We start from the raw sequence: 124,879 nt of genomic DNA on the forward strand, positions 1-124,879 counted from the left end.
AGTAACTGAAATATGCAACATTATATAATATATTTAAGTTCATATCTTATGTTTTCTCCTAGCCAAATGTCAGCCTTCTAAAAAACTAAAAATCAACTTGTGCCGTGATAAAAATAAATCCTTGTACGATTCAGCATAGTATATAGTATTAATGAATTCTAAATAGTAAGATCTAAGCCTGTAAGTACTGGAAAAAAGCAGTATAGCATTTTTTATTATATTTCAATTTAAAATAACAGCTGATATAGTCCAAAATAATAATAATGACATCATCGAAAATGTTCTAAATTTAGATGTCGAAGCATGCGCACTGTCTCACACGATCCATCCGCCATTCTCATTCATAGATCTAGACTCTGTTTTTGTAAATGTAATTACTTTTGCTTTAGAATTGTATGTTTATTTTAAGTGTTCTAGTTCAATAGTTTAAAAAATGGGAAAGCCAGTCATTTATTAGTGACACATTTAAAAGAGGTATGTTCATAATAGTCAAATTTTTAAAATCTGTTATTTCACAATATTTTGTAGGTTTCAAACAGATCTCTTATACATTGAGATCCTTAACCCCATTTTTCTTTTTTTGTCTGCTGGAGGTCACCAGAGTTATACATGACACATTTCTCCAAAATGTCAGGTAACTTAAATGCACTGTTGAAAAATGTATACCAATTTGTCACAGTATAATATTAGTAGGTTTGATTGTCAATATCTTAAACACAGAGCCCTCTGACATTGTTTGAAGCCCAAAACATTTTTATTAAATTTGAAAGTGTTTAAATGTTAATATGCTTTCAAAGTATAATTAGGCTAATAATAAAAATGTAGTTTATAGTATAAAATTATCTGCCAGTATCCTGTCATTGAATTATATTATTGATGTGTAAATTAATTGGGTACTTACAATTAGTACATTTCATAAGTCTGTTTATAGCCTACTTTTGCAGTGTTTACTTCTTACTAGAGGGATCTGTATGAAATTTAAGTTTTTTTTACTAATTATTAGTAAAGGATACAATTCTTTATTCCAACTAGGCCTTTAGGAGTTGACAGCATTAAGAAAGTTAGGTATATAAACTAAACTAGGCTAGATCTACAATATTCAAATGTTATAGATTTATAAATTAATGTGAAGGGTGAGGAAACATTTGAAATAAGGAAGTTATTGTGGGTTGATGCTCATGTAGTGTGGTCAGCTTTCAGGTGAGTTGATAGCCTACTCTTTGTTTTGACTAGGCATTTCCATGAGAGGGCAGTGAAACAATTTGGATGGTAAATATCTGTATTATGTAACAATCAATTTTACTTATTGATACTTCAATTGTATTAACAGTAAATATTACGGCTGTAGTAGAGTTAATAAGTGGTTGCCACGTCAATCAAATAATGAAACATAGTTATTGATTATAAATATATTAAAAGCATTCAGTATCAATAAGGTTAACGACCAGAGTATCCAATCAAAACTTAAATGTTTTTAACGGATTTTGATAATCCTCCTGAAAAAATATATATATGGTTTTTTAGGGGGTGAAAATATCAAATAACTGTTTTTTTAAACCTGGATCTTGGCAGTTAAAATTTCCCTATAATGGCAGGCACTATTGTGTTAGTTGTGCACACCCTTATTCAAACCTATGTAGAATGTGTTTTATTGAAGTAAAAGTACACACTATTGTATATTTTTATATTCAGTACGAAATCAAGAACATTTAGTGTATATGTTTTTGGATTAAGTTTAAAAATTGTAATTTAGGTTTTTTAAAATTAGCCTATATAGTTATTTACAATTAATTAATGCCAGCTCTTTTTGTTGTATTAAATAAATAATAATATTGTTCAAAATTAATTAAAACAAAGTAAACTCATTGGCAATGTGGTATTTGAGTAATGGATGCAAATAAAGCGGTGATGAACATGTGTTGTTTGTGTTACAAGTTGTGAAATACGTTTATCCTTCAAAACAGTTAAGAGACAGTGCTCGCCTACGCTGGTCCACCTGCACACTCTCCTTGGCTTGTCCTTTTCTGTAGCGGGTACGGTGGTGGGAAAATAGGGTAATGATTCACAGGGGAGCTAGGTCCTTGGATCTGCGATTATCTGTGGTTGCTGGCCTCTCTGGAGCAAATTCTTCAATCAGTTTTCATATCAAATTCCTATTCAAATTCAATATTTATAATACCCATTTATATCTCGGTAGCATCAAAAATCTGTCTTGAGAAATTATTTCTCTAAAAAAAGGAGTTGCTATGAAAGGGTCAGTAGTCCAGTAGTCTTTTTTTAACCTCTTTTTTAATCTCCCATGAGTAAAACGACAGCCCAAAATGTGTAGATTTCTGCTTCAGAGGCATTGACCCATTTATTGATTTTAGAATGTGTTACGGATCTTACCTGTTGACAGTAATAGTTAGTTTCGTAAACAATGTGTCTCACAAGATGGTTATCAAAGAGGACCTTGAAATAGTCACTTTCAGTGGAATTATTATCAAACTCCAGATTTTCAAAATTTATACTTGATTTTCTGTTGTAAACTACAAATGTTTTATTTGGAAAATTTCTTTCTGCTTTCCGTTCAAATAAATTTTGAGGTCCATACAATAAATTACTTACATGAGGCTCAGTTGGCGTTAACATTTGCAGGAGGATGAAGCTGAAGACGCCTACGCTAGTCTGTAGTTAGAGGAAGAGCAAATATATGAGATAAAACAATGTTAGGCCTAGGAAAAATAGTAGAAGGGGTCACAATGATAAGCTCATTAGGGTTTGAACAAGAAGGGCTAGGTTCTGGTAAGGTTTAATCGGTAGTAGTTGGAATAGAAATTTAGGGCTCAGTTATGGGAGATGTATTTAGAGATGGGCTAGGCCTAACGGGAATGAGTTCTGTGTATTGTATTGTGTTGTGTCTGAGTTCTTGACGCGATAGTCCCATTCGTTATCTATCGAGCTATTTTCATCACTGTCGAAATCACTTTTCTTGTTCATAAATATCTCAGCCAAAAATTCATCTGAAAGTCTTTTGTACACTATTTTACAAACTCAATAACAACACAAACACTTGCACTAACTACAGTCACGCATTTTGCCCAATCAGTAATTACACAAATATCCATGTGTACTCACGGTAAATATCCCAAAACGTTTACAAACATTCAGGTCAACTGGTAACGTAAAAGTGAGGTTACAAAGAAATATCCAGAATTGTACACAAACAGAAATATCATCAGCTGATACTTTGAACTGCTGATTGAATATGGCAGTAAATTGGGTCTAAAAAGAAATAAACAAAATTTCGGCGGTTTATTGTACTGCTGAAGTCATATTACTACTAGACAACATGGTCTGCTTCCAGGGTGCGAAAAAGGCCCTTGAGACTTTAAGATATAGCAATAGGGCCGCTCCATCGAAGAAGAAGAACTGCGATCCAGTGAACGATATAAACTACTAGAGTGTTTCTTATCTATTCCGCTAGATCGCATACGTATTCAGGCGAGAGGTTATTCATCACAAAACATTATTGTGAAAACTGTTTAGTGTCATAGCGCTTCCCTCACAGCTATCGGGATTACTGCGGGTGGCACATAGTGCGCTCCCGAATTCGTTTCAAGATCACTAGTCACATTGGTTTATATATGAAGTTGTTAAAGTTTTATTGTTCTTCATTGTTACTCTAACTAAAGATCCTATGTATGGTGTAAAAACATTGTTTTGCACTTTATCTTGCACTTCTCAGCACCTTCTTCATGGTCATAGGTATCTCGATTTCAATTCATGTGGTAGGTTGTTAAGCATCTTTACTTGTGCGTATAATGGTTTTCTTTCAAACATGGCTGTTCTTTGGACTGGCAGTATACAGTTCGTGCTTAACACATTGTGTGCTGAAACCATACCGATACATTGCGGTACATTGCACCGCACGCAATGTGTTAATTGATGTGTTTATGTATATTACTTTGATTTGAAGGATCTTTAGTCACTCTGAATAGGACAATTTACAGGATTAAGATGGAAGGAATAGTCAGTAGGCCTGATTTTTTTTCATACATCCATGCGGCTGTGTCTAGGCCTAAACCTGCCATGATTCTGTTAGTCTTTTTATGCATTCTAACAACATGACACAGCCTGCCTTCTGAGGAACCACTCTTGGCAGAATCACCAGAGCAAATGTGGCTAACAAAACGTGTGCATGTTGAGTGTCTTTAAATATGTGTTCTTTAGATTTAATTTACAACCATTTCCTTTTAAATTTTTGTTTGAATCTAGAGATTAAACCATGTTTTCTGTTATATGTGGGACAAAAAATCAACCAAACATATTTTATGCTTTATATAACTTGTAACTTACTTATAAAGAACATGTTATCTCAAGATTAGTGGCCAAGAAGATAAAGGATAGGAAGATAAAAAACATTAAAGCATTCCTGGAAACTATTTAAACCACAAAAATATTGTTAAATTATACATTGTTATTCAAAAAGTGTAAAAGACTGTTTAAATAACCCCAAGTTTTCAGAATAATTCCAACTGATTAAATAAAAAATACTATGAAGTTATAATTGATAATTACATAGAATATTATAAAAACAGAAAAATTTATCCTAGTGATATATTTATTGAGTTTAATTTTTGGAGTCTTGTCCCTATTTTCGTGAAATAGTCTTTACATTAAAAAGAAAAATTACAAATCACAGTTTCATTTTTTGAAATATAATTAAATATAGAAGACACCAACTGTATTTTTACAAGAACATGAATTGGTAGCTAAATCAGCAAAAAACTTAAGCGTGCAACGACCAATATTAAAACAAAACTAAAAAGTAAACCAATAGGTAAAAGAGTATGGTGTTTTACTGTTATAAAGGTGTTGATAAACATGAAGTTAAAATCAAAAGTAGGTAAAAAGATGACAGAATGTCAAATACTACAAGTTAGCTAATTGAAGTTATATTGTTGTGTTAAGGTGTTCATTAATAAAAACATATAGTCAATAATAATTTAATTTTTTAACACACAAAATATCCTTTTTATCCTATCCATGTCATGTCAACTACTAGGTTTTAATTCTTGTTTTTAATACAAATTTGTAAAATAGAATGTGAAGCACATTGTCTCTATCAAAACAACTTTACAATACTTCTAGTGTATTTTTAAGAAAAGAGTCAACAGATTTAAGATAAGTCCTAATTTTTTAAAGACAAGAGAATTACTGTAAGTTATAATTTATAGAACATTTTAGTAAAGTTTTAAGTTTAGTTTTTCTAGTATGCAAATTGTAGTAATTCTCTGCAATAACTGTACAGTTATTGATTATATATAATATGCAAGTATTTATATATATGATATATATTATATATGCAAGTGAGAGATCCGGGTTCGACTCCCGGCGGAAGCAAGTACTTTTTGCGATTCAATGTTTATTGAAATTAAATAAGGCTATTGCCATTTATAAAGTTTAACGTAAATAAAAGTCATTTGACAGTTATTTGGTCTTCAGATCATATGTTAGTTTGCTTATTTAAACGCATATGTGACAGATACAGCCCAAATACAAAATAATTGAATCGGAAAAAGTAAGCGCTCTGTGGTGTAATGGTAGCACATTCACCCGGCAAGTGAGAGATCCGGGTTCGACTCCCGGGCGGAGCAAGTACTTTTTGCGATTCAATGTTTATTGAAATTAAATAAGGCTATTGCCATTTATAAAGTTTAACGTAAATAAAAGTCATTTGACAGTTATTTGGTCTTCAGATCATATGTTAGTTTGCTTATTTAAACGCATATGTGACAGATACGGCCAAATACAAAATAATTGAATCGGAAAAAGTAAGCGCTCTGTGGTGTAATGGTAGCACATTCACCCGGCAAGTGAGAGATCCGGGTTCGAATATATATAAACTTCATATAATATTATATAAAATAATATATAAAAATATATATAAACTTCAATTTTTTTTACTGTTGAAACATATTAATGTTAAGGCTCTTATAACATCAAGAGACAATTACAGGTGTTGTAAAGATAAAATACACTAAAAATAATAATTCAACAAATATTGAAAGAAGTTGCATAGTAATCCTCTGTCTGTATCTACTATTAAGTTAAGAATAAAGTTAAATTTAATCTTTACAAGGGTTTGTAATAATCTGAGTTTGAATTTAGGTACTATCTCGAAGGATATTTTAATTAATTAGAAAATTACCCAAATTAGTTCCATCCGCCACACGTTCGAAAAGTGCTGTAGGTAATGTATATTTAAAGCAATAAAAAAGAGTAAACTAAATAAGTTTAGTCTTGGTGAAAAAACTGAAGATTTTAATGCATGGTAATTTTACATCTCCACACATCCTGTGCATCGCAATGGATAATACAATGAGAAAATTCAAGTATGTTACTTATCTGATTACAATCCTCTAATTTATTATACATTTTTAATATGGATATCATGAAGATCTTTAGAAACTGGTTATGACTTTTATTTAAATCTAGTGGTTGTCAATTTCCTGCTTGGTGTGTACATCTTGCATCTGTTTAAGTTGAAGTATTTTAATGCAATTGCGTACATGTTAATTTGTCGAGTCCTATCATTGTTTCTTCAGTGTTTGCCAATCTCACTTACTCCGCACTCTTTCAGTACCTGCAGTCTGGAGACAATGGTATCATTGTCAGTGACTACTGCATTCCATACACTCATTTGTAAACATTTCTGTTTCCATAAAATTAAGTTTTAGCTGTTCGTGTTCACACAACATTATTGAATGATTCATTGGCTTTTACGTTCTGGCATGCTAACACTTGATAACAAGTCTCTATTGGATAAATCTTTGTAGATTGGTTTTATAGCTTCCACGATTGGCTTTGGTGTTGGCTTATGTCTGTACTGGCCTTCAGTTCCATTGTTCTTTGCCTTTTAATATGTACACCATACTAAGTGTATGAAAGGATAGTCAGCAAAGTCACAAATACTTCAAAACACGCCACTGTAAAATATTTAAAATATATTTTTAGTGCTTATACGCACATTCAATATGTGTTAAATTGTTTACAAGAAACTAACCTGTTCAAATAAAACAAATTTTTAATTCATTTTTTTTTTAGTCTCCCCTTAAGACAAGCTCTGATAACTTGTGGTAATAATGCTTGTTTAAAATTGTTGAACAATAAACTAAGCAAAGTAAAATTCAGCCCAGTCTTAAAAATTACAGTTAGGGCCTGTCTGTAAAAGTAAAACATGATATAAAAGTAGCTTGTATTTACAATAACAGCCAGTGATCCCCTTTAATTTGATATGTTATTATTTAAAATGCTGAAATACATTGGCTGACAATCCACAGATATTGTCCAGGCAAGATTTTGAAGATCAAACCTAATTAACGAAGTGGTTAATATAAACTGTTAACACCTTGAACTGTAAGAGAGTATAATTGTAAAAACTTTTTAGGTTAAATTGATGTTGTGACTGTTCTAAAAAAATACAAATAAAGAGATTATTCTGTTTTCTGTCATGTACAGGATGGATATTTGGGAGGTTTATAATATTGTATATTACAGCTATCAATGAATTATTATGGGGACTATACTTAAAAATTGCACAACAGTTTTATATTGGTTTATGTGATTGTTAATCCTCCCAAGTGGCAAGATCGGATGTTACTGACTTGCCATCACTTTACTTGTATATGCAATTTAACATATTAAAACTAAGTAAAAACCTTGAAATATGCATGCCGATATGTTGGGTATCATCTAAACTAAATTATTTATTCTGTGTAAATTTAAAAAAATGCTAAATATAAAAAGTATTGTTCAATGTTTTGTGAGATGCTGCAATCATGGCAGCCATTATGTAACTTGATAGTTGTTGAAACTAGTTTTTTAGAAAGTATTGTTCATAAGCGGGTTTGGTTGGTACTGTTGGAAAGAGTATCTAAAAGCTATCCTAATCTGTCCATTATAAGAATCAAGCATACAAATATTTTATAGATTAATATGTTTTTAAAAAACGAATTTCAGTACTGTAACATTTTCATTTTATAGAAGTCAAATACTGTATTACATACATAAAACAGATGTTTTGATATTTATATAAAATAGTAATAGAAGAACTATAGTTTACGGCAATCTGGATTAGGTTTCAAGAACTATAACCCACTGATTTTTAAAATTCCGATTCTTTCTGACTGCTGTTTATTTTATTCCATTCTACCCCGGCAGTTTAGAGTACGTGCGATTGTTGTTTTGTAATCGTGTTGTTAGTGTTGTGATGATAATATTTAGATTGTGTTGTTTTTATTGTAAAAGGCTTTTAATGAGTTGAGATAAGTGAAATATCTAACAACTATTAGTATAATAATTCAGTTTAATAATTTGTAAAAGTTATGTAATAAGTAAATGAAAAGTTTTAAATGTTAGGACTTTTTTCGTGTCATCAAATTGTGTTTTTATTGATTTAATTTCTTTATTAATTAATTTAAAATTGTTATAGTGCATTCAAAATTTACTCTGTAAACTTTGCTATGTTCTTTTCTTATTTTTCACTTATTTGGTAAAAAATATATTACAATATGTAAATAATTTTTGTTGTCCGTTTGGTACAAAACTTTCAAGAATACAGGGTTCAGGCCACTCTGCCACAATCTCTTGTGGTTTGAACCGTTTTACAAATAGAGATGCAGTAAACTGTAAACACTAATAAATCTGATACAGCGAAATAATTTTTGTTACGTTTAAAATAAAGGTGTGTCAGAAAATGAGGGTCACAAGTTCAAATCTTTAAAATTTAAAATAGCAAGATAGGTCATATGCTACACCATTTTAAAGGTCTTTGAATTCTGAGCAATTTGGTATAAATATTTTGAAAATATCTTAGGTCTTGTCCAAATGGCAGAGTTCTTAGAAATTGTTGAGTTTTTTTTCTGTGGTACTTTTATATTAAAATTTGCGAGTGGCAATTTTTTATGTTTGAAAAAGCACACAAGATAACTTTTGAACAATATGTTGTCTGAATAATTTTGCTAGTTTTTACTTTTGAAAGGTTAATTTTGATTTTGGTACAGGTAAGAGTAAACTTTTGATTATTCATGACAATGAGGTATCTCTGCAACGATTAACCTGAATCTCTAAATTATTAAAAATATGACTTATTATTAAATGGCTTGATGTGATTTGGCTTGACTGGACAATGTGGTTTTTAAACTGTTGCATTATTATGATGATTAGGTTGTTCTCCAAGCCATGTAGACATTATAATTTTGTCCTTTGTTTTAGATGTCATATTGCATTGGCTCCTTGCAATTTCGTAGTTTTCCACAATTACCTGTAGCTAGTTAGTTAATCATGTTATTAATAAATGTTTGTAGTTTTCCTGTAAAATGTAAACATTAAAACTTAATGTTAAATCAGGTTATGTGTTTACGAATGTTAACATAACTCTTTGGAAATATTATTATGTTAACATTGTTCTCTGTTTAATTTTGTTTTTCATCTAAAACTGACACTGTAGATTCTAGCTCTTGATTTTCATGTATACATAAACTATAATGATAGTAGCAAATGTCTTAACTTGTTTATTTAAATTTTTATACTGTATTTCTTGTACATGGCTTGAATACTAATAACTATAATTTAGGGTTAATAGACAAGATACTCTAATCAATTTACTTTATTTCAGATTGCCAGACAGAGAAGAAAAAATGTTATCTCGAAAAAAGTAAATGAAACATCTAAAAAATAATGGGAGCGTTCTTGGACAAGCCGAAAACAGACAAGCACAATGAGCACGGTTGTGGGAATGGGCTACGCTACGGTGGTGTGGCCAGCATGCAAGGGTGGCGGGTGGAGATGGAGGATGCTCACTGCGCTATCACAGGGCTGAGCCAAGACCTACAGGACTGGTCATTCTTCGCCGTGTTCGACGGGCATGCGGGTGCCCGCGTGTCAGCCCATTGCGCGGAGCATCTTCTGGAGTGTATCATGGGGACAGAGGAGTTTCCGCCAGTCGGACGTCATTAAAGGTATCCGCTCGGGGATTTCTGAGCCTGGACGACCGGATGAGGGAGTTGCCGGAGTTGGCGAGTGGAGAGGACAAGTCGGGGTCGACAGCCGTGTGTGCGCTCATCTCGCCACGGCAGGTGTTCGTCGCCAATTGCGGCGACTCGCGAGCAGTGTTATGCCGCAGTGGTCGGCCTGCCTTCAGCACCCGAGATCACAAGCCGATCCTGCCGAGTGAGAAGGAGCGCATACAACGCGCTGGTGGCACAGTAATGATACAGCGGGTGAACGGCTCACTGGCAGTGTCACGGGCACTGGGAGATTATGAGTACAAGAATGTTGAAGGCCGCGGACCCTGCGAGCAGCTAGTTTCACCCGAGCCCGAGGTTTTCGTCAAGGATAGGGATGAAGAAAATGATGAATTCCTTGTCTTGGCTTGCGACGGAGTCTGGGATGTAATGACCAACGAGGATCTTTGCGATTTCGTCCGATCAAGACTCGCAATCACTGATGATCTCGAAGCAATTACAAATCAAGTCATTGATACATGCCTCTTTAAGGTAAGAAATCAGAAACTCTTTATTACAATATCTTTGAGAAATGTATAGTGTCAATTTACAATAATTTCATGTTTGTAATATTTACAATAATAATGTATGCACACGAGTACATATAGTTTATAAAGTTAAAATGCAAGGTTTCTTTTTTTTACATCTTCCCAGTGCAAGTATTCTTCCATTGTGTAGAAGGATCTTGAAGTCAGCCATTCAGTCAGCGATTTCTTTAGTTTCTTCCTGTGAGAATCTTCATTTCTGCCGGTAGTAGGTTAAACAGCTTCTGGCCTGCATATGACGGTTTCTTTTGGTACAGTGTGAGATGGTGTGCCGGTAGATGGTAGTCTGGTGCTGTAGTTGTGGAGTTCGGCTGCTCGAGGTAAGTTTTTTCCCATCAACATGTAATATAACTTCCTGGATATAGAGGGATATCACAGTCATAATTCTAAGGTCTGTTAAAGATCCTTTGCAGGTGTCTCTTGGTCCCAGGCAATTTAGGATCTTCATCGCTTGCAGAATTCTTTGTAGGTTCCCGTGAGATGTTTCCTCCCCAGATAGCTATGCCATATCGTGTGTGTGTGTTTCAAATCAACAAAGTATGTTTATTTTGATTTTTCAGTATTGCTGGTGGCTTTTATTCATAGATGTAAAGGCTTTTTACATGTAATGTATTCATTTAGGAACATACTCTTCTTTCTCTATCATAGTTTATTTTTATTTCACATGTAGAGTCAATGTTGGTGTTATATTTTGAGGATATCGGAGTCTGCAAACCACTCAATTTTAATGAGCAAAACTGGTGCATAAGACCTATTTTACAAATTATAAGGAGAGAATCCTCTAGGTAATTGTCTACAGTGTTTAGAATTATGATGTTGCCTGTTTTGATGGGCTATGAGTTGTCTGCATTCATTAGACAAATCACTATTGTAATCCACACGACAATAGACCGATGATATTTAAGGCGGTGTTGCCATATCGCTGCTGACCGCCAGCTGTTCCACCTATGATTGCTATGGTCACATGTTGACCGCTTCATTTACATGTTGTCTGCAAAACAAAGGGGTGAAATAAAATGTTTGTTTATTTGTTTACGGTAATAGTTGATGATATTTGTTTATTGCAACTTACTTCAACACGGGATAAGTAATTTTCCGTAAATTTTGAATTGGCAGCTGTATTGGTGAGGGAAAAGTAGCGAGGGAATTAAGACTCACCAACCATCATCGGACTATTTTCCTGGGCTGCTGCATTATATTTTACTGTTAATATCACCACCAGACAGGAGTAATCTACAGTGTACTTAATTACTACCTCAAATTATACATGAGCCCATTATGTTTTTTTAAAACAAATTTCCAGGCACCAAATCAAGGAGAAAATTAGTTGTTTTATGTTTAAAAAGAAATGTTATTGTTAAATTTGATATAAAATTATAGCTGAATTAGTTTTACCTCTGTCATTTTATTCTGCCTACTTATAGTATTGGGCTGATCTGTAAATAAAAAGTTATCTTCGCTTGTGTCTCAAAGAACAAATAAAATTATTGATCATCATCAAATAAGCTCTCAATGTTTTAGGTCAGGTATTGTTTGTTCACCGACCACAGTTTGGCTTTGTTTTAGAAGTATATATCTGATATCATTACTCGTCCAATATCTAAAGTGACACTACAGTAAAATGAAATCTCAATAATAATTTCTCAATAGCTCACTCAAGACTAATCTTGTTACATATATTGTGTAATTATATAATAGTTTAAGAGTTAATACATTTAAGGACTGAGGTTCTAATTCCCTCTCTAAAAATTAACTTACTTTACAATTGTTATTGTTAAATAGATTTAATTCATAAAGGGTAGAGAAAATTTAAATAGCTATTGTTAAATGTTCAGAAAAAAACGAATGTGACTTTTAGTGATCTGCATGGTGTACAAACATTGAAATGTTAAAACAAGATGATTAGTCTTGTTGTAAGGAGAACATTTCTGAGTCTTTCAATAGAAAGGTTCTCATCAGTTATATTTTTTATCCTTCTTTTAAACTGAAATTCCATATGCTCTTGAACAGCCAATCTTGGGGGTTCTACTTAGTGTATTGTTTTAAAATAATTTTTAATTAACTTATATCAAATATAAAGTTTATGGCTTTTATTATTTTACAACATATTGGGATTCAAGATGTGCAATTTATTTATGTGAGGTTAGCCTTTGACATGTCACTTAAATGACAAGCTGCTTGAGATAAGTATAACTTCTAAATACAGAGTGACTTTATATAACTGATAAGTTGTCAGTTCAGTCTTATGAATTGTTAAGTCATGTACTATATCTTAACTCATGTACTATTTCAAAATAATTTGGATCTGAATGAAAAATATCAGAAATGTCTGGTGCAGCTGCAATTTAAACAGTAAGTTGGTTTTTATTTTTATTTTTTTTTACTGAGTAAAATCTAAAAAAAAGGACAATGTAGTTTCCTCTATTTCAATTTGAAATTATAAATTAAAATTAGATTAGAAGATGGAATTCCACACCATTTACAAAACAATTTAATCCTAATCCTAATACAGACTACTCGTTTTAATAATAACTAATAAAATAATAACCCTTATACGATGTTAGGGAAGTCTCCGTTTGTTTTCAACACTTCCTTAAAAATGTTATTTCTACAGGCAAGTTTGCACGAGTATGCCCAAGCGTGCTTGTAATGTATACGCGCCCTTACATTTGCTGTTCTTGCTTGTACTTAATACAAATTGTACAAAAATATTAAATATGTTGGGAGAACATGTCGATATTTTCCATGAATGTGTAAGTGAAGACACAAGGTCGAGCAAGATTTACATTGGGTGGTCCCAAGATAGAGCCCTGGAACACCCCTAAGTTAATTGTTTAATATTTCTGAGAAGAAATCCTGTTCTCGAGTCACATTTATGCATCTGTGGGATGAATCTCTAAGCTTCTCAGCTTCCAACGTGTCTGACATCATCCTAAAATATTAATCATCATCCTAATATATTATTTGGATAAAAACTAAAATATTTCTTTCATTACAATTTAATTTATTTTCTGTTTTATTTTTAGAATATAAAATAATGAACAAAATACTCTTATTGTTTAATTAAAACCATGATTTAAATATTTAATTCTTTTATAATAATGTCAATTTAGTATTTTTATATACTAGTACATTTGAGTATAATATGTAATTTAGTTTAGTTGCCTATATGGATCATTCTTTACATACAATAAACTTAAGTATGATAATAGTATATAAATTATTAAGAGATGTAATAATAAAAACTTATATAACAACAAGAAAACAAATAACTAACTCAAGCAGCAAAATATATGTGTGTACATGCATATGCATATGTACCTCATTCCTTTTTTAGTCAGTAATCTACCAATTCATTAAAACAATTTTTTTTTTCTCTACCCCTAGAAAAGTTGTAAGGCTTTTAGGGTCTTTGATGCTTTGAAAATTTTGGAGGAATTAAATTAAAATTTAAACTTGTAAAACATACAGGTCATGAATGTTTCCATGTTGAGCATCTAGTTTTCACTTAATGTCTAAAGAAATAACTGTGGAAAAGGGAAAATGAATTGCATCAATTTCAACGAGGTGCTCTAACAAAAATTTTGGAGCAGTGCCTATTATAGCTTACTGACCTCTTTTCCATTATTGTGAACCTGTTCTAATAACTGTGAATTTTCTGAGCTGTGAGGGGAATTAGATGTATTGACATTCTCCTCATAATTAAGACAATTTTGTGGAGATATTTTGGTTATTCGCTGAAGCGATGACCTTAATGTTACAGGGAAGTAGAGACAAGATGAGTATTGTGCTAATTCCATTATTGTGAATTTGTTCTAATAACTGCAGCTTTTCTGAGCTATGAGTCGAATTAGATGTAATGACATTCTCCTCATAATTAAGACAATTTTGTGGAGATATTTTGGTTATTCGCTGAAGCGATGACCTTAATGTTACAGGGAAGTAGAGACAAGATGAGTATTGTGCTAATTCCATTATTGTGAATTTGTTCTAATAACTGCAGCTTTTCTGAGCTATGAGTCGAATTAGATGTAATGACATTCTCCTCATAATTAAGACAATTTTGTGGAGATATTTTTGGTTATTCGCTGAAGTGATGACCTTAATGTTACAGGGAAGTAGAGACAAGATGAGTATTGTGCTAATTCCATTATTGTGAATTTGTTCTAATAACTGCAGCTTTTCCGACCTGTGAGGCAAATTAGATGTAATGACATTCTCCTCATAATTAAGACAATTTTGTGGAGATATTTTGGTTATTCGCTGAAGTGATGAACTTAATGTTACAGGGAAGTAGAGACAAGATGAGTATTGTGCTAATTCCATTATTGTGAATTTGTTCTAATAACTGCAGCTTTTCTGAGCTATGAGACGAATTAGATGTAATGACATTCTCCTCATAATTAAGACAATTTTGTGGAGATATTTTGGTTATTCCCTGAAGTGATGACCTTAATGTTACAGGGAAGCAGAGGCAAGATGAGTATTGTGCGAATTCCATTATTGTGAATGTGTTCTAATAACTGCAGCTTTTCTGACCTGTGAGACGAATTAGATGTAATGACATTCTCCTCTTCATTAAGACAATTTTGTGTAAATATTTTGTTTGTTCACTATAGTGAACCTTAATTTCGTCAATGTTATAGGGAAGCAGAGACAACATGAGTATTGTGCTAGTCACCTTCCCTGCAGCTCCCTTGCCTTCTGCGGAGGCCATCCAACGCGAGAATGAACTTGAAGCCACAATAGAGAGGAGGATAACTGGTACGTATTTCATTATACTCCAGAGAAAGAACCATTTCAGACTTCAAGTCTAAAATCATTGAGCTCATAGTTTACAGCTCTGATAGTTATTCAAATAAGTATAGTAAAAAAAAACTAAACCTGGTAGTTATCCATTAAAAAACTTAAGACACCGATTCAAAGAAATAAACAGAGCTTTTAAGTAAATCTTTCAAGTAAAAAAAAACCTTTACAAAATGGATAAGTACATTGTAGTGAACATAGTTAATTCTGAAAGAGGCTGTTTAATACTCCTGACTATCAAATAGTATAGTTGCTCTGATTCCTGATGGTATGTTAAATAAAGTCTGCTATTAAAGGGTTTGGTAGTCAACGTATTGTCATCATTCTCTTGTAGTGCATGATGTCAGTTGCTAAGAAAAAGAGAAAGAGAACTCTTTATTCATGAACATTGAGCACAGAATATTTGTCTCATCATAGAATATTAAAAAGTCCAAATTGGTCACATTACAAGAGAAGAAAATTTAAACAAGAGGGCAAAAATTAAAGGTCACAGATGCAACATAATTTCTCTATAGTGTAGATTGACTTGTTCACCAGCCAGTCATGTAGTTGTCTTTCCCACCAAATAGTCAAAACTTTGACTTGATTTCAACACTTGGACTTGTTTGTGTGTAACCCTTATTGTAAGGTGTGCTAGTTAAGATATTAAATATGTTTTGTTAAAGGAATAGCAAGAGTATAAATGCAGAGACATGAATATGCCTTTGACCCTCAAAGTTCTGACTATAATCACTTGTAGTTATACACATTTTTCAGGAAGCAAAAAATGTTAAAGTAAATAATAAGTACATAAAAATTACTAGTTGTAACGTACTATACATATTTTTTTCAGTAAAAGCTACAGAATAAGAAAACAATTATCACACTTACTTACCTTTCATGTTGAAGTTTTAAACTTTTTTTTAGTTTTCTTAGATTTAGCACAGCACTTTACTAAACACACTCAAATGACAATCCAAAAAATTCAAAATAAAGACAAATTTATTACTAATTTGATATATATATATATATATATATATATATAATATATACACAACTTGCACATGTATTTTTAAGAAATAACATAGAAACAAAACATGTGTTGTGTTTACTTGCCGAAAAGCTCTCAAAATCTGGCAAGGTCAAACAATTACTTCCAACAGATAAGTTTCAAGAAAAAAAAAACAATAAAGACGGCATGTGGATAATTTAATAGTGTTTGTTTTTCTAGTTATTAATATTTAAAATACATTGAGAAATATCATGAATTATCGATGTTATATCCTAAACAGCGATCTAACCTCGTGTAAGCGCGATGTTGGCACTATTCAGCGACTTTCTGATATTGAGTAACACAGTGTCAGCACTTTTAGGGTTAAAAATGGAAAGTAAAAAATCCAAACAAAAGAAAACCCTTTCACACAAATATGTTATTGTAAAATTATTGGTTCATTTGAAGCTAGATTTATATTGTTCATCACTTGCTTTTATCCAAAATGAAATTAAGTTAGAGGTTTTAAATTCAGATTTCAGTCTAGAATCACAGTAAAGTTTATTCTTTTTCACAAGGTGTCTTTAAAGGATTGTTTCTGTGTTTGCATCAGTTGTCTTTGTTGCTAAGTTGTCTTTGTGCGTGCAGAACATCATGACCGCAAGTGAACTGATTGATAAGTCATCTCCCTTTTTCTGTCCTTTTTTCTTAACACTGAATCTGGTAAAAAATACGTCACATGTCAGACTCGACGAGCTCCTTAGTCCAAATATAATTAAGCTCTATAACATGTTAAACAGTATTCCCCAAAAAAGATTTTTGTGTGATTATTTAATTTACTTGTGATTTCATTTTCTTCACCCAGAATATGTTTTAAAAAGGCACTCATCCAGTGTCGTACCAGTGGATCACGATCCATTGTTTGGAAACCACTGTTCTAAAATATTTTTAACCTTTTGCGCTTGAAAGGCGAGCAGCACTGGCCACACCAAGATTGCAGACAGCTCGCGTTAGTTTTGCCGTAGTTTATCCTTGCAACTCAGATGGCCAGTACAGATGTCCGCACTACTTTCGTTGACAGCTCAGCGGCCATATTTGTTGTTTGCCTCCCCAGATTGGAATTATTTTTCAATATCCTCTGCGTTATTTGCATATTAATTTAAAATGTTTAAAAAAGAAATAAAAACTAATTTAAAATTTATTTTTAATGAATTTTTCTAATACAAAGGTAAAGATACATTTGGGAAATTTAACTGTTATACGTATATTGTTACAAAGATATGTAAATAAAATATTATAAAGTAGGCATTTACAGTTATGTTATACTCAGACATGAACTATTTTACATTTTTCTCAGTCTTTACATTTTTTTGTACGGAATAAAACATTTAAAAATACACACCTATGTGTAGTCAAGAATAGTTAGCACACGTCTTCTTGTAAACTTTTCTAGGTTTCTATCCCTTCTATCACTTCAGTGTACAGGCCCACTATGTGTCATTCGTCTTATTTGCACAGTCAATGTTTAGAAAACAAATATAGGCTAATTAAAAATTTACTCTACCTACAAATTACTTTAAAAAACAGCTGTTTGATAGGTTTCAGCACTAACCATTCAATAGACAATAGACAATAGACAATTGCTTTATTTTCGTATTCATTAAGAACAGAAATGGCGTCAAATATGATAAGACATATAGTCAATTAATTCTAGATAAAAGTTGCTAACTACATTAACAATTAACATGTTTAACTGACACAGTTTAGGTAGCTATTTCTTTAAAACATGATAAAAGTTTTACCAAAATAACAATTACAAAATACACATATAATTTACATAGTTACATTGGTTATATTCTTGAACTCTTCAACACTATATATTGTATATATTGACCTTCCAACAAGCCACTTAATAAGTCTTTTCTTCAGAACCTGCGGAGTGCTGGTTTTGAAGTTCTTCGGAAGCATATTATAAAGCTTCGCTCCAGCTCCGCTCAAGCTCCAGCTTCGCTCCATTCATTATAAAACAAAGAGAATATTAGAAAATAACAGCTATGTTTAATGGCCAGTGGTGCTGGCCTTACGAGCTATAGATGTATTATATTTTGGCCAGTACAGCTGGACATATGAGCTAATATAATATTCCGGCAAAAATTAGCACACGCTTCCAACAAAATGGCAGCGGCCATATGAGCTCCGAGGACAAATTATAAATACTACCTTCGAGTGTATAGGGTTAGAAAAAGCAGGAAAAATGGCCTCTCTATAGAAGTTATTCCGTTAACAGTATGAGTTAGTAAAAGGGTTTTATTGTTATAACATTTCATAAGAATACTCCCTCATAAATTAGTAACTTACTATGTTGCTAACTAATTTTTCTTTTCAGAAATATTGAACCAAACCCAAGGTGAAAACAACCAGGTCGTGGTATTCTCCCAAGTGTTACATATGCTGTCTGAGGAAGATATCATCGGTTTGCCCCCCGGAGGAGGACTCAGTGCAAAGTGAGTGGTATTAAGTACTATACAGGGTATAATTAAGTCCTGATACGCCTGGATATATTCCAAACGGATTGATATATCGATGTAAAAACTTCATACCTATTAAAATGCTTTTATGAACCTTTTGAAGGATAAAGTATTTCCCCCCATTTTTAAAAGGGCACGGGGGGGTCACTTGAAAATTTCAAATTGCAACCCCCTATCTTGTGACGTACCATTTGAAAGGTAAATTCAAAAGAAACACGATGACATGAAAAAATTATCTCTAGGGCGATCCTAGCAAAAGTTATGGGCAAACAACCCCTTACATGAGAGGTTGTGGTAGAAAGGACTTTATAGTCCTAACTTCGCCTCCAATAAAGACATTTTTCATCTAATTCTTTTTACATCTAAGGGTGTAAATTGTGTCCTGATACGCCTGAATATATTCCAAATAGATTGAAATATTAATGTACAACCTCACCAGACTTATTTAATTAATTTCACCCCCCTTTTCAAAGATTTTACATTAATATCGCAATCCGTTTGGAATATATCCAGGTGTATCAGAACTTAATTTACACCCTGTATAGTGGTGTACAGCTATTAGTATCAATAGAACCATATTTTACTTACAGCTCTTTTTTTGTACAGCTGTTTTCTATGTCCAAGTATCGTTGTGCATCTGTCTATGCGTGGATGTCCACTTCTCGGTTAAACTCATTTTTGTTTATCTCATAATTTGTGTAGTTGCATAAGTATGTCCTGTATAAGAATATACGTCTGCGTATGTTTATATCATGGCTATGGGTGGTTTGATATTTTCAATTAACCAGTCCTAGTGGGCAGATTTGCTTGAATGGTAACAAAATTATTTAGTGTATTATATTCCCAGTGATTTGAATGATTAAAGAGGCAAGAAGCCAGGATAATAGCAGGCTTATCTTTTATCACATCAGGGGGATTTTCTTCTTCTTGTCCATAGAGTATGTTCTTTTTAATGTTTCTATGACGAAGAAGAAGAATATCTTTACAGTCTGGTAAAGGTCTGCTATTCCTATTGTATCTAAATTATTTAGTGGCTATTTAGTTATAGTAATATTTAGTTATTATTATTGGTTATTATTTTACTGGAATTGGTATAGAATTCAGAATTGAGACCAAATTTTGGTATCTGAATCAGAATTTATTTTTTTGCATTGGTCCATTCCTAATAACAATTGTGATAGTTTTTTTTTTTCTAATCAGGCTTATATTCTTATATCTTAGTAATGAATAGCAGGAATTGGAATACAATTTGGAATCTTGACCAAAATGTTTGGTAGTGTAATCAATTTTTTTTGAAATCGGCAAATTACTAAAAAATTATATTTGCTACAAACAAAGGATTTATAGACTATTTTAATTATAATTATTAAGCAAATGTAGATATACTATTGGAGTTGCAGAAGTAGAAATCATGTGCAATTATAGGTACATGGTGTGGGTATTCCCATTATCCACGATACTATCGTAATGCCATGTGGTTTTCTGCTATTTAAACTGCTAATCAAATGTGATTAAGAGGATCGAGTAAAATGTAAAAATAACAAATAACTTGCAACAGTTATAGAACTTAGAGTATCCAAGTCTTTATTAATCATTGATCGTACATAATGACATAGGTTTCGTCCATAAATTATATAAAATATCTTAAAATTATATTAGCCTAATTGAAATCAACAGTGATTCCCTGTCCTGAACATACTTATATATAGACACAGTTCTAAAAGACAGTGGTAACTTTTTTAAAGTGTATACCATGATTTTAGTCTATGCACTGGGGTATAAATTTTGCTATTTCCATTTTATTATGACTTGGGTATATTTCTATGATAACATATTCATTTTAATTGTTTTTTATTTACACAGTGTACTGAAAATATTTTCAGTACAAACACACTGGTGTATCCTGTTGTTTTGTATACAAACAGGTTATTGGCAGAGAACCAATCTACTGCAGTATTAAGCGCTGATCTATAAATTGCCTATAAAGTTGCAATATCAAGATTTTTATTAGTTACAAACAGGTCATTGGCAGAGAACCAATTTACTGCAGTATTAAGCGCTGATCTATAAATTGCCTACAAAGTTGCAATATCAAGATTCTTATTAGTTACAAACAGGTTATTGGCAGAGAACCAATTTACTGCAGTATTAAGCGCTGATCTATAAATTGCCTATAAAGTTGCAATATCAAGATTTTTATTAGTTACAAACAGGTCATTGGCAGAGAACCAATTTACTGCAGTATTAAGCGCTGATTTATAAATTGCCTATAAAGTTGCAATATCAAGATTTTTATTAGTTACAAACAGGTCATTGGCAGAGAACAAATTTACTGCAGTATTAAGTGCTGATCTATAAATTGCCTATAAAGTTGCAATATCAAGATTTTTATTAGTTACAAACAGGTCATTGGCAGAGCACCAATTTACTGCAGTATTAAGCGCTGATTTATAAATTGCCTATAAAGTTGCAATATCAAGATTTTTATTAGTTACAAACAGGTCATTGGCAGAGAACCAATTTACTGCAGTATTAAGTGCTGATCTATAAATTGCCTATAAAGTTGCAATATCAAGATTTTTATTAGTTACAAACAGGTCATTGGCAGAGAACCAATTTACTGCAGTATTAAGCGCTGATTTATAAATTGCCTATAAAGTTGCAATATCAAGATTTTTATTAGTTACAAACAGGTCATTGGCAGAGAACCAATTTACTGCAGTATTAAGCGCTGATTTATAAATTGCCTATAAAGTTGCAATATCAAGATTTTTATTAGTTACAAACAGGTCATTGGCAGAGAACCAATTTACTGCAGTATTAAGTGCTGGTCTATAAATTGCCTACAGAGTTGCAATATCAAGATTCTTAGACATTACAAATATTAATTCTAACTTTTTAAGAAAGAAATGTTACATTATATATCATATAAAATCAACATTATACAATTTTACAACAAAAATCATTTATTCACTTGTGAAATATATTTTGTAATATTAAATCAGAACCCTAAACATACAATTTAATACCGATGTTAATCGGAACAAACTCGATACTCATCTGTGTTGTCTGTTACAGGAGGCATTTTATTGAAGATGTATATAAGAAACTGTGTCCGAACCTGGCAGACAGCGTAAGTGCAAGCTTCGATTTTTGACCGGTGTTTATCTTAGGCTAAGCTAAGCATGTTTATACACCTCCAGATCAGTTTTTTTTTGTTTTTATAAATATTCTTTAATTTTTTCGAATAGAGCTACCTGTGAAATGTACTGTTAGGACCAGATTTAGCTAGGCTAAGTCTACAATCAGAGTACAATGTATCTAAGTCTACTGGACCAACTTTGTGTCAATAAAATTGTTATGTATCTGTACTCAGCATTCTCTTTGACTTCACCATATTGCCTGATTGCGGGGGCTGTTAACTAACCACGTTATATTTTATCAAATCAAGAACTGCATGTGATCGTTGCTTTTCTAACATCAAGGCTTCGACACTATTCTGTTCTTCCATTACGTTTTGAAGGTGAAGCACATTTGAAATCACGCTTTATACAGATTTCACAATTGTTTACTTCCTCGAATAAATTTGAAGTTGTCACTGGTCAAAGTATCCGACAACAGATATTTAACACATTCACTGCTGCCAGAAAATACGTAAAATACAAGCCCATGCTGAAAATATTTTTTTTTTAGGTTTTACTTACCATTATTATGTGGAGACTTCATATGCACCATCAATGATGTGTATATGTCCATATATACATATATACAGCAACAATATAGTAGCGGCACCGGAAGTGCCGGCCGCACTCGGCAGGTCAGATGCCATTGGACACCCGACGGTGTCAGTCGCGTCCGTCACTTTCCACGCACAACACTTTTCACTGTTCAAATTGTTTACAGTATTCATTCATTGGTAACCGTCATACACACAATTATATACAATATTTACAATATTTCCACTTTTCCTGCCCTCATTTTCTTTCCTACTCATGATACTTGTCGAAGCATCTCAGTGCACATAGGCCAGGTTCGCCAGGGCACTGGGCACAAAAGAAAAGGGTCATGGTTCTTTTTCTTTGTCTTTGAGCATTCTCTGCATCGTTTTCTCTTCATCCTTTCTCCTGTGTTGTCAGGTGTGTCCATTTTTGACAATACATGTCTGACAGTTGTTTGTTGTCTAGGCCGGAGTGGAGGTGTGATTGCGTTTGCTGCAGGCAAAAGCATGTTGATGATGGACAATCTAAAGTGGTACAGCGATCTTTTCCTTGGGTTGGTTTGTAAATAAAGTTTGAAGGAGTTCACCAACAACGTCTGAAGGAAATGGACGAAGATCTTTTTGTACCAGCGAATTGATTTGTGTTCGAAGGCATAATAGCTCATAAGCTGATCATTTCGGTCCACACCCTTCATATGGGCGTTGTACTGTATTATGGGCAGAGGCTTTTGGCGAGGTTGGTTATACCTATTCATTGAGATTGCCCAATCATTCTCAAACTCTGTGGATAGGTACAACACCTGACGCTTGTCGCATCGCACCATTTTGCTATCAAAACACCATTGGCGTACCGTTCTGCCTTTTCTCCTCTGGCAAGACGAGCTGTCTTGAGATCTAGCGGAACATGCTTTCGGTCTGAGCGCATTGTGCCGGTGCAGTAGGTTTTCTCACTCAGTAACTCGGTTTGCAAGGGGGTAACTGATATAATAATTATCCATATACAATGAATGGCCCACCCCAAGCATTCCCCTCATCAAATACTTGACTACTTTGCTAGCATGACCCTTTTCCACCAAGTTCACCTCCCTTCCCAGAATACACAGTGAAAACTTACACAAAGTCCATCCGTTCACATAACGAGTAAATCTGATACCATATTTATGGCGCTTTCCTTGAATGTATTGTCGAAAGTGCAGACGTCCTCTCCATAGCACCATTCCTTCATCAATCGACAACTCTCGACTTGGGTAGTAGATGGTTTTCATCTTTTGATTGAAATAGTCAATCAAAAGCCTGACTTTGTAGAGGCGATCATCAGGTACAGTCCTCTTCGTCACTTTCATAAAAAATTTAAACATCTTAGGATCAGGAGAAATCTGTCTCTGCTCATTTGGGATCTCACGAATCCAAAATTTAAAACATAACGATCAGTTTTCCAGTAATCGTTTAGACGATTGATTTTTACAGTTCCCATGTGAAAGATTAGCCCGAAAAATTTTTTCAGTTCAGCCACTGTCAGTTTCCTGCCAATTATTTATTCTTGATTTTATTTTTGAGGTTAGGGAAAATAATATTTCCCAGGCATTTTTGTTAGTGGCAGACACAATTTTTTCCAACAAGGTATCATCAAGTAGTAAAAAAAACCAATCGATAGGATCGTTTGTTCCGGGGGCAGGTACAAGCAATTTGTTTTCTTTTGTGAAGGGAATTCTTCGTATACCCTGCAGTACGAAGTGACCATATTGGGTCAGAAATCACTTGATCAGCTTCCCTGGTCATTCCGTGTCCTCATCCTCGATGTCCACAGGCGCCACCACATTGACAATAGGCGGCGCGTCAAGCTGGGCTTGGTCAATGTCACTCTCCGGGCCGGCAGACGCCACAGAATCGTCAGAACTACTTTCCCACATCACTCTCACTCAAATAGTGTCTTATTTGGCTAGTAACTAGGACCATCCATTGTTCACAACGAAGTTCACAGCCCCTACAACTATAACAATACACCAAACACACAGATTAGCCGATGAACTCAACCCGAACCACGTGGAACAACAAACAAGGGTACTCTACACGCGGCGCGAAATATACCTTCCTCACGCAGAAGCTGAAACAGCACTGACGTTGTGAAATCTAGAAGGTGGCGTGACACCGTCCGGTGCCGAACGCACCCGAGGACACCCGAAGCGCGGGCACCGTGCGGTGCCAGCCGCATTCAATGTGTTAAGTACTATTTTAAATTGGAAAATTTGATGTAAGAAAACTATAATTTAGTGAAAATATATTGCAATTTTAAACCTTTGGAAATTACCAAATCATTTATAACATTAAACTTATTACAGAATTAAATTTTAGTCATCACTAAAAGCTTACTACCAAAAAAGAATACAGTGCCAATTGCAATAAGCATATAATATTTTGTTTTGATTTCTCTACTTAATTTTTTATCTGAAACATGTCATAATAGCAGAGCAATTCAATTTCCATCTTCATTCACACTTTGAATCCTAATGATACGAGTAGATCTTGTTTCCCATCTTATATTGTACGTATTGATAGAGTAGCTCTTCTGCTGCACACTTGAGTAAAAGTAAAAAAAATCACTGTGTTTTTGTAGGTATTTGGAAAACACCCTGAAGTAACATTTTAAAGGTTTCACGTGATTGACTAAAAACTATTCACAACTTTTTTATAAAGTAATAAAACGTTTTTGCACAAATGCGATCATGACAATCATCAATTTTAATAAAGCATGCCCATTAATATAAATCATAATTGTATTTCTTCCTGACAACGAATGCAATTAAAATTCATTCACTCATTCATTCCTTCATTTAATTCTTAACTGGAAAGTCTGATATTATTTTTGTTTTTTAAACATATGGAGGCAGTCTTCATATTTAATATTGGATTATGTTTGTATTCTAGGTCATAAACATAATTTGCTTTAAGCTTTATGAAATTCTAAAATTGTTAAATTAGTTGGAAAATCTTATGTTATTTCATGTTTGATGTGTTTATATAAGTGTTTTATTCAACTTTTTTTTAAATCTATGTACTTTATGTGAGCTTCTTACTGCATAATCACTAATTAATCACTGCTTTTCTAATGCATGTTTATGAATTCTTGTATTTGTTTAGTTATAATTTATGTTGTTTTCAATGTATGTTTATATTTATATGTGGGTTGTTCTCACATAAAAGCGTTATTTTGTTTTATAATTTTTTGTGTATTGTTTATATTTTTATTAAGTCGTTCATCAAACTAATATTTTCAGCTAAGCATATAACTTAAAAAAATAATTTCAGTAGTAATAATAATGTATTCACACATAGAGACACACTATAATACAGCATTGACTAAATCACAATATAGGTTTTACTGTATCGTGCTACTATAATATTTTATCAACATTTTAAAGAATGTTTTTATTATTATTTTCATTGTACTAGTTTATGAGAGTTTCCAAATCGTTCTCAAAAGGAAAGTGAACCCCAGGAGTGTTTATTTTTGGCTGGTTTATATATTTCAGTTGAACATAATGCGGGTACAACATAAAACCAATGTGCCAGTTATATCTGGGCAACCCTAAGAACGTTTTGGTGTGTTACGTCTCTAACCTCAAATTACGAGATATTGGGGTAAAAGGGTGGTTCGATAGGTCTAGTCTTCTGCGGAGGATGACTGTTAGAGTGGGAGAAGCTCCCTTACTGTTAAAAGCTGTTGCTCCCTAAGAGGTTGGGACAGAGCTGGCCTCGCTGTTGTCCAAAATGACATGACTAAAGATAAAGCCCTGAAAGATAACCCTCATATTACCTTAATTACCTTAATTACCTCCACCTTAGTCGATGAACCAGTACAACTGGATAGACAGCGTCAAAGTAAAATGAATTTTAGAATATATTTACAATATTTTACATTTTTACATGGCGCCAGGGCTTATGAATAGTGCATCGAAGAACTCCCCGACTGAATAAAAGGGCCTACACAATAGCCAGCTTTTAAGTTGGGTTTCAAAGTGAGGAGGGTTGAGTTCTTTGAGATTATCTGGAAGGGCATTATACATGCGAAGCGCTAAGCTAGGATAGCAGTTCTTCTTCTTACTAAGCCTACAAAAAGGTACATCCAGATGGTGCTTCTTCCTGGTGTTGTAGGTATGGAGTTCGTTTCTTTCAGCAAAGTCTGAGATGTTAAGTTTTAAATTGGTCAGGCAGGAAAGGATGTACTGACCATAGACTGTGAGAATTTTAAGACTCACAAAGATAGGCCTACAGCTATCCAGAAAACCCTGGAGGCGAGATGACACGAAGAGCTTTCTTTTGGAGGAGAAGAATATCCTTACATCCAGCAGCATGGCCCCATATGTGCAGCCCATAGCTGATATGGCTGTGGAACATGGCGAAGTAAACTGTCAAAAGATACTTATTAGTCAGCATAGGTTTCAGTCTCCGCAGTAGATGCAGGGCTCTAGAGAGTCCTGATGCATACACTATTCGTATGGCTCCTCCATGTAAGCCCTGGGTCAAGAATAAATCCCAGGAGCTTAACTTCGCTCAGGCCAAAATTGTTGTCAGATCTGGAAAGAGTGCACATCATCTCCTGGGTTTTCCCCTCGTTCAGGCACAAGCCATTCGCGGCAAACCATTCCTTTGCGCTGGTAAAATGTTTGTAGAGCAGCAAGCCTGGCGTTTTCTGGTGTATATCGCCACGAGCAAAGATGGAGGTATCATCTGCAAAACAGAAGCATGTCAACCCAGCTGGCTGATGTCATTAATTGTAATTAGAAATAGGACTGGGCCAATGACCGAACCCTGAGGAACACCATATTTCACTGCTTGAGGTTGGGAATGCGCTCCGCCGGTGCACAGGATCTGTTTTCTGTCTGTGAAGTAGGACCTAAAAACCTGTAAAACCATTCCATCAACACCATAGGCTCTCAGTTTATCCAGCAGTTGACTATGCGGAACACAATCAAACGCCTTGCTTAAGTCGGCCAGAACAAGTGCAGTTGAATCACACCAGCCTCGAAGGTCTCTAGGACCTGGCTAAAACCAAACTCAGAACCGCTGTCACAGTAGATCTATTCTTCCTGAATCCATGTTGAGATTCAGAGAAGAGATTTTTCATGTTCAAAGTAGTTTACAATTTGACCTTTGATCACAGACTCATAAACCTTGGCGAAAACTGGTATCACCGATATCGGCCTATAACTCCCCATAGCCTCCGGGTCACCCTTCTTGAAGACCGGTACGGTTCTAGATACTTTAAGTGACTCAGGGAAAGCTCCACAGCTCATACAGGCGTTAAGAACAAAACTCAAAAGGATAGGCTATAGCATCGATGACATGCTTCAACATAACTACATTCATTCCGTAGATGTCCTGGCTCTGAGAGCTCTTAAAGTTTTGTACAATTTGTAATATTTGCTTAGGTGTTACTGGGGACCAGCTCGAGAGATTGGTAGTAGGCCTATTAGACTGTGGTACGGAACCTGTGCACCCAGGCAAAAGCGAATTGGCATTGGTGTTGTTTGGTTGCAGCAGAATTTACGATTTTGTCAACTTCGTTTAAGAGAAACAAATTAAATTCATCCGGACTGGCACTGCATTTGGATTCAGATTTTTTCTTATAAGTACTATTTACTAGATTCCATGCTGCCTTACAAGGATTTTTAGCCGTCTCGATTGCTTGCATATTGGAACGTTTTCTTTGCTGCATCCACACTACTTCTGTATTGTCTTTTGGTTTTCTAAGGTACAAGGAGTAAAGCCTATTTTTCTCAGTGATGTCCTGAGATCTTGACAGATCTTGACAGTCATAAGATCTTGACAGATCTTAATATCTTTCAACCTTACTCGACCTGAAAATCCCATCACTCCAGAATAGTAAGCGCAATGGTTCTTTAGTAACTAACTGCAGTAAGGGATACTTTTCAGCTTCTTGTCTAAATGAACAATAAAACAAGGAGGAAAGGGAAATTAAAAAGATATATAGTATATGTTTTATTCCCAGCAATAATGTTCTGTATTAAATGCTCAATGATTATATCTAATGTCATATTTGTTAGTATATGTTGATACAAAATTATATTCTCTTTCTTCATTTGAAGAAGAGAAGTAAAGTTATGTATGAGCAGACTTTATGCAATCAGTAAAATATGTAAAATGAAACTGACGTGAAAATCTAAAGAAGTTAGTGAATAACCTTGCTCAAATTAACCTACTGCACGTACTACTGTGTCCATGTGGCTACACAAGGCTGTTAATGGTTAATTTCTGTAAATCTCACCCGTAAGAACTGTTTTATCCCCCTTTGAGTTAAAAATAGTATGTTATTGACAAAAATTGTGTTAATAATGATTAACACCTTCACTGCGGCTATATTGAGTGACCTTAGGATAATACCACAGCACGCACACTGTGGTGTCTGCAGCAGTCAACATGTTAATGGTCAGTCAAGAAAACATGTCAGTGAAACTAATACATTTGGGCTCTTAAAACTCAGCTGAAAGAAATATATTCATTTCTTACTTTAAAATTGTTGTACAAACTGTTAAAAGTTGTATATGCAATAGAAATGAAATTTTAAGCTATGATTTTATGTAAGCAATTAATATTTTACAGTACATTTACTAAAATTGTGTCATTTAAAGAAGAAGCACTCCCATTGTACGAGTGGGTAGACATAGGTGTACCTTAACAATGAAGTACATTATAGCAAATATTACCACAAAAAATTATTTCTAGAACTCAGGCATACTTCAGATGATGGCTCCAAGAATTAAATCAGACTGCATTCCAATAAGAAGAAGAGGTATACCCCAGGGATCGTTACTTTCTTTTTCTTTTGTATTCCTAGTAAATTACTTGCCACACTTTCTACAGTCTCTGTCATGTAGTTTTGTAAAGCAGATGTCTCTAAAAAACTAAAGAAAATGATTAGCCTAACAATACAAATAGCATACTATTCATCTAAAAATACTGGAATAGAATAACAAAAATAATGTTCTAAGTAAAAGAGAGCAGATGTTGTGTAGCTTAACACCTTTTTGTAAGCTTTATACTGAGAGGTGTAGATCTTAAGCTCATGATGGAGATTCTCTTGATGGAACCTTTCAGCATTTTTCGTTGAAATCTAACCCTCTTTGGCACCTACAAAAAGCCATAGAAAGTTACTCCTGATTCTAGAAATGAGACAATGTTCCACAATCATCCTTCTTGCTACATTCTTAGTTTGTGGTAGCACATCAAGTGGTTTGGCTCATCAAACTTTAAACAATTAATTGTTCAGTTCGGACTTAGCCTGAATATGTCTGAACCCCAAGGAACTGAAACATCTGGTGTCATCTAATTTGACAGTCGGTACAGACCTTCCAGGAATGTATTACACCTTTAAATTAACCCCTACAATTGGACTTAACTCTTGATCAGTGGTCAAAGGCCTTCCAAACCCTTGCCTTTGCATACCTCCATCTCGTTTCTACAAAAGCCAAGATTTAGAATCTTGCCTTCCACCTCTGAAATAAGACACGGACCTCATCTGATGTTTCAAAGCAGTCTGAAGAGTCATTGCATTTGGGGCGCTCTAGAAAGATCCTGTTTTCCTGAGTTTAGCATATGTCTGATTTCTGTCCTGGACTCATCAGGCTAAATGTCCTTATGGACTGCAACAATGTCTGCAAGATACTTGCCCCCTCTTGGTTTGATGATGACAGCATTACACTGATGCTTTTCCTCTGTCCTTTTTGGTTTTGGACCAATCTTTCCTCTACCACTATTGTGGGATTTTGGATTGACTGTTTTACTCTTCTGCTGAGAAGATGTGTATGCCCCATTTCCACAGTATTTGCCTTTTCTTATTGGGGGTTTTTTTACAGGCTTGCCATCTGTCCTTCTAGTTGTTCTGAATCTGTCCAGGTAACTAGAACAAAGCATCCTCTTAAAATTTTTTCTCTGCTGGAATCTTTGTTTGGTTTTTACTAATTGAGTTCAATATTTGTAGCATTTTCCAGCATTCCTTATAAATACGACTTGATGCAACTTTTTTCTCTTTTCAATTTATATGAGAGATGAGTTAAGAAGAGGAGAATTATCTGTCATCTCCTAGTGATAAGATATCACAAAATCCGGTTATCATAAATGATCAGGTACTTCCTGAATTTTTGCCAGTCCAGTTTTCATCAGCTTCGGAAACAACCCACATGGTTTTTTAAAGAAGAGTTTGCATTATCAATCTACTTTCAGCATGTTCTTAGTTTTTAATTGATGAGGTCCAACATTGGAATCACTTGCTTGGCATACCTTGGGAGATTTTGATGGGTCTCTGGAGGAGCCTGTCTCCCTTGTAGATACTAAAATGGGGCATTGAGGCTCCTTCATCCTGATTATTCAGATACTGAAATTCTGTCTTTTGAGGAGCCAAGCTCCACTATTGCTTGCTTGCTTGCTTGAACATTCTCCTCCAAGGATTGGTTTTGCCTTTTTGTTCTCCACAACTGAGTTATGATGAGTCTCTGACTCAGTCTGCTGTGACTCACTGAGGGAGGATTTTGTTCTCTTCTGCTGATACTAAAACAACTTGTTTCCTGCCCCTCAGAATCCATGGGCAGACCTCAGAAGAGGTGTTGACTCATGGTCATGTATACTTATTTACCTGCTTGGGGTGCAATTCCAGATTTTTTATTGAGACTGCATACTGTTTTATCTTTCACCAAGAAAATATTGTTGGCCCCTGAACTGAGCAAAACTTAAAATAGGTTGTTATCTTCCATCAAATGTCAGTCCTGTCAGTGATGCATAGAATTCCTACATGTTTCGTCACAATAGTATCATCATCAGGAATGTAGATAAATAAAACTAATGATTCAATGGAGGTTATTAGTGTAATTTTTACTATCCCTATCCCTGGTGATAATATTATTATGTTGAAACATATAGAAATTCTCTGCATCACTCGTAAGAGTCTTAACTAGAGACAAGAAAGCAGGTTAGAAAGCCTGCTATAACAAAAAAAAAAAATGGCAGATAAGATTAGGGAAATTAGGGTACTATGTAGTAGCCACCCATCCATTTCCTAAAAAGTAAAGAGGTCTCTGCGGGGATATCCCATTACACAACTTCCCGAAGAAATTAAAGTTTATTATGAGGGTCTATAGGTGTAGATGTAGTTTTAAGGTAGAATGTGCAATAGTCACAATTTATGGTAAACAAATGTGAAAATAATCTAGATGCACCCATCATTACAATGTATTAAAATTGATTGAAAACTATTAAATCCAGTTGATTATATATTTTGATAATAAAACCTCTTGTAAGTGTCTGATTATATTATTATACAAAATTTTGTGAAATATTTAAAATTTGTGAGTAACAATATTTTTTGTTTTTACAAAACCTGATTTCAACCACAACTATCATGAAGGCCTCACCTTTGACTTCTTCTATTGATAACTTTTTTGAGACTCGGTCATCCAGTAGAACGGACACTTTTCAAAGCGGTAGACAATTCAGATAAAAGATGCTACAACCTTGAACTGTTATTAATGTTATCTGCGCAGGGCAGTTGATATTTTTTTGAGAAATGATCAACCTTGTAGTCATTTTAATACATAAACGAATTTCTGTTTTCAAAAGTCTTAAAAAGGATAGTTAATACTCCCTTGCCTTATTTAACTCTTTTATTTTTTACACAACTTTGATTGAACATTTAGATATTTCAACAGTTTGGCAATATTCCCTGAAATTAAAATTAAGAATATAGTCACTTACTTATATCAAATTCGGATTCAATTTTGCATGTTCCTACTTTATTGGACATATTTTTAAAAGTATGAAACAATTTTTATCTATATGTTTAAAAAAAGTACATGCAGCTCACATGTAGTGTAAAATTTACCGCATATTGTGCAGTACTTTTAGTTACATAAAGGTTATTTAAATTGGTATATTCTGAGTGACAGTTATTCAAACAGATCACAAGATATTTTTGAGATTTCCCATTGAAGGGAAATCGTAATAATAAAAAAGGAATCGTGCTTAATTTTTCATTGTGTCCAGAAAGTAGGTGTAATCTCTCACGTGTTACGAGAGTTAATGGAATGTTTTAAACTTAATAAATGTGCGATTATTGAAATAATGTAGTTGAAATTTACATTTTTAGATGATCGTTTTGGTTATTTAGGTTTCTTGTTAAAAAAAATACGAGTTATTACTTAAGTAGTAAACAAAATTATAAAAAGAAAATCGTGTTTTTTTACTTCTATATGGGGTTTCAAAAGTTGTCGTCAAGCCCGTAGGAGCTGCTAGAAGAGCTTAGAGGTGAGATAAGCCAATTATTGCTTGCCTATACCATTAAAGTAACAGTGAGAGTGTCGGAGAGAGGTGTTTGTTGGTGGTGAGATATCTAACATAAAACCCATTGGTGCAACATATGAATGCTTTAACCAAGATTAAATTACCTAGAATTGTAATCTTGAAGATTGAGCTTACTCCGGTTATTCAAGTTGTAAATGTTACATAACGTAAAGTCACATAAAACCAATAATTAGACTTTATTTTTGTCTTCATCAGACACTCCATAAAAGTTTTGTTATTGGTTTTTTTGTGATTTTAAATTAAGTTATATTTACTTACAATTGGATTGATAATATTTAAATATAGTGATTACAATTAGATTATAGTTCTATAAATACAATGAACTAATACCACCAATTTTAAAGTATTATTTGTTGTTGAAATTTTAAAATAATACTACTTGAAATAGTAAAATTCCAGAGTGTAAGGAAATTACCTTTTAAACTATTAATTACAAGGTTTTTCAGTCATTCAAGAAATGATCTGCACTACGACTCAAAATTCGAACAATAATACAAACTGTAAAAACTTGGTGTGAGTGAAAATTTGACAGATAACCTTCTACATTTAAATATAAAGAGTTAAACAATTATATTTACTTAGAATTGGATTGATCATATTTAAATATAGTGATTAAAGTTAGATTATAACTCTGTAAATCCAATTAACTAATACCAACAATTTTAAATTAGTATTTGTTATTGAAACTTTAGGTTTTTCAGTCATTCAAGAAATTATCCGAACTACGATTCAAAACTCGAACAATAATTCAAACTGTAAAAACTTTGACAGATAACCTTCTATATTTAACTGTGAAGGGTTAAGGAAGTTAATTTCTAAAACTCACATAAAAGTACAAATTAAAACTTCAGTCATCAACTATCTTCAATTATTTATATAGTGTAGGTAAAGTGTTTATAGGGGTTAAACAATCTGAGAGTTTTAAAACATATTGTTTAAGTTTTTTGTAGACACATGCATTTAATTCACAGACAATGGTAACGGTCTTCCAGACACAATTTGTGGTAAACGCATGTTGAAAAACTGCCCTCCTGGCTTCCAGGTCAACTCCGGTTGGATTTTGTCTGTCACTGTAGTCTGGTGTTTTATCATCCAATTAATTAGCATGATTTTCAACAAACTCAAATTGAGCTTCACATTGATGCATGGCGACTGAAAGGTGATTCAAAGGCAACAACTCAGACTGGGTTCTTACAGTCTTCTATACATATGGATCTACTTAATTTTATATATCACATTCTTTTATACTGATCCGCAACCTTAAAGATGTCGAGAAAGATAAATTCGTAAAACTAATTATGCGCTGAAATTTTCCCAAAGACCTTGTAATTAGTTGTACCCCAAAATCACATTTTTTATTATCACCAGTCTATCTGTACCTCTTACTAATGTTTAATCTGAAAAAGTGCAATTTTGGTAATTGGTACTAACTCATATAAAATCACTGATCTGTAATACACTGAGTGTAATACATCGGCTAAGTTAGACAGACTTAAGCTTAGTATTTACTTAGTGATTTTTAGTAGTGTATTGTTTGCTTACACACAGATATTATGAAATTCAGTTTGAAATCATATTATTTATGATTATGCTCCTTTAGGTATTGCAGTTGGGACCATGACGTGGCTTTTGAAAAAAACCATATTTTAAACGTTTTGTTTGTGAGCCTAAAATATTGGTCTAGTTCAAAAGGGCAAAATAATAAGTCAACAAACTCGGAAAGTTGTTGTAATTTTCAAAAATTTGTGTTTTGACTTGTATAATAAATTCTAACATTATTTATGAAATAATATTCGTGTATAATATATAGCCACAAATAATAATAACATAAATTTTTTCAAATAATTACCATAGTAGTTAAAACAAAATAATTCCTAAACACAATCAAAACAAAGATGGGTCAGAAATGGCTTTACTTTCAACCGACATGTATTATTTTGTAAACAAAAAAAAACATGATCAAAAATCATCTTAAATATAGCAAAACAAAATATATCAAAGAAATAAGTAACAACTTCTGATACCAGTGGTGTATGAATCGTGATTTTGTGTTTACTTTAGCATTGTGTTGGTTTTAATAAATTTTAGATTACTCACCGTTAAGTAAAAGTGGTTGTAATTTATTAGAGCTAGATTTAGGTCACCCGTCATCAGTCAATTGTTTGTTTGGGCATAAAAATACTTTTCCAAAGGCAAGAGAATTATAATATTTTTAAAACGTTGATGACAAGTACCCCATTGGGTACACACCAGGCTTTCTTAAAGTGCGTCGTTGGAGTACACATTGCTATGCATTTCATTATTGCAGTATTTTTTTTTTACCTGTCTTTGTGGTTTGTAAAATGTTAAATATCCCATTGGACGTGCGATTGCTCAATGTTTTAGGTTTCCTTTGGGGGAACATGGAAAAACATATAGAAATAATTATTTCTAGTGCAAAAATGTGAGAGCCTGTATACTTTTCTCGTTACACTTAGACATTTAACGTTCAAAAATTATTCTGGTTTTTTGCCATTATTATTGAAAATTCTGATGGCATATAAAAAAGTGTGGAAATTAGCTGTCATCGTGAACGTGTTAATTACTAAACAAGAAATTAATTATAAGCATTTAAAGTTCTCATTTCATGACAGTGTTGTAACAAGCCTTCAAGAGAAACAGTTAAAATAATATTTTTAAATTTTTACAATGTGTATACGATTATAACTTCATGTCATCATATAACTTCCTGAAGCTATACGCATAAAGTATGTATTGTAAAAATTTCACATCATCTTTACAAGCAACACAGCATATTTGGAAACATCTGTACTTTCATTTTTTGAAACGCATTTTATCTGACATTTTTTGAAACATATTTTATCTGAAGTGTCAACAAAATTCTTGTTATCTTTGTTAAAAGAACTGAAACAAGATACTTTATTGTTTTGCTTCAACAGACGTTCAAAAATCATTATTCTTGTAGGTAGGTTGTTTTGTTTGTAAATGGTACAAGCATAGAAGGCTTCAGACTGCAATTTTCTGACATTTCATCACAGACTACTCATTGAGGCCCAGCAGAGTCGTAATAAGAGTCAAAATATAATCCGTACTTTAAATACTCATCTAAATATTTTCTTTTCTAAAGAGATGGAGCATTAATTTTCTCTTAGTTACTGTCGCCTAAATGTTTTCTACTAACCTTTATAGTTTCCTTTGCAGAAGTACTTTGCACACACACTTTACGGTTTTGCCCGTTGGAGGCGGTCTTGTTGAGATAATTGACACAAAATGTGACTAGTTCACACACAGTGTGTAAATAAAATTTGAAAACACTATTTACAACTATTTGTTAGTGGGCAGAAATTGAACAACCTTTTTATGCCATCTGAGAGTTTTACGCTCCAAAGGGTAGTAAGCCGTCATATGGTACATGTGGGTGTTGTATTGCATCACAGGTCTTGGCATCATTTTCAGCTGCTTTCTCTTGTTTCTGATTGTAACAATTTCGTTGTCAATGCATTTGCAGTGGAAAATATGCCGTTTTCAATGTAGGTCGCAGTGTACACCACCAACAGACGTCGTGCCTCCCCTCCCCCCACCCACCTACAATGGCGGACCCTGAACCGAAACACGCCAAATTGTCCACCTGGACCGAAACAAGCAAAACATTCTTCGGCAATGACTGAGCTAACACTGAAGCAATGAATTTGAAGCGCCGCTACTATTTTTAACCTAAGTTTTCTCAGGTGCCACCACTACGTTACATTAATTAACATATTCTGCATTCAATATATTAATAATACAACATTTCTGTGTTACTCTGCAAATTACTTGATCAATACATTTTGCTACCAAAAAAATTAATTACAATTACAATACAATAGAGAGCGTTGACATAGTTCCGCAGGCTGGGACACTTGACATTTGTCACTGACAAAAGCATTTGGGACGAGTTTAAATTCGATGAGAGAGGCAGTAATTTAGAATATTTAAAAAAGTACTAGTTTTACAAAAAAGCGACAACTTTTTGTATAAAATTCACCAATAAATCAAATGACACTTAGTGTTAATATCGGATAACAAATAACTCACTTAGGGCAAGTTTAGTCCGAACTTGCATGTCCAGTCTCAACTTTGTACACAACAACGGAACAGTTTAAATAAATTAACACATTCAAAATAATGTGTTAGATTTTCTTTTCCCCACTGTTAAACTGTTACTGTATCAATCAATCTGAATTAATTTATCAGTAAATGACTAAACAGGTGAAAAATTAATATCCTTTTAGTGGCAAGAAAAATGTTCAAGGCACTCCTTCTTGGATCCTGTTTATAGTTAAGGACAAACAGGTGATGTATTGTACATGTTATGGCTGTTTGTGACTTGTGATGCTGTAAAACATTGTTCTGTGCTGTTGTTACATGCTGTGACGAGTCGTAGCTTGTTGTGACACGTGATGAGTGACGCATGTTCTGATTGGTTGCAGGAGGCCGACCACAACTAATCGTGAGCTGCATGAGCGTGACGTGATTCGTCTCAGCACTACTCACACACAGAGAATTTGTACATGCATATTTTTATAAAGCTAACTCAGTATTCTGTTTACGAGGTTATATTTTACAGTTTGTATCTTGTACATTATTTGTCCGGAGAGTTATCGTGATAGTCAAAATGGAACAGTATGATTTTCACAACATATATTGCTTTTTTGAATTGTAACTTTTGTTAGTAAAATCCATTGATTCTGTTGTAATCACTTGAATCACTGCTGTATATTAATGTCTCTTTTCACTGTATTTTAACTAAATTTACACCCTGCTTCTTTGTAGCAATTTGGATTTAGCTTAGTGAGCTCATCAATACTAAATGCTGCACACATACAAAAGCCTAAATCTTTCTTACCTATGTAAATAGAACAATTAGTGAAATAAGAATTTTATTTTTTTTTAATTCTATGAGGCAGGAATAACTTTTGTACTAACTTTTTTCTCTCGCAATATTATTTACTGAAGAGCACAAAATTATTTAAGTCTAAAGAAAATGGAAAAAATTATCAACAGCAATTTGAAATCCTTATTAATATTAAAATAACAAATCAAATGAATTCTTAAAAATTCTAAATTGAAATAAAAATTAGTAAAATGAACTTGTTTTGCAAAACTCCTGTCTTGTTAGTATAGTTTGTCTTAATTAGTATTAAACTAAGCAGTTATGTCCTTAAAAACTTAATCTTACTCTTGATTGGTTCATTTCATGTTATTACCTTTTATTAGTTTTTGTTGTTCGGAACAGAAAAGAATTTGAAATTAAAACCTTATAAAGAAAATAAAGAAGTTAATTTGATTATCATTACATACCAATAATAGAATACTATACAGCACTACATAAAAATATTGTTGGTTAAAGAGATACACTGAAAAAGAAGTTTATAATTCCATGTAAATATGTGCAGAGGACAATAGATGATGATGGTTAACTTGAGTGTGAAAGGGATTGAGTGTATTACTTTCTTTGCACTGATATCTAAAATGGTTTCCATCAAAAGTCTTACGTTATGTACTTTTTAAAGAAATTTTGCAAGGCTCTAGTTGAGTTCATGTATTAATAATGACTTGTTTGTTATAATAATTTAAATAAACTTGATGTTCACTTCAAGTTTGTCTGTATAATAAATTAATCGATTGTTTTAATTAATAATCTGTGAACATAATACTATGCAATATCAAAACGGGTTGTATTTACACAGTTATGCCTTATGTAAATTTTGGGTGTAACACCATAATTTGGACATGGCTGTAGAATAATGACATAAACTTCTCTCTCTTTCCCGTGCATAACATATAAAATAATATTGATATAGTGGAACAGTTTCCTTTTTGCTTTGGTATGAGTAAAGAGGAAAAAAAACATGTATCAAATTAATTTTTGATGTAATTAAATATTAGAAGGAGGATTGGAACATTTGTTTATCCAATTATGAATTAAGAAATAGTTTTGTATTATTTACACATTTCAGTACTAAATTTGAATGTGTGAAAAATTAAGAAAATAATGTTGAGATCTAAGCATAACGAGGTTTCTTAGTTTCCAATAAGGTTTAAATGCACATTTCACATTATTTAAAATATAATTTAAAGTGTTTTTCTTGAGCAGCATTGCTTATTTAGGACACTGAGAGGTTAATTTCATGAATCAAATTTAGATTTTCCGCTGTATTAAAGATAGTAATGAAACCCTGTTGGTGAATTTAATTTTTCTTTATTATTAACATAAAATGTTATTTTATGAATTTGTGTGTTTAGGTTCTATTCTCAATAACATTTTATATATTTTCTATAATTTCTTGTGTAGAGAGGAATATGAGCAATTAATAATCTGATGGGCCAAGTTAAATAGCTTTTAGGCAAACTTGATCTGGCTATTTCTTTAGAAAATTTAATACAGAATATTTTATTTTGACTATTAACTGAAGGGTATAAATTAGAAGTTATTTTATACAATTGGAACAGTTGGTTAAAGAATTTTACAAATTATTTATATTGTTTACTATATTGCCACTTTATATTGTAAAAGCTATTTACTGCCACCATACAAAATATACAGGATCATAGAAATATTTTATAAATAACAATTTTAACTTGGGGGTATAATTCATACTGATGTTATTTTATTAGTGTTTGTAAGTAAATATATATTTGATAGAAAGAATTTTGGAAAGAAGAATACAGAATGACCGGTGTCTTGTGCATCGTAGAATGAAGGCTTGGATTGTGATCAAGCTTTACCATTTGTTTGTAGGTTACTTTTGAATTTTTGGTTAGATTAAATGTTTATTCTTAATTTTGTTAGCTATTGTTAGTGATATCTTGTTGCAAACTGTATTTTTCTACAATGTAATCATATTTTTGTTCTGAGGCTTGTTCAAGTTTCGTTCTTTTGGGCCTGAGGGGAAATTGTTTGTTGGATTAATCCGCTCAAATTTAAAAGAAGTATTCTCGAAACATAATCAAATCGTGTGTTATCGTTTTGGCAAACACTGCAGAATCGAATGTGCGGCATTGAAAAACAACTAGCTTTATGGTTATTTCTGTACACATCTTATTTTACACGTAATAGCTTACAAGTTACATTAACTTATTTATTTTTACTAATCAAGTAGTTTTGAAACAAGTGTGTAGTTTTGAGAAAAAAAAAAATAGTATTGTTAACTAAACTATGTGCAGTATAAAGCGATGTGATATCTGGGTAGGTGCAGGCCCTTGTACAAACCCCCCTAATTATAAGGTTTATGAGCATGTCTGTAGGTAGTATAGTAACAAGTGTTTGTTGTTTTTACAAAAATATAACCACTGTGATTGTACATACTGTGTGATTACTGTCCTCCCTCATATTCACAGAATCAGTTGAAAATCCAATTTTTACGCCAGGAAATGATTACTAATCGATTTGGGGAAAAGGTTTTTTTTTATAAAGCTCATTAATGACAAAGGGTGATTTAAAGATATAACAGAATTGTGTATGGTATATTTCCATTTCGTGGTGTAGTCAAAATTAGTATGGTAGATTTAACTCTTTTTACACATTCACGTTTGCCATCGTCATGTTTTACAACCATAGGCGTGTGTAGGAGCACTTTATGGGTGGGAAGGGGGTTACAACTAAAATTTCTCCCTCCCAGTCAAGCTGGGGTACGGAAGAACCCTCCCTCCTTCAGAATATATTAAATGGTAATAGTATTAAAAATTATAAATTTGAAATCCGTCCGTGAGCATTAATATTATTCTTATTTTATGCTCTACAAAAACAACTAAAACATAAGTGAACATTTAACCTTTTGGAGACCGCCCGATAACACAAAAGAATTTCAAGAAAACAACTCAGTATTAAAGAGAATAACAAAGGCTTTGGAAAATTACTATTTCTTTAGACTACAAGACACATCCTCCACCTTTTTACCTAAAAATTTTATACATTCTCAAATGAGCTTTCTAGTTTACATATCTTTTACTTAACCTCAATATATCGAACCTCAAGGGGAATTACAAAACTTCAATACATCAAGGTTCCATTAAACAGTATGTATTTTAAAATTTAAATGATTTTTAATTTCTAAACATGCCATTACTGATTTTGGGATATAAATTGACCTGCATTTCTATACATTATATAAAATATACTGTGTATACAACTACACAGATTTTGAAACATTATAATTAGTAATTGCGTGATTTTTTACTCAACGGTCCACTGTGTGCATAGACGTTCGGTGATGAACAAATTTAATAGACAATAGACAAATATTCATTGTACAATATGTTTTTCTGCTATCACAATGCAATAAAAAACTGGTACATATAGTCAATGATTAAAACTACACTTATTCTAAAACATTACTTTTGATACATATAAAAAATCACTTTTGATACATTGATCTAAAAAACACTATAAAATTTAAAACATTGATTAAATCCAAGGCTTAAACCCATTTTATAATGTTTTCAAAGATATATTTTTATTATTCGTTTTCATCATAAACTGTCTTCAAAGAATTCATTTACACTATAATATGTTTTTGACAAAATGCTTCTTTTAATATTTTTATAAATGTAGATAAGGGCAGTTTTTATAAGGGAACCGAATATCAGTTTAATTATTACTTAAAAACCACGATATTTCATTACTTTCATTGTCTGAGTTTGGGTTTCATACACAAAGTGTGACAGAAACACGTTATAGCGATCGGTAAATATCTATAGTAATTATTAATGAACGTACACAAATATAAATAAGACGAAAAATAAATCATTTTTTTATTGCAGATTTTTGTCTCATCCTATACATTCCTACACAGTAAAAGCAAGGACTCTAATGCCGTATTAGATATGCTTTTTGGTTACAGTTTTAGACAAACTATTACAGTCATCAACCTGAAATCGACAGAGGCGGCACGGTATAGTTAACGTATTGGTAACTTTCACACAACAAATTAGCCTTTATTTAACAGTTTCTTAGAAGCAAGTGCACTGAACCTGAAAAATAAAGCTGATAATCTGTAGTAAGAAAACTATTGAAAAACATTGCAAAATGAAAATTGGAACCGTCTTGAATGAAAGATATGATGAAAGAAATTATTAAATTTTTATATACACTATTAGAGACTATTCAAAGCGTTCTCTTCCATTTAATAAACAAAATCAGTTTATTAGAAGCCAAAATTGTTTATTAAAAAAATTAGAAACTGAGAGACAAGAACTTCAAGATGCTTATATTTTACAGATAAATGGCCCACCAGAATTAATAGTTACTATAAATTAAAGAATTTTGAACATAAAAATTATTGTTTGAGTAACATTTTACCAAGCTAGGGGCTTGATTGTTGCTGATGAAAACCCTTTGAGGGTCAACCTGGAAAATTATCACCAATTCTAATTTATATATTCTCCGTCATCTAATTCGTCAATCTGTGAGATGGATGAATTTTCCCAGATTATCTAAAATTGGCTAAGATATGTCCCATTTCAAACAAAGGGAACAAAGCTGAATGACTGTCCTGAGAATTTGGAATCTGATTCACTTTTGTATCTTAATGTTCTTGAAAATTTGGTAAGTTGCAATTTTGTTAAGGAGAAGAGTGGTTTTAGTGATAATGGTTTCTTACTGATCAAGGAAAAACTAAGAATACTGTTTTTAGTTTGAGAGATATATGTGGTGTAGATAATAAACCTATTTTTCATAATGTATATTTTACCATCCAACTCGGTATTGTTGATTAAAAAACATGTAATAGACAGGTGATAATGTGACCTGATCAAATAAGGTTTCATTCCAAATATCCTTTTTTTAAATTCCCTAAGGATAAAGGTTGGTTATAAAAAAACTGCATCAAGGTAAAAAATAACTTTTATATAAAACAGTGTATAAGTTAACAAATAGATAAATAATAATGATACAATAAAACCTAGAGCTAAGACGGATCCAACAGGTGTGTGACTGGGTGATAGTGTATACAAGATTCGGGTGTGTGAGGAGCCACGTTTCCCAGCCAATAGGAGAGCAGCTGAGATATTCGGTCAGGGCAGGTTGGCAACTCCAGTCTACTGCATTCTCGCATCACTTCACTCTAAAACACATAGTACATGTACACATCAATATCATTTTGATTGGGCCATGGGAGAAACATTCAATATTTAAGTCGACTCATTCCACTCAACCGATGCTAGGCTTTGTTCATTGTCACGGTAAAACATACCTTATTACTAAAATACAGCTAGCTGGTTAAACTGAAGCCAGTTGTTGCAAGGCAAATCCATCCTCCCATTACACTTTATATTGTGAGAATTGTAAAGAAAGAATCTGAATTTTGTACAAATGTAAATGCTACATAATTATTGACTTAAATTTATAATATTCTTACAGGGATAACCAAAATATAAACTACAAATAAAATAATAATGAGACTTAATTTAAGAACAAATTAATGTTTACTACCTATATTGTACAAAAATGGCTTTTTACTATGTTCTACTTTATTTTCATACAACATTTACAATTGATTTAAAAAAACTAATATAAAACCCATACCTGTCGTGTACATACATAATACAGTATAAAAAATATGGATGTTATTTTGGATGAAACTTTAGCTTTTACATTTCAGAAAGAGTTATAAGAATTATACTGGGTTTCCAAAAAAGAATGCAAAGGTATAGAACAGCCGTTACTTAAAAATTATCCAACATAACTAAACAATTTCCGTGTAGCATTGAGTGAGACTTTAACCTTGGCATGAGCAGAACAGCTGTGATGTGGCAGTCCGCTATTGTGACTGCTACGCCAGGCACCAGTCGCTAGTACAGTGTTTACGGCACAATAGAAGGCCCAGTGTGTTCTGTGGTATGCAAAATTGAAATGCACTTAGTGTGCAGTGTCGGTTTTTGAGTTATGTATCGAGGTTAAAATATGCCAAATGATAAAGCAATTCGTCACTGTTTTAACCAGTTTCATGACACAGAAAGTGTGTTGAAAAGACAATCAACTGGCTGGCCAAAAAACAAGTGATGACAAAATCGAAGAAATTCAACAATTTTGCATCAGAGGCCTGAAAAAATTGATTGTATGACAACGTCTTCAGTTTTACATACCCAAATCGACAGTCCACGATGTTATTCATAAAACATTGAGCCTTAATGCCTACAAAATTCATTTAAGACATCAGATTAAACCTGCCGATCACCCAAAATGTACAGACTTTGCCAGTTTTACGCTCAATGAGATTGATGACAATCCCAATGTTATTAAAAGAGTGTTGTTCTCAGACAAAGCATATCAGTAAGTGGTGTTGTTAATCATCACAACTGTCTGTCGGATATGGGGATGCAAAATTGATATCTGCAGAGCGACAAACGAGCTCACATCAAAACGTGTTAAGATAAAAAAAACAACAAAATTTGTTCTTTTCTCTTCAATTTGACGTTTAAATCGTTTAGTTATCTCGAATAGTTTTTAAGCAATGGTCATTAAAAATCCCGTCATTCTTTTTCGGAGACCCTTCTATTTAAAAAAAACACTTGAAATATATTTTGTACGCTTAGTTAATGAGACAATAACTCTTTTCCTTACTTTCAATGGGTTTTTAGGCAATTTCCTGACATTTTCACAATTCTTGAATCTTCTGACTTTTCCAGGAATTTCGTGTTTTACCCTAATCTAACCTTACAGTTGCTGTCTCACCCTAATAAAGCTGATGACTTTGAGTGGACGACACTGAGCGAGCGTAGACTGTGGCCCATGCATCTCCAACAGTCCTAGGATCTCCCCCAGCTCTTCAACACCGCAGTATGATATGTTCTGTGGTACATATGTTATCCTGGCATGCACCTCGTCCTCCGCCTCACTGGCACAGGCTGGCAACAGACCAAAACTTGTGTTTGTGCACAGAAAATAAATCAAGGTTGCATCAGCTAAAACATCTATCTGTGAGATTAGAAAGAGCACAAAAATGGGATGATGAATGTTTGAATACAATGCACAATTAAAATTCATTGCATTATGTCATAAAATTTTGGTTGATAACGAATCTACAAAATTATTAACATTAGATTGTAATCTCAATGTTTTATTGAATATTCATAAACATAATTTAATTAACGTGTATTAATTTTTTTGCATTGCTTGTAATTTTGTTATTTAATATATTACACCTTATATGCTCACCTAATTTGTCCATACTTTCAAAAATTCAATTTATTTTTGTGGCACAAGTTTTAACAAGACTAATTTTATATTCAACACCTAGAGGAACATTTATAACAGCCAAGAAAGCCAATTGATAAAATCTTTGGCCAATTCTAAATTAAGGAAGCACTATATATACAAAAGTATCACAACACATCAATAAATAAAAGTAAGTTAAAATTTGATAAACGTGATTTACTTTGGTATTATTGAAACAGAAACGAAGAACTTCACTAGAACATTCTCGGAACACTAAAACACCACAAAACTAGATTTTGTTTTTACCTTCAATTATCTCTACAAAGAAGCCGTTGCTAACCAGTCGGGAATCTCGGATGACTCCATTAGGAGATCTTTCTAGAGACAACAGGAGATTCCACCTACTTAGTCCCACCTCTCTGTGAACAAAAAGAAATTGATATTATTATATTAAACAAGTAAAGAAATGATTAAAATTGAAATCAAAGCCAGCAGTGAACAGAAAATTTATACAGTATTGGGAAAACCAAAGAAAAAAACTCTGCATAGTAAACTTATATCATGCATCCATTAACTTTTTTTTAGAATTTTAATATACAAAGAACTACAAGTAAGGTATGTATGTAAAAGGATTCGTGGTTACTTGAAACATTTACTCTAGAAGGTGTTATAATTCAAAATACAACAATAGTTTATTTGTTTAAATTTTGTTTCTGTATTTTTTTTTCTATATTGACAATTTTTACATTATTAAAATACAATAATTACTATAAATCCAACTTAAGAACGTTTAATACTTTTTGGATTTCTACTATTGGATGTCATTGGCTAGTGGGAGGAGCAATGTCAAATTACTTGAAAAATTAGCAATTCGCCAAATTGTTAGCTCCCTAAATTCTTAGAATTTGTTTCCAAAATTGCAGTTAGGGTTCAGAAAGAACCACAGCACTACAATGTATTGCTGAATATGTTTGCACACATGTTTGGAGCTAGGTAAGTGGACAGGTGTAGCTCTCTAATGATGCTTGATTTTCATAGACCTTTGATTCCATAAACCTTCTTAGTTTGTTCCTTTTGAAATTAAAGAATTTGAGCTTTCATGAGAATAAAATTACCTGGTACAATCTCCCTTGGGACTTTGAAAAAAAGGGCATCCCTAGCATTCAAGTCAAAAGTAAGAACATATCGTTCAGTTTCCTACTTATCAAGTCAAAGAGTTATCCAGGATTCTCACCTGGAAGTAAAAGGTATACACTCATCCAACAACTTGACAGGCAACGCGAAGCTGGCTAGATGTTGATGGAACTTGACAGCCTCTTGCAGTCTTGTGACACTAAAGACACCCATTCCTGAGTCTCGGTGATGGTAAAGCCACAACGGCGACGCCTCTAGTTGGCCAACTAGACAGATTTCACTCTGCTCTACTCTGAAACAAGTTAATAATTAACGTTAGTTAAAATAATAAAACACTAAGTAACTGATAGTTATGATTCATTATTTTTAAAGCACACACAAAAACACTGTTAATTGGGGTAGGGTACGATAAGCGGACTCGGTTTTTTATATCGAAGAATGTAATCATCGATACCTAATATTCGCATCTCAAATCCTACACTATCAATCGATATAAAAGTATCTATAGTCCTCAATAGCAATCATATGTTTTTTTTAATTAAAATATGAATTTGATATTTACAGTGATCAAACAAATTATTATAACCAAAATTAGGGAAACTGAAGACGACCTATATTTGCTCCTCTCACAGTTACAGTTGTTTCTTTCCCACAAATTTCACATAATGGGTTTTTTGGTACGAATCCAACATGTTGAAGTCACAAAAAACATGTCATCATCTTTTAAAGCAATGTCGTTTAGTTTTCTAAAATTGACTGTCATTTTTAATAATAAAATGTTACTTATAAATAATTGAAATATTACATTACGAGTATTATTTGAAAGTGTTTACAGCTGTTGATGTAGATTATTTAAGTTAATGGTTCAAAATAATTAATCAGTATCGATTGATTATATCGATGGTTATGAGTAATATCGTTTGCCAATTTCGATATAAAAAACCGGGTCCGCTTATCGTACCCTACCCGTTAATTGTTTAAAAGCTGAGAATGGTTTGTACAAATCCTTATACGATAAACAAGACGAAGACTTTATTAAAACGCCTTAATAATTGCTGTTGATGATGAAAGTATTTCAGGCTCAATAAATGTAATACTACCCTCAATTGCGTCATATGACTCATTTTAATGTAACACTGTTTTGATAACTTTTTTATATATATGGGCAAAATATATAAATGCTGTAATCCAGCAATTTAATTCATATGTGATGAGTATAATAAAAATATATCTCTTCCTGGGTAGTGTTAACATAATGGTGTATTAATGGTCTATCTGCTGAACTCACAAGCCTACATGTACATTCATGCATTATACTTTTCATTGTGTTTATACTATTTAGGGATCGTGTATTTTCAACTCTAAGTATAATAATAATCTTGAATTGTTCATACTATAGATAAAGCAGTACCATCCAGTGCCGTAGACAGCTTTGTGTGCCCCGTACAAAAAAATTATTGGTCCCCCACAATTATATACACATAGGAAACTCCATGAATGGCACAAACCTCATCAAATGATTTTTTCATGTCAAAATGAACGAAAAACTTTCTTCAGCTTACCATACCTAATTTATTTTTCTGTATAGTCTTTTTTATTTTTTTACATGGGGTTAATAACCAAAACTGTTAGAGGGCGTAAATGGCCATTTTACTTGTTGCTATTACATTGGCTTCAGAACTGCTGTAATTTTAATACACCAAAAGGTAAAAAAGTGTGCTAATGTAAGTGTTTTGCAAAATTTCAACTTGTTTCTTCTTCAAACCATTGTGGGTTTATTAAAAGTATTGTATTGGAATACCAAATCAGGAACACCCTGCACAACACACTCTAATATACACAATCTGAAGCTAAAACACAATAAAAGAACGAATTAATGAAGACTCATGTAATTAACAGACTAACAAACACCATACTTGATGAAATACATTTTATAACACAATAAAAACAAAATGGAAAAAGCTAATTTAACCTAACCACAATTAAAAACATAATAAACCATTACTTAGACAACAGGCCACAAAAAACGCTGTGGCCGAAGCTGATAATAAGACAAAAGCTTTATGGAGGGTAATCAACTCGGAAAGAAAACCTAAAGAAAAAAATAAACCTCCCGACTGAACTTGACATACAAGGTACACTCTCATCTGACCCAATAAAGATGGCAGACTATATGAACAACTTTTTTGTCAACATAGCTGATGACACAATCCATAATAATGGACAAACTACTGGCCAAGCAATGTTACTACCAGTTGAAAATCCAGATAATTCCTGTATTAGACCTCTACCAAACAACCAGACAGGAGGTGTCTCGAGTTTATGGATAGTCTGAAACCAAAAACTTCATCAGGCTATGATGGAATCTCAGCAAAGCTTTTAAAAACTTGTAAAGAAGAGCTAATTGACCCCATAGTAGACATAGTAAACAAATCTTTTTTGTCTGGAAACTTCCCATCTGCTCTAAAAATGGCCAAAGTCTACCCATTGTTCAAACAGGGATCCCCAACCCAAGCCTCAAATTATCGACCGATTTCTCTAGTTCCAACATTTCTCTAAAATAATTGAAAAAACTGACACTAACCAGACTCATAGACCATGTAACGACAAATGAACTCCTTACAACCCAGCAACAACGGATTTCTGAAAGGCAAGTCAACAACCACCACCGCCCTAATCTGTCTGGTAGAATTCCTTATTGATGAACTTGAAGATGGCAACACCACCACTGCTATTCTACTAGATTATAGCAAGGCTTTCGATTGCCTCAGCCACGAACACCTCATGGCTAAGCTTAGTGCGATAGGTGTAACAGGGACTGCCTATAACTGGTTTCACAGTTACCTGACAGGGCGGTGCCAAATGGTTGAACTTATGCATAATAGCAAGGGGATTATGCAACAAATCAAATCTGAACCAAAAAGCATCACACGGGGAGTTCTTCAAGGGTCTGTACTGGGTCCAGTACTTTTCATTTTATTTACCAATGACTTTCCAAGATATCTAAAAGACTATTGCAGATCACTAATGTATGCAGATGACACTGTATTGCTTTTGGGCAACAATAATCCAAAACATCTTGAAGTGACCTCTTATATTGCTCTTAACATGGCAATTCAGTATTGCCATAGGAACGACCTCGTTGTAAATGAGACAAAAACTAAGCAACTTATTTTAGGCAAGCACAGAGAGGCTGTAGGCAAGTTACCTGACCTTGAAGAAGTTACTGTTGCCAAATACTTGGAGTAACAATTGATGAAAGCCTCTCCTGGACCCCCCACATCGATCTCCTGTGCAACAAGCTAAGTGTAAGCCTGTTTGTAATTCGCAGGATTAAGAACATCTGTGACGTGGATACAGCCAAGATCGCCTATTACAGCCTGTTCGAGACCCATTTACGCTATGGTATTGAAGTATGGGAGCAACTACAAGGGGTAATCCTAGAACGAGTGCTCTTGCTCCAAAAACGTGCTATAAGAATACTTGGAGATCTCCAGTCAAGAGAAACTTGCAGAAGCAAATACAAAGACCTAAAAATCCTGACTGTAGTAAATCTGTATATCTTGGAAGTTGTAACATACTCACATCTAAAATCATTAAGCCCCATAAGAACCGCAGCTCAGATTCATGACTACAGCACAAGACAGTCAGCCAATTACAGCCTTCCTACACACCATCGCACAATGACTGAGAAGAAACCCAGCTATGCAGGTGCCAGAATGTGGAATGTCCTTCCTCCAGAGCTGAAGACTGCAAGCATTCAACAGTTTCGTCACTTGCTGAAGAACTGGCTTCTTGACCACCCATTTTACTCCATGACTGAGTTTTTAACCGGATGGCGACAATCACAGGAATTTTGATCCTCTAGAAGAAACATTTTTCACCATTCTATTTACTATTGTTATTGATAGTATATGTTGTTTTTTATTAATTTATGACGCAAATTCTGTACTTAAAGTTCATGAATAAAGCATGCTGACTTCTGACTTCTAAGGAAATTCACAGATTTGTTGACATTGAGTTTAAATGTAAATAGCTCTACCTATGTACTGTATACGACAAATTATGTGAAAATATTGATTTAGAACTTAGTAAAAAAAGTACATAATTTGAACTGATATTGATGACATTAATTTAAAAAATTGTAAACTGAATGTTTTCTTATACATTTTGTAAAACACAAAAAAATGTCCAGTCAAAAGTATTGTGTAATGCAATCCTAGTTATGAGTGGTTATGAGACATAAGTTGACCTTATAAAATGTAAGTATAGTTACACTGCGTTGGCGCACAAAATAAAATAGTAATAGATATGGACATCTGTACCTAAACAATATTCGGTTAAGCAAAGCAATATTTTTGGCGAAAATTGTACCTTTACTACAAATTTTAACTTATCCTTTGTTTTTTTTGCAAACTCACTAACTAGATCTTTAAGGCACCATCCTAGCAGGGAGACAAAAAAAATCTGTCTACGACACAAATGATGTCCAAAGTAGTGCCCACAGTGCAATAAAGTGATGACTGCAACAAAGGGATGAAACTGCTGTAACGAAAAAGTTGTTTTAATTCATGTTGCTGCTGTCTTGCAACCAAAGATGAAAAAGTTTTGTCTTCGGTGGCAAAACCAGCAAAGTCTCATCACTCAGACACGCTCTAGTCTCACAATGTGTTTGAGATGTCCACTGGAAATGAAACTGCCAACAGAATTTTATCTCCCAGCTAGAGACCCTAGGTTTTCACTGACCACATCAGTAGTTGTGTCATGAGCCTTAATTACATTGTTCTCCTTAGAAACATCATTATTTGTAAATAATGTAATATTTGTAAATAATAAGTAAATGAATGTCACAATTAAACAGCTAAACGATTTTATATATTTTTGTGTTACAAATGTAGCACTACTAGATTGAGTGATTCCAATTATTCTTAAAGTGTAATGTCAAAACGGGGCTGTCAAATAGGGTTCTACAGAGTGGTGGAATGGGGACTGGCCCCGAGAAAAACATCCGTGAAAACTGGTCTGACCAGCCACTGATACCATCATCTAAATAATGAGTGATTAAAAATAAATTTAAAAACGGCAATATTCAAATGTTGCCATAATTTTTTTTAAATTTGGAGTGTTAATGGAAGCAAGTAACTTATTTTTATACCATAGATTCTGGTTTGAAACAAATGCTCATGCAGATTAAAACATACAAAACTAAACATAATAATGGTGCAAAATGAACGTACTTTGAGTAGTTTACCATCTGTTTCAGAGATTGCATATCAACTTCAACTTCGATATTGGGTCTTCTTTTGGATATAACTTTTAATACAGTCTGTGTTTTTTGTTCTTTGTCATTGTTAGGCTTGCTTTCTTTCTTGGTAACCATGACTTCCTCATATTTTTTCCTTTCCTCCAAGTTCAAAATTCTCCACCGCATTTGTAACTGCTGGGCCACCCTCGTGAAACTCATGTCTGGCTCTGATTCTAAAACTGGACAGAAAAATTAATTGTGTTTAATAATATAGTTGATCCACAACACAAGATTTTCTTTACTTTATATTTTCATTAATAACTAAACGATTTTGAGTATAAAATTAACAATTATAATTATTTAAAATTTCTATAAATAGATTTTTTAAATAGAAAAGACTAGTTCACCAACTTTACACAACCTAAAATGTTAATCAAACTTTCACTACATGTTACATGTACAATTTTGTTTGTGGACTATATGCTGTCCTTATTGTACGAGGGCTAACCAGAAAGTAGATTACGTCTTAAACAAACAAAAAATAAAGTACAAGTAAAAATGTACATTATATACATTTAAAAGTGACGCTAAAATACTATTTTTCAACATAGTGACCATACAAATTTAGGCACTTATCATAGTGGTGAACTAGTTTTTAAATTCCAGCGTTAAATTTTCAAACTTAACTTTCCTCTGCGCTTGTTTTGCATTGCTCTTCTTAACTTTATCAAGGTTTCACAATACCTTGTAGAATTTACGGTACATACATTGTGCCACGTTCTAAGAAATCAACAAGAACAACTTTCTTCTCACAAGTTGCCATAATCTTCCATGCCAACAATGTTTGCATGATTGTTTTTATCAAGCAGCGAGTCACCATCTTATTCGTTAGTGTCCAAAAATGTCAATGAAGTAGCCATACACTGATTTTTATGGGTTTGTGTTAAGATTTTCGAAACCAATCTTGCACAAAATATTTGGTAACCCAACTTCTGCGTAACAATTTCGTCTAAAAACTGTTTGAAATTTGAGGAAAACTAAGTGAAAGTTCTGTTATTGTGAATCGGCGGTCTTCTTTAATCTTCTCATCGACTTTAGAGACAATTTCAATGGGCACAATGCTCAGCCCCGTCCACTTTGTTCCATGCACATTAGTTTGGCTATTTTTAAACCTAATGCACCACTGACACACTCCACCTTCAGTAATCACATCGTTCCCATGAACTTCAAAGAGTTGGCGATAAATCTCAATTGATTTATTATGCTTAGCCAACAAAACCATATTACAGACTGTACTTCACAACTTGCAGGATTTTCAATTGTGGCAGACATTTTAAACTGCTATTGTAAAACAAAAAGGAGCGACAGTAACCTCTCACTAGCACGTCTGGATAGATACTGAACAGAGAAACGCCCTGACAAAAATGCCCTGACAAAAATGGCCGTGATAGTCCTGCCCCTAGCAGCTACAGAGTAAAACGTAATGTACTTTCTGGATAGCCTTTGTACATTAGACTTGTAGAACATCCTTCAACATTTCATCCATATGGAAAACAAAACTTTGTTCTTAATTAGGAAAGCAAAGAGCAAATTATTAGCTTGATACTGCTGAAGAATTGCATTATAGAATGTATAATTGTGTTGACATGTAATGTACAATATACACAGTTAATTTAAAGAAGAAAAGTTTGTATTAATTAAAATGATAGATAAACTTTGTTTTGTTTAATGAATGTGGTCTATTTTACACTAGATATCAACACAAATTTGAAACAATTGCAACAGATTTCTACAGCAGCATCAAACTTATTGTAAATGGTTAATTTATTGTAATTGTTTTGTTTATGAACATAAAAACACAACCTTCAATCAAAACAAAATACAATGAACAAAATTAAAATTGATATTTTGAAACCCAATTTATTATTGAAAACTCTTGGAGCAATTGGAAAACATTTTAAATAGTACTAAAATGTTAATAAAACTAAACTTTCCAATATGGTTTATTTTTTGGACGAGGCCCTTCAAAACCAAACGTTTCATCATCAGGCGACTCCACAGATAGAAGTGGAGTTTTGTTTTATTAACATTTAGTAGTATTTACAATTTATTATATTTTATACACGAGTACTCACATTAAAAGAGCATGTGATTAGAACTTATGATTAAGATAGTTATAATTAATTCAACATATATTCAAGTAATAACATCCCAATTGTAACATAAAAGACATTGTGCTTCTTTGCTTGATTTCAAATATCTCTTTATTTAAGAAAATGTAAAATCCATGGAAAATATAACACATTAATACGAAAACATTTTACACCATTGAAAAAGAAAACTACTAGCAATACAGTAAAACAACAAAGTACATGGTTGTGTAATTGAAGTAAATTACACAATTATTAATGAACATTATTTTCAACAATCATTATTCAATAAACACATCAACGAACTGATAGAATCTGTTAAAGGCAGTTTTCTCACTTTGTTTCCTCATGGAGCGTGCAAACTTGGTGAATGCAGCCATTTCCTTGCAACCCATCTGACTGGATACACTTCTGTTAGAAAGAGCCTGAGAAGACTGAGGGCTGTCGATCAGCACACTGGGTCCCTTTCAGAAAAATTTAAGTTTTAGTCAAGTCAACTGAGAAATCATAAAAACCAGTTTGTCTACAAGTTAAGAAGGCTAAGGAAGTTTTGGAGGGTGCCATGAAAGGTTTAAAGGTTAGGTTTAGGCAGATAATTAAAATATGGTCAATGAAGCATACTCTGCTAAGAGGTTGGGTAGCAAATAGGTTTCTGGAGGAAATTCATCTTCCAATTACCATTACAGATTTTTTGTAGAAGGTACAGGTTAGTGAATGCAGCCATTTCCTAGCAACCCATCTGACTAGAGACACTTCTGTTGGAAAGAGCCTGAGAAATCTGGGGACTATCAGCCAACACTCTGGGTCTCTTTCAGAAACATTTATGGTTTAATCAACTCAACCGAGAAATCATAGAAGCCAGTTTGTCTACAGGTTAAGAAGGCTAAGGAAGTTTTGGAGGGTGTCATGAAAGGTTTAAAGGTTGGGTTTAGAATCAGTGTAGATAATTAAAATGTGATCAGTGAAGCATAGCCTGATAAGAAATTGGATAGCAAACATGTTTCTGGAGGAAATTCATCTTCCAATCTACCCTTAGAGATCTATTGTATAAAATGCAGGTACCTATCGCTCGGTCCTTGATTTAAAGATCGTTGATATCAGAACTTTTGGGCAAACTGGATGAGGAAGACTGTGAAACCAGTAGTACAATGATCAGGTAAGATCCATGAGTGTGAGGGTGGTGGTTTAAAGAGAGGTGAAATCTTGTTGACCAGAAGAGAATTCGGGGAAGATTTTTGGAGAGAATACTAAGGAAATGGCTGGTATCTTGGACAAAGGATGGCAACTATTTCAGTAAGTAAGAGTAGAAGATTTCGTTCTAAAACGCAGAAATCTTTTCAGCTATGGAGTTGTTGCTAATTACAATGGACCTGTCAGGAGGAGGAATGATTCCCTCCTAGATTTTTGAGATAAGATATAAATGGGTTGGATTGATTATGTTTTGATGTTTATTTTATTGGAAGAGAAGTTGTTTAAGAAGGACATTATATTTATCAGTTAGTTTTCAGAGTAGTTGTGATTTCACTGATGCGATCAGATCTGCTTATAACTAGTGAATCTTAGTTGTGGGAAGTATTATTTTCTTTAGGGCTTTCTGTTGAGTTTAAAGGACAGATTTTGATCTCCTACAGTAGGGAGAGGAAAGAGGGGTTAGTTGTTGAATAATGAAGCAGACAGAGTCTTTATCAGAACCATTTCAGATAAAGACTGGCTTAAGACAAGGTGATGGATTATCACCGCTTCTTTTTAACTGTGCATTAGAGTACGTCATGAGGGAATGGGAAAGAAATAACAAAAAAAACATAAAGATTGGATATCAAAGGGACAACATTAATCTGAACTGTTTGGGGTTTGCTGATGACTTAGCTCTTTTGGCCAATGACATTCAGGAAACAAAACAGCAAATTAAATCTTTACAAGATATAGCTCAGAAAATTGGTTTAAAGATATCGTTTGAAAAAACAGAAGTTTTATTAACGCAGCCTCCACTTGCAAATAAAATAAGGTTGGACAACCACAATATAAAAATTGTGCAGAAATTTAAATACTTAGGAGAAGTAATCACTTATAACCTGAATGAAAAACTATCTTGGCAAAGTAAAATAGACAAACTAACTAAGATTAAACATGCTACTAAGAATACGTATAATAAAAGATGTCTTTCAATAAATACAAAATTAAGACAAAACAGTTGCTCTGCCACAAATTACATATGCAAGTGAAACAATATTTAAAACAACAAATACTATTGCAATAGATAAGGTTCTTAAGATGGAGAGAAGAATAGTCAGAACTTGCTTAAACAAAAACTATCAAGTAGACGGAGTTTGGAGACTAGCTTCCAATGAAACAGTCTACAAAAATATAGAACCCATTACAAGTATAATTAAAAAGAAACAAATATCATTCCTGGGGCATTTGTTGAGAACACCTGAAAATAGAATTATCAGGAAAATAGTAGAAAAACTGTGGTATAGTAAAAGTGACATTAAATGGATCACAGAATTAAGGTAAGATATGAGAGAGTTACAAATTACAGTAGAGGATTTAAAACACAAGACAAACACATTGAAGATAGTGAATGACAAACACTCTACACTACAGCTGAAAAGAAACAAACAACGAATAGGAAGAGTGGTTCCGGAGGAGGAAAGGAAATTACGCTCGGAAAGGATGAAGAAATATTGGGTGGATAAAAGAAGAAAGACTAGAAAATATAAAGTGACTAAAGTGGTCCAATGTAGGCCATAAAATTATAAATAAATAAATAAATGAAGCAGAGTTAGAGCTGTAACCAAACTAAAATTGATATACCATATATTCTTAAATATTATCCTTCAAATGGCACACCGGAAGATTATTTTATGTATTTCCTAAGGAAACCTTTGATCCAGAAGTCACGAATTACGTAAGATTTCACTACTTTAAGAACATTTTTATCCACTAGCTGACGATTACAAAAATTACAACGAATAATGGCTAAATTGGTTTAAAAATGTATAAAACTGTTTAAAAAAAATTCAGTTCACCTTACATGCCTACATAATATTTGATTTTAATCTTCCAATTTATAAAACAAAAATGCTGTAATTGTGATTTGACAGAAGAAGTACAGACTAAATGACAGTTTAAATTAATTAATTCAATACTTCTTGTTTCAGACTACATTAGTTGTCTAAATTTTATATACCGATCAAAACATGTAATCGTTAATATTATACACAATATATTTAAAACTATTGTCAAACCATTTATTATTTAATTAACTTATTTGAACTATTAATTTATAATTTCAAAATATTAATAACTAAACAAGTAACCTAGATTTAAGGACGCACAATTTATAACAAAGTACATATATGAAATCACCTTATTATAATTATATGAATAATTACCGACTTATCCATACAATCTCAAAATCATACTTCTTTTAATTATTTTAACTGACTGATTAACAATGACTCATCCAATAATAATTATTCTAACGGTTTGGTGTATTGGAACAACACAGAATCTTTTGATCCCATTTAATTTCATACATCTTTTACCTGAAGAAATTATACTTACCATTTTGTATTCTTAAAAGCACCAAAGACTTTTGCTAATCCCAAATTTCACTTTGCTTCTCCTTTAATTTCTTATTGTTGCTACTTTGTGTCATTTTTTTAACTGAACTTATTAGACCTGCAACTTTTTACATTGGTCCTATTTTACATTGAACCCATATCATTTTAGAGTTTGATAAAATTACCATAAATGTTGTAGCCATTCTATTTTGTAAAACACTGAAGTTGTACCGACCTATAATTTATTGATACAAATACATTTAATTAATTTTTTACAATATTTCTACAAAATAAAACAATAGTTACCTCAACTAAAGTGCCTGTAGAGGTGGTCACTTCTCCTCTGCTCCACTGGGACAAAGTGGGTGAACACAATCCAACTTTGGAGTTTTCTATTTTGTTACTGGATTCTAGAATTCCATCTGATTCAATCATGTTTTTACTCCTTTCAGGATGAATGGCTATCTCATCATCACTTAGCTCGATAACATTGTTTGCTGTTTCAGCAATATCTTCAGCAGCTTTCTCTTTTATAAGTGGAGATAACAATAAAACACTTTCAGATTCATCTGTATTTCCTGTACTTGATGAAGGTTCTTCACAGCAGTCTTCGATAAAACTATTCCCATTCCTCATTACTTCTTTGATTTTATTACTAGTAGAGTCGGCTTTATCAGTATTCTCTTTTGTAAAATCACTAGATACTGGTTTAACATTAGTAAAACACTGATTGGTCTTATCTTTTAGAGTAGAATCACAGTTTCTTGTAGGATTTAGAAAATTTGACGATATCACACTTTTGTTGTTATTATTGTTTACAACTGTTTTTGAATCAGGAACTGACTCTTTTCCAGTACTGGATGGACTATTTACTTCAGTCTCTTTAATTTGTTTGTCCCTCTCTAAGCAAAACCGTTCGAAAGCGTCATCCAATTCTTGTTGGGACAAGATCGCAGTACTCTCCGATGTGTTATTACTGTCCTGGCTCACACAACCCTCGGTTGTCGTCTGACTTGAACTCTCAAACTCTTCACTGCCTCTGCTCTGACATTTATTTTCCAGAACGATCTTCTTAGTTTCTACTACCTCCTGTGGCTCACTCTCTACCTTTCTTTTCCTGCTAGATTTTGCTGCCGCCAATTTGTCTTCATCGACGACTTTTGCTCCCTCTCCATAGTAAAGGTGCAAGCATTGTTTAATAAAATCCAATATGTCTTCCTGTAAAAAGCAATTGATCAATAGATGATGCATTCTTTGCTAAATTAAATATATCTAATAAGATTTTACAAAATACTTCTTTTTCTATTCTGATCTTAAATAATACAAACATGCACATAATCTTGGGTTTTGTTTGTATTTTTGTATAAGCCAACAAATTTTTTAACAAACCGTCCACATACATGGAATCATTATGTTTATAGTATTCAATTTTCACATTTATGCTGACAATGTATTAGTTACTATAAGGGTTTATTGATGAACCTACACACAATCCTAATAGTCCACTTAACAATAACATCATTAGCTTTTTTATTACATCTGAAATTACATAACGATTCTTAAACAAGTGAAAACTTGGCATTTTTTAAACATTAGTAGGTTGGATGAAGAATTTTGGAGCATTGAAAAAAAAGTTTAATTTACTCACTGGTAAATAAATACAAATTTTCAAAAATTTATTTTTTATTAAAAAAAGGAAAAAAGTAAAGAATGACTTTTTTTCCAGGCAAAGTTAGGGCTAAGAAGCCCTCTATAACACTTAACCTGGGGACCAACGGCTTATAGGTGACTTCCGAACCACCACCAATGGCCGGTAGGCGGGTCGCTTGCAAGGACAGGATCGCTCAGCGGTCACCCATCCAAGCAGCAGCCACGCTCGATGTTGCTTGATCTGGTTATCTTGCGATAACCGCCGTACCCACTACACTGTGCCATTGGCAACATACCAGGCCTTTTGGAATTAATGATTCCACCATCAGGCACCTCACAAATTAATAAATTTTTACATTTTTCTAAATAATAGATATTAAAAATAACATTTAGTATGTTGTAGGTCCTAAAAAACTAAGGTCAAAAGAAAATTGCCAAAATTAAAAACGTTTTAAAATATTGTTTTATATCCAAAATAGGGTGTTCCATAAGAAATTTTAAAGTTTACATAAGATTTATAAATGACTTTAAAAAAAACCTGAAATTCAGCTAGTATAGAGAAAACTTCCAGTAGGCAGTTCTAAAGTTAAGGGTGTCTCTATTAAGATCCTTTGGAACAATCACCATGAGGGAGGGGGAGATAGAGAAGCACTCTTCGTTTTAGCGATGGCACTTCGAAAGGAGAGATCACCTGTAACCAGTGAACCTCCAGCAGACGGGACAGAGACGTCTTCCACAGTTCTAGGTTTCCTAAAGCTTTCCTTTATACTAAAGAGTCCCACCCACTCAAACCATCTTCCCCTGTACTGAATTAGATTTACTGACCAAGTTACCTCCTCATCACAGTATCTTGAAATTTTCTGTTAGATGACCAAACCACTGACTTGTACACCTAGACTGCTAAGGCATTAAGGTGTTAAACATGCTGAACTAGCTCAAGCGGCTGAGATAGGTTTGATTGAACATATGTTCACTAAAGATGACTCTCCTCAATGTGAATGAAATATTTCAAAATTTTAATTTTGTTCCAATAGTTTGACCCGGAAAGCTTAGAAGACAGTCTTAACACCAGCTGTGTATGCCTAAGAAATAAAAGAAACCCTATTTGCTAATGATATGATGCTTAACTATAGGCTATTTGAACACCAAGGATATTATTAGCAGATAAGGTCTTCGGACAGGAAAGTTAAATAGCTTAAATCTCAAGCAGTTTGAAGTTAAAAATACGGACAAATCTCAATTAATTCATTTCAGAAAAAAATCAAATTTTCATAACCAGTACCGAAATAAACTATTGTGCTAGTGCAATATTTTAGGAATAAAAATTGGCAAACATTTAAATTGGAAAAATCACAGTCCAGCGCTACTGTGACTAATTTTGGCATACACTCTACACACATTGAAATCTTCAGTAGCAAAACCATCTTTGGGTCATTCACATCAAGCAAAATTAAGCTCAACGAACTTTTTACTCTGCATTGTTTTTGAATTGCTGAGCACCTTACTGTCATGATGGGTGAATTACTAGTATCACAAATGTGAGAACACTTGTCTAGAGTAAATATTGATGTAATTCTACCAGGGTCTCAACAGTTTTTAACATTTTAAAATCCTACATTTGGACAGTTTGTAAATTGACACAGGAAATCATTTAAAGGATCCTATCACTCTTTACACTTCGACACTTCAAGTAGTACAGCTGAAAGCTGAGTAAGAGTGTGCAAACAAGTATACATTAACCATTGAGGTAGACACACACGCTGGTTACGAGGCACTCGGCCGAGACCGAACGCTGAGTCACGTGCTGGTTACGTGGTCAGCATTTGACATTACACAGTTCACCATATTTCCACTAAATATCGTTGATATGTCTCTTACTAAGTGTTTAGATGCCACAAACAAATAAATAATTTTGTTTTCATACTGTGGCTAACCTGATTTTTAAAATATTTTGTGTCTGTTTCGCTGCTGATCAGCTGATAGCTCATCTTGTACACTGTGTTCTCTGACTGTTTGTTTACATTATGTGTAATGATGGAGTGTGAAAACTTGCTTGATTTTGAAGTTGATTACGTGTTGTTCTTTTTAATACTGTAATTTATTTTAGTACCCGAATAGGAAAACTTGTTCAAAAATAGTGGCCTCCGGATAGTACCAAAGGTACCTATCTGCATGATTAAAAATAAATAACTAATGGTAAAAATCATTTGAATGTTAATGAATTCTAATTCTTTTTTTTAGGTTTATTTGACTTTTGGCCTGAAACCATTATTTTATTAAACACTTAGGTCAGGATGACGAGCAAAAATTCAATGTACAAGATAAAAACCGTAAAAATATCTTTCTTTAAAGTTTGTTGTTGACTATGGAAGGTTTGACAGGATAACAGGATTTCGGACATAACGTGTTTATAAACATTGTGTTATACCTTTTGTAACCATAACGATGGCACATGTCCGAAATCCTGTTATCCCTTAAAAAAATGTTGTATAAATGTTAAAACGCTATCTACTGAGCTGTCAAAAGTGACATACCTGATTTTTTAAGTAAACTCGAGTCTTATTAGGCTCCAAGTTGACATCGAGACAGTCTGAAGGCAATGTAAGGCTCAGTACACTGATGGGATACTTCTTGGCAGGCACATACACACCGAAGTATTCAGATAACCGGCTGTAAACCACCTACATAATAACATACGGTTAAGCAGAACATCATTTAGATACATTAAAAACTGTATTATTACAAAACACATGTTGTGTTTGGTTTTCTTTAATAATACAGTAAAGAATAAGTAAGTAACAAATAAATAAGATTTTTGTTACTGATTTTTGAAAACACCACATTTCTACACTAACACCTGGTATGTTTCTCGGTTGAAACAATCATCTAAGACAAATATATACATATAAGATTGATAAAAGGACTTCTTAATTCCTGTAATATTCCGACTGTTGTTATTAAAAAGGTTACAACATGTAAAGTATTGTTAAGTTAACTAAGGATAGAAATCTACACCTTGAATAAAAGCATCCTTCTCTGACAGCTCCTAGGATGATGTGATACATTCTGTTCTTGTCTTGTTTCAACTATAATGTTGGGTGCCTAACTATAATGTTAATCACAACAATGTTGTAGATGGAGCTTATATTGGTTACTGATAACTTACTTACATTAAAACATAAAACCAATATTTAATACTTTTATTTTTGTTGTGAGGCCTTTCGATATCAAGGATATCTTCATCAGACACATCACAAAAGTAAATTCAAAAAAGTGTTTACTTTTTTTTGTATTTACTTTTGTGATGTGTCTGAAGAAGATATCCTTGATATCGAAAGGCCTCACAAAATAAAAAAAGTATTAAATATTGGTTTTATGTTTTAATGTAAGTAAGTTAAATCACAACAATGTAAATTACTTTTTGAGAAATTGATAACAGAGAAAATTTTTACATTATACATGAACAGATCATACATGAGATTTCATCCTTAACCATTACTTCAAAGAGCATTCAACGTAAAACTTAAAACAATATGGATTTCCTTCTGATAAAAAAAAAAAACAAAATTCTTGATGGTACTATTAACCTTCTAAAGATGAACGGATGACAAACTGTTAGAGATAGGCTTTATCTGATAAGTTTTCCCATCATGAGAGACATACCAAGAAAAATGGCACTATCTGCAGTGTACCAAGTAAACTGCAGTGTAGATACTGTCTTCTTGCTTAATACAAGTGGGAAAAGGGTGTAGATACTGCTATTTTACACAGTTTAAACAAGTTCATTGTAGTTTTAAAACATAAAAATAAGTTTATAGATCAAAATCTAACATTTTGCAGATACTACCTTTTCTCTTAGCAGGACAGGACTACAGTAGTCTGTAAACTGAGTAGTAGGATAAAGTTACATCCTAAGAGAATTATCTTTTTCATTATCCCTGCACAACAAGATATCTTCCATAATATAAAACAACAGGAAAACACACCTGTAGTCCTATAACATTTTCAAGTTGAAGTTTATTCATATCAGAGAATGACAATTCAGTCAGTGCTGAAAAAGATTTTTTAGGGAAGCGACACATGAAACCAGACAAATGGAAACCCGCTCGGACCCGCTGGAGACATTTTGTGAATTCCGCAAGAAAAACTCAAATAAGTATCTAAAGATTTTTCACCAAAATGCAGACCGAATGAAGAATAAAATAGAAAGATTTAACCACTGCCTTCATGAGCTTGTTCCGGATGTAATTGTAATTTCGGAACATGGGCAAAATGGGGATGACATGGCCAATACGAGACTTATAAACTATGAGTTGGTGACATCGTTCTGCAGAGAAGGTATTTCAAAAGGAGGAATAGCAATATATAAGCATAATAGTATACAAAATGAAGTAACAACATTAAACATTGAATATCTTAGCACTCCTCTTGTTTGCGAAGTTTCTGCTATTTCCATTGGTCTGAATAGGAAAACTAATCTACATGTTCTTGGCATCTATCGTCCCCCAAACAACGATAAGGATGCTTACTTGCTGACCCTAAAGACACTGTCTTCGATACTGGAACAGTGGAGATCACAGAAAAATGTCGTTTTCATTGTTGGTGACTTTAATGTCGATGGCCTCAAAACATCCAGAGAGGGGATTCTTCTGAATGAACTACTGGCAGGTTTTCATATGGAAAGAATTGATCTGGCCCCGACTAGAGTGACTCAGAAAACCTTCTCCTCCATAGACATGTGCTGTGTCTCTGCAGAGTACATCGGTGATGTCAACGTGCAGGTCCTCCATACAGGAATCTCAGACCTAACCGGCCAGCTGTGTAGCCTCAATTTTGAAATAAAAAAGAAAGTTCCAATCCTGTCAACTCGTCGTCACATCAACAGCATAAATCTCGAGGATGCATCTCGACCTTCAATCATGGGATAGAGTACTAACGTGTATTGACGTGGATGACGCGTATAACAATTTTCTTGCCATTGTAACTTCTGCCCTTGATACTACCACCTGTCCAGCCAAGAATACTAGACAGAAACCACGTAAATCAATTACTCTGGCTTATGATCACGAAGCTAATCAAATGAAACAAGAGTTCATACAAGCCGAAAATGCTTTTAAACTGTACGGCAGACAAGAAGACAAAAGAAGATCATCTGACTTAAAAAAAGCCTATGATTTAAAACTAAAATCATTGAGAAAGCAAGCTAGTGCCAATTTTATCGCTGAATCAAATAACAAGGCAAAAGCAATATGGACTGTCATTAATAGCGAAAGACGAGAAAAAAACTCAAGAACACAAACGTGAATCACTTGCTTCTCGATGGTGTGGAGACCAGTAGTCCCCAAGAGACGGCCAATAGTTTCAACAAATTCTTCACATCAGTGGCGGAGGATATGTTGAACAGGGTGGACAAGGGTGATCCTCGCACAATTCCCAGCGGGGACCTGAACATAGCCTTCCCATTGACAGAGTTTGAGCCAACATCGAAGAGGGAGTTAAGTAAAATAATACGTAACATGAAGAACAAAACTTCAGCGGGGCTAGATGAGTTCTCCTCTGTGATGTTGAGGGGCTGTGAAAAGGAACTGCTTGAGCCGCTACTGCACGTTGTCAACTTGAGCCTCCGACTTGGTGTCTGTCCTAAGAAGATGTAGTCTTCAAAAGTGATACCCCTTCACAAACAAGGAAGCAAGCATGATTTGTAAAACTACAGGCCGATTTCTCTGGTCTCTACCTTTTCAAAAGTTATAGAGAAAGTTGTACATATGCGGATCTGTGAACACCTACAGAAGAATTCCATACAACTCAGAGAACAACATGGATTCCTAAGTAAGAAGTCAACTCTGACTGCTTTAGTGGAGTTGGTGGAATACATCATTGATAGGCTCGAGGAGGGACATAGTGTGACCGGTGTCTACCTGGATCTGAGCAAGGCTTTTGATTGCCTAGGTCATGAGCTAATCCTGGCTAAGCTCAGTAAGCTTGGATTCAGGGACACCGCTTGGAACTGGTTCAGCAATTACCTTCAAGACAGAGACCAATTAGTTGAACTAAGGCACTTCGACAATAAAGCGACCACCTTCTTTAGGTCAAGTCAGCTCCCCATTACCAGAGGCGTTCCACAGGGGTCCGTGCTGGGTCCTGTGATCTTTATCCTGTTTACCTACGATTTACCAGAATACACTCAAGAGTTCTGCAAAACAATCATGTATGCAGACGACTCTGTCCTTTTGTCATCCAGCATTTCTGCGGAGGATTTGGAAATCAAAGGTTATATCGCACTTGGTCTGGCCATGGATTACTGCAATGGGAATGATTTGGTCTTTAATGAAACCAAGACGAAACAGCTTGTTATGGGTTCAAAAAGAGATACCATATCTGAGTTTCCTGGACTTCAATTGGTGGAATCCACCAAACACCTCGGTATCGTCATCGATGGCAAATTGTCGTGGGTTCAGCATCTTATGCGGCAAGCTGAGCAGCGGTATCTTCGCCCTGAGACGGGTTAAGTCCGTCAGCAACATTGAAGCCGTTAAAATTACATACTTTTCCATCTTCGAGAGCCATCTGAGATATGGAGTTACTCTGTGGGGCGCAGCTTCCCAGCTTCATCTCGAACGTGTCCTCACAATCCAAAAGAAAGCTCTCAGAGTTATGGCAGATTTGGAGTGGAACGAGAGCTGCCGTGAGCACTTCAGAAGATGGAGAATTCTTACAGTTGTAAATATATACATACTGGAGGTGATCGTTTTAGCCTGCAAAAAGAGTATACCTAGAGGAGAAGATATTCATCAGCACAACACCCGATTTGCCCACAATTTCATTCTTCCATCCCACAACAGTAGAAGATTTGAAATGAAGCCGACGTATGCTGGGGCCAGGCTGTTTAACCTGCTTCCGGAGGAGCTGAAGAGGACTGATCCAAAAGCCTTAAAAGGAAAACTCTACGAGTGGTTGCTGCAACGTCCATTTTACAGTGTGAAGGAATTCATAGACTGGGCAAACTGTTAAAACAAGTGAAATATTTTTGTAAAGCAAGTATTTGGACTATTACTAAAAATGTTTGTTAAGTTGACGCCATTTCAATCTCAATGATTGTAAATAAAGACCTCTCTCTCTCTCTATTGTATAATTGGTGCATACATTTTTTTCTTTTAATTTATATATGAAATCCATATATATATATATATATATATATATGTACAAAGGGCAATTTGCTTAGACACAAATTCTTATGTATTGTAAATTTAATAAAAGATAATACAGTATGTTTTAAATTTTTTTATATAAATCAAACTTTGTTTACACATTATTTATATTACTAGTCATATAATAAAAGACAGTCAACTCAATGAGATCTATTTAAAACCCTGAGACAATAGTTTCAAGGAACTCACCTGCTCAATTTCTTTGTGGCGTATAGGACGATGGTTGATAAACAAAAAAGATGCTTCAGAAAAGTTTGAAAAGCACATACAGGAAACATCACAATCACGACTCGGCACAAGCATTTCCACTCGTACCTGAAAAGTAATTTTATATCTATTGAAATACCGACTATTTAAATGTATTTAAAATTATATGTAGCCTACTATGAATGAAATAGTGCACTATTCATCGTTTTGTTTACTCCACAATATATAACAAAATTAACCCTTCCCATGCTGTAGACGGATATATTGTAGGTAGTCAAGTTGTGTATAAAAAAATAACACAGGTCTAAAACTAAAAACTGCATAGGATTTTTATAATTTTTTTATAGATTTCAACTAGTTAAAAACGAAAAATAATACAAAATATCCATCATGTCATATTTTTATCCACATTTACAATTTTCTGTGTATTCAGGGCAAAATCTGTAATACAATTCAAACTTAATATTCTATTTTTTAAATTAACAAATATTACCTTTTGAAACTAATTCTCACATTAAGTTTTATCATTACAACTGAATTTTGTAATAAATGGGAAATGTGTGAACAGTTGAAGAGAGTAGTGGAAGGGAATCATTAATAAAGTAGTTTTTGAGTTAACCGGAAGGTCAAATGATTGTATCAAAAAAGGTTACAAGTTGATAGTAAGTAATATTGCTGTTGAGGTTGAGCATGTTTAGAATTGTTATCCGAGATACTGGGAATAATATAAACAATCTGATGTTGCAATAGACTGTGTTCCGACAAGCTAGATAATTTAAGTATTTTTATACAACGTCTTGGGAGCCTACAGCGAAAGGCAGAGTGAAAAGTTTCACCAGGATCTCCGTAATTTTGAAAGAGGTTACAAAATAAAATTATATATCAATATGTTAGGTGTCTATTGTTGAACTCTTAACTGAGAAACCAATAAAGGAAATAGGAAACCAGTTTGGAGAAGCATAAATGGGAAAAAACAACAGGTTTCCTAAGAAAAAGAATTAGATCAAAAATTGTGAGTAAATTAATATCAGATCAAATTTTGATTGTACAAAGTAAGTGTTTTTGTTAAAAAATTTGTTCTATTTGGAAAAAAAACCTGTAACAGATGTTATGGAAGTAACTTTAGAATATGTGAACTTTAAAACATAGACAGAAATAATACCTTTAATAAAAGAGAAATATCACATGGAGCTGAGTAAAATATGATTTTTACAGACCTGTATAATTAATTAGTTCTATTTTATACAGCACAGATTTATTTTTTACTTCTTCCATACTCTGACTAGTACAGTAATCTAGATAGAAAGTTTTTCCAGTATTGTATTTTTTTGAACAATTTAACTTAGTACAAAATACATGTAAGCTACAAATAATGTAGTATCTTTATTTTGCCACTAGAAATGGACTATCATCTCTTTATCAGATTGATCCAGGATGTTATTGCCAAGTATTATTTTTCTGTGATAAACTACATTGTAGTATAGTCTTCCTGTATTACCTGGTGTCTACACTAACACTGGATCATATGGATCTTATAAGAGTATCCAGCTCATTTTATATAGGAAATTAAACTTCAACAGTGTACTAATTTAATTACACTAGTTCTTGATTCACTTATCTTCGCTGTTGGAAATTTCAGTTATAGTACTGCGCGAGTTTGCAATCAGTAACTGAGTACAAATCAATGCCACTTAAAGCTTTAGCATACCTGCGGAGAGTTCTCCAGAATATGGTGCAACTGCTTGACAATGCTCAGCGAGAGAATCTGCATGACCGACTGTCTCAGGTTGGCGACACTGACCTTCTGCCAGATGAGGAATTTGTTGTGCACCAGTGTCACACGCAGCCGAGGATGCACGACTGCCAGGGACTTTACAACCTTCTCCACCTTCTTCAACTCCTCTGCGGCTCTCTTCGCATTTGACATCAACTGTCTTCGCACCGGCAGGTTCTTAAACAGTGCAGTCACGGTGATGATTGTGCCTAAAAACAATAAAGACTTTAAAAAAGTTACAATTAAGTAAACAGGTGATAGTTGAGTTTCTGACTTGAAAAAATCCACAGCCTATCTTATGATTTAACAGTTGATGCATAAAGCTTCAGTCACACCATGCTAATTCTTTGACTACTGATAAGTAACCCCTCCTACTAGAAGTAGCGGATAGTCTGTTGAAAACTTTGTCTCATTTGATTCGAATAGCCACCATTCAGTGGCAACTTCGAAGCGTATTTTGCACATGAATGTATCAGAACTTTTTGAACAATTGCTGGATAAAACGAATAAGAAAACTAGTAAGTGGGTTTGTGGATGGATTGGTAAGAGGAATAGATTCATTACTTCGGAAACATTGTTTGTAGAGATAGCATCATAACATCCCGAATTGTACACAAATATGATGAGATTAACTTTACCAACAATTAAGAAATTGTTAAAATTAGTGAAATTTATCATCACTGAAATCTTACACTCTTTAATAACTTATTATTATGTTTAGTTTCAGCAAGTTTTAATTTTCTAGGTGTGCCATATATTAGAGGAGCAAATCTGCAACTTTACTGAATGTAATTTAACCCTTTCCGAGGCAATGACGTTACTAGACGTCATGCCTAAGCTAGCGCTAAAAGCCAACGACGTCCACTGACGCAAAATCAATTTAAAAAAAATATATTATTTAAAAGCATTTCTGGGTAACAAAATTAGTAAAAAACTGTTAAACAAGAGACAACCGTTTGTGTCTATTTTGAAGGTCACGGCTCTTGTTCGTGCGACAAAATGGCGGGCGGCCGGTTGTTCATAGTCTCCCGCCGAGCCAACGACGTCTACTCACGCGCGCTCAGTCTGCCTGTAGCCTTCCGTAAGGTAGATGTTTATTCGCCCTTCCATTTTCGATCCGCGTATTTATCTTTTCAATTTTGATGTTAATCAATATTTTTAATCAATGTACAGTGTAGTTTATGTATTATTATCGTGATGTAGGGCTTTATTGTGCGCAAGACGTGCGCGTCGAAGCCTGCCTTGCATCCTGACCTGTGTTTTTAAGATGTACCACACACAACAAACCTACGCCTAAGGATCACATATATGAAGCTCATTTTCAATAAGTATCATTTATAAATTTTCTCATGTTATAATATTGTAAAATGTAGTGTGTTCTTTATTTTATATTTGGAAAATTGAAATTTGTTGTAGTTTCATTGCTTTTATTTAATTTGTATATATAAATTTTTACTATATTCTTTATATTTTCTCTTAATAAAAATTACTATATGCTTGTTTTTTGTAAAATATTACAATAATTGTGTTCAACTATTGTTAATTTTATATATGAACACATAGAATGTCGAAATTAAATTTTTTCAGTGAAATTATGATTTTACCATTTTTTGGCTGTAAATTAACAATAAGGAGTAAAAAAAAAATATTTGGTCGTTTTTCTTACCTCTTATGTTATAAGAATTATAAAAAAAAATTGGTTTTGGTATTTGGTAATTTTTTTATTTTTGAGGTGCATGGCTCTTAGGGGTAGTTTTGGTTATTTATTTGTGGCTCGCTAAGGGTTAACATGGGAAATAAATTATTTGATTCATCGCAAATCTACTTTTCAAGAAGAATTACGCATAATGTGTATTCCATACATAACTATTCATTCTGCATGTGAACAATAACATTGCAGTAACCACTGATTCAATTATTATACTTGCCTTTTGCAATATGTGAAATTTTTGAACTTTTAACTTGGCCATTTTGATCGAAACTATAGCAGGAGGCGGTGTCATCCTGGGTGGTTTTAGTTGTTACAGAGACCTCTGCGACGTTACAAAGAGCACTTAGAGCTTCCCCTCGGAAACCGTAGCTTGACAGACAATCTGGACAGAAAAATCAATAGAGCGATAATATTATGAACATTACTTGAATATTATTGAGAATATAGCACAATTTAATTATATTTTAATCCATGTTATCCCACTAATATTATAAATGTGAAAGTTTGAATGTTTGGAGGTTTGTCCTCGAATCACGCTGAAACTGCTATACGGATTGTGCTGAAATTTGGAACAGGTATAGCTTTTGGTCTGAATTAACATTTAGAGTGCTTTTTACCACCCATAACACATTCATTTCACCAAATAAAGTCGAATTCAAATTAAAAAATTAGTTTGTTTACATTCAAATGTTATGATAAGAACCAAACGTATTTTGACAGCTGTTGACAGCTATAGTTCGACAAACTTTCTGAAACATCTTTTTACATTTGAATTTTATCAATAATAAGTGAACAGTGCTTGATCGGTAGTGTAATGCAGATAGTAAATAAAACATTAATATATAAATTTTACTCCAGATTGCGCCAGTGATGAATTAAAATAATCTAATGCATTAAATACTGTTATAAAACTAACCTTAATGAACAAAGTTATATATATTTCTTCTTCGTCAGAACAAGGCAAACTCTACTATAGTACTGGAAATATCTTAGACTTGAAATATATGACAAGGACTGGAAATATACGCTTTTTGACCGAAGTAAGTTTCCGAGACCTGTGTGATCTGAGATTTGTGTTTCCTTGATCGGGATTACAAAGCAGGTTCAGCTGTGACGTTATGTATATAATTAAATAGAACCAGAAATGCTCCTACACGTGCCAAACATGATATAATAATTAAGTTAAACTCTGATACTATTTACCATGAACTTAAATAATATGTACCTGATGTATGCCTACTTACGTTTTAAAATTTGTATAGTATCATATTTGTATAGGATCATCATATTACATCATAATTGCTTTCACTAAGTAATATAAGGACTTTGTTTCTAAGATTGCGTGCGAAGCCGCAGGTAACAGCTAGTTTAATATAAATTTGGTAATCAAGAGTATTATGACAGGTAGAATCTTATCATTCTCAGCTTTTAATGACCATTGTAAGCCTTTGTTTAGAAAATTAAGAATCTGAACTGTTGTAATCCAATATATACTTGTTACTATACTGTATGTTAAATATAATTTACACACACTTAAACTCAATAGCGACTTTCATTGTTACAGTACTAGAAGTTCTCACTTAGCCCATCTACAGTACAGTACACTCAGCCTAACACTGTCCTCTTTTGAACATGTTGGAATAACTTTATTTAACAAATTGCCTCTACTGGCTGATGAAGTAGACTATGATAGGTTCAAAAAGGTACTTTATATGTGGTTGACTGATAATCCAAAGTCAAAGTCAAAGTCAAAATCTCTTTATTTTACAAAATTTCATAGAGAAATGTATTGGCGTCAATAATACAATGTTAAAGTTTAAAATTTACAAAATAAATAAGTTGAATTGAGCAGTCTTGATGTCTAAGATGGTCATGTGTCTTGTAGATATTCTTCCAGCGTGTAGAATGGCCTGGTCACCAGCCATCTATTCAGTGCCATCCTCAGTTTCTTGCCCTTCTGAGCCTTTATCTCGGTTGGCAGCAGGTTGTAGAGCTTGCGTCCCATGTACGATGGCTTCCTCCCGTACAGTGATAGATGGTGTGCTGGCAGGATGTAGTTGTCAGCATGTCGAGTGTTGTACTGGTGTACATCTGTTCCTCGAGGGAGTTCATTCATGTCGGCAAACATAATTACTTCCTGGATGTAGAGGGCCACAACTGTCAAGATGCGAAGATCCTTGAAACCTTCACGACAGCTTTCCTTGGGTCCTAGGCCTTTAAGAGTTCTTATTACTTTCTTCTGTATCAGGAGAAGTCTCTGTAGGTTAGTGACTGTGGTGCCTCCCCATATAGCAATGCTGTACCTCAGATGTGATTCAAAAAGGGCATAATAAGTTGTCTTTGCAGTGATTAAATCACTAATGTGGTAAATTCTTTTGATAACAAAGAGGCTGGTGTTTAGTTTCCTGCAAAGGTTGTCAACATGTTGAGTCCATGAAAGAGTTTCGTCAATTGTTACGCCTTTCTATAACTTGAAAGAATGTTATCATAGCGACATTGGTAGCATTAAGATTTTAGCTATTGGTCACTGTGATGTACATACTTTTTATTTAATTATTTATTGTACCTTCTTTAATCTAACTTCTTATTGTGTTAGTTGTTTTAATGTGCTTTGATGTAATCTATTGACTGTTGAATGTGCTTAATGATCAAATACTGTAAATCTGAAGTCAAAATATAAACATAGCTACAGACAATAAGATTAATAATACACCTTATATTTATCAGAATTAGAAGGAATTGAGAGGCCACTCAAAGGCACCATAAAATCTAAAGGGTACAGCCTTTAAAGTTCACATAAGACTATATTTGGGGAAACAAACCAAATTTATAATTTTTAGGCTTTTACTACTGGTATCATGACGATCATTAATGTTTTCCGGCTTAAAACACATTGAATTCAAATTCCTAACACGATTATTAAAATCTAAAAATAATTTCGACCTTACTGTGGAAAACCGTTTTCAGTCGAGTTTTGCCCAGTTGACTGAAAATGGGTCTCCAAAGCTAGGCTGAAATATTTCTAGATTTAAATGTGTTACGAATTTTTCAACCTAGTTTGAACTGGAAAACCTTGTTCACAGAAATTCTTTTACATATGTGATTATAGTGTACTCCTATACATTAGAAGCTGTGTTAAGCATTATTGTGTAGAATTAAAAAAGGCTCTTTCGACCAGGTAGAGACTATTTAACAATAGTTAATTCGATTCCGTTATCTGTCTCCCCATCTTGTTTTGTCACATAAGTTTAAATTACTTGTCAGTTAACTTATGTATTTGTGATTAGTTTTTCATCTGCTACATGATACAAACTATTCTGAGGGGTGTTTTTCATTTGTCGCCGTCGGTGCAGACGTTTAGTGCTGCCCCACACTGACAGCCAGGGGTAATAGTGGCAGCCTGTTCGGAAACTAGAAATACTTTCTAATCTTGTTCAAACATCCATCAGAATTATTTTCTGTTTCTTTTGAATTTGAATCATCAACACTGTTTTTCTTGGTTTGCATTTCTAGACAAGGTATCGCAGAAAATGTTGACTTTTTGGAGATAGATTTGAATTTTAACCTCAGTTTGTAGTAAACAATGTATAAAAGAAACTAATATTAATTTATAAACAAACAAACTTATATAAAAAAACTAAGTTTAAAAATAAAACAAAATTCAACCAATGGGATATATTTTGATAGGTTTCACACTACAATATTGAACAATGTTAGTAAGTATACATATGTACAAATATAGAAATGCTCACCCAAATCAGAAAAATCTGAGATTTTTGAAGTATAGCTTGATAAGCACATGAGTGTTGCATCACTTTTTGCCACTCCACATCCATCATCCTTTACTTCGATCTTCTCAAGGCCGTGCTTGTCCTGGAATAAAAATGAATTGAATAAATTAAGTTAACTTTACATAACAATAATAATATTTTATATTAAAACTTATTATTCTTTCAAAAAAAAAACTTGGGATATACACATAAATTTGCCAGCTAAAGTGATGTGGTTAGCATGTCATTATGATAATGAAAGAGTCATTAGTTTGGCCCTAACATTGTATTCAGATACTTTCCCTTAACTAAGACCTCTGTACAGTCCAATTAATTCAACCCTCTGAAAGTGAACTGGTTTGACAATAAATACAAGAATTGTTAATTGTTTCAAACAGCACTGTGTAATCTTCAAACAATGAACTAGATTGTTTTTTTTTTTAATCCACACTGTTACACATTGAAACATACTTAGAATTATTCTTGGGTCGAAATACAAGACAGATGTATATGTTGTCAATTTATTTTGAAGTTGTTTTTCAAAAATTATATCGAAGAAATAACTTTTTAGGGCTTGGCCAATCAGTCAATTTATTATACATTAGAAAATATAAACTTGTAAGCAAGGTTACACTAACTGAGATAGAAAAATTCGTTAGGAATTATTTTGTTACAATTAATTTGTACAAATATTAGTGTCTTAGTTATAACTTAAATACGGCATTGTACTTACGAGTTTAATTTCAATATGACCAGCGCCTGAGTCAATGGAGTTTTCCATCAATTCTTTAACAACTGACGATACGGAAGTTATGACCTGACTGCTTCCAATCAGTTTCACTGTTGCAGGTGGAAGCTGAGCTAATGGCATTGTTCAGGTACTTTGTGTAATAACCAACCTGGACCTGAAATAGTAAAAATTGTTTTATTACATTCTGGTAAAAAATTATTTTCTTGGAAAAAAATACATAAAGCTGATTTCTTAGGTAATATATAAAACCAACTACCTCCAGCCCATAAATGCAAAATAGTTAACAACACTTTCACAAATTTCCAATGATTTATCACAAGTATAACCTACACCACAAATCATTTGAAATTAAATGAAATGAAAAATGTATTTAATAGAGGCGAAGTTAGAACTATAAAGTTTCTTTATCACTTAACCTCATAAAAATTATAATATATTTACATTTACTACTTAAACTATTTTAAACATAAATCTATTTATTTTAAATTATAATAATTTAAAATAGAATATGAAATGAACCTTAGCTTGTTAAGCATTAATAATTGATTTTCAAGGTGAATTAAAGTAAAATATAGGTAAAAAGCACTACATTATACAATAGCATTTGCCTTTCCGGGACCCAAATTGAGTTGAAGGAAACAAGTTATTTTTTTCTAGCTACCACTGTAATCTGTAAGCAGTTTTTTTTCAAAAACCTTTTAAATAATACATGACAAGACAAGTGGTTGATAATAATCTGCTAATAACGGGTATTTATTTCAGTATTCAGTAGAATTTTTGGTTTCAGAATTCGTACAACAATAGCCTATATTCATTTTAATCATTAAGAATAACCTCATAAGAGAACCACTTGTTAATAATCAATAACAGAACATTAAGAGCTTTATATGATAAATGGGTTGATAATAAGATACTTTGATATCATACTGACCACATCCCTATTGCAGGAAAGGAAATTTTGCCATACATAAACAAACAGTAATTCTCTACAATTACTGTATCAACTTTAACTTCTGAGCTTGAATTTTGTCCGCCAGAAGAGAAAGGAATGGAAGGTGCCACCGAAGCCGGCACTGATGGTTAGGGGCATTTCTGATCGATACTTACCCAAGCTCAGATTACTCAACCTTGACCAAGCATAAGCGTAGGGGAGGTTTTATATTACACACACCGCCAATGAGATTCGCATTATTAACTTATTGCAATCGTCCTCCTCAACAAAACAGTACAAGGTTGTACAGAAGGAAAATTATAAATAATAAATGTAAGAATATTAAAAATTGAAGTACTTTTCTTGCAAGATAGTAAGAAATAATGGCTTTGTGAATTTACATTTTTGGCTTTGCTTAGTTATAGTTAGCATTTTCTAGCTAGCACAATGATCGGAGGCATTCGTGATCAGACCCTATAGAATTTGATCTTTTATTGAGAAATAAGTACTATCTCGAGGAATGATTTTTGCATGCTACCAGCACACGGTGATCAAATTCTAGATGGTCTGATCTTAGATGATTACTGCTATTTAAGAAACACAACTTGATAAAGCAAAAAACATTGTAAATTCATCTAAACCATAACTTCCTACACTATATTGTGCGAAAAGTAGTTACACTTTTAATATTTTAAAATTTATTATTTTTCATTTTCAAAACTTGTAATGTTTTGTTTTAGAGGACAATAGCGATATTTTAATAACGCAAATCAAATTGCTGGTGAGGATAAAAATAAATTTTAAAGTAATGCAAACAAAGTTAAATAACCAAACTTTCTACGAATGAACAAATAGTGTAAAAAACAAACATAAGTTTAATAAATAAGCAAAACTAAAGTCGTAATAATTTCCTAATTTTGTACAAACATACTCTCTACTTACAAATAACCTGGTAACTTCCAATCACGTAAAAATATATTTTTCTCGATTAAAAAAAATTACACACAACGAACTCATAGTTTCACTATAGAAAAACATGGTGACCAATTAAAAAGGAATAAATTAATGTTAATATTTTAATTGCTCACGTAATAGACACTCAAATAACTTTAAAAACTAATAGACAGTATTAGGAGTAAACGTGCCAGGAGAAAGTATCCATGAGGCAGCGAAGACTACAGTACAGGACAGTTGTTGGTGCTGTTCTGACTACAGTACAGATAAGCTATCAGGCACAGGTATCGCTGAAAATTGTAGACAAGAAGCACAGTATACAAATATAACCACAAAATGAATTTCCATTTCAATTATTGAATAAACAGTTATTTGTGGTTTGCACTCCCTAAAACCGTATTATATAGTTTTGTTCAGGAGGCTGAGCAGAATATGTTAATAATGTTGAAATTTTGATTGTCAACTCTGACCTTTACCTTCACTGATACTCTAACCTCTTAAACTTACATCAAATAATTTGAAGGAAATGTAGTATACAATCATAAAGTCCCTAACCTAGAAGTAGAATAATTATCTTGCAGCAAGTTTAGACATTCTGATTTCGTATTTAATTCAACCAAACCTATTGCTTACATACATTTAAAATGAAAATAACCTTGATCGTTTAAAGCATATATAGCCTACCATTATCACCAGTTAAATTTGTTCTTGATGCTCTCCAGTCACAACACCTTACTTCTAAAAGCACAAAATAGAAAATTTTTAATAGAAGCCATGTTATGAGATAAAATACTACAAAATTTACAATTGAAGGGCAAACCCAGTCAGAACTATATAGATATATCTTGAAATTGGCGCAAATTACAATAAAAAACACTCCGTTCTGAACTAGTAATGGAACAATCGAATAGTATTCGAATACAGCTCGGGGTATAATACATATCGAAGAAGAAGAATCGAAATCAAACCTACAGTATTCATTTGTTTGGACAAAATAATATTCAAATAAAATATTTAAGAGCTGTATTCGTATTCATATACAAGTATTTATTGCAAAGTTATATGCTTTTTCTTCTGATATATGGTATATAATTATTAAGTTCCACCAAAATATGCGAATGCAGCTTCTTTCAATCATTAGATAATGTGTGCCTTAGGCTCCTCATTAGACAGGATCAGATAAGGAAAGATTGCGATAAAAATGCGGTAGTGACAAAAGCTGTAGGATGCCCGTGTGCATATACCCCTATAAACCATATTATATATTTTCTTTTAATTGATGGATGAAAAGTCACAATTATCCAATAATTTTATGTTTATAAACGAGGCCTTTCAACATCAAAGATGCCATCGTCAGGTGTGAATCACCAATTTGAATGGCATCTTTGGCGTTGAAAGACCTCGTGTATAAAAATAAAATTATTGGATAATTAATTGTGACTTTTCTTTCATCAATTAATAGAAAATAGCATATTCCAATAAAAAGAGCTCCTCCTTCAATGAAATGTCGACCATATTATATATATATATATATATATATATATATATATATATATATATATATATATATATATTTATTTATTTATTTATTTATTTAGTTTATAGGTTTCGATAGTTATCTAAGGTCTGATATCAGTGTCAATTCGACTGTTTATCTTTTACTGTTATACATTAGTGACATTTTATATATATATATATATATATATATATATATATTATATATATATATATATATGTATATAAATTCTTTCGCTTTGGTAGTGACAAGCGATTAGTCAAGTCAAGTCGACAAACCGCACCGAACTGTCTCATCTCCTATCGTCACCGTCGTCCGTCATCATTTTCAACCCACTTCGCTTGCACCATTCACAACATCGAGCCGTGTTGCTTATCATGTGTTTTAAGGTTAGGTCAAATAAAGTTAGGTTAAAGATATAACCTAATGGCAAAATATTTAGTGCAAATTTTGATTCTTGGAACTCAAGTTGTGGGTAGAGCATTTGCAAGAGCATTACGACAAGAATATGCCGCTAGTCAAGAAGCCGCCAAAAGAGCAGGTGGAGGACAACGAGGTGCAAACTCTGCAGCAGCAAACGCAAGAACAGGTATTAGTTTGGAAGAAGCTCTTCAAATTCTCAATATTGATAAACTAGATCCTGAAAAAGCAGAAAAAAGTTATGAACATTTATTCAAGGTTAATGAGAAGACACAAGGAGGATCGTTCTATATTCAATCAAAAATAGTAAGAGCTAAAGAAAGAATTGATGAAGAACTTGAACTGTATAAAACAAGTGGATCCAAGAATAAGCCTCAGGACACAACATGACAAAGCTGACTAGGATTCAAGTAACACTAGTAATAATTAGATACTATAAAATGTTAACTGTATAAGAAATTTACTTAAAATTTTATTGTAACCTACTATGTTGTATAGTTTACATAAAAATGCAGTAAATATACTATCCTTGTAAATAATGATTTCAATATTATTGCCAATGAAAATCCTGGTCTGTGAACACCATTAGTAATTGTATTCAATTGTGGTGTCAAATCGTAGATTTTCCATACTGAGAGATGTGTTAATCTAACCCTCTTAGTGCCAATATGCATTTAATGTTAAATATCCATTTTCAGTTTTTCAGGATATGGAAATTTAAATTATTTGCTTATTTATACGTAAAAAATTTTTTTGCTCATAAAGAAACAGCTCTGTTATTTGACGCATAACAATATAAGTTTAGTTCAGATTAAATTTGCATCAAAATTATGATTGCTTGTTTTGAGAAACAATCACGAGCTTGATTTTGAATAGTTTGTTATCAATACTATGTGGCGAAGGCATTCATGATCATACCAGCTCCAGTATACTAAGCGGCCACCAACATAATCAAATCATGATTATCGATTATAAATATAATATGGATATTATGGCATTTGACCATTAGATATTCATAATTAATCATTGTAAGCTGCCTACTGAGTAGCTAGTGACATTGGCAAGAAAAATGGCAATATTTAATATTTTGTTATTTCCAGAATTTAAAAAAGCATACTCTTCTAATATTTACGATTAAGTCAAAGTAACATATGTCATTAATCAAATAGTTAAGAGGTGACAGCATCGTTGTTTACAGTTACCTTAATCCTCCAATCCTGAAATTGACTGTTTAGAGGTTAAATTGAACTCCAGATATCACATGCTGATTGGTTTTCTCGTTCAATGATATAATGATGAAGGGATGACAAGACTATGCTTTAGGATAATATATACATGTAGTTTTTTACGTAGTTTAGTTACAGCCATTGCTGTGAAGAAGGGATTGCAGGGGTCAATTTACAATGGTGCTCCCTATCTTGTAACCCTTCATTTGGTCTTTAACAAAACCAATGGTGTACTTAAAAATTTTTTTTGTAATGAGTATACTAAATGGCTGCCTAAAATGTGGGGAGAGATTTTAGTTCAACGAACTGTTGCCACTAGTTGTTATAGCAGATTGTGAGGTTTTATCGTACTACATTAGGTTAAACTACACTTTTAAAATCAAATATGTTATAAATTTGCGTACCAGTAAGATTAAACGCCGGGGCGGCAAATCACGAATTTGACGTTACCAACGTATTCTGCTCACCCTCCTGAACAAAAAATATATATAGTACTATGGGGTGCAAATGACAAATAACATGATTTTAGGGGGTATATTGATAAGTGGTTAAGTTCCTAATGTTTTAATGTTCAGTTTGTGTGCTGTGTCTGGATAATCTGTTTACTTGAATATTATCTGCGGCCGGGACTGATAGCAGCCTGATAACGTACCTGTTATCTGAGTTCTCCGGGGCATGGGTCAGTTCTACACAAGATATCGTGTTCAGTAGGTCGGATTGAGTGAGTGCGTTTACAATGATGAATCAACCATCCACTAGTTCAACCAACCCTAGTGAATTGTGTGTGTCGAAGTGTTTCGTAGGGCACGTAAAGAGTTTACGTTTTAACCAAAACGAAATTATCTCTTTTTTAATTGAACATGGAATTTTTAAAAATGAGTGTATGTGTTCGTCGTGCGGTCGAGTGGTGTTTTTAAACCGGGAGACTTTGTCGTTTCGTTGTGATAGACGACTTTTTTGTTGCTGCTGCTCAGCTGTATCCGCCAACACACTAATGGTATGTGTTCTCTGATCCATCTATATATTTGAGTTTTTCATGATTTATTTAGTTTTTTAACTTTACATAATTGCCTTCGCATTACATTTCAATTTATATTTTTGATCAGCCCCTCTAGTATTTTATATTTTACTGATAGGTACTATCTCGAGGGATGTTTTTCTTTTATTGACATCAGCGCGGGGGCAGCACCAAAGGTGCTGCCGAAGCCCGCGCTGATGGCCGGAGGCACTCGTAATTAATTTTTTTCTCGAAATTAAGAAAAACATTTATTTTTATAAAAATTCTGCTCATTTCTGTATTATTTTTCATTTACGTTTGCAAAGATGGCGGCGCAACCGGTGACGTCACCACGAGGTTCAATCATTGGCCACAAAAGGTCACGTGACGCTAGACGTGGATGTAGAACATGGAGATATTACTGAAAAGTTATTTAATTTTTCATTTTCTAGAACTTCGTTATTTCTCATTTCCACCCCATCAAACCTTATACTTTTTTGTTCTATATGACGATTCCAATAAGTTTTTAACGCAAAACTCGTATTTTTCCGCCCCGGCCGTTAATATGATAATTACCTAAATTTGTTTAATGTAAGGATCAGAGGGTGGAGGCTGAAACTCTATAAACCACATTAGAAAGGACTGCTAAAGCTTATTTGAAAAAGGGGGTTGTGGGACTTTTGGACACATGTTCTAATTTCCTACGTGTAAGTAATATTTAGTCAAATAATAACTTTTATACAAACACAAAATGTAATTGACCAAACAAAAGCATTATTGCTCAACATTTTTACTTTGCATGGCTAAAGTATAATAAGTGGCCACCAACAACATCGGATGATGATTATTGATTTTAAATATTTTGCCATCAAATATGACATTTGACTATAGGTATTCATAATTAATCATTGCCAGCTTTCTTTATTTAGATGTGACATCATTACAAGTTGTTATTTCGTTAATGCAGGAGATGGTTAGTGACAATGATAAGAACAATGTTGAAGAAATATGATGACTACAAGCCAAAAACGTGTTCAGTCACAATTTCCTAATTTTACAGGAGACCATTTTTAGTACTTGAATCTTATGTGGACGCTGCAACATTGATCCTATGTTGACAGGAAAAAAATTGTATATGGCCAATATATACCTTAATTTGTTGGCATAATATGTAAAATGAAATAAAATTTACAATACTAAGAAAAAAGAATGTATTGAAAATTTAACAAACTGTACTTGCTAAATACGTGTTTAGTCCACCTCTTACATGCTGAAAGTAAGCTAAGTCAACTTGAAAAAAACATAAAACTGCAATAATAAGAAACTTAACAACACACTTTTAATTGCAAGTAATATTTGTGTGTGTTTGTGATTACTAAGCATGGCTGCCTGCGACACAAGAGACGGAGCAAGACAGGACTGAACATGTATTTGGGATGTAAATACAGGACTAAGTACATGTTTAGTGTGTGCTTTAAAAATTGATTTGTAAATATCTCTTGGACTAAACGCATATTTAGCCAGTCAGTAATACAGGTTTGTAGTGCTCAACTTTGTCTACTAGAATGCGCAATAAACACGATTTCGCAAATTTGTGACTGAACACGTTTTTAGCCTGTTGTCTTCATATGCAAATATTGGCTCAAAATATTTTTATAAAAAAGAAATCTTTAAAAACAAGTCTCGGAAATGAGTGCATTGCCTATCATCTTGCAAAATATATGTATCGATGACAAATTATGACTATTGGTGGTGATCCATGTGAGCACTTTCTAAATTCTATCAAACATGCCTATCTTGTGGAGTAATGGTAATTACTATTAGGCTCAAGATTACTTAAAATACAATTCAGTTATTTAAAAAAATTAATTTCTTTTTCATAAATATAACTTTTCTTTATTAACATTTTTAAAGCCTAAAACTTAATTCAATTCAACATCATCGTTAAAAATTTATTCTAAGTAAAAACGTGTTGGGAAATAAATTTAGAATTAAAATCATGTGTTGCTATTGACTAATTAATGGTGGCAAGAACAGTGACGTACGTGTCTTCTTTGTTGCACAAGCAGTCACCTTTATCCTTGAAAATAAATAAGGTAAGTAAAGGTTATTGTATTGTTGTAATTATATATTATATTTTAATTTGTAAATTATACTAACATTTATAAATTAATTTCTAAGATTGAAAATTAGCCAAACCATATTGTTCTTTGAAATATCTAATACCTTATATTGTCTAACATTTTGCTTTCATTCCTTTTGATGATCATGAATATCGATGATTTCATACAAGTTGCATTATTAGCTAAAAAAAGTTGTAACTTCAACAGATGATTAGAATTTTTTGATATTTTATTAAAGTTTTAGAAGTATCAAGAAAGTCATGATTGACTGATTTATTCCAAAATGTGCTAAAATCGTGAAAATTAGTAAATTAGTACTTCACGTGTCATTCTAGATCTAAAATAGTTGAAGAATTATGAAAAACTTTTTAGATGATTGTTTATTTTGTCTGTGTATATATAATGACTGAAGAAACTATAGTTTACATCAAATGAATTAAAAATTTAAATATATAGCCTGTATATGATACATAATGATTTCACACTTCAATTCATGTGTCATAATACAGAGTGGGCCAGATAAAACCGGTCCCGAGAGGCGTAGGCGCGCCGATGTACAGCATGACGGGACATTGACCTTTCCCCTTCCACTACTGTCTGCCGTCCGTTCCTGTCCTGTCTATCTGTCCACGTCAGTGTAGCTTGAGTGTTTGACCGAGCAGTGTGGATCATGCCGTATTCAATATAACAGCGTGTTTTCATAGTGGAGGAATATGTTCGTACAACTTCAATAATGTCGGTCCGTGAAAAGTTTCTTGAGAAGTATCCTGAAGGTCGAGTTCCTGCTAAATCAACCATTCAGGATTTAATTAAAAAGTGGCGTACAACAGGCAATGTGTCCAATATGAAGAGAGACAAACAACCAACTGTACGAACACCAGAAGCTGTGGCCAATGTACAGACCATTATTGGAAGGAGTCCTTCAAAGTCAACACGACGATTATCGCAACAAGTCGGAATTTCTCGAACATCTTGTCGGCGTATACTGCATGGATTAAAAATGCATGCCTATCGTGTGAGTGTCGTTCAGGAATTGAAAGAGGTTGATTTGGCTAGACGTGTACGTTACTGTCAATGGGTTCTTCAAGAAATTGCAGAAGGTAACGTGGATCCATTTTTATTCATTTCTACAGACGAAGCATGGTTCCACTTATCAGGGTATGTAAATTCTCAAAATACGCGGTATTGGGCAACACACAATCCTCATGTAACCCATGAGAAACCATTGCATGACTTTAAAATTGGTGTTTGGTGCGCAATGTCTGGTCGCCGGATCATTGGACCAATATTCTTCGAGGAGACAGTTAATACAGACGTTTATCTACGGATCTATGAAGAATTTGTTACACAACTGAATCCAGAAGTGTCATATGCGTACTTCCAACAAGATGGGGCAACCTGTCACACTTCTGATCGATCTCTCGCTCGAATCCACAGTGATTTTACTAAAGAGAGAACCATCAGTAAAGACTTGTGGCCAGCCAGATCGCCCGACCTATCGCCTTGCGATTTTTATCTCTGGGGCCGTCTCAAAGGTAATGTCTATCACAACAACCCACGGACTTTAGAAGAATTGAAGCAAAACATACGACAAGAAATTGCCAACATTCCAGTAGAAGAATTGCAGACTGTTTTCCTGAACATGATTCGCCGTGCTGAAATTTGCATACAAGTTGGTGGCTCCCATTTTGAACAGAGACTGTAAATCCTTAAATGTACATGTTGTAAAATAGACAAAATAAAATTTCATTTTACTTAATATTATGTATTTTTTTTATTTCGCCTAGTCACTTTTTCAGTTTCCTGTACGCATTGTATGAGTATTACGTAAACTCGCTCAGGACCGGTTTTATCTGGCCCACTCTGTATAAGAAAGTGATATATTACTGTTTAGTTACAAAATTGATGCACCAAACAATAAATACCTGAAAATTGACTGGAGTAATTCTACAAAATAGTTGCTTTTGAAACAGCTGTGTCTGCGTTATGTATAGCTGTGTCACGATGACTTCTGACCGATAACGGTTACAAAGTTATCAAAATTGAAATTAAGTTATAAAACTAAATCAATAGTTACTACTTAATCCAAGAATCAAAATTCTAAAATGAAATAGGATAAATTTCTAAAAATAGGTATCTACAAATTAAAATGGTGTGAATGTGTAAATATCGTATCAATCAAATTTTAAATCAAGATTTTGAGTAAAAGTAAAGAATATCTTATTTAATTAAGGCCTAGCAAGTCCTTTCTAACACAACCTGGGGACCAACTGCTTAAAGGTGACTTCCGAAACACCATCAATGGCTAGACGGCGGGCTGCTTGCAAGACAGGATCACTCCATCCAAGCAGCAGCCGCACTCGGCATTGCTTGATTCCGTTCTCTCGTGATATAACTGATCCGCCTTAACCACTACACTGTGTCGTTTGCAATGTAGAAAAATAAAATAAAATAACCCGATTAGCATGAAATCAAATTTTGCTGAACATCAAATTTTTTAATTACATCAAATCATTCGTATAAAGGACTTGAAAATTTTAAATTTTGAAATGAAGGGGGAACATAATTACAAATTCTAATGAACTATAAAAATTATTCTTAAAATTTACTAAATATTATGCAAGTTAGTAATAAAAATCCAATTTAAAAATGTAAACTAAAAGGAATTGTCCACATACAGTGTAAGCAACTAAACCACATTCCCTAGTGTACCATGGGTTTACACTTTTTATAATTTATTTGTTTCATTTTGAGGTAAACATACTGTTATGTAGTCATGAGTCTAGTCCCTAATACTTCTCAGTATAATTAAAAACTACTTAAATGATTGAAGACTACTTTGTTTTATTTAACATTATTTATAATATTCATGTGTGTGTGTAATTTGAAAAAGATTGAATCACACAAAGTACTTGATCATCCACTGGAACTCGAATCTGGATCTCTTACTTGCAGGACAAGCATGTTGCCACTACACCACAGAGCCCTTCCCTTGACAAGGTAGTAAATCTGAAATTGTTGGAAGCTCATAAGTGGCCCATTAGAAATAGATAATAAAGTTGAGAATTCAAGTTTGTGTGCCAGGGAGCAATATGCCCGTGTAAGCTGTATCTATAATCTTAAATCGCTTTCAATAATTCAGCAAGAATAAGTTAACTCCTGCTCTTAAAATATTGATTGGTCAATAATATAGAAACACCTCTACTCTGTCAATAAACTTGTACTTGACAGATGTACCTTTCTTGTAGATATGCCTATTTTTAATGAAATAATATGGAGTACAAACTGCATTACAAAGTGTTGTTTAATCTTGCTATTAAATTAGACCTTATGTACAAGATTAACTATTATCATGAGACATACAGATTACTATTACCTGTGTTATATGAGGTACTGATTGCATAGTGATGAATCAGTGACAAAAATTGTGCACAATTTGTAGCATGCCAGCAGCCCCTTCAACGCCCTATCCACTCATTTGTGTACACATTTAAATACATCTATAATATGAATGTAACAATCAATTTGTAGGCTTTTTGAAGTGATTTTTTTTAACATGAGGTTTTAAAAGAATATAAGCGATACAATAACTCGTTTATTCAACCAAAGTACGCGTAACACAATTACATGCATTGGTCATGCCAGATAACTTCTTACAACAGATTACAATCGTCAATAAAATAACTAAAACGACTTGAACTCTTAAGATATTTTAAAACTACCAGGTTGTCCAATTAGCCACCAGTCAGGAATTCACGGACGCTGTAAAAAAATTTATCAAGGAGAAACAACAAGCCTTTTTCTAAATTTTAAATGGTTTGACTCTGTTTTGAGGTGCATACAGAGTTTCACTCTGGTTAAGATGAGCTTTTACAAGGTTTTTACTTAAATTTGTTTACGGGAAAGAACAAATACTACTAACTCATCTACAGCCAGCTGCAATGCTGTATTAAATAAGATGTTTTGGGGGAAGGTACTGAATATGGTGCAGTTTTGTCTCGGCAATGGTAACGTTACTACACACTGCATTAATATCATAACAGGACAACGAAAAATGCCTTGAACACTTTTTGACAAAGATTTTTGGAAGTTTTTTTCTATCAGCTTTTAGATACCTCGTACCTCAAAGGGAAGCGTTACAATTTCTATATTCATCTTCTGTAAGCCAATCTGGATAAGTATGATGGCTTGTTATGTGTGGTTAGTGGGTATAACAGGTTTTGTCAGCATAACGGCTGCAATTGACATTTGTGTAGTTGCTGATAATTGAAAGGTTAAGTCTAAAATGGTATTTTTACTTTATTGGTAAATCTTCCCTTAAAGAATTCTCTTATTGAAAATCTTCCTTATGAAGCGAAGTTCATAAAATGCGTTCAAGAAAAAACTAAAGACATTCCCAATTAATAAATCATTATACAATACAGATGATTCTTTTTTAGAGTAAAGTATTTAGATTTTAGATCTGTAATTTAACATGAAAAATTATGTTTAATTTTACATCTGGTTTTTTAGTACATGACACCAATCTGTGTGCTTTATGAATACATTTGTTTTGATTGATTGATTGAATAAAAGTTCTCATTCTTTTTATAACATTTTATAATTTCCCTGACCTGATGTAAAAGTGTGATAACTAATTACGCTAACCTGTGCTTATTAATCACAATTTGAGTTATTTTCTATATTGAGTGTTAATAGTAGTTTTCTTTTACTAAGAAAAGATTTTACTATCAAGGAATGTATGTTGTGCTAAGATAGTGATTGCGGTTTCACAAGACCAGAAAATTTGATTTCGCAAGTTCCATTACTTACTCTGTTTGTGGGTGATGACTAATGTATCCAATAAAGCCATTTTGTTGTGTAGCAAACTTTTAAAAATAGTGTTTGTATGGCCTAACTAAAAGAAAGTGAATTTACCTTTTTTCATTATTAGTATTAATACCATTTTTAATTTTGTTCACTACAAGAATAATCCACTAAATGACAACCAATGTAAATGTATAAAAATACTTTGAGTAAAGGATAAAAAAATCAAACAATAATTCGATATTTTACTCATATTTTATTAAATTACAAAACATAAAAAATATCTAACATCAATCATTTACTTTTACTAATTAAATATAAAAGACAATGATTCCTTTATTCATTAACTCCATACAATTGGTTTCAATATAAATGCAACAATGAGATCGAGGTTAAATACATCAACTAACACATATAAGTACTACACTTTGTCTATATCCTATAGAAATAATATACAGTGGGGCAGTCTGTGCTGACCTATACCCTTGATTATGAATCCTGAGAAGATAATCTATTCAATTATATAAATGGTTTCCGTTTGAAATCATTCGACGTATGTGCTACCTAGCGGCTAACGCTAGAAATACACGCTATTAGTGACCGGCGAGCAGCGCCAAGCTGAGTCTTGTAGAAATAGCGCAGCGCGCGCAGTTTAGAATATTGTTTCAGAGATCTGAGATGGGCAACGAAAGAGCGGGTAGACAGAGCCGAGCACTTCCGACTACCACCGACAAGCCCCGAACATTTGCGACTAGCCGAAGAGTTAGCGGAGGGAGGGGCTGATGGGTGAAGCGATGGTTGCGACTCTGGTGGCAGGTACGCGAACCACATAAAATCGCGTACACTGGCTGTTCAAAGTCGTCCCGTAGGGAAGATATATCTTCTCATATGGATTCATAATCAAGGCCTATATACATAGCATTAATGGATAGTTATTACTGAAGAAGGTCAGGATGAGTGGCTGGTCATACACCAACACTTGTACTAACAAGAAACTTATTATATATTACCGGTATTCCTCTCCATATTTATCCAGCATGACATGTGGATGCCCAGTTTGATGAGGACAAAATCTTATCATATTATCACCCTCGTCTTTCCTTTTGTTTTACAACATGAGAAGAACCGAGTTAATACGATTCTAATTCACACCTTAATTTATATGGTTGAATAGAATAAATGTAAAAGAACATTAGTTTCCTAATTTGTTGTTATTAACAGTTAAGAAATCAAAATACTTAAACAAGTTAAATAATTTAGTATCAGACCTGCGCGGAAAAAACACAACAAAAAAATATATAATTTGTGTGCCACACTTACTTTAAAATTGTATACTACATTTTTAAGTAAAAAGAACATTTTTTTACTAAAACAAATTAAATTCATAAAAGTTAGAAAACAGAAAGAAAGAGCTAAAGCTAGACACTTATAACAAGTTAGTATACTTCAGTAATTGCATGTGTTTAAATGTTTGATTGAATTTAGATTGTATTTTATAAAATTACTAAATTTAACATTTAATCTGCAAACATTTTCTATTTCATCAGGGTTAGACAGATGTAGCAATGACAACTGAGGGGAGATAATTCCTTTTGTGTATGGTAAAATGCAGTTTTGCAAAGGAGCTTTACTTTCCAGCACTTTCAGGTTGTTGTGTGTTTAAGAAACAATGTTTCTTCTCTCGAAAATCCATTTTTGGCTTAATCAGCATATAATAATGTGTTTTTAATCATCTGTCAAAATAAAGAATAAGTACTATAATTTATATACATCAGTCAGTTACAATTTATAAATGTCATGTTTTGTGCAGAAGCAGTAATTCTATTTTAATTTTTTATATTATTCTTAATTTTTATTAAGTAATTTTCAGGAAAAATTTTAACGTCTAGGTAAGTTATGTTTTTGGGATGTTCCTGGTAAATTTCAAATAAAAACAGCTAAAATATATAAAAGCTTTTAGTGTATATAATAACAAAAAATTTATTTTATTTTAATTTTTAAGAAGAGCTAAAAAAACTATTTTATTTCCTGGCAGTACTGAGTAGCCACATGGTAAATAGGGATGGCAGTTGGATGACACACTGTTGAATTCACTTAGTACCTTTTATATACATTTTTTTAAATATAGTATTTTAACTTAGAAGTGCAGAATATTAAAAGATTAATGTAATCAAAAATTAAGTTGCATACAGTACTGATTTTAAACTTCTAACTTATAAACCAACAAAATCCTCATAATTTCATTTCTCGTTTAAAAATCTGAGACATACAGAATAAAGTTTTTTCAGACTTAGTTTTTGACAAATAAATTTGTCATGAAAATTAATAACTAAATATTTTTAGCCATTGCCTGTGGTGACATTATCAGAGACGTAAGTCTACTAGATATGGTTGTCAGGTGCACTGCTAAGTTACATTAATCTCCGTAATACATTAAGGTAACATACTCAGCCAGTTGTGAGTAAAGGTCTAACTACTATTTAGAGCAATTCACACCAAAACAGTCTGATGGTGACTTGCCTTTCAAAATTCTCCTTCTGCGCACCTCTTGCGTCACTTGCCAGTTTAGATGCATGAAAAATTATTGATCTGTCTCAACATCTGTTTTAGTAAATAAACAACATTATATGTTACTACCAAGAAATGTTAATTAATAGTATTATAAATGTGAAAGTACCTTTATTTCTTTTGCTTTCACAAGTAAACTATTCAACCGATTGTACTGAAATTTTACATGGACATTCTTATGGTCCCTGGGTTGAATATAGGCCTATTCCTATTTCAGAAATCCCTCCGGACTACACACCACTGGTCTTTAAAGTAGCAATCCCGTCTTGGTCTCTAAAGTTGTGAAATTAATTGAAAGAGTCTGTGAAAAGAATCAACTGTTTTGTGTACATATTGTTTTATGGCAGCACAACCATGTGTTTAATTAATTTAACCACTGTTTCAATTTGTTTACATTTATAGTTTGTAAATTCTCTAAGGAGTAAACATTCGTTTCACACTGTTTATAGATTTCAGCGATTAGGTAAGTACTCCACCTTAGAAATCTACCTCAGAAAATGTCCTACACCATAAGATGGTCAAAATTTGACTCCGAAGACTGCCTTTGAAGTAGTCGGCCAAAACTATGCTTGATGAAAGTTTGCTGGACTGTGATTTTGAACTAATGTACCAATTCCAGCTCTAAATGTTCTAAAATATTAAAAAATATTTTTCAGTTTATAAAGAAATAAACACGTATATAGTGTCATTGTTAATGTACTTTTAACTTTACATTTGTAGCAAATATTACGTATTAGATATAAAGGCAAGCTACTATCTAACTTTGCTATAATTTTAAAGACCATTATAAAACCCATCTTAGTTGTCTTTTAACAGAAGTAAGTTTCTGTGATCTGTGAATGTAAATATACATACATATATTTTTGCCGGGAAACAAGGCAAAATCAAGTATGGAACAAAAAATGCAAAGACCAGAGTAAATTGCAATATGCACTTTTTGGTGTATTTTCTTGATTGTTGCAACAAGGCAAACTCAACTTTGGCATCGGAAATATATTTCACTCGAGTCAGAAGTGGTCATACAGACGTAAAACCTACAAAATTGCATGCGAACCTGCGGGTAACTGATGTTCATAAATACATTTCGTTTGTTTTTAGGACACAATGTAAATCAAACAGATAGTAATGACCATAGCCAAGGAACAGCTGGTGGTAATCAGTGATTATGGCATCACTGCCTCAAATGTCACAAACTATTTTGGTGTGGACTGCTCTAGTTGCATTCACCATAGTAACTGTCTTAAAAAAAAATCGATGTTGGAATTTGTTATAGTCCTAACAATGATTATATTGTTCTAAATGTGTACAACACAACATATTACGTAACTAAATAAGTACAGAATAAAATATATCTTTATTATTGTAAGCTTATTTAACTTTTACAAATAATAAACTATTATATCTAATATTAGTAAAAAATATAATTCAAAGTACAAGATTAAATAATAAAATTTACAAAAAATATTTCTTGTCTTGATTTTACAACAAAAAATCTTTAAATTTTATTTTATCCACTTGGAAGTGAAATAAACTAAAAAAATCTTTGCAATCGAGTCTCAACGTGATCAATAGAGGATGTACCACCAACACACACAGGCCTTTTAAGGAGGTTAATGTTTTTCTGATGGCCTACCACCATTTTGAAAATATTATAATAATAAAGTCCAAATAAATAGTAAACTAACACAAATATAAAAACAAAGAGATGAAGTCATATCAGCTTCCCTTTGCAAAAGAGCAGTAAAAGCGAAAAAGTCTTTACATTCTTTATATAATTATTACAATGAATGTAGAAAATGTTATGTATTCTTGTAAAATGTTGTTTTATAGTCTCGTTAATAAATTCATAAAAATACAATTAAAATTAGTCATACAATAAAAATTAAAAGTCTTTATATTCTGGATATAAAATATATAAGTATAGAAAATTGTATGTATTCTTGTATATGTAAATGTTTTATAGTCTGGTTAATAAATTCATAAAAAATACAATAAAAAATAGCCATACAACACAAATCACTATTATACGTCGCTGAAAAATCGTTTACAAATATTATTCACATGCCCTACCAATGTAATTGTTCCGTAATCCGCAAATAACTAGATTTCAATTGATATGATATACAATCACCCTTATGAATGTTTCCATGACTGGCAGTAAACTGCGGCAGTGATTTACTTCATCGGTTGTGCTTAGAGTATCAGATAATAACTACAAGTCAGACTTTCCGATTTCGTAAACAAAATTTAAACTATATCAGTCTTCTTAATACTTAGCCTAAATTCTGTGAAACTGGCTAAACTCCGTAACCACAAAACAATAAAATTCTGTAGACATAACATTTGTAAACTTTTCTAAAACAATTATAGAAACCTCATACGTATACGTGATAAAATTACATAAAACTGTAGTGCCACGTATGCAAATAATCTTTCAGTACTTAAAATTCAAAATTAATAAAGAAAAAAACCTTACTTGGCACAGATGTCGTAGTGATGAAAATATATTTACAGTTTTTAAAAATAACATGTCGTTGAATATTTAATTTAATATGATTTCAATGAGTAATTGCACAATGATTTACGTTACAAATACTTCGTACAGTACATAAGAGTAGACACTAAGCTAAGACAATTAATCAGATTTGGTTTTCAAATGATTTATGGACGTAATGGAAGCAGTAGCATGATATGTGGAGGAATGATTGATGATGTACTTTAGAGATTTGTTGTTTATTTATATAGGCAATTATAACAAATTTAAAGAATGGTTATATTTCCTTAACAAGTTTTTATAAATAATAGTTATATTTCCTTAACAAGTTTTGATAAACAAACGTGCTACAATACTGATTTTAGTAATGATCAGAACTTTATCTCCATAGGTAATGTTATGTTCTGTACTGTTTATATATATATATATATATATATATATATATATATATATATATATATATAAGATGAATAAAAAAAAATGTAGGAACTTAGGAGATTCCATATTTAGCCCCAAGTGACTTATAACAATCTACAATAAGTATAAATATCTGGTTCCTGTGTATTCATTCACATGGGGCTGACAGAGTTAAAGTACAGAGTGACTAGTAAGATGAAGGTCATGATTTTCTTGGCTCAGAAACACACTTTCTAACACAGTATTTTTCTAAACAATAAGCCTTAAATATATATACCCACTTTTAAACTATTTTGATTATTAAATGCCTAAATATATTTTTATTCATCAGATATAAAAAAGTTTAAATGAGTGTTTGAGCTAGAAAATTTGTAGTAAACTGACATTTTTTATAAGAATATTGTTCTTAAGTCTCATTCTGAGCCTACAAATACACAATTGGCCCAACAAACTCAACTTTTGTAGGGACATTTTCAGTGATTTGTCTTACCCTGCTAGTGTGTCCTGAGAAGCGGTGTTTGAGGGGACTTTTATATCAGTCAGTACAATGACCTCGTATGGGGAGCAGTCTTCCAAGCGAATTTTAGAACAGAGCCAACCGTAAAATCCCTTTTCTAAATCTGTAATCTCTTTTTGCCAGTTATCGAAAAACCACGAGATCTGAACAAACCCGGCGTACATACCGAGACAGACGGTACACATTAAGATGAACAGTGGGTAAAACAAAATCAGGAAAGGCGAGAGTAAAATGCGCCATACGATATTGGCTTCTTCGGTGATGTACGTGAAAACATTGTACCACATCAAGGTTCCCATGTAAAATGAGTACAAAGCCGACACGATTACTGCAAAAGGGAAACATATAAGGCTCCACACGAATACGTGCGGTCCTGTTGTGAGCCCACAGTTCAACCACGATTGTTGCGTCTTAGCCGCTATGTTCGCGTCCAACAATTCCAACTCCTCCCGCGACATGTTCAGCCTAATGTCAAGATTCTGACCGGCCTTTTTACCTCTCTTAATTGTGCCTGTCATCGTCAGACATTTTTCCAAACCATTGCTAGTTATGGATTTCTCTGCCAAAGAGTCGGATGCCTCCGAGCCTTTCCTTAAAGCGGTCGTTTCATCCGGTTCTTCTGTGTAAATGTTGACCTTTTTCTTGACTTTAACTTCATCGTCAAAGTTTCTTTTGCTGTCACCTTCTTGGCTATCCGCAGCATCATTCAGTGAGTTGAAACTAATTGCAGATTTTGAGTTCAATACTGACAGATCATTCTGTAAAACAACAAAACCATTAATTTTTACGCAATCTACTCAAACCAGGTGTATTACTATTAACTATACAATAGAATAAAAATTTATTTATCATAAAACTATTTTTGTGTGTGGTTTCATCACTTGTATGATTGATTCTTTAAATAAAATATACAAGCATGAATTCAGTTTCCTAGAGAGAGTATCAATGTGATCATTCCATTGTAAGTTGTCTATTGTTATCCCAAGAAACTTGGTATGACTTTCCAGTTGTACAACCGGTAGTGTTAGAACTTCATCCTTTCTTCTTCTAAAAACGAGTACACCAAAATTATCTCACACAAGTACAGACATTTCAGACACTTCACATGTGCCTGTCATCTTGAAATATCAAACTAAGATAATTATTAGTTTAGAAGTTTACTTTGTGAAACACTATGATATGATGAGTTTAACGATAGATATGTCAATACACCGATAACACTTTCAAAAACTTAGAAACTTGGAACAAAAAATTCTACAAAATTGTTAAGTGTATGAAGTGGTTTCTTAACAACATGGTGTTGGTTAGATGCATTAAATTAAAAATTATGTTTGTAAACATATTCAGTTACAATGTTTCAACATTATTATATGCTTTTTAAAAATATTTGAAACTTTTTGTTTATGTTGATAAATAATCGAGATTTGCAAAAATTTGCACAAACAAGAATGGGTAAGCCACCAGTACCAACTTTACCATTACGTTGGCTTTTTGTCTTAAACTTTTTATTGGTCAACAGACTAGCCAATAAATCGGTTAGAAATCATGTTTACCATCATCATCGGGCAGCAATCATGTTTACCATCATTTCCACAAATTTTATTATATACTACTCTAAACTTTGTAGAGTCACCTAAACATTGGATGCTGGCCATGATCGGTAAATATGTAAAAATTCTCTAAGAAATAATTCTATTTTGAGGGTGACAATTGCAAAAATCAGATTTCTATGGAATCTACTTAAAAGGACAGACGTGTTATGCATGAAATTGCAAGTTTAATTCTGTACCTTACGATTGGTACGCTTATATCTGCATTGTAGCAATAGTTTTGAGTGCAATGTTAATTTGTAAAGAAATGTTGAACGAATAGTAATTGGATTGCTCTTTGATCATTTTAGGATTAAAGAACCAGTTATCAACACATTTAATTCACAATAGTAACCAGTCTGCATCCAACTTACATCAAACCTACCGTTATAACAGAAAAGATTGTAAAAAAAAATTTTTTTAACTCAAAATTCAAAAAAATATCCTGGCTTTTAAACAAGAGGTCGAAATTATCATTAAGAAATAAGTTGTTAGTATACAAGGTGATTTTGAAACCTGTTTGGACTTATGGTATACAGCTTTGGGGTACAGCCAGTAACTCCAACATCGAAATTCTCCAACGTTTTCAGTCTAAAGTCCTTCGGAACATCCTGGAAGCTCTGTGGTATATAACTAATCAAATCAATTAATACATCAAGAGACCAAAATTCCCACAGTAAAGAGGAAATAACTCGCTACAGCAAGAAGTACCAAGACAAGCTGTATTCTCATCCGAACTACCTTGTGATGAACCTGTTGGATAATAGTGCGCCAGTTACACGTCTGAAGAGACACTCAATCCTGGACTTACCTCTTAGGTTCTAATTTCAAACTTTCTTGTTTATTTGTGTTAGCTCTATCGCTGGATAGAGTCTAACTCGTGTAAATTTATTATTTTATCTAATTTACTTATTGTTCTAAGAATGTCTGAACGGATTGTAAATAAAATTGTCAAAAAAAAAAAAAAAAAAAAAAACACAAAAGGTATTCGGTGTTGTAAATATTGTCAACAACAAGATTTATGATTTTAATATTTCCATCTGGCACCAAGGAATGTGTTATTTGAAGTTACTACTTTGTTGAACTTTTCAATGTCTATTCCTCCTGAAAATTTTACCTAAACCTAGTCACCAATGGAATTAAGACAACCCTAATGAAAATGAGTAAGTTTTTCAACATAATATTCTGATATGCTGCCAAGTTTTGTGTTATTTAACGTTTCTATTTTTTTTTTTTTTTTAGCTTTACGGATTATATTCCTTTTAATATGTTTATTTATTATCTCCCTTATTACTAAAGCAGTTTAGTAAAAAGTCATAAGTTCTTCAATGTTGGAAATTATATTATCTGCCACCCACAGATGTATCATTTGAAGTGTCTAATGAGCTTGCGATCACATAATTACACTTACAGTTGTGCAATCGTTGTCAATTTTGGTTTCTTCTATCTCAGATGGAATAGCGGTTTCAGTAGAGGCCATCTTGTATAACCATTTGAGTTACCTGTAACAATATTGTTGATAAAGTTTACAAACACTTGCTACGATATATTTGTATAAGGTGAGTTAATATTACTATAACTAAAATGAGCTCAACTTCTAAAATTATTGTACCAAATTTATTTTACAAGCTATGCATTTTTTATAAATATTAACTATTTATGGAAAATTGAAACTGTTACTCTCAAAGAAACAATAAGGTAAACAGATTTTTGTTTTTTCTGCAAATTACGTGACAGTACAGAGTTATACTGTACGAACGTTGTAAACAAGCTTATGTCTATTTGCACAGCTGCTTGCTTATCTTATTTTTGAATGTTTATGTGTAATGAGGCAGTTATTACTTTTGTATAGCTTACAGTTATGAAGGAAAACCCCTCACAGAATCGAGTTTCACACTGGATTAGTAGTGATAAGTGATATTCTTTACTGATCATAATCCATATTATTTTGTGAATTATGTAATATCAAAATATTTTACCAAATTACCTTAAATGTTCTTATTCACAGAATTATTATCTATTCCAAAAGAACTAGTTTAAAACTAAAACAACAGCAGCACACAAAGAAAATCCACTTTGTGAAATGAACAATCACAACATAAAGCCACAACTTGATGTGGCGCAATAATTTATTTTCTCACACACGTAAATATATACATTTTGATGATACACAAATTACCAACAGAAACACTGAAAGTAAATACTCAACCCAATGATTTAACTTAAAACTACGATTTTCCTTTATTTATTCAGAATATGAAATGCTAAGCTGAGGTCTTTTTTGAGGAGATAGAAAAGTTGTAATCTATTAGATCTTCTTAGTCAGGAAAGTTTCAGTAGTTGAGTTTAGTCTCCTACACTGGTTGGGATGGTTCTTGAAGAGAGAGCAAAGCTCTTGCACTTCAACTAAGGACACTGTAATACAGTGACAGCTGGAATCTGGTGTCTATCTGTGTCCGAGAGACGAAACAACATCGAAACAGCTTTACTAGGCAGAGTCAAACTTTTCCTTTGCAGCTTTCACTTTTACTCAAACTTGGTTTCACAAGCAAGCCAGGTGCTTAGCACAGGGGCTGGTGCCCACAGTGCGTTCGCTATCACAATATTTGGGGGAAGCTCTGTTTTTTCAAAATGGGAACAGAGTGCTTTAATTCTGAAGAGGTAGTCCTGAATTCCGATTGCAGTGAAAACCTTCAATTGTGAACATGTCAATACTTGAGCAACAACCAAACAGAAGGTTTGCCCTCCACAGGTAGCATGAGCTACTGGTGTTGCGCTGTGTTAGGTCAACTTATCAGATGCTCAACACTGATGTACTTTTGTGAGTCCAAACTGTCGTTTTCACGATCAGTAGAGAAACGCATACCAAATTATTGTGTTTGCTACTTGTCAGCGTGCAAGGTCATATTCCCTCGTCAAAACGTCAGGTGAGAAAGTCCCAGATGGGACGCAAGCTCGTATTTACTTGTAAGAATTTTGAGATATCTGTCTCTCGTCAGTTATATGAAGACTCACCAATACGTTTTTGGATTAGGTGGGGAACATTTTTTGCACAAGTTTCAAGATCAAAGCCTCACTTGATTGCATTTTTTTGTAATTTATGGCTTAAGGAAGTAAAATATTTTATATTGTTATCTCCACAATTTAGGATGGTTATCTTTATAATTAATATAGAAAACTAATGCATAGAGGTTATTAAATACTGAAGATAGACTATTGCTGAAAGACATCTTTACTATAGTAAATGTTGAACAGGAGTTTTAGTTTCTTCTTTTTTGTATTAAAATATTTAATATAATAAATCAATATTGTAAAAATAATTCTTATACATAAAGACATGTGAACTCCTTACCATACCATCCTTCATATACATAGTGTACAAATTTGTAATATTCTTCAACTATTATTATGTGGGCTTCATTACAAGGTGTCCCTAAATAGTACCTTAAATGCCTACAATCTCAATGAGAGATCAAAGAAATGTTTCTCTATTATTCCTGTCTTCAGGAAAGGTTCTTCAAGGGCTGACTAAAAATGTATAAATCAACCCTACCACACACCAATTGCTTTACAGCACCTTAAACTAGAGAACTTTTACAACCCTGTCCGAATGGTAGTGCTGGAATGTATGAAGACAACAAACCAAATAATAGGATTGGGCTTTTTATGGTTCTTAAAAGTAGTCGAAGCCTAACCACATTTCCTTAATAATGCTTTCATGACACCAATTTCTAAAACTACTGTTCAGTTTTGATTCACCAATTTTCATTAACACTCTTGTAAAGCATGGCAGTAGGCCCGCCCAAGTTGAAATAAAATTATGGAATTTTATACTCGCGTGCAGAAATATATTGGCACGAGGATAAGCATTTTAGAAACAAATAGTTTCTTTTTATAAAAATGACAATTTTTATTTTTTAATAAAAATGTATTTTAATAAATTGGCTCATAAACATTGGTAAACTGTAATTTTTATTAAACAATCATAGAATTATTAAAACAATGTTTAAATTTTACACGCTTTGTACTTTACTTACTTCCATAAATATATATTTACTTGCATTACTTCAAGTCTAACAACATTATAATAATAGTGTTCTACTTTACAAATCAGTAATAGTAATAGTACATAGTTTTATATAATTTATAAAGGACATGGTCTTTACTTGATATTTTTATGATGGCTAAATTATAATAGACATACATTGTAATATTTTACTGATGTGAGTTATAAAGTCACAATACTTTATTGATATTTTTTACCGACTATTGGGAAGAGCTGAGGGGGTGGGGCGCTACGGAAAGTAGTAGAAACCTTAAGGAAGCCTTGAATCAAAAAAGTTTGGGAAACACTACATTAGTTACTTGGTACAAATTTTGTTAAATAGATTTCGTTTGTGGTGTAGACTTTTGTAATGTCAAATAAACCTAGTGGCTTTGAGTTTTACTAAATAAAACACGAAAAGGAACCTAGCCGAAACAAATTTCTTAGAAAGTGTAAAAACGATTGTCAAACTATTTTACTTCTGTACATAAAGAAACAACCGATGAAAATAAAGAAAAAGGAGACTATGCCAAAGAAGAGGCTGAAAACTATAGGCCTACACAGAAATTTTCTTAGTCCAAACCTAGCATGTTTGGTGGTGAATTTCTCCAAAGACCTGATAGGTTGTTTTCGGCGGTTTGTGGAACTGCTGAAATCATCGACTGGTAGGCCTGATGGTATGCAACCGGGGTGCGCAAAAGGCCCTTGAGGCTTAAGTGCATGGCAATAGGCCGCCCCATAGAAGAAGAAGTGTGCCTGTTTGGGGAGAATCCTTTTCTCCACTTTACAAAAGCAGTTACTCCCTGCTACCCAGGTAAGCTATTAATACTATAACGTGTTTCTCGGACATTTTAGATCTAAGTAAAATTGGGTTTCGTTATTTTTTAATTTTATTATTAAAATTATTTTGTTGAAAATTGCAATATATATTATTTTTGTTGTTAATTTACAATAACTCTTGTTGAAAATGATTACTATGTAAAATTAAAGTTGGAAAATATATTGAATCGTTCAATAAAAACAAACACCAATGAGTGTAGGTAGCTTATTTAAGTCTACTCAAACAGTACATTAAAATTGTCGTATTTGTCATACAGACTGATAAAATTTGTGTTTTTTTTGTTTTTAGTTTTAATAGATATCAATATAGGCCTAGATCTATTTTGATTTAATATTCTGTTGGATTTATTATGTAGCCTGTTCTGATGCTGTAGCCAATGAAGGCCCTCTCATAAATGGCATTTTTTGGGTCCAAACAATAAGGATAACAATATTTAGCCTATAAATAATCAGTTAAAAATATAGATAGCATAGTTCATAAAGGTACCTAAAATTCCACATAATGATTAATAAATTTAATGATTATGAATGAGATATAAGATTAGCAATCTACTACCAATCTTATCCCATAATTACTAGTTTACCTCTTAGAGACCCTTCCTATATTCCTACAGTTTAAAACAACTAACTAACCTTAAAAATGGGATTTGTTCACAAACAGCATTTAACTTCGCTTATTTTAAACATGTTATAATTATTTATGAATTACACAGACAATATTATTTTTGAACAATTACACTACTTCAGGTACGTTCACATAAAAATAAAGTTTCACAATCACAACTCCAGATTGTCGGTATTATTATTTTTCACTACTCAAGCCGATTAGTTTGATAAATGTCAAACTGAAGTCTGACCGGCTGAACTGAATGACATTACGTTTGTATTTGACAGGTGTTTTTGTTGAATTTAATAGACAAAATCCAGGGAAAGGTTAATGGTTAAAGGCAGAGAGAAAATTCAAAGTGCTTAATAATAACATTGACTACATGTAAATATATTGAGTAGTACATTTGTAGCAACAGACTTTAACCCACTGACAATTATTGCCTTTCTCTTAGGATTAAAAATATGTTATGTTAAACGAAATTTAAGAATGAAAGTTTATTGAACGATTTAAAATGTTTTTTGAATAATAAATTGAATATGTGTATACTTATGAACATTGAGATAAATAAGTTTGAAAAGTTTTAAGATGGACTGTAAAAAGTGAGCTAATAATTTGTTATTTATAATCAATGTGGGTATAAATAACAATGTTTGGTGGAATTGGCAGCATTGCGAACAAAAACATAATACAGAACACGGTATTTGTCACAAGTTTTACAATTAAATACGAGTGGAATTTCAAACGTAAAAGAACTGTAGTGCATTGTATTTAAAGCCATATGTATGGTCGAACATAGGTCTACTGCGAAACTCTAGTGGAGACCTCTACGTTTGCGGAGGAAGCGCAAAGGTAATCTATTGATGGTGGTTTATCTGCGACCACGATAACGGTGGCGATAAGTGAAGTTTGCCAGGGGCGGCTCTCAAAGGGGGCATCTGAAGGGGGACATTCACTGTCCACCACAAAGTTGGGGTCAGAACAGAACTTCACGGACCAGCACCCAAGGACCACAGGACTATAATCTCATCCACATTGGACAACGCCATCTTCAGATGAGATTTTTAAAATATAGTTGTAACAATAGGTCTCTGCGTGTATGTGTTTCAAATTGGTATTTCTAGGTAAATTGCAGTTTTGGGGTGATGCACTGTTTGTAAATAGCAAAGTAAACTGTGGGACATAGTCTTGTTTTGCTTTACTGCAATTACCCCTGAAAAGTAGGTTCCCAGAGGCAACATTGTCCTCGAGAAATGATACTGTATGGACCATGATGCCTGTGCATAGACGAGTTGCTCATGCTTAAATAAATAACAGACCGAGTATAAATTAAGAATATAATGAGTTAAAACTGTGAAAATTTAATTTGTAGGTAATTAGCATGATAATAGTATGTCCCAGCATCCTTAATAGTACCGTCATATTGCCTAGAGTTTTATTTTAAATAGTATTTATTAATTTTAAGTCTAATGACACAATCTATCCAGATAGTCTGGTCAAAGATGCAGTATTCAAGTTATAGACAATAATAACAACCATTGGTTAACTTTCCTTTTAGAAATAATTGTACAAATTTCATAAAAAACTAAAATGTGAAAACTGTTTAATGATATTTATAACAAGCACGTGACCTAAATAGTATGAGTTGGTTATTGAAAATGATAGTTCATTGCAGAGGTAGCAATCCTGTAGATCTAGAATAACGTGTGTTATGGGTTCTTTCAAACAGTTTGTTAAGTATTTATTGCATTAAATAACTTGTTTTTTATTGCCTAATATGAAAAGGCTACTTTTATTGAATAATAATTATGTATATATTTTTTGTGCAACTTATACTCTCGGTCCCGCCTGGGGCACTTATGTACTCTCTAGCCACTGCTTACCATACTTACTCTCTCCCCCATGTGTTACTCTCTCATTTAAATATTAGTTTATTTCTATTTGTTGTACATTTACATTAACATTAAAGTCAGTGCTCTGGATTGGCAATCTCTACCAGAACGTCTCTGCTCCCGGACACCCGCGTCTACCGTGCTCTACAGGACTGGCCACAGTGTTATAAACTATTCGTTTGCGATCGTATTGTGCGTGAGTGAATCCGTGAATGACATCTTCCGTCTTCACGCCTGCCTACAAGACAGCAGCCTATTTCCACACTTACTGATCACAACCTGGCCCTCAACAACAGCAGACTACGGTTAGGTACCTCTCATGAAAACAAAGGCAACTGTTTATTTTCTGCACTTTATTTGAATATGCACTGTTCATAAACTCATTATGTGTAACCTAGTGAACTCCTGTTAAAATCAGTGTGTTCGGCGTCTTCACTGCCTAGTGTGAAGTGGTCCTTCTTAGTCGAGCCTCTAAAATATTATTTCACGGTTCTATAACCAAAATTCATTCTTTTCATGGTCCTTAGCGAGCCGGATAATAAGAACTTTAGTCCATTGGTGAATATCAGTGCAATCTCAACTCTTATAAGCTATATACAGTGCATATTTCAAAGTGTGGTTTCAGGTTCTTTCACGATTGCAAAGTCCGTGCATATCGATTTTCCAATCCCCTCTCCAGTCATATCAGCTGTGATCATATCAGCTGTGACGTCTGATCATATCAGCTGTGGTGCTCTGTCGACTGCATTGTTTTGTTGACAAACAAGCTTTCAGACTGTTACAGCACAGGTGAACTGATTACTGTGTTTAATGGTTACCGCTTCTCAATACTTGTTGGTTATCAGCCCTACTTGTAATACGCATTATTCTAAGCAGGTTAAATATAAACAATCTTGGTTATTGACACTTTACCTTGAGCAGGACTTGCACCCTTATTGCAAAATTAAATGTTTATTTTGTCAACACTATATTCTAGTCTCAGCTTAAAAAGAAAACAAATCTACTTACTGCTCACAATTGTTTATTATAATTTCTATTTGAACATTGCTCACGCATATGTATGCATGGTTTATGGTTACTGTCACAACACTACCATACTTTACCACTGACAGTTTACATGTAGTACGTGCTCATAATGTTTCCAGAGCCTCTGCTACATTATAGCTGAATTTAGCTCAACAATAACCTTAATTGTTGATTATTATTTAATAACAACTTGTCTTGTTTACGTTTTTCCATAATAACAGTTTATTTTATTTTCTCAAAACAAAACTCTACTATAGGCCTATACGAGCCTACTCTACTTATTGCATTATTATTGAGTTTTTACCTCAAAAAACTAAACAATTGGTACCTGAAGATGAAATCAATGATTTCGAAATGTACATAGTAACAAAAATAAAAGTTTACAAAAAGTGTTAAAAGGTTTATTTATATTGTATCATAAATATTTTTAAATTGTGTTTCATTGTATTATATTGTTTAGATACTTCTTATTTCTTGGGGAAAATACTTCAGAGGAAAATAATTTAGTTTCTATTTTTATCACTGTCTCAGTTCAAGAGGACAATATTTTGTTTACTTTTCACCTTTGAAGTTTCACTCAAATTGATTAATTTTCTACAAACACTTTCAACATGGCGATGTCTCTTAAAGTGGCCAATGCAAAGCGAGAACACCTCTTTTCTCAGATACAAAGTATCTATGATTTAACTAAGAAGACTTCCGATCCAAATATACTTCAGCAGTTGCTTGTCAGAGCTAAATCTATTCTGAGACTTAGACAGGAATTTTCAGCAATATTAGACTTGTGCCACGAGTTGGAATTAAAAGTAGATTCCGACTATACACCTAACTATTCCGCATTAGCGAGCGTGGACGAGTTAGTTGATTACGTTTCTGCTAACGTGCTTATGATTGAGACCAAGAGACAAGCTAAAGCTAATAAAAGCGAAACTATTCCGCCTGCCTCCCCTCAAGTCAACGTCCGGCTACCGAAATTGGAATTAAAAACTTTCGACGGAGCTGCCTTGGACTTCTGTACGTTCATCAACGTTTATGAACAAGCCGTACACAACAATGCGCACTTAAGCGATGTAATTAAATTTCAATATCTCTTGAGCGTGCTTTCAGGCGAACCACTCTCTCTGATAAAGTCGCTAAATATAACTGAGCAAAATTATGCAATCGCTTATCAGCTGCTGAAGGATCGCTACCATAATACTAGGCGTCTACTCACACTACATTTGAATCAAATATTAGACCTTCCTGTCATCTCCAGCACATCTGTGAAGAATATCCGTGCTTTCCTTAATCTTTTTCACGAACATACGCAATCACTTAAAGCACTAAACAATGACATCACTAGTAACAACCCACTTCTCTCAGCCTTGTTATTACGCAAGATTGATAATCGGATGGTCACCCGCCTAGAACAGTTTCGAAAAAAGGAAGAGCTTCATACTTTGCCCTCGGTTGAACAAATAATTGAGTTTCTCAACCTGGAATGCAGCCACATTGAGGACAGTAGTCTACATGACAATATTGTGGGCCCCAAGAACGCTTCAAGTTCTTATCTTGGGTTAAACCCTAGATTTGATAAACCCAAATCGTCTCTTAAAAACGTGAGCTTGTTAGCGGCTTCCTCTCCACCCTCCTCGGCCTATAAACAAGGCCCATCATGTTTTTATTGCCATCAGAGCGGTCATAAAATTTATGGCTGTCCCAGCTTCGGCCAAAAGACACCTCAAGAACGGCACGGGATTATTAAACAGCACAACCGCTGTTCTTCTTGTTTGGGGACGCACAGATTAAGTGAATGTCAGTCTAAATTCACGTGTCGAACATGTCGTGGTCGTCATCATACCTTGCTACACTTCACTGATCGGCCAACACGTTCCAGTGTTAGTACGTCGGACCGCGTTCGTCCCGTTGTGGAGAACGGCCGTGACGGCGGCCGGCCTGCAACACCTACACCTGCTGTCCGCCCTCCGCCTGCGACCACAGCGCTCTCGCCTCCTAGCCCGGCCGAACACACTACACTACACGCTCATGGCACACTGCATCGAGACGTCGCCCCTAGTACCACGGTTCTTCTGGGTACTTCTCTTGTCAAGCTCACCGCCTCTAACGGACAAGCTTATGTCTTTCGTGCCTTAATTGATTCAGGAAGCATGCTAAATTTTATTAGCGAGAAAGCCTCCCAACTGTTGGGTACACAGCGCCGTCCGGCCACTATTAATGTCGCCGGCCTTTCTCAAACCTCTGCTCACACACGCGGATTTTTAACTCTGGGCGTGGAAACTCTTGCTGGCCACCCAGTTGCCGCCCCGCACTCGTTCCACATATTGCCACAAATCACTGTAGACCTCCCACGAGTGCAAATATCTCAGAAGGTCATGAATAAGGTTAAAAATATTATACTGGCTGATCCAACCTTCCACCTCCCTGGTGGCATTGACGTGCTTATTGGTGGAGCGTTATTTCCACATATTCTTACTCACGAGACCTACTCTCTTGGTCTCAATTTACCTCACGCCCTGGGCACCTGTTTTGGTTTCGTGCTGATGGGGACGGCTCCTTGCACACCACTGACGCAGTCTGTCTCTACTATGGCTGTCTCTCTTCTCTCGACTGCTGAGGTGGACCTCCACGCCTCTCTGCAGCGTTTCTGGACACAAGAGGAACTGCCTGCTCCCAGTAAAAGGTCTGCAGAGGAAACTCAGTGCGATGAATATTTTTCTACCACGCACTCCAGGGACCGTGAGGGTCGATATATGGTCCGCCTCCCTTTCAAGAACACCAGTACTCATCTGGGAAATTCCAAAGTTCATGCTGAAAGTAGACTCTATTCACTCGAGCGCAAGCTCCACGCTCCCACTAATGTGGAGTATTATAATTTATATTCTGATTTTATACATGACTATCTCTCTCTAGGCCATATGCAGGGCTGCCCTACTCCTGACTTAAGCACTCCCCACTACTTTCTGCCACACCACGGTGTTTTTAAAGCACAAAGTAGCACCACCAAACTACGCGTCGTTTTTGACGCCAGTGCCAAAACCAGTTCCGGACTCTCTCTCAACGACACTCTGTTGACTGGACCTAAACTGCAAAATAATATTTGTGACATTCTTCTGCGCTTCCGCCTTCAGAACGTAGTGTTCTCTTGTGACATCAGACAGATGTACCGCCAAATCAAGGTGCATCCTGACGATCAACATTTCCAACTGATCTTATGGCGTGATCACCCCACCGACTTGATGTCCACGTTCAAGCTCACGACAGTTACCTACGGCCTGAACTGTTCACCCTACTTGGCCATCAAAACGCTACATCAATTGGCAGAAGACGAAGGTCACCGCTACCCCCATGCTGCTGAGATTCTCAAACACCAGAGCTACGTCGACGACCTGATCTGCGGAGCTGAGACTGAAGAACTCGCCGCTGAACTTCAAGATCAACTCATCAAACTCCTTCGGCTCGGTGGCTTTGAGCTCCGGAAGTGGGTCTCGAACTCTCCGAGACTTCTGCAACACCTTCCTGAAGATCATCGGGAAATCCCAGTTTTTCTGCAACCCTCTCAGGAGCCTCATTTCTCTATTTTGGGCCTAAAATGGACCCCTCTGACTGACACTTTTACGTTTAACTTTAATTTTTCTTGTGAAAACCCCACTAAGCGTAAAGTGTTAAGTCTCATTTCTCAAGTCTATGACCCCTGTGGTTTCTTGGCGCCTTGTATAATGCTCGCAAAAAATATCATGCAACTCGTCTGGATTTCTGGCATAGATTGGGATGATTCGCTCCCTCCAGAAATATACCAAAAATGGCACGCCTTTTTATTTGAACTTAAGCACGTTGCTACTATTACAATTCCTCGTGCTATCCCCTACTCTGCTGCTACTCACTGGGACTTGCACGGTTTCTCTGACGCCTCAGAACTAGGCTATGCTGCTGTAGTCTACATCCGCTCTACCTCCAATGACACGGTGCACGTAAGCCAAGTTATGGCTAAAACTCGCGTCGCTCCTCTCAAAAGAGTGACGCTGCCCCGACTGGAGCTATGCGCAGCTCATCTCCTGGCCCAACTTGTGAAATATTGTGTTACTCAATTAGCTCCCACCCGCAAGTTTGGTTCTATTGTTTGCTGGTGCGACTCTACTGTGACCCTCGCGTGGATCAAAACACCTTCTTATCGCCTCAAAACCTATGTGGCTAATCGTGTGGCGCAAACTCAAGAGCTTGTTGCTGTGGAGTGCTGGCGCTACATACCCAGTGCTTCCAATCCTGCTGACTGCGCCTCCCGTGGGATCCTTCCCTCTCAATTGGTGGATCATCCCCTTTGGTGGCATGGACCCGACTGGTTGCGTCTCCCCTCCTCGGCCTGGCCAGATCCTGATTCCAGCCTGGACTCGGTCTCTCTGGAGGAGCTAGGGGAGCTGAAGCATTCCACTCCTGTCATTGCCTTGGCCACAGCACCGCCTACGTGGGACCTCCTCATCCAGTACTCTTCCTGGAGGAAATTGCTGCACGTGATGGCCTACGTCTTGCGTTTTATCCACAACTGTCGTTCACCAAACCGCCACTTCGGACCTCTCTCCAAGACAGAACGGGACTCCGCCCAGCTGCGAATTTTCAAGACAAGTGCAAGAGGAAGCTTTCACTGAAGATCTGGCTCTACTGCGGGACCGAAAGACGTGTTCTACCAGACTTCAACGCCTCGCCCCATTCCAGGGTCCGGATGGACTTCTCCGCGTCGGCGGCAGACTGCGCCACGCTGACCTCCCGCCGAACGTGTGTCACCCGTGCATCCTGCCCAAGAAGCACCCTGTCGTGGACCTCCTCATTGACCATGTCCATGTCAAACATCTCCACTCTGGCGCGCAGCTTACTCTGCTCTCCCAGCAAGTCTGGATCCTCTCTGCACGCAGCGTGGTGAGATCTCGCATTTTTAGATGTCTCACATGTTTTAAGAATCGGCCTAAAAATAACGCCCCTCTCATGGGCGACCTCCCCAAAGCTCGCATTACTCCAGCCCGAGCTTTTCTCTCCACCGGCATGGACTATGGTGGCCCCTTTTCGCTCAAGGTCCATAATTTACGCTCTGTCCGCATTATTAAGGCCTATATTTGTATTTTTGTTTGTATGGTTACGAAGGCCGTTCACATTGAGGTGGTGACGGACCTGTCCACCGAAGCTTTCCTTGGTGCTCTCACTCGCTTCGTTTCTCGTCGTGGCCTGTGCACAGACCTTTATAGTGACTGTGGCACAAACTTCGTAGGTGCTAAAAATGCCCTACACAAAATCCTCACGGCTGACCAGCGCAAAGTCCAAGACTTTGCTGCTGACCGTTCAATGCTATTCCACTTCAACCCTCCTGCTGCTCCCCATCAAGGTGGAATTTGGGAAAGTGCCATCAAGAGTGCTAAACACCATTTAAAACGTGTCATGGGACTTCACATACTAACTTTGTCTCAATTCATGACGCTCACAAGTCAGGTTGAAGCGATGCTCAACTCCCGCCCGCTCACCGCTCTCTCCAGTGATCCCAGCGATCTTCTCCCACTGACGCCTGGACACTTCTTGATCGGCTCTCCTCTGGTTTCCGTGCCTGAAGAGAACTTGCTGGACATACCCACGAACCGCCTTTCTCACTGGCAGCTGGTTCAAGCACTGCACCAACGTATCTGGAAGCGTTGGCAGCGAGAATATCTCCAGACTCTTCAGCAGCGCCTGTGGAGCACTCCTTCCCGCAACCTCCAACCTGGAGACCTCGTCCTGGTGCATCAGGATACTCCCGCTCTCTCTTGGCCCCTTGCATGGGTCACTGATGTCACTCCAGGACAAGATGGTACAGTTCGAGTGGTACATCTCAAGACCTCAAGTGGAACTCTCACTCGTCCAGCGGTGAAGGTGTTTCTCTTACCTCGCCTCTACAATTAATTAACTGTCTCTCTACCACCGCCTATAACCTTTGTAATTTGAGCTTATGTTGCTCTTTCTCTCATTGAATCCCAAGGTGATTCAAGGCGGCCGGTATGTTAAGTATTTATTGCATTAAATAACTTGTTTTTTATTGCCTAATATGAAAAGGCTACTTTTATTGAATAATAATTATGTATATATTTTTTGTGCAACTTATACTCTCGGTCCCGCCTGGGGCACTTATGTACTCTCTAGCCACTGCTTACCATACTTACTCTCTCCCCCATGTGTTACTCTCTCATTTAAATATTAGTTTATTTCTATTTGTTGTACATTTACATTAACATTAAAGTCAGTGCTCTGGATTGGCAATCTCTACCAGAACGTCTCTGCTCCCGGACACCCGCGTCTACCGTGCTCTACAGGACTGGCCACAGTGTTATAAACTATTCGTTTGCGAGGTGACGGGTCTTTTACACTATTAATCGTTGACTCAACGACCCTTTCTGAGAAAATAACAAATAAGACAGGGTCATTTAGTCTACAGGTCGTTGAGACAACGACCCCATTTTGATATTTAAGATTTTCTACATAGGTTCGTTGTGACAACGACCCAGTAAAATGAATGAAAAGGGTCAATTACTCAACTGGGTTCGTAGCAACAACGCCACTTTTTGCCAGTTTAGTTTAATATTTCAAAAGATGGGTCGTTGTCTCAACGACCCTAAATTATATTAAATGCTTATATTGAAAGAACCAGGTCTTTTACTCAACCATTCTTTGTGTCAACGGACCAAAATGGAGAAATGTATAAGCAATGTGAAGAAGGGTCGTAGCGACAACAACCCATTTTTAACTCAATGGATAAAATATAGTAAGAGGGTCGTTGAGACAACGACCTACTTTTAACTGTTCAGAGGTTCTTTTAGTCTACTAGGGTCTTTGTGTCAACTGCGTGCAGCCGGACATTGTGGCGAGATGTTACTGCGCACCAGTCGTACGGCGCTGAATGTTGCGCTCGTATTGATGTAGCGTACATTATTCTCTTGCCACTATAAATTTACAAATGTAATAATTTGTTTTGTATTCATTTAAAATTATATTAATATAAACCCCTTTTACCGGATACAGATATACTTTATAAGCAGTAATGATAAGACATTACCAAGTAAGAGTGATAAAAATGGAATGCAAATAAATATTAAAAATGGAAATTGTAACGATAAATAGCAATTCTAAATATCAAGAATATAGATCAAATTAATAATAGTAGATAAAAACCTGGAATAACAAAAACCTTGTTTCTTTTATTTATGGTTGGTAGTTGTTAAAATAGCCATATATATATATATATATATATATATATATATATATATATATATATATATATATATATATATATATAAACAAATAAATATATATACACACATATATATATGTATATATATATATATATTACATACATTTTTGGTCTGTAGTGGTTATGAATTCTGGGGGTTGTGATCGTGAAAATCCTAAATATCTCCCGGAGATTCCAGCATAAGGTAAATTGCAACTGTTTATTATTACATGCACCTAAAAGTTTCCTTACCACCAGTTTGTATTCTATTATTTTGTATCAAATGTTTGGTCAAATTTTCAAACATTTGTATCTAATTTGAAAATTTTTAAATTTTGAAATAAAGTTTACTGTGCTGTTGGTAGAACACTTTTGCAAAAAGAGTTACGGGACAATGTTTATATGCGGCTTGATAAAAATACAAATACAATTTATAGGGAGATAAGAACTTCCCAAAATAAAAGCATTGCCTTATTATTTACAAAGATAATTATATTAATCTTTTAAATGTACATAAGTTTTCGAGTTTTATATAACTTCGTTACAAAAATACTTTCTGAATGGCAGTTGAATTGAAATATGGCGATATTCAGAGATACACTGACATTGCGAGTGACATTGGGAGTACTCAAAATAATATTTAGTATATTGAAGGTAAAGGTTAGCAACTTGTAAAGGCGTGCCTTTGATCCGATTGTTTGCTTTATATGAGGAAATATTAATAAACTATCAGAAACACTCTACAACTAATGATATAATGCTCGGTGGCTCACACTGGATTTAAAATTGTAACATAAAAATCTAAAAATACAGACTGAAGGTCGTTCGGACTAGCGTGCGTTCGGATTACTGTGGACACGGATTCAAAGTGGACAGTTATTGAACGTTTAAAATGTTGATTGTGGGTGACACCATAGTGTGTACTGGCTAGCGATAGTACTAAAGATTATTTAGCAAGCAATTGGTATAAAGGTGCTAAAATTAACAGGATAGTCAACTTCTTAATTTTTTATTGTTGACATCAGTAACTATGGTTATGGAAAGTGAAACGTAATTTCATTCAAAATTTAAAGTCAGACCAAGCTACTGTAAAATTTTCAAAACTGCACTTCAATAATCATCATTTTAAATAAAAACAGTGGATCAATGTATTATCAAGTAAAATTTCATGCCTACAACTTTAAATCTTGTTTAAACAAGAATGTCATTCTCAATAGTCATAATCTTCAGTAGGAAACAAAACTATGATTAAATCCGTACCGGCTGCCACAATGCCTTCCAAGGACCAAGTCATCAGTGGGAACAGAAGTTTTGAAGGATAAAATTCTCCGAATCCTTGTCGGTGACCAGGATATCTTCCTAAGTACCTGAAACCGTAAGTTTAAATAAACGTTTTCTGAAAACTAATAGTTGAATATTTTGCTAGCTGTCTGGATTTCATTACAAGAACCTAAACTCAAAAGTATGAAAATTTTAGTGGAAGAAAATAGTTGTGATGGATTGTCACAGCAAAATTCCTTGTCGACGGTCTAGATCTCAAGCCTGGACCTGAAATTCTCCGAGGCGGAACAACCCTGATGGACTGCTACAGCAAAATTCCTTGTCGACAGTCTAGATGTCAAGTCTGGACATGAAATTCTCCGAGGCGGAACAACTCTGATGGACTGCCACAGCAAAATTCCTTGTCGACAGTCTAGATGTCAAGTCTGGACCTGAAATTCTCCGAGGCGGAACAACTCTGATGGACTGCCAACAGCAAAATTCCTTGCCGACGGTCTAGATGTCAAGCCTGGACCTGAAATTCTCCGAGGCGGAACAACCCTGATGGACTGCTACAGCAAAATTCCTTGTCGACAGTCTAGATGTCAAGTCTGGACTTGAAATTCTCCGAGGCGGAACAACTCTGATGGACTGCCACAGCAAAATTCCTTGTCGACAGTCTAGATGTCAAGTCTGGACCTGAAATTCTCCGAGGCGGAACAACTCTGATGGACTGCCACAGCAAAATTCCTTGTCGGCGGTCTAGATGTCAAGCCTGGACCTGAAATTCTCCGAGGCGGAACAACCCTGATGGACTGCTACAGCAAAATTCCTTGTCGACAGTCTAGATGTCAAGTCTGGACTTGAAATTCTCCGAGGCGGAACAACTCTGATGGACTGCCACAGCAAAATTCCTTGTCGACAGTCTAGATGTCAAGTCTGGACCTGAAATTCTCCGAGGCGGAACAACTCTGATGGACTGCCACAGCAAAATTCCTTGTCGGCGGTCTAGATGTCAAGCCTGGACCTGAAATTCTCCGGGGCGGAACAACTCTGATGGACTGCCACAGCAAAATTCCTTGCCGACGGTCTAGATGTCAAGCCTGGACCTGAAATTCTCCGAGGCGGAACAACCCTGATGGACTGCTACAGCAAAATTCCTTGTCGACAGTCTAGATGTCAAGTCTGGACTTGAAATTCTCCGAGGCGGAACAACTCTGATGGACTGCCACAGCAAAATTCCTTGCCGACGGTCTAGATGTCAAGCCTGGACCTGAAATTCTCCGAGGCGGAACAACCCTGATGGACTGCTACAGCAAAATTCCTTGTCGACAGTCTAGATGTCAAGTCTGGACTTGAAATTCTCCGAGGCGGAACAACTCTGATGGACTGCCACAGCAAAATTCCTTGTCGACAGTCTAGATGTCAAGTCTGGACCTGAAATTCTCCGAGGCGGAACAACTCTGATGGACTGCCACAGCAAAATTCCTTGTCGGCGGTCTAGATGTCAAGCCTGGACCTGAAATTCTCCGGGGCGGAACAACTCTGATGGACTGCCACAGCAAAATTCCTTGTCGGCGGTCTAGATTTCAAGCCTGGACCTGAAATTCTCCGAGGCGGAACAACTCTGATGGACTGCCACAGCAAAATTCCTTGTCGGCGGTCTAGATGTCAAGCCTGGACCTGAAATTCTCCGAGGCAGAACAACTCTGAAGGACTGCCACAGCAAAATTCCTTGTCGGCGGTCTAGATGTCAAGCCTGGACCTGAAATTCTCCGAGGCAGAACAACTCTGATGGACTGCCACAGCAAAATTCCTTGTCGGCGGTCTAGATGTCAAGCCTGGACCTAAAATTCTCCGAGGCGGAACCACTCTGATGGATTTCCACTGCAAAATTCCTTGTCGACCACAATTTCTTATCAAAGATCTAGATGAGTAGCCTGGACATTAAAGATCTCAGTGGAAGAAATCAAATTTTACGGATTGCAACAACACAGTTCCCTGTCAACGGTCGAGATGGCAAGCCATGACCTGAAATTACTAGTTGAAGAAAATAATTCTTATAAATAGAAATACCGCCATTCCTTCTTATTGGCTTGAATGCCATTGTAGGATCTGACATTCTCTTGAATTTATGAATTGATCCAACTTACAGTAGTTACAAATTCTATAACAGCTTAGTAGTCTCAGGTACTGTCTGTACTTGGGGGGGTGGCGGAGGGTCAATTGTGAAATAAAGTTGTAAATGAATATGAAAATATTTCTTTTTATTTCAATGAACGATAAAAATCCTTAGTAATAGTTTAAAAAGATAACACACTATTGTGAATGAGCTGGTTTTAATGTTCAATAAAACTTACAAAACATTCTTATTCTGGCTGCATTTCACAAAGCTAAAATAGGCTACATCTTATAATTTTGTCTTTTAGGAGACTTAAAAAACTCTATTGCACTTAAAGAAATACTGTAAAATATCTAATCTCCTTTTCACCTATAACAAAATTATGCAGTGTTCAATAATATTTATCGTCACTGTGTTAAATAGAAGAAAATAAAAGAACCATTTTTCACTTTTATATTTCAGGGGATTTAATACCGTCTTCAGGAAGTTTTAAATTAAGTTAATACAAATCTATAAAACGTAAACAAGAATCATGAAATGATAAATTTAAACACAGTGCATAACATTTGATAAAGTCCAGCTGACGTAAGATTTTTCTTATTTAATCTTGTTCGAACAGTTGATTTTTAGAAAGGATGGAATAAAACTTTTAATTTTTGACAAATTTTTAATCTTTAACAATAATTTAAATTTATGTCTTTAAAAATTTGTATTAAATTTAGACCAAATGGGTTTTTTTGTCTTCAACATGATTTAATGAGTTTGCTCTACGTGCTTTAGTTTTAATCTGTTGTAATTTTCATCAGGGAATGGTGGTAGTTGGTGTATTCCTTTTAATGTAAAACACTCTTGTTTATGTTCTAGACCATGTCTTGCTAATGGTTTTTCTTTATTTTTATGGAATATATCAAACCTATGCCCTGTCATACGGTTCATAAATGGTTAGATGTTTGGCCAATGTATTGTATGGAGCATTACTTGCAATTTATTTGGTATATTAGATTTTTAGAATTACAGTCATTGTTGTCAATTATAGGATGGCTTTATATGAAAAATATATATCAAAGGGAGATGTTGCGGCAAGCCAATCAACCTTTTCACCAAAACTACTTCCTTTTAATATTAGTATTTTTAAATAATTTGTTTAACTATTTTGCTACCAGGCAACTTATTTATAGAAAGGTGTGTCTCTGATGTTAAATTTCCAAAATATACATGTACGTATATTTTATATACGTAAACTCGAGACCGGTTGCAATAAAACTATTGCATTGTCTGCTAACGACACCATTTTGAGGAAGGAACCACCTCACCCGAGCCTTTACCTGAGACTACCTCACTGTTGTTTCTGTAGTTGTAGTTAGAATATTTAAGTTTCATTCCATTGATATTTGACCATAGATTAATTTAAACTGTTAAAACTATCCAATGCAAACAAACCTCTTTTAACAACTTATACATGTAATTAACAAATCGATTACATGGTATAGTTGATACGCTAAATATTCTACAGTTACACGATGGGATTAGCTACTGAGTGGTAAGAAAGTTTTGATATCAGATGATGTATATAGTGTCGACTACAGTAACTCACCTAGACTTATAAATGAACTCAATCAGATATAATACAAATAACATACGGGTAGTGGAGCGCACAGAATTCAAGTACGTATATGTTACAATATACCTAATATATTACGCTCAGCCGAAAAAATGAGTATACATGCGCCAAAATGGAGCTCCTTCTTGTCTATGTATAAATAAAGATTCATATAAAATTTAAAGCACACAAAAAAGACATTTTTAGAAATATCTTGCGGATGGATAGGGTACTTGTGTTACCATGCCACATCTAAAAATGTCATATGACTGTACACAGTTTGCTTACAAATTTATTTCTTCTGCGATTTTCCCGTCACTGTACGGTTAACCGCAATAGCAATTTAAAAGTGATCGCTATAAATCAGTAACCATATATAAGTCAATTCGTTTTCGATATATTGTGCGGTCATACAGACATACAGAAATTAAATCTTTCGTCCTTCTCAGATGAGTGGCTTCGGCACTGTCAATCGAATTCCTCATAGTGCATGTTTGGAGTTGTAGTTGTCAAAATTTAGTATTAGTGTTTTCATTTGTTTGCAATGTTTTCATTTTAACTTTAATTTGAACGTTGGTTACTGTTTGATTAACCATTTAATAATAATTAGAAACCTCAACCTGTTTCCGACAGAAGTAGAAATATGAATGACAGTTACATTATTTCAGTTTATGTACATGAGTGAAATATATTTTAATACATAAACAAGAAATGGGAATCATAACTAGAAATGTATGTCTTAAAAATATTTCTTATATTTTATAAATACAACTGTTACCAGACTTTAAATCTAGTTCAATAATATATACGTATAATAAACAAAATATTTAGATATAATACTTATACAAAGTATTTACCCTTATATCAGATGTTAGGACTAAACTCGGCACAGACGCAGCGCCTTCATGCCTACCGGGCTAGGAGTTGACTGATTGACCCTGTTTCGTTTGAAAGTGCTTGTTTGGGACGGAGGGGCGTTGAGACAACGATCAGTTGAGTAAACGCCCTAGAATGTCTTATTTGAGGTTAGATGCATTATAGGGTCTTTGAGTCAACGACCCCTTAATACATATATTTCAACTTATTCTGAAACTAGGTTGTTGATTCTACGAACCTTTTTCTACTTTTCAACTTTTAATTTATATTTGGGCCGTTGATACAAAGATCCGTAGTGTAAACGGCCCAATTTAATGAATTAGATAAAAAATATAGAAAAAGGGTCGTTGTGTCAACGAACCCACTTGTAGTTCTATTCTTATATTCGGTATATGGGTCGTTGTGACAAAGAACCATTGGATTGAACTTTTAGTTTTCTTAGTAAATCGGGTCGTTGTCACAACGCTTCGTAGAGTAAAAGACCCTCTGTTATTTGTTATTTTTTCAGAAAGGGTCGTTGAGTCAACGATTAGTAGTGTAAAAGACCCAACACTGATATTGCAAATATAAAAATAGGGTCGTTGAGACAACGATTCGTAGAGTAAAAGAGCTGCCCCCGTTTGCGATCGTATTGTGCGTGAGTGAATCCGTGAAGGACATCTTCCGTCTTCACGCCTGCCTACAAGACAGCAGCCTATTTCCACACTTACTGATCACAACCTGGCCCTCAACAACAGCAGACTACGGTTAGGTACCTCTCATGAAAACAAAGGCAACTGTTTATTTTCTGCACTTTATTTGAATATGCACTGTTCATAAACTCATTATGTGTAACCTAGTGAACTCCTGTTAAAATCAGTGTGTTCGGCGTCTTCACTGCCTAGTGTGAAGTGGTCCTTCTTAGTCGAGCCTCTAAAATATTATTTCACGGTTCTATAACCAAAATTCATTCTTTTCACAGTTCATTTAAGATTTTATATATGTTAATTAAAATAAATTTAAAAAAACTGACTTATTTTAAAGATTTTATTTTCTTGAAATAATATGGAAGTTGGAAATCCATGACTTATTTTAAAAGCTACTTTTAAAATTGATTTCTGAACTGTGAACAGAGGATCAAGCTATGATTTGTAAGCTGCCCTAGAGAGATGACAAATGCAAAAAGAGACTGAAGGTACGTGTAGTATACCACTTTCATTTCATGAACAGCAAGAATATCCCTAAGGTTTCTTTAAGGCAAAAAGCCTTCATTTTGGACGTACAGAAACTGTTTTCTCCAAAACTTGGGTCTTTTTATGCTGCTACCTAATATATCATCTAATTATTAGCAGCTCATATTTTTTTGGAACGCTAAAGTTAAAGATTGAGAACGTCACTAAGTCAAGCTCTGTGTGTATCCGGCGGCAGGACAATTTGGAAACGCAGGATATCATTGATATTGATTATAAATGGCAGCAAGTCCAATGATATGCATGTACATTCGCCGGCTTATAACTGTTAAACAGTACACATTAAGAAACGTAACAATAACTGCTTGCATACTGGGAATTACTTTCTAAACCATTGCAATTGTCAAGCTCTAGAAAATGTTACTTGTTTTAAATATTTACGTGTTTAGGTAAACCATACACTTAAATGGGATAAGCACATAGATCATATCTGTCAAAAGTAAGAATCTGTTCATATAAATTACACCATTTAAAAAATGTATTGCCATGCTATGTTTTATTTGTAACTTATGAAGCCTTATTTGAATCATTAATCAGTTATGGATTAGAGCCTGAGGTAATGCTTTTACCTGCTAACGCAAAAGAATAGAATATTTGAAAATTGATACTCTTAGAAATATTGTTCCCAGAAACATTAAATTAATCAGTGATTTCGAATTTTTTAACTTACAACTTTACTTACAGTATAGAAACTGTTATGTACCTGATCTTTAATGATCATTCGTGTAATAATAAGTACAAAGTTGTAAACTCACGTCACTACAGTGTTAAGCTTAATTTTTATATTGTCCCTAGATTTAATGACAAATATGGCAGTAGGAATCTTGAGATTTGTGTGCCAAATATTTTTAAAGAGTAATTTGTGAATTAAGTATCGATAGAAATAGATGCAAAAATACAAGATTGTTTATACCTGTGATACCTAGTTTCATGTTACAGACTTTACAAAAACTATAAAACGCATGAAGAAAGCCAATCCAAAATTGACTTCAAACAGGATAAAACACATAGTTTTTGTAATTTTAGTAAGAATCTAAACAACTGTTATAATTTGTAGCTTGTTTATGTTCTAATAAAAAAATGAATATTGTATATCCTTTTGTAAAATCAACACATTTATAAAGGGGCCTTCTAAAGACAGTTTGTCAGTTTGCGTGAATACACTGTAGCAAATTTATATTTATTTGAAGGATGCTGAGATTAAAAATAACATGTTTAGCGTGGTAAGCAATAAAAGTAATTTTTCGTGTAAGTTACAGATACTTACATGGGATATTAAGAAAATTCTTCCAGTTTGTAGATTTGCAGCTCAAAAAGAGATGAATTTTGATATAAACCTTATTTAGAAACATGGCAATCAATATTGAAAACCTCCCAGAGAACGGTATATAACAACGCTTATAACTAAAACACAAAATTGCAAAATGTTGACATTGAATCAAGGTTTGGCCAGTAACGCCAAATAAGTGGCGGAAATGGCATCATGGTCATAATAGTGCTTGAGTATGGGAAAAACGTAGTCGTTTCTTTGCTCAAGTCAGTCTTCGAAAGTGGAAATTCTATTAAAGATTTGAGTTTTAAAGAAACCGATTGTGAAGAAGGATTATTACAATTTATACATCTTCAAACATTGGAATGACTTTATATTTGCCAACACACAGGTTGTAATAGATAAAGTAAAGAATTAACTCGTCTGAAAACGAGGAAATGAGCATGATATATATGCGTAAAAAGATAGTAAAATCACATAAGTGTTCACCTTATAGAGACATTATTATTATGATCAAGAATAAACTATTGAAGAAACATACATTAACGATTCGGACCAATATTTATCTATCATACGTCATGGTACACAAAAGAAACCTAAACCTGAAATAATGTGTATTTCCCAGCCATTTTAAAACGATTAGAAAATTGTATATAAAAGTAGGTACAAAGAAGATTTCCTCAAAAAGATATCTTAAAGAAAGTTATTGTGCATAGATTAATTAGAAATGCTTCAAGAATGCTACAATTAATATTGAACTACACGTGTTTAGAGTAAAATATCCGATTTTTATTAGTAAAAAGGCGTGTTCAGGGAAATACAGTATATTTTCCAACATACTGCAAAATAATTTTTCAAAGAATGTTAAAGTCAAATTACATATTTAGAAAATCATATGAGAGAAAAGCTATGTCGGCAAAATAATATGTAAAAGAAGAAATATAATAAGAATACTTTGTTTCGACACTAATTTCTTTATTATTAATTAGTTTCTTAATCGTAATTATATATATATATATATATATATATATATATATATATATATATATATATATATATATATATATATAACAGGTATCGAACTAGGCCAGTAATAGAGAGCACGTGCGTGTCCTCCCAATGCTTTACAAACGGGCACAGTTCAGTTTTTCAGGTTTTTCAGTCACCGTTCTTAATGTCACAACGCAGCCTGCCGGCCTGGTGTTTACGCTGGAGCCAATAACTTTCGCTTTTACTTATTGACGCCAAAATTGGACTTGTTGAAGTTTTAAACTATAGTAGCGTATATGTATACTATTTAAACTGGTTCACGAAGGAATGTGTTATTATAATTACACATTCTTTGTGATATTTGTTTGTACGCTAAGCAATTTAGTAACATTTCCCTTAAATTTTGTTTCAAAAGCGATAAGTTGCTTTACTCAATATTGTGTTATTAAATGAAATAACACAGTGCAAAATATAAGAAATAATAGGCCTGTAAGAAATTGATAAACTAAAAAGTGGCTGGAGCTCTAAAAACGTATTCTTCGCCAGAAGTCTACATAACTAAACTTACTACGCATATTGTGATACTTTAACTTATATTACCTACTATCGACCTCAAAATATTACCTGTTACACCGGCTTTTAGTTTATTATGTTTAGTATAAATTACATTCCAGATGATTCAATCTTTTAAACATTTTAGGCGGGAATTTCCTTGAAGATTCATATTATTCTGTACTGTACTACCCTACTATTTGGTAGTAGGGTTATATTTTGTTATTGTCTGCTATGAAGTGGATTGTCTGTTTTGTGAATGTTTGTAGTTGCGTAAATGTGAAATCCGACTAAAAGTATATTTCAAAACTGATGAGGAGAGTTGTATTTATTGTACTTTATAATGAAGAAGTTTAAATTATCAAGATCTAAGGTAGGCTTTGTATGTAATGTTAATTTGAGATTATAAGGAAGAATGAGAAAATTGTAATGATAAATTTGTTCCAAAACATCTAGTAATGAAAACTTGGTGACATTAGGGGTTAGCCTATTTCCCATGAGCTAACTTTATTCAAGTTTCGAAGTGTGGTCCTATGCTCAATTGCGATATTTATTATTGAGTTGAAAATAATTCATAAAAAGTATGGGTATCAATTTACAATAACGTGACCATGGAAAGGTATGTTCATTTTTTTTCCTGAAAACAATAGTGAAGAAAAAATTCGTCGGCATCGAAAATCAAAGGAGTTACGATTTTTTGAAATCCTCTGAAAACTCTGTTTTTGACAGTACATCTGGCAATTTTACTGAAATCTAGTATGTTAATCCTTTCAACGATGCCTGCCCGCTGCGCAGTGCTGCGCACTGCTTGCTCTTTTAGAAAAAAAATTAACTCGAGCTTCCAAAAGTCGAATCCCAGATCACGTGATGCCCCTGATCCTTAACCCTCCAAGTGTTGTTCGACAAAATTTTGTCGGTTATTTTCCATCCTTAACGCAATAATGCCTGAAAGGCATCAATATAATACAATAATATACTTTCCCCCCAGTTTATATGCACCTGTGAAATAATACTTGGCTATAAATGCCCAACCCATGAAAAAAAGTCCATTTTTCATGGTCACGGTATTGTAAATAAATACCAAGGTATGGATTATACGTGTAATTCATAAATGTATACGTGTTTGTTTATTTATTGCATTTGTATATTAAAATAAGGGAGGTGCAGTATAATATAAGTTGCTACCAACACAATCGAATCATGATTATTATTCAGAAATATTGAAACTATCAAATACAACATTTGACCTATAAATATTCATAGTTAATCATTGCCAGCTATTTTTATTTTATTTACATACTGAGTATGCTAGTAACGTTGGCAAGAACAATGGTGATCGACATGCAATTATTCTCTCAAAATGTATTTTTAATCGTTGATGAATGATGTAAATGGTTACGTTGATAGATAATGACTGCTTCTTTAAATCCAAAGTATCTAGTTTATAGTGAGGAAAACTAGAATTAAAGTTGGACTATGATAAGCATATCAAGATGTCTATCAAGTTATTGATAATAATTTACCTACAGTATAATAAGCGGCCACCAACACAATCAAAATGTATTGATTGAATTGCTTTGATTGAACAGACATAATATGCTGATTGTATTACTTTTAACACAATATTAAACACTTAGCTTTGATGGAACGGAGACATACTCTATAATATTGTTTTGGGTACTTTGGGATTATACCGACCACACCCAGACATGAATCGTTATTTGACATTTTGCTTCTACTGATTACTAGATAAGCGTAGAACAATATTTCGTCAATATAAAACAGGAATTGTCTTATCGCAAACCCCTCCCCATCCTCAGACAGAGGTCAAAGTTGAGCTCTAGTAGATAACGTGATTGCAGAGTCTCGTCGCCCGTTCAGCTAGTGCGTTGCTTTGTTGTACTTCCGTGTTTTACCTCTACGTTTCTCCAAACACAAAAATTCGATAAAAACAAACATTACCAAACTAAAACTAAACTCTTTATTGGGTAATTCTAAGCAATATATGGGTCAACCTCGATTTTTCTCATATTACAATATAATGTTCCAATAGTCAATTAGAAAAGGAAATGACTAGAATTTCTTGCCGGAAAGCAGTTATAGGGAGCAGGCAACTCATATTACAATGTAATGTTCCAATAGCCAATTAGAAAAGGAAATGACTAGAATTTCTTGCTGGAAAGCAGTTATAGGGAGCAGGCAACCGCGAGAATTACCTATTAGTGATCAGGGGCATTGACGTGATCTGGGCTTCAAATTTGGAACTACTCGAGTTTATTTTTTTTCCTAAAAGAGCAAGCAGCGCGAAGCGCTGCGCAGCGGGTAAGCATCGTGCGTGATCTTCGTATATACTGAATTGATTCAGGCCAAAGGAATGACACAGATTCCTTTACCAGATTTTTACGGAGATTTTGTATTGGGCGGATTATATTGGTTTACTTTGCTTTCCAGCATGTAATTATGTGTTTAAAATTGTTTTACATACATTACCTAAATTATATTGTAATATGTAATAACAATTTATCAGAAATTTTTAATAAAAAAAAGGATCACGCACGATGCCTGCCCGCTGCGCAGCGCTTCGCGCTGCTTGCTCTTTTAGAAAAAAAATTAACTCGAGTAGTTCCAAATTTGAAGCCCAGATCACGTCAGTGCCCCTGATCACTAATAGGTAACTCTAAGCAATATATGACCGTCTGGCGGTTGCCTGCTCCCTATAACTGCTTTCCGGCAAGAAATCCTAGTCATTTCCTTTTCTAATTGACTATTGGAACATTATATTGTAATATGAGAAAAATCGAGGTTGACCCATATATTGCTTAGAATTACCCTTTATTGAAAAAACACTCAAAAATTGTTTTTATTCTTGATCACACTCTGCCACCCAAAATGCGAGTGCCTCCGGCCATCAGCGCGGGCTTCGGCAGCACCTTCGCTGCCGAAGCCCGCGCTGATGTCAACGAAAGAAAAACATCCCTCGAGATAGTATCTATCAGTAAAATATCAAATTCTAGAGGGTCTGATCAGAAATATAAATTGAATTGTAATGGAAAGGCAATTATGTACCGTGCAAATCATGTGATGCCGCGCGGCCTGTCGTAATCGGGATTCTCTAGAAAGATAAGATAACAGCGACAACAATACCGATCACAATACCTGGAAATGCTTGTAAGTTTGTAACTTTGTAATTAAAGAGTTGTTTTTTCGTTCTATCATGTTTGTTTCTATAAATTTATATTTTTGTGTTCTTCATACTGGTGTGGTCGGTATAATCCCAAAGTACCTTGTTTTGTATCATTTTAATGTATACTTTATTTTACAATTTTGTCCTTGTGTTTATGGTTTTTGGAAAGTTAGCTAAATCATATTACTTATGTATATTAGCAAATTGTTGACTGCGTATTCCAATCCTAAGAAATATGAGTATTACATTAATGGAACCAAGGTTCTAAATGGCCACAAAAGCTTTATATAGTCCTTATACTACGTCGTAAATATTCTTATGATGTAATATGATGGATTCTTCAGAAATGTTCCAATCGTTCAGGTTTTGCATGAAACCAACAAAGTAACTTAAGACATGTGTTGATAAAATGCTGAGAAATTCCACAAGATAAACATTCACAATATACTCTGTTTATTTCCTAATTTGTTTTGTTCTACGTTTTTACCGTTGCAAAAATGGTTACCAGAAATTTATTTTAAAGACCAATATACATCATAACTCAGCGCTTTCAGTGTTTGGCTATTTAATACACGTAACTATTTCATAATTGCAGTTTATAATGTGCAGGCGCTTTGATAACTTTTATCTTTTGCAGCGCCGCTTGGTGGCGAGTTACATCAATGAGCATATCATATAAACCTTTTCCGTGGAATAGTTCATGTACATACAAATTTTCATAATGATCGGTCAAATAGTTTGTATACGTTAGGTTAATCTGTATGTCTCTTCAGGTTTTATTTATAATAGAAATTGAATATTTGGGATCTTATCATCTCACGTGAAAAAAGTATAAATATCTTATCGGTAAGATAAGTTAACAGTGTGATCAGTTTCATGAGTTGTTAAAAGTCCAGTCATTTAGTTCTACCAAAAAGAACCATCATGTTAGTAAATCAGCTCTTTTGTGTTGAATTGTACATTAGTATATGTGAGGTGATGACAGATTCAATGAAAGTACTCCTTAACATTGAACTGGAGTTTGTGGAAAGGAATGGTTCTGCCAACTAACTACTCATGTTTCTAGTCTATGTGATGTTAAATGCCTGAATTCTCTATCATTAGAGTAATTTTTGTAAAGAAAATCTCATAGACCTTTCATTTATAAGATAAATTATTTAAAAAAATAACTCTTCCTAGTGTTTGAGCTTAGGAAGACCCATTGTCTTAGTATAGTATCCCCTTACATTTTAAAAGTCCCCA

General features: G+C 34.0%; 4 protein-coding genes across 6 annotated transcripts; 2 read left to right on the forward strand and 2 right to left on the reverse strand.

Moving 5' to 3' along the window:
• The first annotated feature begins 309 nt into the window (after positions 1 to 309).
• Positions 310 to 40,330, forward strand: LOC124353162 (protein phosphatase 1B-like). Its single transcript, XM_046803029.1, is given in 7 exon segments — positions 310 to 474; positions 9,662 to 9,991; positions 9,994 to 10,541; positions 15,241 to 15,358; positions 18,757 to 18,874; positions 21,977 to 22,031; positions 37,457 to 40,330. Coding segments are annotated over 6 exon segments (1,125 nt in total). The 5' UTR covers positions 310 to 474; positions 9,662 to 9,723; the 3' UTR covers positions 37,475 to 40,330.
• Positions 40,331 to 42,852: 2,522 nt separating this feature from the next.
• LOC124353163 (PMS1 protein homolog 1-like) lies at positions 42,853 to 77,133 on the reverse strand. 3 transcript variants are annotated; one of them, XM_046803030.1, is made up of 14 exons: positions 76,919 to 77,133; positions 74,332 to 74,503; positions 73,581 to 73,701; positions 70,046 to 70,210; positions 68,052 to 68,326; positions 66,326 to 66,451; positions 61,463 to 61,609; positions 57,585 to 58,496; positions 54,050 to 54,176; positions 51,555 to 51,801; positions 46,418 to 46,609; positions 45,490 to 45,602; positions 44,701 to 44,873; positions 42,853 to 43,090 (listed from the first exon to the last, which is right to left on the reverse strand). In XM_046803030.1, exons 2-14 carry the CDS (start codon positions 74,467 to 74,469, stop codon positions 42,935 to 42,937), a joined length of 2,892 nt encoding a protein of 963 aa, XP_046658986.1. In that variant the 5' UTR covers positions 74,470 to 74,503; positions 76,919 to 77,133; the 3' UTR covers positions 42,853 to 42,934. The 3 variants fall into 3 exon arrangements, with proteins under 3 accessions (XP_046658986.1, XP_046658988.1, XP_046658987.1); XM_046803032.1 differs by having other exon boundaries at positions 76,890 to 77,133; XM_046803031.1 differs by lacking the exon at positions 76,919 to 77,133 and adding an exon at positions 76,223 to 76,385.
• A 926-nt stretch (positions 77,134 to 78,059) lies between these two features.
• LOC124353164 (mitochondrial import inner membrane translocase subunit tim16-like) lies at positions 78,060 to 78,709 on the forward strand. The gene has a single exon (XM_046803033.1). It carries the CDS (start codon positions 78,177 to 78,179, stop codon positions 78,558 to 78,560), a length of 384 nt encoding a protein of 127 aa, XP_046658989.1. The 5' UTR covers positions 78,060 to 78,176; the 3' UTR covers positions 78,561 to 78,709.
• A 14,103-nt stretch (positions 78,710 to 92,812) lies between these two features.
• Positions 92,813 to 100,716, reverse strand: LOC124353166 (transmembrane protein 169). The gene is made up of 3 exons (XM_046803034.1): positions 100,426 to 100,716; positions 96,319 to 96,409; positions 92,813 to 94,076 (listed from the first exon to the last, which is right to left on the reverse strand). Exons 2-3 carry the CDS (start codon positions 96,385 to 96,387, stop codon positions 93,288 to 93,290), a joined length of 858 nt encoding a protein of 285 aa, XP_046658990.1. The 5' UTR covers positions 96,388 to 96,409; positions 100,426 to 100,716; the 3' UTR covers positions 92,813 to 93,287.
• Between the last annotated feature and the right edge of the window lie 24,163 nt (positions 100,717 to 124,879).

Source organism: Homalodisca vitripennis, chromosome 1 (genome assembly GCF_021130785.1).
Source record: "Homalodisca vitripennis isolate AUS2020 chromosome 1, UT_GWSS_2.1, whole genome shotgun sequence".
In the NCBI taxonomy this organism is placed as follows: domain Eukaryota; kingdom Metazoa; phylum Arthropoda; class Insecta; order Hemiptera; family Cicadellidae; genus Homalodisca; species Homalodisca vitripennis.

Excerpts from the sequence above, each read along its gene's own strand:
- LOC124353163 (XM_046803030.1), bottom strand. The coding sequence starts at position 74,469 with ATGCCATTAGCTCAGCTTCCACCTGCAACAGTGAAACTGATTGGAAGC. Across the intron at positions 44,874-45,489 it reads CTTTGTAGAGATAATTGAAG|CCTGTGCCAGTGAGGCGGAG; the intron begins GTAAAAACAAAA and ends GTCTGTTGCCAG. Across the intron at positions 43,091-44,700 it reads AAGTCATCAGCTTTATTAGG|AGTGAAGTGATGCGAGAATG; the intron begins GTGAGACAGCAA and ends TATGTGTTTTAG.
- LOC124353164 (XM_046803033.1), top strand. The coding sequence starts at position 78,177 with ATGGCAAAATATTTAGTGCAAATTTTGATTCTTGGAACTCAAGTTGTG.
- LOC124353166 (XM_046803034.1), bottom strand. The coding sequence starts at position 96,387 with ATGGCCTCTACTGAAACCGCTATTCCATCTGAGATAGAAGAAACCAAA. Across the intron at positions 94,077-96,318 it reads TTGACAACGATTGCACAACT|AATGATCTGTCAGTATTGAA; the intron begins GTAAGTGTAATT and ends GTTGTTTTACAG.